Here is a 141522-nt window from a genome sequence, read left to right as displayed (position 1 = left end):
ATACTGTTGGTAACTGTTTGCACTCTCAAGAAATTGTTAAGGCATTACCTTTCCTTCTTTGCAACTAAATAACAGACTTACTGAGCAAACTGAAACTTGATTCTTAGCTCCCAAAGATCTGCTGCCATTCAATCTTTCTGTAGATTGGTCTATCTGTACAGAATTTAAAGTCTTTTCATGGGGTTAAGATAGCATGTATTTTCATTTATAAAACAATATTATTGTGATGTAATGCATATGGCTTATAATATTCAAATTTGAGTTATATGATTCAGTGATTTTCAGTATATTTGAAGAGTTGTCCATACATAACCACAAATAATTTTAAAACATTTCTTCGCTTTTTGAAAAAGATTTATTTATTATGTATACAGTTGTTGGGAGCCGCAGTGAGCGTGTCAACATTCGCCATTACAAGATGGCGCGGGCATCCTGTCCTCCCACTAGTAAACAACTGACTGCGCAGGTGCAAAAGGCAGAAAGCACGCCAAAGTCACTGCCCATCCTGGGCGTAATATGGGGTGATGAGTGAACAGCCAATCAGAAGTGAACACACCACTCTAGGGTACATATAGCAGTGCCTTTCCTGGGCTTTGGGTCTTTCCGTTTCTGCTTATACAAGAATAAAGCCTCGCTGTGGTACCTACCCGAACACTGCCTCTCGTGTCTCTCTTCCACAGAGGGGTGCGGAACATACAGTCTGCTTATATGTGTATCTACAGGCCAGAAGAGGGTACCAGATCTCATTATAGATAGTTATGAGCCACCATGTGGTTGCTGGAAATTGAACTCAGGGCCTCTGGAAGAGTAGCCAGTACTCTTATGCTCTGAGCCATCTCTCCAGCCTCCATCACTTTCAAAATGAACCCAGAACCCACAAGCATGGTGACACTTGTCTATAATTCCAGAATGTGGAGACAGAGGCAGGAAGATTTCTAATTCAAAGGCAGCTTGACGAAGTCTTAACAACAACAGAAATCTGAACACATTGCAGAATGTTTTATTCCCCCAAGTCAGACCTTGCTTACACCTTACCTCCTTATCTCTGTCTTCGCCCAGAACCTGAGGCCGCTAAACTACTCTCTGTTCTTATAAAGTTGCTTAGTTTGGACATTTTATTTTATTTTTATTTATTTTTATTTTTACTTATGTATTTATTTGGCTTTTTGAGACAGGGTTTCTCTGTGTAGTTCTGGCTGTCCTGGAACTCACTCTGTAGACCAGGCTGGCCTTGAACTCAGAAATCCGCCTGCCTCTGCCTCCCAAGTGCTGGGATTAAAGGCGTGTGCCACCACCGCCCGGCTGGACATTTTATAAAAATGGTATCATATAGAACCAGGAATAAGCTACATATTTGTGCTTGCAGTCTGAGGCCAGCCTGATCCATGTGGGGAGACCCTGTCTCAAAAGAACAAACAAATAGCATCATATAATAAATAATAATAATATGCTTTTTATCTCCCTCCATGACTCAGATATAGGCCAGATTAGACCAGATTAAAAGTACATAAAGGACGTATTAGGAGGCAGCTCTTGGGTGTATTCATTGATCTTACAGAAGGAAGTCAGTGGTGTTGCATATCCAGGCTAAAGCAAGGGGATTTTATAGAGTTTAGGTATGGAGAAATGACATGTCAGCTAGGATCTGGGATTATGCCTACATGTGGTCAAAAACTGAACCCCTGGGCTGGCACTTTTGGGTGGGTTGCCTCTCAATGTGGGTGGGGCTGGGGGGAGAGCAGATGGAGTGTCCCAAATTGTGCAGGTGTGAGCAGAGGTTCCAGCCCTAACAGTCTTCTACAACTGAAGTCTTTCACTGACTTGAACATTTTCAGAGTTAACCCACATTGTGGTGCATGTTGGTACTTTGTTCCTTTTTTTGGGGGGGGGGGGGCTTTTAATAAGTATATTGCAGTTTTCCTCTTAACCAAACTAGCTCCCAAATAATTGAGACTAAACTGTTATATTTATTTAACAAGTGTTAAGGGCACAACAACTGAGCGGTATTACTTGATTTTAATCCTCTAAACTAATCTGGCTACCTCCCAGTCAAAATTCCAGTGATACTTTGCATTTTAGTACTGATCTGGCTCTATGGACTACAGGTGTTTTCTCATGGTGTCTCTTGAACTCTCTCTTTCTCTCTGGAGAATCCCTACTTCCTCTCTTTCCTTCCTACTTTCCCTGGCTGGGAGGAAGTCCAGCCCTATTCTTATCCTTGTTTAGTCATTGGCTGATCAACTTCTTTATTGACAATCAGGGAATAACTGGGGAGAAATGTTTTGCATCCAGATATGGGAGCATAGAAACCAGCATTTGAATACAAGGATATATACACAGAATATAATGACATTATGCCTACAGGAGAGCCTTAGTTACTTGTCCTATTATGATAAACCAAAAACAAAACAGACAAAAAAAATCTGATAGAAGCAGCAAAGGGTTTATTCTGGATTTCAGTATAGACCACCACAGTAGCAAAAACAAGGCATCAGGAGCATGAAGCTGCTGCACACATTGCATGCACAGAAGAGAGAGTAATGAATGCTAAGCTCCCTCCCCATTTAGGTTCTCCAGGATCCCAGTCAGGGAATGGTGCCACAAGCAGAATAATCTTACCCAGACATCTTCAAAGGTCCGCCTCCCAGGTGATTCTAAATTTTGTGGCATTGGAAATTAACATGAACCATTACACAGAGTCTCACAGAACATGAAGGCCTCCATTTAGACTAAGCTAGCTCGACATTTATCTCCTGACATCTACTTGTCTTCACCTCCATCCCACATGCTTAGGTTATAAGCAAGTGTGGCCATGCCAGGCTTTTATGTGGATGCTGCGGACTTAAACTCGGGTCCTCCTGATTTCACAGCAAGTAATCTAATCAACTGAGCCATCTCACCAGCCCCACATTAATCTTTTAAACTACCACACCACCGTCCATGGCAACTTCCTGTTTTATATTCACATGGACAAGGTGGAAGTGTCCTGGCTTGTCCACACTTTCACTAATATTTCTCCTTTTTTATTTTAGCCACCCTCATGATTAGGCAGTGGCACTACATTGTGTTTTGGAGTGCTTTTCCTTAATGGCTACAGACAATGGCATCTTTTTGTTGGCGTTTTCCTCATTGTCTCCTTGAAAGAAATGTCTGTTTAGAACCTTTTCCTATTTACAGAGTGTTATCAGGGTTCTCTAAACAAAAAGAAGATCTATTAAAAGGTTCATATCTGCTCCCATGATATTGTCTGGGTAGTCTAATCACATTGGGGAAGCTGAAAACCCAGTTACTATTCAGTCCATTAGGCTGGGTACCTCAGCAGTCTCAACCTGGTATTGAGGGCTGAGAGGATTCCTATCCTAGATAGTTGCTGGTTTTTAGCCCATGCTGGAAGACAAATAGAATAAGTTCTGATGTCAGTGAAGGAATGCTGCAGAAGCAGAGGCACTGATAAGGTAGAAGAATTTACCAGCAAGAGCGAAAGTAAGCAGTCAAAAGCAAAGTACTACTATACTGTTGCTACTGCTGCTGCTGCTACTCCTACTCCTACTACTACTTGTTGGGGGCCGACTTTTAGCAGAAAGCGGCTATCAGCTTTGCAGCCATCTTGAGCCATATACCCTGACATGAGACTTGGATTACAATAGCCTACAACAGCTGAGCACACTCCGATAATCTTGGTTTAGATACCTTGGGTGTGTGAGATTAAAGGTGTGTGAGATTAAAGGTGTGTAACTTAAGAGTGAGATTTAGAAGTGTAGAGATCAGATTTAGAGACAAGACCTAAGGGCATGATTAAAGGTGTGACCAAGAGGCATGGCTTAGAAGTGAGACATATAAAAGGTAGAAGCAGACCGGAGAGAATCAGACAGACACTTAGAGAATCAGACAGACAGAGAAGCAGGTACTTGGGAGAGAACTTGGAAGAAGTAACTTGGAACTTGGAGGCACTAGGGACTAGGAACTTAGGACTTGGGACTTGGGGAGAAGAAGAGAGACTGAAGAATAAACGGGATTAAATCACACTCTGTCTGGTCTCCATTCCTCGCATCCATCCTCACTCTCTCTCTTGCTGAACCCTGACCCGCGGACTGGAGTGGCAGCTTGGACCCGGATACAGTGGTCGCCCAAACATGGGGCAGCCCAGGCCTCAACATTTTGCTCAGGCTGCAACATTTTTTGGCTGCCCAAAGTGGGCCAGCTTAGGTCTCAACATTTTTGGTGCCCGAACAGGGACTAGTGCGGTTCTCAACATTTTTTGGCCACCCGAACATGGGGCAAGTGCGGTTCTCAACAACTACTACTGCTACTACTGCTACTGAAGGGGTCAGCTCAGGAATGTAGAAGCTAATTAACATTCCTGGTCATCTCAGGAAAGGCCCCAGGAAGAGAGAGACTAATCAACATTCCTCAGACAACAGGGGAAAAGACTGAACTGTGGGGGAGGCCCAGAGCACATGAACATATCCCACAGGATAGACCGTTGGCCACCCACAGACAAGGGAAGTCCCTGCCACCTCATTCCCTAAAGACCAATCAGTCACAGTGTTCTGCCAATCATACTGTGCCTAGCTGCTGTTTCTCTATGCTACCCCTGGAAACTGTATAAATGTCTGCTGAACGAGCTGTGAGGGGTCGCCTCTCCTTTTGGATGCAGGATGATGACCCCAGAATGCTGGAACAATAAATTCCTCTTGCTTTTTGCATCGATTCACAACTCCACATGGTTCACTCAGGGGGTCCTCAGTAAGCTAAGGCTCCCCAGAGTCTTACACTACCACCACCACTACTTTTTCTTCTCCTCCTTCTTTTTCTTTTTTCTTTTTTTTAAAAAAAAATCTTTTGGCATCCTCTTATCTGGGCTGATATGGGAAGGTGACACTCATAGACTACTAATCTAAGGGGATGGAGAGATGGCCCAGAAGTTCAGAGCTTTTGCTGCTCTTGCAAAAGACCACAGCTCAGTGCCTAGCATTTGGATATGAGACAGGGGTATGTGTGGAATGTTTGTATCTCCTTCTCTCTGCAAACATGACAGACAACAGAGTGTCAATTTAGCTGGTGTTGGTTCAAACTTGGAGAATCTGACACCAGGCAATATATTTTAGGCATATTTATACAAAGTCCAGCATGGCCTTGGTAGGGACAGAATGACAAGGTTCTGCCCCTAGGACAGGGCCAGCAGGTGTCAGCATCCAAGAGTGTTGGTGGCTGCTGCAGACATAAGACTTGAAAACATGAGTTCAAAACTGTATAATTTCTCAACTATGCAAAATATAAGGATGCAATAAGAATTATATAAGGGGCTTCACAAATCTAAAGGAACAAAAGAAAGACACTAAGGAAGAAGGAAAGAGACTTAGAGAGTGGTGATCAAAGGAGATCTCACCCAGCTAATTTTTTTTGTCTATGCTTACAAATGCAGACAGATTCCTGAGTTAGCATGGGGAACTCTGTTTTGAGCCTATGTATGCATAGGACACATATCTTTTATGTGACAAACATGGCAGGTGATCCAAGTCAAGAGTCTGGCAGGGAGCTGGGAGTCATCTAAGCCTCAGGTGTGTGCCCACTGAAGTCTCTAGGTTTCAATCTGCTCTACCTTACCAAACTTCCTGGCATGGTTTTATATCCCACAGTCCCTCCTTTTTCTTTTAATAAAAGAAAGGTGTCACTGGAGCAACTGTATCATTTGTAGTGAAAGTTTTGGGTGGGGCAGAAGTATCAAAATTAAACACAACACAGGCTGGAGGAGTAGCACAACATAAGTCGGAGAGGTAACAAGGTGAGGGCTAGGAGTACAAGAGATTATTGAACCAATTAATTATTCCATTAATTGAATAGTTTGTGAGGGTATTAACATCGGTTTTAAACAACATCTGATTAATCTATATAGACATCATGTTTTCCAAACTATCATGCAAATTTCCCTAAGTTCAGTAGCCATTTGACTTTAGCAAGAGAGTTTATCTGTAGCTGGAAGGTCCCAAGTCTGTCCTCTGTGGGTGTTGCACGCGCCTCCCGTGTCCCCTTTTCACCCGTGGAAGAGAAACACGAGAGGCAGATTTCGGGTATCACCACAGCGAGGCTTTAATCTGTATCAGCAGACTTGAAAATCGCGGAAGGGTTGAAGACAGGAAGAGGCACAGCTTAAATACACCCTAGAGTGACATATTCACTTCTGATTGGCTGTTCACTCATCACCTAATATTACGCCTTGGGATTGGCCAGTGACTTTGGCGGGCTTTCTGCCTTTGCAGCTGCGCAGTTAATTGTTTACTAGTGGAGAGGACACGATGTCCGCGCCATCTTGGAATGGCGGATTATACCACCGCTAACAGCGGCTTCCTACATGTGGGTCTCAGTTATCATCTGTGGATCTCAGTGTCTTGGGACACTTCAGTCAGAGTGTCTTGGGAGTCTTCAGTCATATGAGGTATCTGGAGGAAGATAGCTTCATTGTTCCAGGCAGGTCCAAAGACATGGTGGTTGGTCTTGTCTGGATCTGTGGCAGCAGCACCCAATGACAGTTTGTCAGCATCCTTGACCAGGAGGGCCATTGTGAAGATGATGTATAAGCAAGGGGGGCAGCCTCTGGCTACTGGCTCTAATTTCTTTGCAAGGTAGGCCATTGGCCAATACCAGAGCCCAAAAGTCTGAGTCAATATCCCTTTTGCTATCCCCGATCTCTCCTCCACGAAGAGATGAAAAGGTTTAGTCACATCTGGCAACCCCAAGGCTGTTGCAGAAATTAAGGTCTCCTTTAAGGCATCAAAGGCTTTCTTATGTTTCTCTGTCCACATAAAGTTCTCAGTAGCCCCATTGGTGGCCTCATAAAGGGGTTTAGCTCTTTCTGCAAAATCTGATATCCATATTCTGCAGAATCCAGTGGACCCCAAGAATTCCCTTGCCTGTCAGGGAGTCTTGAGTGTTGGAAGGCACAGGGCAGTTTCCTTCTTGGTCACAAAGAGCCATCTCTGACCTATCTTTAATACCTGTGGCTGGCAGAGTTGTGCTTTTTTAGCAGAGGCTCAGTAGCCCATATTTCCCAAGGCCTGCAAGAGGTCCTGGGTTTCCTTCAGGCATTCTTATTTGGTCTCTGCTGCCACCAGGAGGTCATCTACATTCTTCAAGAGAGTCAGGCTAGGCTGCTGGGTTCTGTACTCACCCAAATCTTCATGGATGGCCTCATCGAAGATGGTAGGTGAATCTTTAAATCCTTGGGGCAGACAGGTCAGCTTTCTGCTAATCCTATACTCTGGATCATGCCATTCAAAGGCGAAGAGGTCTTGGCTGTTGGGTGCTGAGAGAGTAATCTGAAGAAAGCATCCTTTAAATCCAGCACCGTATACCATTGGCATTCAGGAGAAACTGCACTCAGGAGGCTGTAGGGATTAAGGACTGTTGGGTTGATATCCATAACACATTTGTTTACCTCTCTTATGTCTTATACTGGTCTATAACCATTAGTTCTGACCTTCTTGACTTGCAGGAGGGGGATGTTTTAGGCCAAAAGGGATGGTCTTAGGATCCCCACATTTATTAGCCTCCTGATATGGGGGTTTATGCCTTCCCTGGCAATCAGGGACATGGGGGTACTGTTGGACCTATATAGGCTCCACCCCTGGCTTGAACTCACTCCATATTGTGGTCTAATGTTTAGCCATCCTGACTTCTCCTGCCTCTGCCCAAGTGTTGGGGAAGTGATCTAGCCAATTAGTAAATTCATCCTCTGAGGTGGGGAGGGGCTCAAACAACCAGTACTCTTCAGCTAGAGAGGTGGTCAGGACATGAATAGGCTTCCCCTCTGAATCTAATAGTTTGGCTCCTTCTGGAGATAAATGTAGTTATGATCTCATTTTTGTCAACAAATCTCTTCCCAGTAGAGGGTATGGACACTCAGGTGCAACAGGAATGAGTGGACTACTCTACCCACTCCCAAGTCACTGTTTTTTGGCTAGTCTATGAGTATTGTTTAATTCCTGTTGCCTCTGGGACCCAGAATTTTTTTGAAGAAACTTTACCCTCAGGTTTCAGCAAGACGGAATGTTGGGCTCTGCTGTCAACAAGGAAACTGGTGGGTTTCTCCTCCGCTTTTAGGGTTACCCTGGGCTTGGGGAGGACATCTGAACCCCATTGCCCTATTCTTCATGTCTATTTTCATCTTTCAGGGCCATGATTTGAATAGGCTTCCTTTTCTTGAGGCACTCCCTGGTCTAGTAGACCTCTTGTTTACAATAGGCACATTGATTCTTTCCCAAGCAGGGAAGTTCTAGATCCTTAGGGCCCCTCACTCCATTCTCTGGAAGCCATCTGTTTTAGGCGTCTCCTATGGTCTTCTGGTTCAGCTGTGGCTGCCAACAGGGTCTTGCCAGGTCGCTAGTCTGTTGCCTCTACTGTTTTACCTGTCTTTCCTCCAGTTGTCTCTCTGCCTTCACGTGCTTCTCCTCTGCACTTTCTCTGCTGTTATGACTAAGTCTCTCAGACTCTTTTCTCCTAACCTCTCAACCCTCTCAAGCTTTCTCTTGATATCTGGTGCTGCCTGATTAGTAAAGGACAGAGCTTCTGGTGCTTTTGTTTGTGGTATTTAAGGTCCATGTGGTGTGTTGTCAGAATGTCTCCAAGACCCTCTCTTTAAAAAGCTGCTGGGCTCTCATTATCTCCCTGACTAATGTCATATACTTTGACCAGATTAGTGAGCTTTTGGTATCCAGAGCCAGCTTGGCAAACCAGCTCCAAACACAGGAATGTCACACATAGGTGACATCTGTTGCCATGACAACCCTGCATACCTTCTTGGAGCCCACTCCTCACACTCACCTGGGAACTGCCTATGCCACAGCCTAGATAAAAGGCAAACCTTTCCCCACCTTCCACCTTTTTTCCCCCTTGTCTTTCTCTCTCTCCTCTTTGTCCCTTTATTCTTTCCTAATAGAACCTCTGCCCCGTGGAACTGCTTTGGCCTGGTGTGGTCTATCTGGACATGAGCCACCATTCCAACACAACATGAGCCATCTTGGGCTAACAGAGCCTGTTGGTAGACCAACCTTACTTTCAATGGTGTTAAAGTCCCAATCTGGGTGGTTATAAGGGAAAGCCAGCATTGATTGCTGCTTAGTTACTAGTGGGTTCTCCTGTGGGGCCAGGAACCAGTTTCCTGGTTTCTGTCTGGATTCTCTTCCTCTCTTCTGTGGTGAAGAGAACTTGCAAAAGCTGTTGGCAATCATCCCAAGTGGGCTGGTAGGTGAAAAGGACTGTCTCCAAGAGATAATTATATCTCAGGAGTTGTCTGAAATGGGAGAGTTCTGAGCTCCAGTTATACAGTAGCAAAGGACCAACAGTGATGAAGTTTGTTTCCTTGATCATGGACCAGCACCACAACATCCCCCACAACATGCAAGTGCAAACACCTAACTCAGGAGGAAGCCCCCAGACCTTTGTGTCCCTGCCGCAGGTCCCCCTCCCAGGTCTGTGGTGTGGCTGTCTATGGCAAAGCTTCCTGTGGCAGCTGCCTTCTGCCTGAGGGGCTGAATAAGGGCGGGGGGTGCGGGGGGGTGATGGTGGTGGTGGTGGGTAAAGGGATGCTGCAGGAGGAGATGGGTGGTCCCGTGTCTCTTCCTCTGTATCCTTGGGCTTTTTGCTATCCAAGGTAAAAACTGCCTGTTGTTTGGGGAGAAAAACTTTAAGTCAAGAGGGCCAGTCCTCAAGGAGGTTCTGCCAGATCACCGCATAGGGTGTTTGGTCTGGAAGGCCAAATTTGGGTTTGAAAATGACTTTCTTGATTAATCCCTTGGACCAATCCCAGGTAAAAGGATCCCTTCATGGGTCAGGCAGTGTTGAAAGTGGGCCATTACAACCCACATAATGTGGTTACTTTATCTTTCCTAATAATAACAGAGAGATCTGTCCCCTAATTTTAACATCCTTAAAATGACTAAGGAACAATTCCAGTGGAGTTGAAAAGACCTGTCCTGTGTCAGCATCTGTCAGAGTCAAAGTCTCCCTATAATGAGAAATTCAAGAACACACACACACACACACACACACACACACACACACAAGAAAAAAAATCATCCTCATCCTCTCTGTCAGGAGGGAATGAGAAATAACTAGAATCAACCATGCTCCCAGCTCTCCAAGCCCAGCACCCAGATTGAGACACTAGGTCTCCTGATCATCTGGGACATCATTTTGTAGAGTGAAAAATTATAAAGACCATTTTGTGAAATATATGCAGGCTTTTTCTTTGCTCTTGGACCCGAGCAAAAAGAGTGCAGGTTCCAGAAAGCAGAACTGGATGTAAGATTTCAGGCCTTCACTGCCCCAGGATACATTCAGGGAAGAGCAACATTCCTCAAGCCTCAGGGTGGGGAGGGCCCAAAGCAAGAAGATACATTCCTGACCACAGGGAAAGATGCAAGTCATCTGGGTGGTTCCAAGAACTAGCTACCTTTCCACTGTTCTTGGTTACCCCCAACCCCCTTGAGGTCTTCCCAGTGTTACAGCCTGCTGATGTTCAAAATTTGTAAAACAACCAATCATGTGTAGCCGCGAGAAAATTCCTCCCTTTCCCCACCCCATGCTATTAAAAAAAAAAAAAAAAAAAAAAAAAAAAGCCCCTCAGCTTGCTGGCGTTCTGTTGAAATTTTGTTCCTGTGTGGACGAGCAGTTTGACCGTTGGCTAGCCAACTCTCCCCAATAAACCTCTGCTGATTGCATCCAGGTACGGTGTCTTGTGATTTTTGGGTGGCCATGATTTCCTGAGACTTGAGTAAGGGTCTCCCGAGCTTGGGGGTCTTCAGTTTAGCCCCTGCGTGGTTGCAGCCTTCCAGTGTATCCATTGTAGCCCCCTCTGACAGATTCAAGGCTGGCTCTGATGCAATCACACTAGGGTCTCTTTATTCAAGCTGGAGCTTGGGACACACCACTGTCTCTGACACAGCAGAATGGGCAGGTGAAGCCCTGAGCTCTCAACGGGACAAGGTTTTATAAGAAATGGCAAGTAAGTAGGGGGGTTTTTAGCCTGACACACATCTGATTGGAAGATATTATGGAATTTTGTTGCCCTTTAAAATAATTGCCTGGTTCTAGGAACCAAACTGTAAACTTAGCTTCTGCTTTCCTCCTAATTGGTAGTTGTTAGGAAGTGAAGTGCCAGGGGCAGGCTTATGACTTTGAGGAGCTGGTTTGCTGGGGGTAACCTGGAAACTGGTACTAGACAGTTCAAGCTTAGGTCAGGTTCTCTAAGATGGAGTCTGAACCCAAGATCTGGTCTTTGAGCACAGCAAAGCTTAAGGCATGTTTACATTAAATTCTTTACAAAATTCATATGACCTCCTCCATAAAGATGAGTTCTATAGATTGACTACATCAGACACTGTAAGGTCTGAGGGAGGAGCTGGTATGGTCTCAGTATACAAAAAACACAAGGCGATAACATCTCCACACCCAGCATTCTGGGCAAAAACCAGGTTATACATCTCTGCCTTTGAAGAAACAACCTGAGTTTAAAATTCCTGGTTTCCTCAGTGCTTGCCTGTGAGTACAAGGGCCTTCAATACCCTACGTCTTGAAAACACTCAGTCGGGCTCTGGGCTGAGATACTTCAGTCCTAGCACTCAGAAGTCAGATAGTGGATCTCTGAGTTGAAGGCCAGCCTCCTCTACAGAATGAGCTTCAGGAAAGCTGAGACTACACCAGAGAAACCCTATCTCAAAAAAAACCCTCAAAAACTAGTTAGTGAATTAATTGAAATATTTTAAAAAATGCCTTCTGGCAGTGGTGATGCACGCCTTTAATCCCGGCACTTGGGAGGCAGAGGCAGGCGGATTTCTGAGTTCCAGGCCAGCATGGTCTACAGAGTGAGTTCCAGGACAGCCAGGACTACACAGAGAAACCCTGTTTGGAAAAACCAAAAAAAAAAAAAAAAAAAAAAAGTGTTTATAAAGAGATAAAGAGAGTATGTTCTGTGGGTGTGTGGAGAGGTATGGGGAAGGGGATGTCTCAGCAGGCCCATGTAGAGGCATCTCTTCCCGTGAGGGACCAGTCACACACCAGTATAGTATAGAATAGAGTTTATTGAGGGCATGGGGAGGGGAGCCAGGAGGGTAGTGGAGACAGAGAGAGAGAGAGAGAGAGAGAGAGAGAAGCAGAGGAGTAGAGAAGTAGAGGCCGGCCATGACCACGTGGAGAGAGAGGAAGGGGGGGGGAGGGGACAGAGAGGCAAGAGGGTAGGAGGGTAAGAGAGTAAGAGTAAGAGATTAAGAGAGTGAGGAGGGGGGCTGGAGAGATGGCTCAGCCGTTAAAGGCTAGGCTCACAACCAAAAATATAAGAGAGTGAGGAGGGGGCAAGCAGCCCCTTTTATAGTAAACCAGGCCTACCTGGTGGTTGCCAGGTAACTGTGGGGAGGAGCATACCTGGCTGTTGCCTGGTAATTGTGGAGGTGGAGTTTAGACAGAATACTGTTGGAGGCCGACTTTTAGCAGAAAGCGGCTATCAGCTTTGCAGCCATCTTGAGCCATATACCCTGACATGAGACTTGGATTACAATAGCCTACAACAGCTGAGCACACTCTGATAATCTTGGTTTAGATACCTTGGGTGTGTGAGATTAAAGGTGTGTGAGATTAAAGGTGTGTGACTTAAGAGTGTGACTTAGAAGTGTAGAGATCAGATTTAGAGACAAGACCTAAGGGCATGATTAAAGGTGTGACCAAAAGGCATGGCTTAGAAGTGAGACTTATAAAAGGCAGAGGCAGACGGTAGAGAACCAGACATTAGGGAGACACTTTTAGGAGACACTTCAGAGAGTACAACTTGGAGTATAACTTGGAGTAGGAATTAGGCATTAGGTAGCAGGCACTTGGAAGAGAACTTGGAAGAAGTAACTTGGAACTTGGAGGCACTAGGGGCTAGGAACTTAGGATTTGGGACTTGGAGAGAAGAAGAGAGACTGAAGAATAAACGGGATTGAATCACACTCTGTCTGGTCTCCATTCCGAGTCTATCCTCACTCTCTCTCTTGCTGAATCCCGACCTGCAGACCAGAGCGGCAGCCTGGGCCGGGATACAGTGGCCGCCCAAACTCGGGTCAGCCCAGGCCTCAACATTTTGCTCAGGCCGCAACAGAATACTAAGGCTGCACAGAGAAACCCTGTCTAAAAAAGCAAACCAAACCAACCGAACAAACAAATGAAAAAGAAATAAAGGAAAGGAAAAAGAAGAAAGAAAACATATCTTTTTGGGTTTTTTTGTTTGTTTGTTTGTTTGTTTGTGACAGGGTTTCTCTGTGTAGCCCTGACTGTCCTGGAACTCACTATGTAGACCAGGTTGGCCTCGAACTCAGAAATCCACCTGCCTCTGCCTCCCAAGTGCTGGGATTAAAGGTGTGAGCCACCACTGCCCAGCAACATATCTTTTTTTAAAGATTAAATTATTTATTATGTATATAGTGTTCTGTCCTGTATATCAGAAAAGGGCATCAGATCTTGTTCTAGATGCTTGTGAACCACCATATGGTTGCTGGGAATTGAACTCAGGACCTCTGGAAGACTAGCCTGTGCTCTTAACCTCTGGGCCATCTTTCCAGCCACAAATAGTCATTATCTTGAGTCTACTGCCAACCAAGATGATGGGAGGCAGGGCCTTTGGACCCTGAGGGCTCTGCTCTCAGGAATGGAATTATGGCCTGTGCAATGTGGCCTGACATAGAGACTTGTTCCGTACGCCTCCCGTGTCCCCTTCGCCCATGGAAGAGAGACACGAGAGGCAGTGTTCGGGTGGTTACCACAGCAAGGCTTTATTCGTATAAGCAGAAGCGGAAAGACGGAAAGACTGGAAGAGGCACAGCTTAAATACACCCTAGAGTGACGTGTTCACTTCTGATTGGCTGTGCACTCATCACCCCATATTACGCCCCGGGATGGGCAGTGACTTTGGCGCACTTTTTGCCTTTTGCATCTGCGCAGTCAGTTGTTTACTAGTGGGAGGACAGGATGTCAGCGCCATCTTGGAATGGTGAATGTTGACACGCTCACTATGGCTCCCAACAGAGACTGTCCTGTGTGACATCATCATGTGAGAACACAGCAAGAAGACTTCGCTGGCATCTGCATATTAGACTTCCTGCGAGGGACCAATGTGTTTTTGTGGTTTCTGCTGTTTAAGATAGACCAGCCTAGAATTCACTGTGTAGTCGAGTTTGGCCTGGAATTCAGGTCAGTCCTCCTGCCTCAGCTTCCCAAGTGCTGGGATTACAGGCATAAGCTACTGAATCTGACAGGTTTCTTTCCAAAGTGGGTATTTAGTGGCTCCAACTGGACTTTTTACAAATGAAGCAGTCATGCTTTGCATTGGTTTGGTTTTTTTCTCAAAAATTTTATTTTACATGTCTGAGTTTTTGCCTGTATATATATCTATGCGCCATACACAGGTGCAGTATTCATAGAGCCCAGAAGATAGTATTAGACCCCTTGGAACTTGAGTTACAGGCAGTTGTAAGTCATCATAGGGCTGCTAGGAATTGAACCTGGGTCCTCTGAAAGAGCAGTCAGTGCTTTTACCTGCCCTCCTCCCAAACACGCCCTTGTACATTGTTGTTTGTGTTGCCATGGTTTCGTAGTGGTAACTAAGGAACTTAGGCAAATCTGATTTTACGTCTGCTTTTATCTACCATCAGGAAATCCTTAATCAAACATTTCACCGCAGCATAGTTTAACCCTGGGGGTTGATTTTTGCTTGAAAAGTGACAGAATGCTGTCTGTCTGTCTCCATCGATAGCTGATTCTGAGAGAACAATATATTTGCATGGGATAAGGTTGTACAAAAAGATAATTTTGTATAAAAGAGGAAACAGACTTAAAATGTAAAGTCTACCCTTGGCTTTGCTGCTTATAAAATAAGAGTTGCAGGTAGTTGCGAGGTGGAATTTTGAGGAGATTGGTGGAATGAATCAGCTTTCAGTCTGGTGGACATTCAGTTTTACTCTATGTCCTAGTTTCATACCCATGGTTGTGATAAAATAACCCAATAAAAAGCATCGTAGGGGAAGGAGTTGTGTGTCACTGGGGGGAAGTTAAGGCAGGAACTTTAAACGGCTGCTCATATTACATCCATAGTCGTGAGCAGAAAGAAAGACACGAGTGCATCCTTGCTTGCTTGTGCTCGGCTCAGGTGGGGAAAGGGGACAATTTTATCACTAGATTATTTCCTGCTAAATGGGGGCATTGAAATCCTTTGGGTGAATTTGACCTTCACGTTTACTGAGTTGTAGGCCTCTGGCTCCGTATCTAGGGGCCATAAATTCTGTAATAGGAACAGACTAAAAGTCTACTTAGAGATCTTTTGAAAAAATCCAGACAAGAAGTCTATAAGGCAGGGTGTGACTAGTAGTAGAATTAAGAGGAGGAGGAGAATCAGGGTTAAGAGGGGTCGTGTCCAACTCCAATCAGACTGTCAGTGAGCCACTGGCCAGAAGAATAGAGCTATTTCTTAAGCTTATGTAGTTCCATGTGGAGTTTTCAGATATTATCTTTTACTATTCCTGACTGGTCGACATAAAAGCAACATTCCTCTCAGGGAGAGCCAAAGACTACGTCCCTCGCTGTTAGTAAATATAGCCCCACTGATTATATAGCCCTAGGATGGCCAGTGAATATATTTGGCCCTGGAGGATGAGGATGGTTAAGCCACCTGTTGCAGATCCTGGAAGACCTTAGATAAAACTGAGGTAAATAGCTAGGGACATAGTCAATCCTGCTGTTCCCGTGTTGACACCAGCATTTACGCCCAGGACTGCTAGGAAGATTATGACATGAACCACTCCTTTATCATACTGTGCTGCTATAAACCCAGTGACAGGAACTGGCAAGGGTTCTTCACCAGGTACCACCACTAGTCTTAGAAAACAGAACACCAAGGCACAAATCCCAGACCACACAGTGGGTAATCAGTGGTATTCTTGAGGCATTTTGAATCTTTGGACATAGGGGCTGAGTAGTAGCACTAAGGGTTAAGATATTATTACAGACTACTGAATCCAATGCACGCACAAAGCTTGTTGCTGAGTGTTGCGGCTGGAGCTGCCCCATGTTTAGGGGCCAGAAATGTTGAGAGCCGTTCTGCCCCACACTTGGGGGCCAAAATGTCTCAGACCGCTCTGTCAATGTTGAAACCTGCACTGCCAAAAGCCTTGGGGGCTAAACTGTTAAGAGTCCACACTGCCCCAAGCAGCTCCTGTCTGTGGGTCGGGGTTCAGCAAGAGAGAGAGAGTGAGGACGGATGCAAAGAATGGAGACCAGACAGAGTGTGATTCAATCCCGTTTATTCTTCAGTCCTTCTTCTCTCCAAGTCCCAAGTCTTGAGTTCCTAGTCCCTAGTTCCTAGTCCCTAGTGCCTCCAAGTTCCAAGTTCCTAATGTCTAATTCCAAGTTCTTCCTCCAAGTGCCAAGTGCCTAATACCTAATAACTAACTCCAAGTTGTACTACTCTAAGTTGTACTCGCTAACCTAATTCCTAGTTCCAAGTTGTACTGAACTCTTCTGTGATCAATGCAGGAGGGCCCAGCCCATTGTGGGTGGTGCCATCACTGGGCTGGTAGGCCTGGGTTCTATAAGAAATCAAGCTGAGCAAGCCAGGGATGTATGCCCCTCATGGCCTCTGCTTCAGCTCCTGCCTCCCAGTTCAGTACTGCTTGAGTTCTTGTCCTTTCTTCCTCCAATGATGGATTGTGATCTGGAAATCTGGAAAGATTCTTGGTCATGGTGTTTTGTTGCAGGAATAAAACCTTGACTAAGACACCATCGCGTCCAATAAATGTTGGGGGCCGACTTTTAGCAGAAAGCGGCTATCAGCTTTGCAGCCATCTTGAGCTATATACCCTGACATGAGACTTGGATTACAATAACCTACAACAGCTGAGCACACTCCGATAATCTTGGTTTAGATACCTTGGGTGTGTGAGATTAAAGGTGTGTGAGATTAAAGGCGTGTAATTTAAGAGCATGATTTAGAAGTGTAGAGATCAGATTTAGAGACAAGACCTAAGGGCATGATTAAAGGCGTGACCAAAAGGCATGGCTTTGAAGTGAGACATATAAAAGGCAGAGGCAGATGGTAGAGAACCAGACATTAGGGAGACACTTTTAGGAGACACTTCAGAGAGTACAACTTGGAGTACAATTTGGAGTAGGAATTAGGCATTAGGTAGCAGGCACTTGGAAGAAGTAACTTGGAACTTGGAGGCACTAGGAACTAGGAACTAGGAACTCAAGACTTGGGACTTAGACCAGGAAGAGAGACTGAAGAATAAATGGGATTGAATCATACTCTGTCTGGTCTCCATTCTTTGAGTCTGCCCTCACCCTCTCTCTTGCTGAACCCCGACCCTTGGACCTGAGCAGCAGCTTGCACCGGGAATCAATGGCCGCCAAACTTGGGGCAGCCCGGGCCTCAACATTTTGCTCGGGCCGCGACATTTTTGGCCACACGAACGTGGGACTAGTGCGGTTCTCAACAAATAAATGTGCAATTACCGAATCAGCCTTTCCAAAACTCAAAGCAGAAACCCATTGAAATACTGAATATATATCAGTGGTATGATGTATATATTTTAATTTCCCAAATTCTGCAAAGTCAAACACATCCACCTGCCAAATTTCATTTCTTTGGGTACCTATATAATTACTTCCAGCCAGTAATGAAACTTGATTAAACAAAGAACAAGTAAAACTTTTTTAAAAAAATAATTTCTTCGGCTTGTTGCCAAGTAATAAAAAGACATTTCTCTTTAAACCTTTGCTGTTAACATGATGGTTTTTTTAAATGAAATTCTGAGGCTTCTGGCATATTTCCTATTAATAATTGATCAATCTCTTCATTTCCTTGTGCCATTAGACCAAGCAATTTCATATGAGATCAAATATGATTGGTATATAATAATTTCTGTTTTGAATTGTATTTTGCAGTTGTATAAATAATAATAATTTTTGAATTATCAGGAATAAGCTGTTTCTATATATAACACAACCCTCTCTGCATACTATGAGTCAGTAATTATATTGTTAGGTTCAGAGAAATCTAAAAAAACCATAAGAATTACATATAGCTCTGATTTTTAAACCAAAACATATGGGCTTTGAATTCATTTACTTATATTTCCTGATATATAGCCTGCCATTAAAGATTTATTTGCATCAGTATAAAATGTAGGAGCTTCAGAAATTGGTGTCCCTTTTACTATATGGGGAGGAATCCAATTAGTTCTTTTTATAAACAGTTGTTTGCTTTGGGGATATTTGTTGTTAATTTCTCACAAATAATTGCTACAAGTTCTTTGCCAGTCTCCATTAATTTCTCATAATGAGATAAATTCAGCATTAGTATACGTTACTATGATTTTTGCTGGGTCTGACCCTGATAGTTGACAAAGTCTTTCTTATTCTTCCTTTTACAATTAGATCAGATACTTTTTCAACATAAATGTTTAGTTTTTTTTTTTTTACTGTTTATGTGCTAAGAAGATCCATCCTAAAATATTGTCTTCCCTGTGCATAATGAGTCCCATAGGGGAATGAGTAGAAGGCAAGCTAACTAGAATACAGTCAAGTCTGGGATCCAGGCAGTCCACATGTGCATCTTGCAATTTTTGCTCTGCAAGTCAATTCTTTTCCTGCTTCAGCTATTAATTGTCTATGACTGTTTACGTTGTAATCATCTTGTAAAGTTTGGAACAAATTACTCAACTCTTAAGTAGTTAATCTAATAGTAGGCTATAACCAGTTACTATCTTCGAATAGCTTATACAAGTCATTAAGAGTTTGTAACTGATCTCTTCTGATCTGTAATTTTTGTGGTTAAAATTTTTTATTGACTTAATTTAAATCCTAGATAGTTAGTTGGGGTTCAGGAGTCACTCTACAAACCACACAAATGTCTACTTCAGTCAGACAGGAATAGTTTATGAACACATACCTAAAGACTTATTGATACGGGCAACAGCTCACAGACTCAGGAGGGATGAAGTGAAAACTTCTGGTTTCTTTGGAAACTCAGTTATGTTATATGATGTTTTGCTAAAGCAAACATGTGAAAGGATGTCTAACGACATGCATGTATTGGTTCACTTTACATTGCATTACTGAGCTTTGCTTGTCGTGACTTCACGGGAAGAAATGGGCCACAAAACTTCTGCTCTGTTGGCTTCTTGCTGGTTCCATGGACTCAGGATGACTGGCACCAAAACTACCTGTTTACAGTATCTTATAGCTATCTGTTTCAGTGTTTTTTTCACAGAGACCTGAGACTTTGTGTTAGCAAGCTGACTTAGGCCTAATTTTAGGCCTTCAGTGTATAAGTAAGGCTGCCCTTGACAGAAATTAAAGTCTTGAGCTTCTGACTGAATTGCAAACTGCCAGTGTTCCATTAACTTATCAGAACTCTATTGATCAATGTTAAAATTCTGAACTTTGAAATAACAATAGCATGTGGGAGGAATACCCCATTTTTATAAAAAATAATTTCTTACATCTCTATAACTTATATTTATATACCTTAAAACATATTCTTAGACCCTCCGACATGTCTCACTTGCATTTACCAACCTTAAACATCATTATCTGAAGCATTTTTTATTTCTAAATCATCATCATATAAGGTCCTCTAACCTTTATCACTTGAATTTATCAATCTCAAACATTTTTCTGAGACCTTAACCTGCTGGATTGGATTATAACTCACCTGTGCCAGAGTTTGCCTTGGTGCACTGAGTTGCTCCATCAGCCGCCGCTCATGCCCAAGAAAAAAGGGATGGGAGCAAGTTTGGCTCTGGTACTCTGGGTGGGTTGTTTAGTTGGTAACTTAGTGTATAAGCAGGAGGACCCGAGTTTAGTCTCCAGAACACATAATAAAAAAAATATCAGAAACAAAGCAAAAGCCACTCCCAAACAGTGGCACACACTCCTAATCTTAGCCCTGGGAGGCAGCTACCACAGGGTCCCTGGAGGATTGTTGGCTGGACAATCTGGCCACATTGGTAAGCCACAGACTGGAGAGTGAGAAACCTTAGAGGAAGCAGAAGTGTGGAGAAGAGGGAAGTAAGTCAGGAGGGAAGTCTGTTCTGACTTGATCAAGAATCCACAATTCCACTATCCCTCACCCCCACCCAAGGCTAAGAAGTTATTGTCCAATAGAAAATGTTGCACCATAGTCTTTCTTGGACCAGAGTCTGAGGGCACAGTAGCTTCAGCTTCTCCCAAGCCCAGCATGGTTCCAGAGAATGGTCAAAAAGCTCACTAGAGAGCTAGACAGCCACACAGGAAAAGCCAATGGCCATCCAAAGAAAGGAAGGGACCTGAAGCAGGCAGATCTTTAGCAAACTGGCTATAGCAGCCTGCTAGACTGAACTAAGGGGGCAGTGTATAGGCACATGCTGGCTTCAAGAGCCTGCAAACACTCAAAAAGGCCAGAGCAAACATTTTTCCAGAGCTTCAATGGGACTGAAAGATCCCAAACTTCTGAACTGGTAAGGTATTGAGTTTGAAAACAATAAGAGAGAAAAGAAACTGGGTATAAAAAAAAAAAATCATAGGGCCGGGCAGTGGTGGCACATGCCTTTAATCCCAGCAACTTGGGAGGCAGAGGCAGGCAAATTTCTGAGTTCAAGGCCAGCCTGGTCTACAGAGTGAGTTCCAGGACAGCCAGGGTGACACAGAGAAACCCTGTCTCAAAAAAAAAAAAAATCATAGGAAGAAATATTTAGTTTGAAAGTAAGAAAGTCCTTAAGGAGAGAGTTAGAGATTAAAAAGAAAAATATTTTCTATGTTAAAATGGAAAATGCTATGACACAATGCATCTGGATCCCATAGGATTTTCATCAGCATACAAACAATGATTATAATTTTATATATCCTCTTTAAGAAAGGTATCAGAATAAAGCAGACTTAGAGGAGAGGACTGACAAGTGGAATTCTGGGTTACAGGATATAGAACAAAGGTTAGAGGATTCTTTAAATCAGAATAAAGGACCTTCAGAAGAATCCAATCTAGAACCTACAATAGCAGCAAAAAAGGGTAGTTCCAGATGAGAAAAATCCACAAAGCCTCGAGGAATTAAAGTGCCTCAATGCAATATATTGAATTAAGAGTTCAAATTATGCTTGATGCTATCTTAGAGCAATGTCATACAATAGATTATTATGTGTTTCATTTTGTAGAGTTTGGAGAATTTAGATATGTGCACAAGTTGATATGCTATACTATTGATACATGTTCAGACTTCCATTTGGGCTTCTGCCTTGAGTTCTGGAAAGGCTGTCTCTTAGATTGCACAGAGATGGTAGCTACCTTGGAAATGCCTTTGCAGACTGAAGCTGCTGATACTTCAACATACATATCCATTAGAATACAACATTTTAAAAAGACATTATGGCATAAAATATGTTATAGGCATATCTTACAAGTCAAGCAATTATGGAGAGATCTAACAGGAATTTAAAGGAAATGCTCACAGTGCAGAAGGGGGATATGAGAGAGATAGGGTAAATAATGCCTTATTGACTTAAAGTTCTCAAAATGTCAATGAGACAGATAACACAGCTGCTGAGAGACATTAGATTATGGAAAGAAAGAAAGAAAGAAAGAAAGAAAGAAAGAAAGAAAGAAAGAAAGGAGAGAGAGAAAAATTGCTGAATTAAATCGGCTTGTTTATATTAAGGATGTCCTAAAACTCAGAATGGGAGGAAGGAAATATGTTACTTTTGGGGAGAGATTTTGCATTTCTTTCTTTCCACAGGAAATAAAAGCTGTGGATTCCTTCCAAATTGATAAAAACCAGATTTGACAGGGGGAGATCCCTGAAGATCTAGGCTGCACCCATGAAGGAAGAAGCCAAGAACAGTCTGTGATGCTGGACTAGCTAGCTGCTTTGACATTGTTCTGGATGTATATTTTTGAAGAAACAGCATTGAAGCAGTCTGAGGTAGGATCACCTGGGTCATTTGTCTTCTTTGGTGTCTGAAAGGAAGAATCCAAGAAACAAGAAGGAAGAAACGGGTAACATAAATTGCTGATCCCTCTAAATGAGAACAGCTCTGAGTCCGGCTGAGCCATGAAAATCTCTCCAGGCTGAACTTCCACTAAGCACAGCCAATAAATCTTGTTGGTCACAGGATCCTCAGGACTTACCATGCCATCCTTTCAAATGGTGTAGATAGAAAATTAAGTTACACTTTCATTATACAGTCCAAACTAACTTGCAAAGGCTGATGCCTTACCTGCTCTAACAGAGAGCAGACATATATCTTTAGCTGACTATGCCACCACACATTCCATACTTTTGTTACTACAAAGATGTATATTGCCTGTGAACATTTATATGTTTACAGGCACTGAAGAAGAAGAAGTTAAAGTGGCCCTGACAAGATTCATCCTGGAGGATGCTGAGATGCCAAGACATGATTGCTCTGGTGTCCTACTTGATGTGACCTCACACTGCCTTAATAGCTGTTTCATCAAAACTTGCTTCCAGGACAGCTTCAAGGAAAGCTGCTGACCCCAGACGACTCCAATCGGTCCAGCCTCTCAGATTGTTCCAGTCAGGACGTCATTTAGGCCTGCACTTTCTCAACACACAGAGACTGGATACAGCTAGCTTTCTTAAGATTAACCAATATTGTTGGGGGCCGACTTTTAGCAGAAAGCAGCTATCAGCTTTGCAGCCATCTTGAGCCATATACCCTGACATGTGACTTGGATTACAATAGCCTACAACAGCTGAGCACACTCCGATAATCTTGGTTTAGATACCTTGAGATTAAAGGTGTGTGAGATTAAAGGTGTGTAACTTAAGAGTAATTTAAAAGTGTAGAGATCAGATTTAGAGACAAGACCTAAGGGCATGATTAAAGGTGTGACCAAAAGGCATGGCTTAGAAGTGAGACATATAAAAGGCAGAGACAGAACAGAACAGGACCAGACACAGCAGAGAGAAGACAGGTAGCAGGCACTTGGAAGAGAACTTGGAAGAAGTAACTTGGAACTTGGAGGGACTAGGCGCTAGGGACTAGGCACTAGGAACTCAAGACTTAGGACTTAGACTGAAGAATAAACGGGACTGAAACGCACTCTGTCTGGTCTGCATTCTTCGAGTCTGTCCTCTCTCTCTCTTGCTGAACCCCGACCCGCGGACCGGAGCGGCAGCTTGGACCAGGATACAGTGGCCCCCAAACGTGGGGCAGCCCGGGCCGAGACATTTTTGGCCGCCCGGACGTGGGACTAGTGCGGTTCCCAACATTATTTGGCGCCCAACGTGGGGCATCGAGAACGAGAGATCCAATGAGGGACGTTACCAGAAGAAGGATCAGTTGATTGTAGCAGGAATCTGCTGCATCGAGAAAGATAAGGAAATGGGACAAAAAATTAGTCAGCCTGAATCCAACTCTCTGTTTTGGTTTGCTTTGAGAAAGGTAATGAAAATGGGACAAGAAATTAGTCAGCCTGGATTCAACTCTCTGTTTTTGGTTTTGTTTGCTGTTCACATGTGTTAATTTTCTGCTTTTGTTCTTGAATGCTGTCTTTTTTGTTCAAAATAAAAGGAAGCATAAGTTAGAATCCAAAATACAACCAAAGGTTGATGACAATTTGTCAGAGCCAGATTGTGCTGACCAAGAGGAAGAGGAAGTCAAATTTTATGACTCTGAAATGCCCCCTCCCTATGCACCTCCACCTCCAAGTGCTCCCCCAATGGAGATGGTGGTTATAGATCCCATAATGGAGTTACAGGAAAAAATATCTGTTCTTAAACAACAAATAGAGTTAGAAAAAGAGTATCAGGACTTAATTAATCAGCTACAAAAATTAAAGACAGGAAAGATGTCTCAAGAGGTAAACTGTGAAAATCCCCTGACTCCTTGCATTCCTCAACCAGGAATCCAAAGGCAGTCCCAATCACCTAGCTTAAGATTAGCCACAGATCAGCCAGAGGAGGGAAAGGCTGAGGCTTTCCCTGTATCCGAGACTAGAGACAATCAAGGAGTTGCTTGGAGACATCACACAGGTTTTAATTTTCAAATTATTAAGGAATTAAAAAATGCAGTATCTCAATACGGTGCCACTGCTCCTTTTACTCTTGCAATTTTAGACTCTGCCGCAGAGGAGTGGCTAACTCCTAGTGATTGGAATACGTTAGCAAGAGCAGTTCTTAGTGGTGGAGAATATTTAATTTGGAAATCAGAGTATCATGAGAATTGCAAAGAAACAGCTAGGAGAAATATTCAGGCAGGCAATGGTTGGTCCTTTGATGCCTTAGTAGGAGAAGGGCAATTTGCTTCTAGTGATAACCAGATGCAATATGACCCAGGTTTATATGCTCAAATTCAAAATGCAGCCATGAAGGCTTGGCATAAATTTCCAGTAAAGGGAGACCCTGGTGCATCTTTAACAACAGTCAGGCAAGGGCCTGATGAATGATTTTCTGACTTTGTTCATCGATTAATGACAACAGCAGGGAGAATTTTTGGTAATGCAGAGGCAGGTGTAGATTATGTGAAACAACTTGCATATGAAAATGCTAATCCTGCCTGCCAAGTGGCCATTAGACCTTACAGGAAAAAGACAGACCTTACGGGGTATATCAGACTCTGTTCTGACATGGGTCCTTCTTACCAACAGGGCTTAGCTATGGCAGCTGCCATGCAAGGACAATCAGTAAGAGATTTTTTGGCAAGTAAAGACAGAAAGGCATGTTTTAAATGTGGTAAGCCTGGACACTTTGCAAGAGATTGCAAAGTAGAAAATGAGTTAAGCCAGAGACAGCCCAGAAAACAGCCTGGGCTCTGCCCAATTTGCAAATGTGGAAGGCATTGGGCTAGTGATTGTAGGTCTAAACAAGACGCACAAGGTAACACCCTTTCCCATAATCAGGGAAACAGGGGCCAGCTCCAGGCCCCGAACTGATGCAAGTCAAAACAGGCTTATGGAGCAGTCAGTTTCTTACCAACGAACAACAATCCTTGTCTGAACTTAGTCGAGCAACACCAGGAAGTACAGGACTAGACCTCAGTTCTGCCACCCACATAGTATTAACCCCAGAAATGGGACCTGAGGCCTTACCCACCAAAGTGGCTTTATCAGATTCGCAATCTAACTTGGATCAGGCCATAAAGGCTCATGAGTTACATCACCTTAATTCTAAAACTTTAAAAGGTATGTTTAAAATTACCAGAGAACAAGCTAGACAATTTGTTAAACAATGTTAATCATGTGTTAAACTTTTACCAGTTCCTCATTTGGGTGTAAATCCAAAGGGACTGATACTAAACAGTATCTGGCAAATGGATGTTACTCATTATAATGAGTTCTGGCAAGCAAAAATATATACATGTATGTGTAGACACATACAGTGGTTTCATTTATGCAACATTACAAACTGGAGAAGCAAGCAAGCATGTGATCGGTCATATGCTTGCTACAATCACTGTATTGGGTGTGCCTAAACAGATAAAAACTGACAATGGCCCAGGTTATACAAGCTCCAGTTTCCACCAATTTTGTGAGAAATTGGGAATACTACATAAAACGGGTATTCCATATAATCCACAGGGCCAAGGTATGGTAGAAAGGGCACATCAAACCATTAAATGTCAATTTGAAAAAATTAAAAAGGGGGAATGGTACCCTACCAAGGGATCCCCCAGAAATATCCTTCATCATGTACTCTTTATTTTAAATTTTACTCAACACAATATCCCAATTTTCTTTGGGCCTCCAAAAGAAAGTGATGCCTCTAGACAGCAGGGAGCAATTATAAGAGAGTGATGCCCCCATTCCCAAGCGGTGGGGCAGGTGGGATGAGGTCATCAATGGATTATAGATGTTTGTCATCATTTAAAGGGGATTGGTTACAAGTTATTAATTGTCTTGATCAGTGAGGAAACAAAGTATAGGTAATTAAATTCAGGAATTTCTCTCCTTTTTCTTTCCTCTATCATCCTTTCTTATCCTAAGGGGAAAGAGGAGAGAAGGTTTGAAAAGGAAAAAGGGGGGATATAGGAATAATAGAATAATAAAAAGGTAATTATTGAATCTACTTCTAGACCAATAAATATTAACAGGATAAACATTTTTACATTGGTATGGAGTTTGTATATTGATAAAGATTTAAATATATATATATATATATATATATATATTCATCTCTTCTTTAAGGTATTGTACCTATGTAATGTGAAGTTCTAGTTCTTGAAAGCTGCTTTTTCAAACTGTTCAGGATAATTAAAAACTGCAGGTTGGTAATCAGATGATCAAACTCATGGTCATGTTAGATATTAGTCTAATGAATTATATAGTAAGATGTTTTCAAAGTTGAACAGATAATAGCTAGAAACAATGTTTGCCTATTTAGATATATTATAGATAAATCAATGGTCTTCAAAAACCCCAAGAGATCCACAGAAAATGGCATTTAAGGATGTTTTATTAGCAAAAGGCTTTCTTGACAATAAGACTGCTCTGTTTCTGGCATCAACCCCATTTCTACCTCAAAGAAGATGATGGTATGTTCTTTTCTATCACATGGGTCCCTGGAATCGAACTCATGTTGTTAGGCTTGGTGGCAAGTACCTTTATTTCTTGAGCTCTCTTGCTGGCTCTGCATTTCTCTCACAATGTACTTTTTACTAATAGTGATAACTCAGTTCAGAGACAAGTTTTCAGCAGATATGTGATCACAGGACCCCATACATAAAATGTCAATTTATAAACAGTTTTGTTGCTTAGAGGTATCATGAGAATAACTTTGTATTAGATACATTCAAACAAAATTATATGAGAAAAATGTATAGGAGAAGAATGTATATGTGAAGAAAAAAAAGGCTAGAGAAGAACTTACTCATGTAATTTTTTTATTAGGTTTTGAGACAGGGCCTTGCTATGTATTTTAATCTAGCCTGAACTCAAAGCAATCCTCCTGCCTCAGCTTCTCCAGGTATCAGATTGCTATGATACTTGGAACATAGCCATGGGTTGTATAATAGACTCATTTTAAAATATTTGTATTTACAGTAAGCTGGAGCTATCTTTTGCTACCATTTTTAAAAAAATATTATTTATTTAGTTTTATATGTATGAGTACATTGTAGCTGTCTTCAGACATACCAGAAGAGGGCATTATATCCCATTACAGATAGTTGTGAGCCACCATGTGGTTGCTGGGAATTGAACTCAGGACCTCTGGAAGAACAATCAGGGCTCTTAACTGCTGAGCCATCTCTCCAGCCCCTTCTGCTACCATGTTAGCCTGTGAAGGACACCAGGAGAACAGGTCCTCTAAGCCAACATGATCAAAGCTCCTATGAACTCACAGGCTGAGGCAGCATGCACAGGGCCTGCATAGCTCTGCACCAGCTCCTCGCTGTATATGACTTCTAGTTTAGCATTTTTTTTATGGGATTCCCAAGTGTTCGTACAAGTGGGTCTCTGATTCCCTTGCCTTCTCTTGGGCTCTTTTCCCTTTTGTTTGTTTTGTCCAATTCCAATGTGCTAGGCTTTGTTTTTAATCTTATCTTTTTAATTTAGCTTAATTCAAGTCGATATTATTACTATCCTCTAGAAGGCTGTTTTCTAATGAGACACAAAACTGGGTGGATCCAGATGAGAGGGGGCTGGGGAGGAGCTAGGAGGAGTGGAGGGATGGAGAACTGTAATCAGAGGCAGTGACAGCACTTGCCTCTAATCCCAGCATTCAGGAAGCAGAGGCAGATGATCTCTGTGAAGCCAGCCTGATTTACATAGTGAGTTCCAGGACAGCCAGGGCTATACAAAGAAACCAAAAACCAAACCAAACCAACTTGCCCCCCCACCCCCCAATAAAGCAACAACAAAAACCTCTGGCAGGGCTGCTTTGGAATCTTCCTGAGTTTAGGACTCCTCTGGTGGGTGAGCACCAAAATTTATCTTGGCTCACAGCTCAAGTGAAACAGCTAGCAAGCCTAACCTTCCTCATGTATTCTCTGGTATCTTTGGGAAAAACAAAACAAAAAAACACAAAACTTGAGTTGAGCAGGATTAGTTAAGCTATATACACACACACAGAGAGAGAGAGAGAGAGAGAGAGAGAGAGAGAGAGAGAGAGAGAGAGAGAGACGGGGGGTATCAAAAGGGGAAAAGAGAACAGAACTGAAGAAAACATTACACACATACCAAGCCCCACCCTGACGTGTCCACCGTGTGCCAGGCATGATTCTCCACCATCTACCATGGGTAGGATTCCTTGATTTCTGTCTTATAAAGGCCAATTTAAATTTATTCATTTATTTTATTTTAATGTGCATTGGTGGTTTGCCCACATGTAAGTCTGTGCACCAATTGTGTGCCTGGTGTCCTCACAGGCCAGAGGAAGGTATTGGGTCCCTTGAATCTGGAGTTACAGATGGCTGTGAACCACTAGGTGGGTGAGGGGATAAGAACCTGAGTCCACTGGAAGAAGAGACAGTGTTTTTAACCATTGAGCCATCTCTTCAACCCTGAAAGCCCTTTTGTTTTGTTTTGAGACTGGATCTGTCTACGTAATTCTAAATGTCCTGCAATTTGATTTGTAGGGAAGATTGGCCTTGAACTCACAGAGATCCACCTGCCTCTGCCTGCATGCCCAGCCCCTGAAGACATTCTCAAATAAAAGAGAGGCCTGACAGTAACTTAAGAACCACAGGCATTGTTTTTAAAATTATGTTCAAGGGGCTGGGGAAATAATTCAGCCTGTTTAGTGCTTGCCGTGCAAGCATAGAGACCTGAATTCCAAAGCCACAGAAAAAAGTACAGCATCAGGTATATGCTTGTAGTCCTTACAGTGGAGAGGCAGAGGTAGGTAGATATGTTGGACTCACTGGCCAGACATCTCCAGGTCAGTGAGAGATTGTGTCTCAGAGAACCAAACCAAACCAAACCACCAAAAGTGGATAGCATGTGAGGAATGACCCCCTACATCTATCTGTCCTTTTTATATAAACACATATATGTACTCACAGACTCAAAAAACACAAGTGCTCACGCACACACACACACACACACACACACACACACACACACTGATGTTCAGTTCCTCTAGTAATAAGATATAATTAAGTGAGGCGCTCCTTTCCTGTAGTTAAACACAGGCAGGCACTCATGTGAGGTCGCTCACAATTGTCTCTAACTCCAGCTTATGTTCACCTGACTCACTGATTGGATTCTCAAACAATCCATCAGTTCCCAGCATCTCAAGGAAGAAAAAACAAAACAAAACAAACAACAAAACCCCAAAGCAGATCCATGGTTTCTGTTAAATCTCACTGTGTCCTGAACCCGTTGGTGCCTTTTGTGAGAGCTAAAGGTTCTCTCAAAGTAACCTCTCAGTGTCAGAATCAGCTCTGCTCTGTTACCACTTCTATTTCAGGTCTTATTCATCTCAAGTTGAATTTAAAGACAACAAAAGAAGATGCCATTGATATACACCCCATACCCAAAGTTCATAATTTCTGACTTATTAAAATATTGTGAAACAAAGTTGGAAACAGCAGTTAAAAGGCAATGTTAAAGTTCTACAAAGCATTGCATTCCTATAAAAAGAGAAAAGAAAAGAAATAAATGGGTTAGAAAGAAAATGAGAGTAGAGTTCATGAGCACACACTGTTTGCTGTGCACAGGATGGCTACATAGGATGTCTGCACAGGATGTCTGCATAGGATGTCTGCACAGGATGTCTGCACAGGATGTCTGCACAGGATGTCTGCACAGGATGTCTGCACAGGATGTCTGCACAGGATGTCTGCACAGGATGTCTGCATAGGATGTCTGCACAGGATGTCTGCACAGGATGTCTGCACAGGATGTCTGCATAGGATGTCTGCACAGGATGTCTGCACAGGATGTCTGCACAGGATGTCTGCACAGGATGTCTGCACAGGATGTCTGCATAGGATGTCTGCACAGGATGTCTGCACAGGATGTCTGCATAGGATGTCTGCAAAGGATGTCTGCATAGGATGCTGTGCACAGGATGTCTACAGGACGCTACCAGCAAGAAGGTCACTGCCAGCTGTACCCCTTTAACTTCCTGGGACCATGCACCCAAATTAGCCTCCTTATTTGAAAAAGAAGAGAGAAAAATACACACTGCCTTTAATTCTATCCTCTCCTGAAGGGGTGCAGACTTGGTGTCCCCAATATTACCACCCACAGACAGGCCAGAAGGTAATGAGTTTTCTCTGGCCTCCTTCCTCTGGGCTCAGTGCTGGCCCATAATTTGTAGCTCTTCCTGGATCATCAAACATCTGTCTTCATAGATCTAGGGAAATCTTTTCTTCAAGCAAACTCACCTGTCCAGAAGAAAATGCAGAAACTCACCCGTCTAGTGTTCCCAGCGGCTTTAGAACAGCCAAGCTGGAGCCCCTGGTGTAGCTGGGTCATGTCTGAGTGACTACAGTAGCAATCTTGGTTTCCTGAAATTGGGAGGCATGGTGTAAGGGACAGTATGTAACTGCCCAGGCTGCAGCATAAATACACAGGGACTCCTCCTGTACTGTCCTTGGGGCCCTGTCTCTGGGAATTCAGCCACCAGCTTATGAGGAAGCACAAGCCAGCTGGTACACACCAAGCTTGTGAAGAGGCCATATGCAGGGTTCTGGCTGACTGTCAGCCCCAGCTGCCAGACCATATGTGAAAGAAGATGGTTCCACGTGCTCCCGGCCACACAGACACATAGACACATACAAACACACTCACACGTGCATGTGCACACACACACACACACACACACACACACACACACACACGTGCGCAAGCACACACATGCACACAAGCACACACACACACACACACACACATGCACGCACATAGTCTTCTCTTCCAGGCTTCCCAGAGCAGGGACAACTAGCCCCTCCCTCTGTCCTCTCATTATTCCCTTGAGAGCACAAGATAGTAGTTACTGGATGTTAGTAAGTCTGAATTGGTAAGTCTGAGGGACTTAAGAGAGACTGGGATGTGGAGCAGCCATGGTGAGCTCCCCTAGGCCTGACGGAGGAGCTAGTGTTTATTAGCACAGAGAACTATAACCCTGGATTTTGGGGATGAGAGGTCTGAAGATTGGAAGGGCAGCATCGTGGGCATCTCAAGGGAGACAGTCATGGAGGAGGACAGAGATGTAGAAACACACATCTTTCCACACTGATCTGCCTTCCAAGGTAGGAAGGAAGGGAATGACCATATGAGACGGTCATTGTCCATGGGACTGGGGAGTGTGGTGACATGTAGCAAGTATCCTTTACTAAAGAGGGGCAGTTACTCCGATGTTGAACCTAGTGCAAGAAATGGCACTGTGTAGCTATGGTGGTCTAGGAGGAGCTTGCCAGATGTCCCAAGTACAATTAAGGATGGGGTGTGCGGACACCCTTAATGGGTAACCTGCCTGTGAGGATGTTTCCAGAGAAGTTTCTCTGAGGGAAGACTCACCCTGGATGTGGACGTCACCTCATGATGGATTCAGGCCACACACAATGAAAACTGGGAATACGGGCAACAAGGAGGAAATGAGCTGAACAGGAACTCTCATCTCTGGTCCTGACTGAGGATAGAAAGTGATAGAAAGGCTGCTTCTGGCTCCGGCCACCCATCATGGTGCACTGGATGCCAAACCACGAGCCTAATAAACCCCTCGTGCCCCTGAGCTGCTTTTGTCAGGTGTTTTGACAGAGTAAGGAGGGGAGCAAGCAGTGCCGTGCCCATCTGCGCTCTCCGTGCCTTCTGGCTGCCCTGGCGAGGGTGGCACCCACACCTCTCAGACGTGGTGTGCGGAATACTAAAAGATTTAAATGCTGCAATCAGAACTCTGGGAGTCATGAGCTGGAATCATTTCAGGAAATTTACAAGTTAAATAACCTAAAAGGCTGCAGATGCAAACGACATGAAACCGGCAAGGGCCAGACTAGAACGAGAGCGACCATCTTTTCTCAGAGACAAAAATGGTGGTCAGAGCAGAATCATGAGGCCGAGGAAGGCCAGAGGGATTGTGGTACAAAAGCAGGGCAGAAGGGGAAACCTCAACTGAGTAAAAGCCTTTGTCAGATTGGCCTGTAGGCAAACCTATAGGACATTCTCTTGATGATTCTTGAGAGAGGGCTCAGCACACTGTGGGTGGGGCCACCTCAAGGCAGCTCCTGGGTGCTGTCAGAAGGCAGCTGAGCAAGCCACAGGAAGCAAGCCAGTAAGCAACATCCCTCCATGGCCTCTGCTTCAGTTCCTGCCTCCAGGGTCCTGCTCTGTGTGAGTTCCTGCCCTGACTAAATTCAGTGAGCCTGTGGTCAGGACCTGTGAGCCAAGCAACCCTTTTCTACTGTGAATTACTTTTGGTCATGGATTTTATCACAGAAATAAAAAGCAAACTAAGGCAGGGCACCCAGCACATAGTGTGGCAACTTGGGGCTTTAGCACAACAGATGCCACATGTACACTGACCACGTATTACAGGACTCCAGTACGTGCGTGGCACCATGCACCTGTGATTTCAGCACCAGGAAGGCTGAGACAGGAGGATGCCTGGGGTTGGCCAGTTCCAGTTGAGAGCTTATTCCAAAAGTAAGCTGGAAAGGGGCTGGAGAGATGGCTCATGGGTACATGAGCATTCTGCCCTGGCACAGGACCCGAGTTCTGTTCCCAGCTCTTATCCTGGGTGGCTCACAACTGTCTGTAACTTCAGCTCCAGGGAGAATCTCACAGCTCTGGCCTCCAGACACCTGCACCACATGCATACATACAGATAATTTAAAAAATAAAAACAAGTCTGATATGATGGCCCATGCCTTTAGTACTTGAGAGACAGAGGTAGGCTGGTCTCTGAGTTCAAGGCCAGCCTGGACTATAGAGCATTTCAGGACAGCCAGGGCTACACGGAGAAATCTTGTCTCAAAACAAAACAAACATTTAAAAAATGTTTTACAATTTTATGAGGAAGACACTGGACATCAATGTCTAGACATTGTACACTCGTGCTGACCTGCATGTATGTACATATGTGAACACACACACAAACAATCTTCAAATTAAAAATAAAATAAAATAAAAAATCCAAGCGAGGTGGCACACGCCTTTGATTTCCACATTCCGGAGGCCGAGACAGGCGGATCTGAGTTCAAAGCCAGCCTGGTCTACAGAGTGAGTTCCGGGACAGTCAGGGCCACACAGGGAAACCCTGACTCAAAAACAAACAAGAAACCAAAAAAAAGAAAACCCCCACAAGCAAACCAAAACAAAAAAGCACCAGGGACGGTGGGGGAGGCATGAGACAGGCAGAGTAGCCTGCAAGAGCCGATCCAGCCCCAAAGAGCACTCACTGGCCGCTCCACTTACCAGCAATCTTTGCAGCTAGTGGAAGCCCATGCATGCATCCTCTCTGAGACCTTCCTGTAGTCGCTGGGAGGAACTGAGAGTCAAGGTGACCATCCTTAGAATTTGCCCCTTTGGTGCAAGCTTAAAACACGGTTAATTACAGCTGTTAAGTCCCACTCTGCAAAGAGCATCCCCCCACACACACCCACATGTATATATACATCTTTCTACAACTGGATAATACCCTGTAAAGGCCCCAGAACTGAGCATGTGTAGGTAGGTAACCTTCAGATGGGAGTGTCTCATGGGTTTGCTCCTAAAAACCACCTGTCCTGTGGAGGGGAACTATGGGTCAATCCCATCTGGGCACTAGCTCTGCTTGGTTAGTGACTCTGAGGTCCCTCCTCATGACAAGACTTAGACTGTGTCAGGGACAGCAGGTAGGGTCTAAGAGAACTCCTAAGCAGGATCTCCCACTCCCCACCTGGCAGCTCTTCAGTAAACAGGTAATGAGAAAGGGCTTTGCCTGCTTATTGCTGGCTGTACCTGGTGCCTGAGGCCCCTTGACCCCTGTGGCGTAACTGGTTTCAGGTCGCACACAGGGGTGGAGTATTGTATGTCTGTACAAGTCTCAGATAAGGAACCTAGCTGTTACAGATGGATCTGGACCAGTCCCAAGTTAGGCACCACCTTCCAGGGACCTCAGCAAGGTCTTCCAGCTCAGGGTGTGGTGAGTACAAGCATCTTGGGGTCATTACAAGCTGACTGAGGTGCAGCATGCATCCCATACTCCGCAACCTAGCTGGCTTCACCATGCAGGATGCATCCTAACATATCCATAGCACTAGCTACCCAGACTATGGAAGGAAATCCACCTAGCAGTCTATACTTTGTTCACTTGTAGGTAGGTTGCAACTAGTCAAAAACACCACTGTCACATGCCATGTAATGAGTCTTTTTTACAGAGTACTGTCCAGGACCTCTCTCTCTCTCTCTCTCTCTCTCTCTCTCTCTCTCTCTCTCTCTCTCTCTTTGTTTGTTTGTTTTTTTGGTTTTTTGGTTTTTTTTGATTTTCAAGACAGGGTTTCTCTGTGTAGCCCTGCCTGTCCTGGAACCCATCCTGTAGACCAGGCTGACCTCGAACTCAGAAATCTACCTGCCTCTGCCTCTCAAGTGCTGGGATCAAAGGCGTGTGCCACCACTGCCCGGCTAGGACTTTTCAATCTATACTCTTAAGATAATTAGTTCTGGGAAATTTTTGCATATTTTAGAGATGTCTTATTTTTAATTTTATCTCCTGTTTTTAAAATCATTGTCCTTGTTTCCAAAATTCCAATTTGTACAACATGGATTTATCCTCTGCTTTTGTCTCCCCTCAGATTTACAGAGTCAGAGGCTGTGATGTATGCTGAAAGGAAGACAGTCTTTGCTCCAAATCAGATCATCAAAAACAAGTCTTCTGCGGGGCGGAGGTGGTGCACGTCTTTAATCCCAGCACTTGGGAGGCAGAGGAAGATGGAGTTTGGAGAATCTGAGTCCAGCCTGGTCTACAGAGCTAGGTCTAGGACAGCCAAGGATATACAAAGAGCCTTTGTCTCTGAAAAAAAGAAAAAAGGAAAAAGAAAGGAAGGAAGGAAGGAAGAAAGGAAGAAAGAAGGAAGGAAGGAAGGAAGGAAGGAAGGAAGGAAAGAAAGAAAGAAAGAAAGAAAGAAAGAAAGAAAGAAAGAAAGAAAGAAAGAAAGAGAAAAAAAGCAAGTCTTCAGACAGTGAGATGGGAGTTATGCTGGTCTGGCCGGCAACGGGGCCTGAGGATCAGACGCTCCTGGGAGAACGTGGCTGGGCCAGGGTGCCAAAGAGGCTTCTATGGTGCCGGGCAGCACGGAGTGGGCTGGAGGCTGCAGCTGCCACCTCACTTCAACTTGGCTGGTGAAAAAGCCGAGCAGCGCCAAGTGGGTCTGGAGCACCTCAGGGTGTCATTTCCGGGACCGACACCAGGTGGCGCCAGAGCCCGCGCAGACCGCTGCAGCAAGTCTCAAGCAAATTCTGCCCTGGAATGGAGAGGTATTGCTTTCCAAGGAGAAATTGTTATATACACAAAAGCAGACAGAATAGTACGATGAAAAGGCTAACCCCGTTTTCCTAGACCTCAGCCTGAGCCCCTGTTCATCTCTAAAAGCCCCAGCTACTCATTGTTTCATCTGTAAATATCTCAGAATATCTCAGTTCCTAACTCAATAAAACAAGCACCTTCCCCCACACACACACTTTTACAGAGAGAGAGAGAGACAGAGAGAGAGAGAGAGAGAGAGAGAGGGAGAGAGAGAGAGAGAGAGGAGAGAGAGAGAGAGGAGAGAGAGAGAGTGAGAGAGAGAGAGAGAAACAGAGAGACAGAGACAGAGATATTCCCCTCAGCATGTCTTTCAAGGCCATTCTTTGTGACATTTAAAATCAACCTGGGCAATCCAGACTAATCTCTCCATGACAACGTCCTTAACTTAATCTTGACTGCAAACAACTTTTTCCAAGCTGACGAGGCTCAAGCTGTTAGGCCCTGGGGTGTTTGGGAGCCACAAGCCTCAGATTATGAAATTGTGAGAGAGAAAGTGAGTGGCTCAGTGTGTAGATGACTTGGTGAAGTTGTTTGAGCTCAGGTTTGCCAGACTGAGAAACCTACACCCTCAACACCACGCCTTCACCCCCTGTTCCTCGTCAAGACAGTTTGCCCCCACCCCACCTCAGTCTGGCCACATGAATTGGTGTACTCCAGAAAAGTTTCACTGTTGGAGTGGTAGCTCTCTCACCAGTGGGAACCAGTTACCCGCAAGGTCAGCTGCAGTGTGGTGCAGTCTGTTACCATATTAACCTGTTCCTCCTCGGTCTGCAGGCGTCTATCTATCCACACCGTGTTGCACAGGCCAGTGGGTCTGTCATGCTAGGATAGAAGAGAAGAACTGAGAAACAATCTAATTGCTCTTTATTGAAGCGGGTGTAGAGAAACCGTGATGAAGGCTTGGGAGAGAGGAGAAAGGACTCCAAGGACACTGCTTCCTCTTTCTCTCATATCAATAAAAGGAGAGCTAAGACAGCAATCAAAGCCTGAGGACCTCTGTCCTTTATTTTCTTTCTACTGCTGGAATAAACACATGGCCAAAAATAACTCAGGGAGGAAGGGGTTCATTTCAGCTTACAGTTGTCATCCATCATAAAGAGAATTCAGGGCAAGGACTCAGGCAGGTAGAAAAGCAGGAAGCATGAGGGAACCTTGCTTACCTTGCTGACTTGCTCTTCATGGCTTTCTTGTCTTTATTTCTTATATAATCCAGGACCACCTGCCTGGTGGGCATAGCCCACAGTGGTCTGGGTTCTCTGATATCAACCATCAATCAAGAAAATGCCCCACAGACGTTCCCACAGGCAAATCTGATGAAGGTAATTCCTCAGGTGAGGCTTCCTCTTCCCAAGTGTTCAACTGACAAAAAAACCTAACCAGTATAATTGCTCCTTTGTCAGCTTGACACACATGTTACTACCTAACTATAACCTTTGACACACATGTTACTACCTAACTATAACCTTTCCTTTCTTGCTTACCCTGATTTCATGTTAATATCACAGTATGAAACATTGTCCAACTTTAAGGTCCCACAGTCAGATGGGCATGGTGGTGCCCTTTTTTAATTCCTCAAAAGGCAGAGGCAGGCATATTTCTGAGTTCAAGGCCAGTCTGAACAGCCAGGACTACACAGAGAAACCCCATCTCAAAAAAAAAAAAAAAAAAAGAAGAAGAAGAAAGAAAGAAAGAAAGAAAGAAAGAAAGAAAGAAAGAAAGAGAAAGAAAGAAAGAAGGAAGGAAAGAAGAAAAAAGAAAGCAGGGGGTAGGGTGGGGGACAAGGAGAAAGAGGCACAGCCTTTAAAATTTTCAACACATTATAAAAGTCCAATGTCTCTAAAATACCTACTGTCTCTTAACTTTGGGCTTAAAAGAAAACATACTTCTTGTTCTAAGAATAATGAGGACACAGTCACAATCAAATCAGAGCAAAACTAGACTCCAACCATTTTGAATAGTTCAGTGTCTGATGTCCAGGGACTTACAAATTATCTGGGACTCCAAAGGGCTTGGATAGGCCCACCTCTCTCTCTTTCTACTTCTGCCATCTATAGCATGTACATGTCTGATGGACTCAGGCCAGCTCCACACCACAGCGGCCACTGTCCTTGGTGGTTTATTCCACAGTCCTGGCATCCACAATACGCTGAGGTCTTAGCTCCATCTGAGGCTGCTGTTCAACAATGGCCTCACCTAGCCTCTGAGTGACTCTGATCCCATCGCGTGGTGCCAACATGACACCTCTCACCCTGAGATCTTCACAACTGAGGCTTCACCCTTACCAGGGGTTTCTCTTAGCTTCTCTTCAGGGATTCCAACTCTGCAACACCATGCCAAGCCTCAACTGCTCTCCATGACCCAACCCCTTCATGCCTTTAAAACCAGGAACATGTGTGAGACTCTTAGAAGTTACCAAGTTTAGCCACCAGCGAGAGGTGCAGTCTTGGCACCCTCTGTAAAAGATTTTACCCCAGTAATATATCTAAATCTATGTCATCTATATGTCACCTGTAACTATGTCTATATGTGTATTTGAGACAGGGTTTCTCCTTGTAGCCCTGGCTGTCCTTGAACTCTACAGACCAAGCTGACCTCAGGCTCACAGAGATCCACTTGCCTCTGCATCCTGAGTGCTGGAATTAAAGGCCTTGCGCTGCTGTCACCTGACAATCTACCAATGGAGTCTTTGCTTCCCTCAGAACCGTCACAGGCCAGGCCTCCATGGTCTGCATTACTCTCAGCTTTATTTCCCATGCTGAGTTCTCAGAGGCCTTTCTAGCCCAAAGTTCCAAATGTTCCACAATTTCCCCCAAAACAATATGGCCAAGTCTGCCACAGCAAGTCTGTGTCTGGTACCAATTTCTGTCCTGGTTTTCTTTCTGCTGCTGTGATAAAATACTGACCAAAACCAAATTATGGATGAAAGGGACTACTTAGCTTCTGTCCTGATTGCAGCCCCTCATTGTGGAAGTCGGGACAGGAATCCAGCAGGTTCGGAGGCAGAAACCGTGGAAGAAGGGTACTTACTGGCTTGGTCCTTGCTCAGCCTGCTTTCTTAAACAAACCAGAACCACCAGCCCAGGTATGGGACCACACATAGTGGCCTGGACCCTCCCACATCAGTGATCAATCAAAAGAATGCACCACAGATGTGTTCACAGGAAAATCTGATGAAAGCACTTCTTCAGCAGAGACTCCTTCTTCCCAGGTGGCTTAGTTTGTGCCAAGTTGACAATAAATAAATAAATAAATAAATTAATTAATTAATTAATTAATTAAAAATAAAAAAATAATAATAATAAAAGCCAGTACAACAAAATTGAATGCTGAAGGGATTAGTCCATTGCTGAGAGTCAATGCAAGTCATACAGGGTCCTTCCCCATGGGGGAGCATGTCACCATTAGAGTGAGAAAGCCAGCAAGGCATGGAGGGCACTAACAGATGACCCAGCTCCTACACACACACACACACCATGCACTTGTTCATGTGCACACACATATGTCTGTAAACATATATCCCACCAACAAAGACCTATATGCCCCCACCAGCTGACACACATGCACACACACACACACATACATACACCCCATGCACTTGTTCATGCACAATTCATGACTTGTTCATAAACACATATCCCACCCACAAAGACTCATATGCTTCCCCTGCCTGCCACATTGACACATATGCACACACAGACACAAGAAACAACACTGAATCTCGTTGGGATCCTGATTCAACTACCAAACTGTATTTTTTTCCTTTGCTTTGTTTTTTCACATTCATTGTGTATGTGTAGTTGTTACCCAGTACATCAGTCAGTGAGTTGTCTCTCATGACCCAGAAATGAAGCCATACTAATTCATATGTGTCCAAGACGGGAGAAAGCCAGGTAACGGTCTCACTGTCACATCCTGTGTGATCCTGAGATGGGTGAGGTAAAGCTGTACCTACCCCCATTCCCTTCCCTACCTGTGCTCTGGGTGGTTCTGTAGACAAGGTATCAGCTCTGTGACTGGTCTGCCCTCGTAACAGATTTGATACACAACTGTGAACAGCGGAAACTTGTCCAACAGCCCCTTCTGCTTGAGTATGCGGTACACGTGGGCAGAGGTGTGTGGCCCTTGCAGCTTCTGTCCCTGCAGCATCTCTTTCTCCAACTCCTCAATGCTTTTTCCAGTCCTGGCGAGGGCTTCGGCTACCTTTCGGTTCCGCCCCCCATAGCAGGTACTGACAAGGTCAGCCACCCCGCAGCTCTCCAGGAAAGTGGCTGTGGACACCTGGCCCTTGGAGAAAGTCCTGGCAAAAGTAATCATCTCCATGAGGCCCAGGCGGATGACCGCAGCCTTGGTGCTGTCTCCTCTACAGAAGCTGTCACAGAAGCCGGCCCCCATGGCGACAATGTTCTTTAGAGCCCCACACAGCTCCACTGTGTCTGAATCTTCTACCACAGTGACTTGGAAGTTGGGGGTCTGAAACAGCTCTTTGAAGAGAAGGCCATTCTGCAGCACCTTGCTGCCAATGGTGGACTCACAGAACTGCTCTGCGGCCACCTCGTTGGCTAAGTTGGCCCCCATCATCACGCTGACGTCTATCTTTACCTTCTCTCGGATGATGTCAGAGATAAGTTTCAGGTTCTCGGGGCCCTCATCTATGCCCTTGATGAGGGTGATGCCTCGGGCCTTCCTGGGCACTACTTCAGCAATCTCATCACAGATGGTTCGAAGGAACTGATGTGGGAAAGCAAACACCAACAGATCTGCATCCTGCACAGCCTGGCTGAGACTTGGGGTGGCCATCACGTTCTCGGGCAGCCTGTGTCCAGGCAGGTACTTTACATTTTCGTGGTCACTGTTGATGATGTCTGTCAGTTTCCTCCCATTGACCACTTCTTCAAATACCCACATCTTGACCGGAGAAGCAAACTTCTTTATGGTCTTCACATTGTTCCCAATGATTTTTGAAACAGCTGATGCCCAGTTCCCCGAGCCCACGATGCTTACCTTCAGGGGCTCCGGCAACATTTCCAGGCTGATGTCCTTCTGTGGGGACTGTGTCTTCCCAGTTGGCTGCTGACCGCCATTTGTTTGGTCTAGCCTGCAGGTACCCTGTCCTGCCTGCCTCTCTACCTGCTTAAAAAAGACATTTACAACCCGAGTGTGGTGGCTCATGATGGTGATTCCAGCACATGGAGTCTCAGATCGGAGAACTGACTCAAGTTTAAGGATAGCTTGAGCTACAGAGAGAGACTATCTGAAAACAAATAAGATAATAAATATTTTTAAAAAGGAAAGCTGGCTGTAGCTCAGTTGGTAGTGTGCTTGGTTAGTGTGCATGAGGCCCTGGGTTCTAGCCCCAGCACTGTCTAAGAAAGGTGTGCTAGTGAATGCCTGTGAGATTCCAGCACTGGGGAGGTAGAGGCAGGAGGATCAGAAGTTCAAGGTCAGCCTCAGTTCCAAATAGAATTTGAAACCATGACTCAAAATAAATAAATGAATGAATGGACATGCCAAATCAAAGGACATTTATAAGGCAATTTGATGTTTAAACTTTGCATATTTGATAAAGTTAAGAAAATAGTATGATTTTTAAAAGCATGATTATGATTGCAGTGTTTATAGATACATTTGTTTTGAGGCAAGGTCTCCTGTTTTTCAAGCTAGCCTTAAACTTCTAATAGTCCCATGTTCACCTTTGGAATGCTGTGTTTGTAAGCACGGACCACCATGCCTGGTTTATGTTACTGGGAATTGAACCAAGAGTATCATGCATTCTGACAAATCCTCTATCAACTGAGCTACATCCCCAGCCCTGACCACACATATATCATAAAAAGAAGGGCTAGGTGTGGTGATGCAAGTCTTTAATCGCAGCACCCAGGAGGCAGAAACATGTGGATCTTTGTGCGTTTGAGGCCAACTTGTTTTACAAAGCAAGTTCTAGGCCAGCCAGAACTATATAGAGAGATCCTCCTATATATAAATATAGATTATATATTTATTAGTATAGTATTATATATAATATGATATATTATGTTATATTATGTAATATATATGATATGATATAATATATAAATCATACAATATACATTTATACATCATAATAACAGTATATATAATGTATAATATGTTATTAAATATAACATGTATCATATTAAATTATATAATTATTTAATATATAATTATATAATATGTATGATACAGCAAAATATATACATATATAAATATACATATATACATATATGTATACACACACATAGTCTTTATCTTTTGGAGATAGTGTGTGCATGTGTTTGGGGGCCAGAGGTTGACATTAGATTTGTTCCTCAGTTGATTTCCACCTTATTTTAGAAGACAGGATCTGTCATTAGGTCTAGAGCTTGCTGAATGGACTAGACTGGTGGCTTGCAAGCCCCAGGGCCTTCTGTCTCTGCCTTTCTGGTGAGAGGATCACACAGGCTCTCAATGTGAGTTAGAAACTCAGATCCTCATACTTGCCTGGAAAGCATTTTATCCACTGACCCATCTCTTCATCCACACTCAATAGTTTTGGGTTTTTTTTTTTTTTTTTTTTTTTTTTTTTTTTTTTAGAGTTAAGAATATTAGTTGGGCAGTAGGGCCACTTGTGTAGCATGTGTGAGGCTCTGGGTTCAATCTCTAGCCCTGGGGGGACAAGTTGAAATAAAAACAAACAAAATATAAAGACTCATGGTCCATCTCAGGGTAACTAATCACCCCCAAGAGATGCCTCCAGAGGAGGTTGTTAATTATGAAAAATGAAATGAGTACTCTGTAAGCCACCTGCCTCACTGGGACAAAGTGCCCAATACAACACAATAGGAGGCAAGGTTCTCTTGGCTCACGGTTTCGGAGACTTAATCATGGTGAAGAGGCTCTGTTGCTCTTACATCTGTAGTGAAGTGAGGGCATAGTGGAGGAAAAGAGCTCACCTCATGACAGCCAGGAAGCAGAGACAGAGAGGAAAGGACCAGAGGTACAAGATACATCCTTCAAAGTCATGTTCCCCAGTGACCTACGTCCTCCAACTATGCCCTACCTTGAACAGTTCACTCAACTATGATGTCATAAATGGCTTAATCCCCTGATGATGTCAGAGCCCTTATGATCCAATTATGTCCCCAAAGCCCATCAGCTGGCATGGAGCCCTTACCCTATGATACTTCTGAGAACATTTTAGGGTCAAACAATAACATGTATCTACCCTATGATCTACCCATTCCTCACCCAAGCATTTGTACAAGAGACATGAAGACGCAATTCTACAAATAGACTTGTATGAGAACATCATAGTGAATCTCTTAAAATAGTTCTAAACTGGAAGTACGATTCCATCAAAAGCAGAAACATAGTAGAGTGTTAATCAGCAATAAAAGCAAGCTAACAATACATGCAGCTACATAAGTAACTTCCCAAATAATGCTGAGTGAAAGGACAAAAAATGAAAAATGGTACTAGGCAATTTATTTCAGTGTAGCATCATGAGAATTCAGTGGTTGCCTAGAGATGATGGGAGAGGAAATGGATGGATCAGCATAAGACACAAGGAAACTTCAGGGCATAATGGATACAGTCTCCATCTTGATTGGATTCAATCTCCATCTTGATTGGATACAGTCTCCATCTTGATTGGATACAGTCTCCATCTTGACTAGATATAGTCTCCATCTTGATTGGATACAATCCCCACGTAGATTACTGTGGTAGTTAGGGTTTTACTGCTGTGAACAGACATCATGAACAAGGCAACTCTTATAAGGACAACACTTAATTGGGGCTGGCTTACAGGTTCAGAGGGTCAGTCCATTATCATCAAGGTGGGAACATGGCAGCTTCCAGGCAAGCATGGTTCAGGAGTAGCTGAGAGTTCTACATCTTCATCTGAAGGTTGCTAGCAGAATACTGACTTCCAGGAAGCTAGGAGTAGGGTCTTAATGCCCACAGCCACAGTGACACACCTACTCCAACAAGGCCACACCTCCCAACAGTGCTACTCCCTGGGCCAAGAATATACAAGCCATCACAATTATGTTGATGGTAAGCATCATCAAATTGTATACTTAAAACATTTTCAATTTGGCAAATGTCAATTATCTCTCAATAAAGCTGTTAGAATGAAATACTAGATATACCAAAAACAAGAACTGATTACAGAAAACCAAAGGAAGAGTAAAAAAATAGCAATAAACTCACAGGTGATTGCTGGGCGGTGATGGCACATGCCTTTAATCCCAGCACTTGGGAGGCAGAGGCAGGCAGATTTCTGAGTTCGAGGCCAGCCTGGTCTACAAAGTGAGTTCCAGGACAGCCAGGGCTACACAGAGAAACCCTGTCTCGAAAAACCAAAAAAAAAAAAAAAAAAAAAAAAAAAAAAAAAAAAAAAAAAGTAAATGAGGAGAAAGAGGAAGAAGAAGGAGAAGGGAAAAGGGAAGGAGGAGGAGGAGAGGAGGAAAAAGAGGAAGAGGAAGAAGAAGGAGGAGGAGGAGGAGAAGGAGAAGGAGAAGAAGAAGAAGAAGAAGAAGAAGAAGAAGAAGAAGAAGAAGAAGAAGAAGAAGAAGAAGAAGAAGAAGAAGAAAAGTTAAAATAAAGATGTTCAAGAATAGGACATAGAAAGGTGGCTCAACAGTTAAGAGCATGTCTTCTCTTGCAGATACTCTTTTACCAGCCCCACAGGGCAGCTCCCAGCCACCTGTGACTCCAGGTCTAGAGAATCCAAATCTCTTCCTTGGCCTCCAGGGACTTTGCTGGCTTGTGGTACAGACATACATGCAGGTAACCCTCATACAAAAACAATAGCAATAAAAACATCTTATACAAATTGATTTTATCTGCATAGATGTACAGATGTTTCATCTACATGTTTGTTTGTGTACCACTCTCATGCCTGGTGCTTGGAGAAGCCAAAAGAGGCCATCGGATCCCCCTGGAGCTAGAGTTACAGATGGTTGTGAGCCACCATGTGGGTGCTGTAAATTGAACCTGGGTCCTCTGGAAGATCAGTGAGTGCTCTTAACCACTGAGACACCTACCCACTTACAAAATATATAATTTTTTAATGTTTAAAAAGAGAAATATAGGCCAATGGGTTGGTTCAGCAAGTACAGACACTTGCTGTCAAGCCTGATGACCTGAATTCAGTCCCCAGGAGCCACACAGTGGAAGGAAAGAACCAACTCCAAAAAGTTGTCTTTTGGTCAATTGGTAATGGTGCGTGCCTTTAATATCAGCATTCAGGGGGCAGAGGCAGGCGGATCTCTGTGAGTTCAAGGCCAGCGGGTCTACAGAGAGAGTTCTAGAACAGCCAGAGCTGCACAGAGAAACTGTGTCTCAAAAAACCAAATCAAACAAACCAAAATAAAATTGTCCCCTGACCTTAACCCTAACCCCCCCACACGAGTTCTCTTAATACACAAATGTGTAAATAAATAAAAATTTAAGAAGAAAAACATAAAATAAAATTTAAAGTAAATTTACACACATACATATGTGTCTACACATGTGTTTGCACAAGTGTGTGCAGATGCATACGTGCACATACATGGAGCAGTCAAAGGACAAACCAAGGTGCCATTCCTCCGGCACTGTCCATCTTTTGTTTGTTTATTTATTTGAGACAGACACATACATACACATACTTTAAAATAACAAAAAAAAAATTGTTTAAAAAAGTTTTCTCTGTGCAACCCTGGCCATCCTGGAACCCTCTCTATAGACCAGGCTGGCCTCAAACTCAGAGACTGGCCTGCCTCTGCCTCCAAGTGCTGGGAATAAAGGTGTGTGCCACCAAAAAAAAAAAAAAAAAAAAAAAAAAAAAAAGTCTTTAAAAAAGAAAATAGGAGAGAAGATTAACTTTATCAGAAACTTGAGTTTTAAAAAGTGAATTAAGAGAGGCCTGCCCACTGCCACATGGTGCCAGTGAGCTGGGGTAGGGGACATGCTACTATGATGGGCTGGTATGTGGTGAAGAAAGAGAAGCAGACGTCTGTGCACTATGAAGAGAGGTAGAACTGGAGATGTGACAACGGTGAGAAGCAGGCCTGATGTGAGTAGCCTGTGTGACCACCTGAGGTCATGGTGATGTCCAGGCCCTGTCCCTGCAGGGGTCTATATAGATGTCTGTGTTCCATGTTACCTACCACAGAAGACCATGAAGATTTCTGTGGTCTGGGCTGCAGCCTGGGGCCAGCTGATGTCTGAGGACTAAGCTGAACTGACCCCACCTCTCACCTGGGTGGCCTGGGAGAACTGGCCCTGGTATCATGGGTGATGGAGAGCTGGCAGGTTGACAAACTCAGCTACCACCCAGGCCCAGGTCCAGGAGTTTGAGTTGGCCCACCCCAACATCTACCCTACCCCTTATATAAACTGCTGGAGCTTGTGAAGGGGTTGATCCTACAGATTTCAAGCTGCAAGATCTCCATGGCACAGAACAACAACAGGATACGAGGAGTCCCAGTGAGGATCCAGTATTGACAGAGTAGCAGAATCCAGAGGCCTCCAACCAGCCTAATTGCAATGAACATTTGTAAGTGAAGATGTATAACAAAACGGTATACTGTGGGAAACATTGACATGCTGTAGCTTCCACAATGAGAAAAATTTTGAGAGGTTGTAACAAGGGTAGAGAGTGGTTATAGAGGGACTGGGAGATGAGTGGGATTATGGCGCTCAAAGAATCAATGAAGAAGTTAAAAAACATAAATAGATTAATAAACCAAAAAGTATAATAACTGGAATTAAGACTCTGGAAGAGGGACCCATAGTCTACCAGAAGAGCAAATCAGAGTCTGTCTGTTAACCGTAGATCAGTATGAAGAATGTTGTTGCTCCAAAGACGCAGACAAGACAGGCACTGAGATGGCTCTGCAAGTACAAGGCCTCACTCTGCAAGCCTGGTGTCTGGATTCCATGCTCTATCTGATCCACATCGCATGGCAGAGACCTGACTCCTGAGAGTTGACTGACCTCCACGTGACTCTGTAAGCACACACACACACACACACACACACACACACTAAATGGAGAAAATCATATAGAGAAAAGAGCTTGAGAAATGGAACGGACCCAGTGGAAGTCTGCTTTCACAATGCTGGTGTCCCCAGCATAGCAGAAAGACGTTGATGGAGTTGGTATATAAAGAAACAGCTGCCAAGAATTTTCAAAACATAGGGCTGGGAAGATGGCTGAGTTGGTTAAGTGCCTGATGTGCAGGCTGAAGACCTGAATTTGGATCCCCAGCACCAACCCACAGCAAAGCTGGCTATGGCGGCATGCATCTGAATCCCAGTGCTGGGGTCCCTGGAGTCCACTGGCCAGTGAGGCTAGCCAAACCTGGGTTCAGTGAGAGACCATGTCTCCAAAAACCAAGGTAGGGATGATGGAGGAAGCGAGCTAAAGCTGGTCTCTGCCATCTACATATATGCACACATGCACCCGAGTGTACACACACACACACACACACACACTTACAGAAAAAGAGAGAAAACTTTTAAATCATAAAGAAAGATATGAGGCCAAGCAGTGGTGGCACGCACCTTTAATCCCACACTTGGGAGGCAGAGGCAGGCAGATTTCTGAGTTCGAGGCCAGCCTGGTCTACAGAGTGAGTTCCAGGACAGCCAGGGCTATACAGAGAAACCCTGTCTCAAAAGAGAGAGAGAAAGAGAGAAAGAGAGAGAGAGAGAGAGAGAGAGAGTCCTATATGACCCATAAGTAGAATAAATAGAATGGAAGCCACACCCTGTCCTGTACTGCCTGTCACATACTGACGAAAACCAACATCAAAGACTAACATCAAAGGAGAGGAAACATGCAACTGCAAGTGTAAAAGGCTGCAAATTAAAAATGAAAATATATAAATAAAAAAGGTCAGATATGGTGGCACATGCCATTAATTCCAGCATGCTCAGGTCTCTGTGAGTTCAAGACTAGCCTAGCCCACATAGCAAGCTCTAGGTCAACCAAAGATACATAGTGAGACCCTGTAGCAATAATTAATTAATAATTAATTAATTAATTTCTAAAATTTAAGATAAAAATTTCATTATGCTCAAGATGGCCTCAGACTCTTGACTGAGATTATAGACTGGTGCTACCATGCCCATGAAGATTTAAACAAAAACAAACAGAATTTTCATAAACAGATCAGCATTCAAGGGTTCATTTGGGGGAAAGGGAAAACAGAATCAGATGGAAATGCAGTCATATAATAAAGAGTGATGCGCTTTGGAAAGCTTAAATGGATGGGAAGATCTGAACCCAGACCCCACAAAGAAGAAAGGATTCTTGGGGTTGCAAGTACCAGTAGGGCAGAACTGTTTGTCATGTGGAGAGTCTCTCTGGTCCTCTAAATCACAGAACAGGTACATGCCGTTTGTGTGGCATTGGTAAAGACAATTGCACCTGTGAGAATGTATTCGAGCAAAAGGCACAAATAAATCTAGGGCAGTGGTTCAAATGCTGACGACATCGGCCTCTTCCTCATCACAGCCTGGCTTCTTGGGAGTTCCTACTCAACAGAGGAGGCAACCCAACTGTTTCCCAACACGAAAGCGATGTTTATTTGTTTGTTTGTTTGTTTAAATCTTCATGGGCATGGTAGCACCAGTCTATATAATCTTAGTCCTGAGGCTGAGGCAGAAGGATTTCCTGAGTCAAGAGTCTGAGGCCATCTTGAGCATAATGAGATTTTTATCTTAAATTTTAAAAATTAATTAATTATTGCTACAAGGTCTCACTATGTAGCTTTGGTTGGCCTAGAGCTTACTATGTGTGCCAGGCTAGTCTTGAACTCACAGAGACCTGAGCATGCTGGAATTAATCGGATGTGCCACCATATCTGACCCACATGGAGGAGTACTGTTGAAGCTTGCTTTGCAGATAAGGTTTGGGTGTGGCTCTGCACTAGTGAGCGGTGGGCAGCAGATTGCCATGATGGTCAGGAGCCTCACAGCCAGATGGCTGCAGACAGCAAGTCTGAGGGGAAGCACATGGAGGTGGAAACACCTGGAAGCTGGGCCAGTTTCCTTTACTCTCTGCATCCTGCAGTCAGGGTCATGAGGTCACAGTTTTCTCCTGTGACTGTCACTCAGCCCCTTCCCTCGTAAGTTCTCAGGTTGCTACAGGTGAGCAGAGGTCAGCAGGTGAAGCCTTGATGTTTCACCTTCACGAGGGGAAGGACCAGCCAACCAGGCAGCCAGGGACAGGCTGGTGACAACTGTGTCGCTCCTCCATGAAGGCACACCCTCTCTCCCTACTCACACAGCTTCTGTCAGCACCACCATCTGAAGATTTTCAGAGTGCCCTATATGTTGTCATGGTAACCCTCACATCATCTCCAACCAAAGAATTCGTGGTGGGAAAATGCATGTGGCAATGAGTTACCCATGGAATCCACTGGTCTTACACTGCTCATCTGCTAAGAGACCTTAGAGCAATGCCAAGCAACTTGGCTCCTTCCCCCATAACAGAGTTCCTGGTCTGGTCGTGGACAGGGTATCCCAGGAGACACTCATTCCGTTGCTATGAGACTAAACCCAGGTAGAGATGTTAAAGATTTGAAGAAAGGAAGCTAGAAACACCCATCTAGGAGCCAGAGCAGCCAAGGGTCAAGGCTGGGGTAGGAATGCCTCATTCAGCATTTTCCCATATAACCGTCTTACAAATGTTTGCTTCCCTTCCACAGAACCTTGAGCTCTGGTCAGTGGGCCAGAGGGGTACTTTCCCAGAAAATATAGCTTCCTGTGTGGGTGCACGGACCAACAGTCAGTCCTACTGTGCTGGAGCCGTCTCCACGGCCAGGATGACAGCCTCACCATCTCTGCTCAGGATGCCTAGGCTAAACGCACACTGCTGCTCTCTAGTTAACAGCTGCCACAGCGCCCGTGACCAGGTCAGCTGGGCAGCTCTCCACCTCGGTGCAGCTTCAGGGATCCTGGATTAGAACCTGACTGACACTGGGTCCTGGTTAGGTTCTTTGTCAACTTGACTGAGAAACGGGAACCTCAGCTATGTGGACCTTTAGACAAGCCTCTGGGGTATTTTCTTGATGGATGATTGATGTGAAAGAACCCAGCCCACTGTGGGCGGAGCCACCGCCAGCTGGGGGACTCTGGACTGTAGAAGAAAGCAAACTGAGCAAGGCAGGAGGAGCAGGCCTGTGGGCATCAAAAAGGTAAGCTGAAATAACCCTTTCTTCCTCCAAGTTGCTTTGTTTGTTTGTTTGTTTTTCTTTTTTTCTCTTTATTTTATTTTTATTTTTTTAGTTTTGGTTTCTCTGTGTAGCCCTAACTATCCTGGAACTCACTCTGTAGACCAGGCTGACCTCGAACTAAGAAATCCGCCTGCCTCTGCCTCCCAAGTGCTGGGATTAAAGGTGTGAGCCACCACTGCCCGGCTGTTTGTTTGTTTTTCATGACAGGATTTCTCTATGTAGCCCTGGCTGTCCTGGAACTCACTTTGTAGACCAGGTTGGCTTTGAACTCACAAGAGATCCTCCTTCTTCTGCCTCCTGAGTGCTGCAACTAAAGGTGTGCACCACCACCACCTAGCTCTTCAAGTTGCTTTTCTCAGAATATTTTATCAGAGCAACAGAAAGCTAGCTAAAGCACATTGTCTACCAGGATACAGTTTCAGAAGTTGCAGCTGGAGGGGCCAGTCCCATGAAACTGCTCTACTACAGATACTAACAAGAAGTCCCAGACTGTCACTGAACTCGGACTGACCAAACCTTGCCCCTCCCTTGGCTAATTTGTTGAGACAACTTACAGAACTGGGGAAGTGCTCTGTCTACACCTACCTGCTTGTATAAGAGACCTGGCTGACACTGGCATCCTAGTCCCGGCAGTAAGGTGGTGAGTTCAAGGCTAACTTGAGCTGTGTTGCAAGACACCGACTCTAATCAACAAAGATGGATGCGGATGGATGGACAGGAAAATGATCACCACTAGAGCTGGGGGGAAGCCTAGGGTGGGGGTTGCGCTCTTCTTCTCAACAGGCCACACCACTAGCACCTGGAAGCCCCCAGATCTCCTGGTTGGTTCAAGAGTCGTCCTCCAGATTCCTTTCTGGAGGGCAGTAACAGCCAGGTAGGGCAGGCAGAAAGTGCTGACGCCTCCAGTTGTTGGACTTTTCCAGTGAGTGGCCCATGCTGAGGTGTCTAAGTCATCGCATTTGTAAAGATGCAGGCAGTATAGAAGAGGCCTTTTAGGAATGACAGAAGATTGATGCCACTCAGGAACTCCGGACAGAGCTCAAGTGTTTTCCTCATGCTAGAGAGTTCTTCCTGGGCTGAGGCATCTTAGTAAATGCCTCGGGATAGAATGTCTGGGTCATGAGCTGGTCCTGGGTCCCACCAGCAGTGCGCAGGGCTGTGCTAGTTCTCAGTCCCTCTGTACCCTTGTTGCTCCAACTTCTTGATTTTAGTCCATATAACAGGTGTAGCTATGAAAATTTTCCATTTTTTTTGTAAAGGTGCAGGTAAAATACATTTATTATCTTTCCTTTCTCTTTCTCTCTTTCTTTCTCTCTTTCTTTCTTTCTTTCTTTCTTTCCTTCTGACAGACTTTCATGTAGCTCAGGCTGGTCTGGGCTTTCCTAAAGCAGCCAAGGATGACTACGAACTGTGCTTCCCTTTTTTTTTTTTTTTGGTTTTTTTTCGAGACAGGGTTTCTCTGTTAGCCTTGGCTGTCCTGGAACTCACTCTGTAGACCAGGCTGGCCTCGAACTCAGAAATCCGCCTGCCTCTGCCTCCCAAGTGCTGGGATTAAAGGCGTGCGCCACCACTGCCCGGCCGAACTGTGCTTCCTAACTGTGCTTCCTGAGTGCTGAGATCACAGGTGTACACTGCCAAGCATGGCTCATTCAGTGCTGAGGATCAAACCCAAGGATTTGTGTTACGCATCTTAATGATTCTGTAGAGGGAACACACTCTGGGTCTCATCTGACTGGCGGGACTCCTGCTGGCCAGTTCTGGCTTTTCCTGCAGCCAGAACAGCCACAGCATAGACATTCCTTGGACTGGCAGGTTGATGGGCTTCAAATTCAGTGGAATGACTACTGATGCTCAACAGAGGTTGGTAGACCCACGTTCTCCTTTTAGAATAACAATGGCCAGGCTGAAAGCACAGTAGCTCCTAAAAGGACAGGACAATCAACGGCTTGTGGATATAAAGGTCTGGACTACTCAGGAAATAAAGCCAAGCTGGCAGTGGGGACAGTGTCAGGAGAATGTAGAACCAGACTGAGTGGACAGCTGCCAGTTGAGAGCACAGTTCTTCTCATGGGGAGCAGCTGAGTCCAGTTTCCCCAATAAATTCTCCATGGCAACGTTGGTCACTAATGTCAGTCCTCACTGAAGGAAGGACTGAGGAAATAATTTGCTGTGGTCAAAGGCTGGGGGAATATGGTGTTTGTTCCTCTAAGCAAGAGCCAAACTCTCTCATTGCACCAGTTTCAAGACCCACACCCTGGCCTTCTTCTGCTGTGTGCTGAGCAGCCTCGTACTGCCCAGTAGACCTCTGCAGGTACCCCTCGCCTTGGCCACACCTGCTGTCTGGCTTCTAGTTGTAGTTGACCAATGACAGTGTCAACAGGAGATGGAAGATTCGGAAGGAAAGTGGATCTGGGAACATAATGGTGACTTTGGCCATGGCCACATGCTTTTGTGTGTGGTATCATGTTCTGCCTCTCTGCCAGAGGTGTCTGTCACCTCTGTACCACCACGGAGAAGGCAGGGCAAAGTTCAGAATGGGGAGAGGAGGGTCTGGGTCAGAGACCTGCTCTGGTTCCAAGGTCTCCTCTGGAATGCCAGGATGCGGCATCTGAGAGGAAGTCAGGAACGGGGTCCACAGTCCACATTTCCCCTCATGATGTCTGCAGGCCAGGCAGGAAGGGGAAAGCAGAGCCTGATCTAGTGGGATGTGGTCCAGTTGGGAGTGCTGAATGCTGGAGGGGTAGGAGAGAAGAAAGGCCTTCCTCAAGGGCTCTTCTAGGCCAAAGCCTTCCCCGTGTGTATCTCTAATGAAGCAGCTCTCTGAGACGATCTCAGCTTGCTCATATTTCGTTATTGGGGTGAATGTAAACACATACACTTTATTTGTGGTGACCCCAGGGATTATATATACTTTTGGGGGGACAGCTGTGAAAATATCCAGGAAGGGAAGGTCACTGGCTGAAGGCTAAGGCTCTCTAGATACCTCATGAGCATAGAGAAGACCTCCAGGTGCTACCCTACATGACCCCAGTCCCTGTGGTCCTCTCAGTTGGTGGTTGTGGTTATAGTTACAGATCTCTGAGATGCCCAGGCTTTGAATATGCACATTTCCACCAGTTCTTGTGCCTTTCTGGTGGCACAGGCCACTTGCCCTACACTTGTGATCTCCGCTGGGTACCCTAGGCCCAGGCTCTAACCCTACCTCTCTCTTTGCTTCCCAATCTCCCAACTAATATCAGATTTGGGAGCCTCAGGACCATCTTGGTTGCTTAGCCCCACCCACGCCTCACAAAAGGGCCCCTCCTTTTCTCTACTTCACCCCTCTTTCTGGGCTTACACACCCAGGACATTCCTCTAGGAGTCTAACGATCCAGGAAGCTGAAGTAACTCAGCTCTGCTGAACCAGAGAGTCGAGGAAGGAGCCCAAGGTCTGGCTCAGTGGTTAAAAGTACACTGATGTCACAGAGTTCAGTTCCCAGCTCTCACAGTTGTAACTCCAGCTCCAGGGACTCTGGTGTCTCTGATCTCTGCAGGTAGCCCACACATGTGTACCCCCCGACACATATATATCTTAAAAGCAATAAAGACAAATCTTATTTTTAACGTAAGAAATGAAGTTGTGCGGGAATGTGGTGGGCACTTTGGAAGATTGTGATGATGTCATCTAGGAGACTAGACAAGTCATCTATCCCAATGTCCTCAGTCATCACCCACAACACAAGGACAGGACACTGGTGACAGCCTGTGAGGACACAGTGGAAGGACACAAGTGGGACACTGGAGACAGCGCCTGCAAGGCAAACTGTAGCCAGGTGCTACATAGTTTTGTTTTTTTGTTTTTTTGGTTTTTTTTTTTTTTTTTTTTTTTTTTTGATGGAGAGTTGCAGTGAGGGCTTAGAAGAGGAGGCCCCAGATCAGAGCTGGCGACTGAGAGAGCAGGCTCTGGAGAAAGTGAGAGGAGGGGAGGGGTCTGTCCGCAGCAGTGAGAGGAGCAGAGCAAGACAAGGTGCAGGGCTCAGCAGGTAAAGGTGACTACAGCTAACCCTGTCAACCTGAGTTCAAGCCCCAGAATCCACATGGTAGAAGGAAGCTGTGCCCTGACCTCCACGTGGGGATTCTCCTGTCTCTACATCTCACCTTGATGTCAGAGCACTCAGAACACAGGTGCATGCTGATGTCCCAGCTGTTTGTGGGGTCTGGGATTCAAACTCAGGCCTCACACTTGCATGGGAGTGCTATATTCACTGAGCCGTCTTCCCAGCCCAGTCTCCCTATTTTAAAAACAACTAGCCAGGTGGGTCCCCCAAGAACTGGAGCAGGGGCTCTCCCTGAATCTGCTGCCTGCCTGTGGTGGAGCCTGTCCCCTAACTGAGCCGCCTTATGTGGCTCAGTGGGAGAGGGCATGTCTAGTCATAGTCCCATAGTGTGGTGATACCCAAAGGAGGCCTCCACTTTCTCAGAGAATGGGAGGAAGGATGGGGGAAGGGGTTGTATGAGGAGGAGACGGGGGGGGGGGGGGGAGGCTGTGATTGGGATGTAAAGTGAATAAATAAATTAATTAATGAAAAAGAAAAACCTAGCCGGACTGTGGTGATGCTTGTCTGTAATCTCAGTGCTTTCGGAGGTTGGGGCAGGAAGATCAGGAGTTTGAGGCCAGCCTGGACCACACAGTGAGCTTGAGGCTGGCCTGGGATGCACAGGAAGTGGTTTTGTTGTTGTTTAAAAAAAAAAAGAAAGAGAAAGAAAGAAAGAAAGAAAGAAAGAAAGAAAGAAAGAAAGAAAGAGGGAAGGGAGGGAAGGGAAAGGAGAGGAAAGAGAAGAGAGGAGGGGAGGGGAGGAGAAGAGAGAAGAGAAGAGAAGGAAGAGAAGAGAAGGTCTGAAAGAGTTTTCTCAGTGGTCAAGAGCAAAATTTAGGAGCTCGGTTCCCAGCACCTGTCCCAGGCTGCTTAGCACCACCTGTAATTCCAGCTCCAGGGAATCTGACATCTTCCTCTGGCCTCACAGACAGATCAAGTTTCTCCTAACACCAAGAAACTTGTGCTGCTAGCCCTTTCCTAATCCATATAAAATCGTTCCTCCCAAAACAGAAAAAAAAAAAAAAGCCGGGCGGTGGTGGTACATGCCTTTAATTCTAACACTTGGGAGGCAGAGACAGGGGGATCTCTATAAATTCAAGGCCAACCTGTTATACAGAGCTACACACACACACACACACACACACACACACACACAAAACCCCCTCAAGCCCAACGTGCTGGCACATGCTGTGGCAAATCTTGGTGATTTTGAGGTCAGATTGGTCTACACAGCAAGATCCAGGCCAGCGGAAGTTACAGATCCTGTCTAAAAATTTAAAAAGAAAAAAAAAAAAAGTTCCCTCCCGTCCTTGCTTTATTACTTATTTACCTATTGTCTTTGGAATTGTGTGTGCACATGTGTGTACAAGTGTGGGAAACAGTGAAAGTGCCAGGTGCCCCTTCTCTATTACTCCCCACCTATTCCTTTGAGGCAAGGTCTCTCCCTAAACCTGGGGCTCCCATTTCTCCTCCAGACAGGAAGTCAGCAAGCCCCAACTATCCTCCTGCCTGTCACTGGGGAGCTGAGGTTACAGGCACATACAGGATGTCCAACTTGTTCCACTAAGTGCTGGGATCCTAACTCAAGGTACTTACGTTTGTGTAGAAAGTACGCTTAACCACAGAGCCCATGCTTCCACTCTCTGTAGTTTTACACAGGGTTTCATGTGGCCCAGGTGGCTTTGCCTTTGAACTCACTGTAACCCAGAATAACCCTGAACCTCTGATTCTCCTGTCTTTACATCCGGAGTACTCGGATTGCAGGTGTGTAAGATCATGCTAGTTTATATAGGATCAGACACAGGGCTTCGTGCAAGCATTCTCCCAACTAAGCTACACCCCAAACCTCTGACTTGTTTTTTATTGGGTATTTTTATTGTGAAATAAGTGTGGATTCACATGCAGCTATGAGAGAACGTGAGCAGTCTTGTGTGTCTTTACTCATGTCCCCTAATGGTAACCCTTTGCAAAACTACAGTAACATATTTCAGCCACGCTGTTGGGCATATGCTCGAATTAGTTCACTGTGGCTGCTGTAATGGCCGTGAACTAGGTAACTGGAGTCAAGGTATAGACAAAGCTGTGGTCCCTGTAGAGGCTCAAAGACAGAGCCTGTTCCTTACCTCCTTCAGCTTCAGGCCTGGCCCATCTCTGTGCTCTGTCTTCATTCCGTGTGTGTGTGTGTGTGTGTGTGTGTGTGTGTGTGTGTGTGTGTGTGCGCACACGCGCGTGCGCACATACCTCACTCTTTGTGTGTGCATGTGGGTGTGCACATGAGTACCTGTGTATGAAGCTGTTGTGTGTTGTGTCTCAGGCACTTTCCACCTATCGTTTGAAACAAGGTCCAGACTAGTCGGCCAGCAAGCTTCCCCGATCCACTTGTCCTGCCTCCCATCTCACCATCGCTGGGATTACAAATGTGCACCACTGCACTTGATCTTTTATATGGACTCTGTGAGTCCGACTCAGGTCCCCAGATTTGTGAGGCAAGCACTTTATCAGCTGAGTCAGCTCCTCGGCCCTATGCTCTCCCTATAAGGACTCTTATGGCATTTAGGGCTCACCCAGGTAAGCCAGGATCTTCTTCTCTCCAGAGTTTAGCTTAGTAACAAGTCAGGGAGACCTTTCCAAAATAGATGGCACAGGTCCTAGGCATTGGGATGTGGGCAAGGCTTCAGGAGCCGGCATCAGCCTAGCTCAGCAGTGTAGACAGGCTTTTTCTTTTCCAGGATTCCGTTCACCCTTCTTCACACCACCCCATCTTAACTCCTGGCAACCACTAACCTGTTCCCTATCTCTATACTTTTGCCATCTCAAGATTGATATATAAATGGAATCATGCAGTGTGTGATTTTTCTCTTTACTTACTTGGCTCTTTTTTCACACTTTTCAATAACTCAAAAGATTGAAACCAGCTCTCAGTTGTCCTGAGGTTCCCCTGTGTAGATATGTGTAGCATTAGAGCATTCCTTCCTAGCTGGGTAATACTCCCCAGCCTGTGAGTACAACCATCTACCATTCTCCCACTAAAGGACACTTGGGTCCTCTCCAGTTTAGAGCTGTCCTGGAGAAAGCTGCTATGAACATGTTCATGGGCAGGGTTCATTTCTCTAGGATGAGATGAACTCAGGATTGCACACACTGGGTTAACAAGTTCTTAGTTATAAGAAACTGCCAAACTCTCTGCTGACAGATGTCCATTACATCCCTGTCTGGAGGATGTGGTGGCATGGTTTCTCCACACTCAACCAGCATCTGCTGGTGTCCTAGTGGCAAGGCAGGCTGCTCCGCCCAGTGTGCAAATGCTGTGCTTACCACCTGTCCTTACAGGGGCTACTTCCCTGTGGTGGAACTGACTTTGTCTGTCTTGTTTTTTCTTTCTGTTTTTGTTTCTTTTTTGATTGGTTGGTTGGTTGGGTTTTTTTTTTTTTTTTTTTTTGGCTTTTGTTTGTTTGTTTGTTTGTTTTTGGAGACTGGGTTTCTCTGTGTAGCCCTGACTGTCCTGGAACTCAGGCTGTAGACCAGGCTGGCCTCGAACTCAGAAATCCACCCGCCTCTGCCTCCTAGGTGCTGGGATTAAAGGGGTGTGCCACCACTGCCCCGCCTCTGTTTTTGTTTCTTTTCTTTAGTTTGTTTCATTTTTGTTTTTTGAGACAGGGTTTCTCTGTAAAGGCCTGGCAGTCTTGAAACTTACTCTGTAAACCAGGTTGGCCTCACACAGAGAGGCAGCCTGCCTCTGCCTCTCTAGTGCTGGGATTAAAGGTGTGCACCACCACCCAGCACTTGCTTCTTCTGTGTATATATAGTTCTCCTCCCCTCCCCTCCCCTCCCCTCCCCTCCCCTCCCCTCCCCTCCCCTCCCCTCCCCTCCCCTTCTCTCTTTTCCTCTCCTTTCTGAATTCTGAGTTCAGAGTTCTTTATGTATACTAATTAGCTCCTGTCTGATATGACATATGTTTTTTTTTCCTCTCCTATGCTGTAACAAACTTTCTATTTAATAAAAATCAATTTATTGCTTACCCAGTCATCAAGTCTAGGAACTCTTCACTGAGCCCTGATCACAAAGGTGCAGTTGACAGAATGGCTAAGTCTAAAAGTCTCATGCTTCTCTCTTTTGCACTAGCTTGTGACACACTGAGTCCACATTTTACAGAGTCTGGGGTGGGGGGTCTGACTTTGGGTGTGTGCTCATTCTGACTTTCCTCCATGGATAACTTAGGATCTTTATTAAGCTCAGGTGGGCGTGTTTGCTGGGGTCTGTCCCTGGGCTCTTTGCTCTGTTCCATTTGTCTGTGTCCATCTCCCTGCCATGAACACAGTGTTCCGAAGGTGATGCTTGAGTAATAAGCGTTAGCCTGGGGTAGCATGCGTCCTCCAACAGTATTCTTTTAACTTTTATTTATTGTATGTGGGGACGGCAGCTGAGGAGATGGCTCAGACATTAAAGGGTAGACTCACAACCAAATGTGTTTGTGCATGCACATGTTGCGTGTTTGTGGACACGTGGGCCAAGTGCACATTTGGAGGTCAGAGGACACCGTTTTGGAGTTGGCTCCCTTCTTCCTCCTCTGACTGATTCCAGGAATTGAGTTCAGTCACCGAGCTTGTGAGATAGCACTTTTACCCACTGAGCCATCTCACTGGAGCTACTTTATTCTTTTATTTCAATGGTATCTGTTTCTTTGCCTTTCCTTTTTCTTAAGATTTATTTATTTTTATTTCATGTATATGGATGCTTTACCTACATGTATGTCTGCCCACCATATGTGTGGCCAGTGCTCATGGGAATCAGAAGAGGACATCAGATTCCCTATGAGCTGCCATGTAGGGATGGGACTTGAACCTGGGTCCTCTTGAAGAGCAACAAGTGCTGTTAACTGCTGAGCCATTGCTCCCCTTTCTTCATCTTTCATTTTAGAGTAATTTTCTCTATTTCTACAAAAATACTCACTGGGATTTTGACAGAGGTAGGTAGAAGAGTCAATGGTTTAAAAACCATCTTTTGCTATATAAGTGACTTCGGGGGGGTTAGCATGCGCTACATGAGACCCTGCCTTAAAGGCTAGCCTGGGTTACATGAGACCCTGCCTTTAAAAAGCCTGTGTCAGTATCAGACTGGGGACAATCTTCATGTTCTCTATACTGAGTCTCCCAAAGTACTGAGCCCTGCCGCTGCATGGTGGAGGTCTTCTTTGCTTCCTCTCATTAGTTCTGTGTGGGTCCTGACAGACCTGTGTGGAGTGTTTCATCATCCTGAGCAATTAAAGGTAGAATTGACATTTCAGTTCTAGGATCCAGTTGGTCTTTCTTGGGTATGGAAATGCATATCCAAGTTCTATATGCTTTTGTGTCCTGGACCTTGGTGAGTTTCTCATTTGGTCCTTCTGCAGGCCTACAGGGGTTTTCTGTACCACTGTCTCAGATCTGAGACAGGGACGTTTGTGTTCCTTTTTCCTGGCCCCTTTCCAGCCTTGTTATAGTGTTGCTCAGATAGAGGTAATGAAATCCTCAGTCATGCTTGTAGGAGAAAAATCAGTTTGGTGTCAGCTCATGGGGTTTGGCTGCTGCCTTTTCATCAAGTTGATGAAGTTGCCTTCTTTCTGCATTTTTGGGGGTGGTTTTGTTTGTTTGTTTGTTTGTTTGTTTGTTTTGAGACAGTGATTCTCTAATTGGCCCTGGTTGTCCTCCCTTCATATGTAACAGGCTGACCTTGAACTCACAGAGATCTGCCTGCCTCTGACTCCCAAATTCTGGGATTAAAGGCGTGCACCACCACCCATCCAGTTTCTTCTGTGTTCTTACTGTGAATGGATGTTGAATTTTGTTGACTCCGTGGCTTGCATTGTCTGGTGAAATCTTAAGTTCTTTCTTCTTAAGTTCATTAGTGTGGTGGATGAAATTGACTGAGTTTTAAAAATATCTTTTCTTTATTCTTTGACAATTTCATACAAGTCCACAACACATCTTCATCCTATCTCCAACACCCCTTTCCATGTCACTGGTGGTTCTCTCTCTCTCTCTCTCTCTCTCTCTCTCTCTCTCTCTCTCTGTCTGTCTCTCTCTCAATTAGCACTGCCTGCTAGAGTGTTGACTGCCCTTGCTGTCTTGTACAGATAACAATGACTTTGTGGAGCCGGGTGGTGGTGGGGCACGCCTTTAATCCCAGCACTTGGGAGGCAGAGGCAGGCGGATTTCTGAGTTCGAGGCTAGCCTGGTCTACAGAGTGAGTTCCAGGACAGCCAGGGCTATACAGAGAAACCCTGTCTCGAAAAACCAAAAACAAAAAAAACAAAAAAAAAAAAAAACAAAAAAAAAAAAAACAAAAAAAAACCCAATGACTTTGTGGGGCCACAAAGTCTTCTGTGACATTCCACGAGCCTGGGCTAGTGGCAGTGTACTCCTCAAACTTAGGATTGAGCACACACTCAGTAGTCACTTGTTTTCTCCCAGCTCCTTGACCAGCTGTGAATTTCTACACTGATTGCTGCCCATTGCAGAGGGAAGGGTCTCTGTCTGGGGTTGGCAGCAGTGTTAATGCAGGGGTATAAACATTAACCCTCTGGGGCATCCCTGACCAGTAATTCATAGAGAGGTGTCCCATGCCTGACACTAAGATTTTTATTTAATAGCTTATGTCTTCTGGGGGAAGCACTGTCCATCATCCATGTAGGATGCCTGTGTTCAAGCCACTATATCACTATATGTGTGTGTGTGTGTATGTATCAGTCTATTGCTGTTACTCTTGGTTGCCTGCTAGAAATAAATAGTAAGACCATATTTCTGAGTATACTATACATTTAGATGCAGGCGCAGGACATAGAGAAGCCAAGGTAGAACCAACCTGAAAACATGTTTCATGCAGTGTGTGTATGGGTGTATATATATGTGTGTGTGTATGTATATGTATATTGAGACAGTCTTTTGTTTGTTTGTTTGTTTATAACTCTGGCCATACTGGAAAGAACTTTCTCTATAGATCAGGTTGACCTCAAACTCAAAGATCCATCTGTCTCTGTCTCCTGAGTGCTGGGATTAAAGGCATACACCACGACACCTGACTTTTTAAATTATATTTACAGTTAGCTTACAAAGTAGTGTAGTTTTGGTTGACTTATTCCTACCCCCTGAATTAAATGTTGAACCAGTCTTGCATGGGTACGGTGGACAAGTCACATATTTTTCTTGCCTCTTACCCATCTCTCTTATCTGATAAGTTCCAAGTGGGCAGAAACACTTCGGTTAGGTTTTGTTCTCAGTGAGCTTTACTGCCTGACTCTAAACAATGATCTTACTGATAAGGACTCTGCACTCTTTTAACGAATAAACAGAGGAGAGGTGGAGGCACTTCCCAGATGAAGCCGAGGAGTCATTATGATGGGATCAGGCCAGAGGCCACTGGATAGCCTGGTGAGTCTGGATGCCTTCAGGGGGATTTTCATGGTCACCCAGGACTTTTGAGCTGATTTGATGGTACACAGGAAAGTAAGCAAACAAACAGAGGTAGGAATATGCAAAAGAATCTTATTCCAGGCTTAAATAAATAAATAGCAAAATTGACACTTGCATTGTGACATGAAAGAGCCCAGGAGTACACTGTGCTATAGCAGCCGACTGGCTTATGGAAAAGTGAAAGATTAGCAGTTGCCAGGGGCTTGGGAGTGGGAGAGAGGGATGAATATGTGGAATATGAGGGTGGGGTGGGGCTTCAAGCAAGGGAAGCTATTCTATAGAACACCACAGAGGTGAGTGCAATAACAAGCTTGTCAAAGCTTGTAGAACTGCCAGTGAGAACTGGAGGCTGGAGATTGCCTCAGTGGAAGAGTGTGAGACCTTGGGTTTGATCCTAGTATGGCAAAAAACAGTTCTGGTGAAGTATGCCTATGATCCCTGCACTCAGAAGGTAAAGGCAGGGGGATGAGGAGTTCAAGGTTATCTTCTGTTACATAGCAAGTCTGAGTCCATCCTGGGCTACATAGGACTCCATTTCAGAAGGAAGGGAGGGAGGCAGGGAGGGAAAGAGGGAGGGAGGGAGGGAATAGTGCTATCACTCAGAGGGTAGAGGTCCCTGCTACCTAGCCTGATTGAGGCAGGCTGAGTCCTGCTACTGACATTGTAGAAGGAGAGAAACTGATTCACAGACTTTTTTTCCCAATGAACTTATCTATGTACATACCATAGCATGCAAACACACATGTACAACACACAGAGATAAATAAATTAAGAAGTAATAAATAGTAAATAAATAAAAATGTAAAAAAAAATAAAAAAAAAGAAAGTGACAAACTGTGGCCTGCTCTTCTCTTCTTTCTGGAGGAGTGCTTTGCATATGTACAGACTGTATGTGACATAAGCACAAAAGTCATATGTGTGCTTGCACACACAGTGCATGCTTGCATGTGCCTGCACTCACAGATGTTGGTATTCTTTACACACTTCCTATACCTGTTGCTCCCCCCCTTGACTTGTAGCTGAAATCCTTCTAGATCAATATATATATATATATATATATATATATATATATATATATATCTTCTTATTGATATGTCCTTAGAAAGCATTAAGTGACTTACTTGTCTTCCAGGCACCTGTTTATGCCTGTCACTCAGCTAACACAATCTAATCTATTATGTGCTGATGGAATTCAGATTGTTTCCAAATTCTTACCATGAATGCAGTATTTTGGGGTCCAGTTTTTCACCGAGTGTAGCCCAGTCCAACACCAGTCTGGTCGCCCTTAGGTGCCTCACTCAGCAGAGGCATCTGGAACATGGTGCTGGCTTCGGTTCCCTGAACCAACTACTCTTATTTGGTGTCAGATGTTGGGTGTGGTCAGGATGCCCAGGCTGCCGTGCCTCCTGGTATCATTTCAGAGTCCCTGTCCAGAGTGACAGAAAGACAGAAGAGCAATTCACAGTCAGGACTGTAAGCACTGTGGTAATCTTACTGACTTTTCTGGCATCGTTCCTTGCTGACCCATTGAGAAGTGCCAGAATACCAGATTCACTCTCCATCACCTTACCCCTGACTGAAGCGCCTGTGTGGCTTCCCTGCCAGCTCTGAGGAGGACAGAAGAGGGGTGCCACAGCCTACAGACAAGGATCAGAGGGACAGGGAGCCTGTGCTGTGATCTCAGGTAGAGGCAGGAGGATCAAGAGTCCAAGAGCATACTGTACTACATAACAAGAATGAGGCCAAACTGGACTACATTACATCCTTTCTCGAAAAGGAGGTGGGGGCGGGTGGAGGGGTGGCTCAGCAGCTAAGTCATGTACTGTTCTTACAGAAGACCCGAGTTTAGTCCCCAGGACCCTTGTTAATTCCAGCTCTAGGGGATCCAACGCCTTTTGCCTTTTCCAGGCAGCTGAACACATGAACATACCCACACACATGCACACAATTTCAAATAAAAGTAATCTTTTTAGAAATGATATATTTTTTATTATCTCTATTTATTTCATAAAGTTTTAAGACAGTAAAAGAGAAAAAAGAAAGGGTGGGAAAGGTCTGCTTGTGAGACCCCTGGATCCCAGGGTCGGCACAACCAGGCAGGGTTCAGGGCTTAGATTCCAAAGTGTCCATCATATGAGCAGAGTGGCCAGGTCTCCGTGGCAGGAAAACCTAAGGCAACAGGGCAAGGCCTTGACCTCAGCCTCTTCCACAGCAACCTGCCGTCTGCTTTGTCCTTGGGGGACACTGCTCCCAGGCACCCAGGAGGCTCACTCTCTGTGTCTGTTGTCTCTGCTTCCTCCTCACTGGCTTCTTCCCGCACATGCTGGCCCTGGTTCAGCTCTTTGAATTCATTTGCTCTGCAGGTCAGAGGTCAACCCTTCAGAGTGTCAGATACTCTGCTAGTTGGGATCTGGTTTTTGGAGGTGAGACTCTAAGAAGACCAGGTGACCAGAGCCAGATTTGACTGACTGTATATTCTGGAGGACCTTGATGTCTGTCGACCAGCCATGCTCCACCAGAGATCCTGATTGGGTCCTGAGTGCTGCAAGCGTATCAAAGCCTTCTTCTCCTAGTGTGCTCAGGTAGCACAGATGTGGGGGAAAGGTGCTAAATGGTAGATGTCATCAGGTTCAGAGTGCCCCATGCTGGAAGGGATGCACAGAGATACTGTGTGGACACTTGGGACCAGGGGGCAGACAATTGGGGTGGGAAGCAAAGCATGGCCAGAGCCCAGAGCTGACAGGCTTCGATCAAAGCTCCTGCTCACAGGCTGGCAAGGAAGAAAGCACCTACCTGTACCACGGTGGCGTCTTAGGGGAGGGCATTTCCTTGGTAGGTAACATTTGCAGCCCTTACAAGGCTCCTGCTGTGTGTGAGCACAAAGCTGTGTGTATACACGCCCATAGTGTGAAGCTCTGAGAACACAGAGTGCTTGCGGCGATTTGTGGAAGATGGTCACGCACATACACTTTCAAAGATACCTGTACATAAGCTTAAAGTTCGTCACGGATGGGTTTGGGTCTGGCAAGGGCTCAGAGCTGAAGATCACACGCACCGATGGATGGGGCAATGCTTCTTGCTCCGATCCCTAACTCATTATTAAGTGCCTAGCTCTTTGCAGACGCTCCCTACGCCTCCCCCGTTCCAGGCTGTAGCGGCGCAGGCGCCAAGCCGAGCCGAGCTCGGAGCGGAGGGCGGGCAACCGCGCTCCGGGCCGGGGTCCCAAGGGAGCAGGTGAGCGACCCGCACCGCGCGGCCCCCACGGCCCTAGGCGAACACGCCGCCCAGCCGCGCTGCGCCAGCTCCCCCGCCCCCCGCCTTCCTTGCTGGCAGTGCTGCCTCGCCTCTGCTGGCATCCCCCTCCTCCCTCTGCCTGGCATCCCTCTCTTCCCTGCCTGGCATCCCTCCTTCTGCTCCCTGGCATCCCTCCTCCCCTTGCCTAGTATCCTTCCTCCTCCTCCTGCTGGCATTCCTTTTCCTCTTTCTGCCTGGCATTCCTCTTCCTGCTGCCTGGCATCCTTCCTCCCACTACCTGGCATCCCTCCTCCTTCTACCTGGCATCCTTGATCCTCCCTCTGCCTAGCATCCTTCCCTTTACTTGTCATCCCTCCTCCCTTCACCTGTCATCCCTCCTCCCCTTGACTGGCATCCCTTCCTTTACCCACCTGTCATTTCCCTGCTTTCCCTTGCTTGGCATCTTCCCTTTACCTGGCCAGTCCCTCCTCCCTATCTGGCATCCTCCTTCCTTCTTGCTGACATCTTCCCTCTCTCCCCGTGCTCCCCTCCTTCCTCATGCTCTCCATTCCCTCTGCCTGGCATCCTCCCTGACCTAGTACCTCTTTCTCCTACCCCCTTCTAGCGAGCTCCCATCCAACCCTGGCACCTCATCCCTACCTGGAACTCTGTCTTCTCACCCCTACTTGGTACCTTCCTATGCTCCCTCCACCTGCATCCCCTCCCCCCATCCTTGTCTGGCACCCTGCTGCCTGGCACCTTCCTGTCCCTGTCTGGCACCTCCCTCTTGCCTAGCACTTTGCCCACCTGCTCCTCCTGGCAGCCTTCTCCCACTTGCCCTATCTGCCATCCTCAAACTCCTTCCCTACCTGGCACCTTCCTTCCTGTCCACTGCCTGGCACCTTCCCAGACTCCACTTGCTACCCTCCTTCTTGGACAGCCCTCTCCCATTCAAGTTATCCCTCTGTCCTCCGTGACTGCACACTCCCACCCTCAACCCCGGACTGTAGTCTTTTCCCTACTTTATATTTCTACCTTGTCCCCTTTGGCTCTCCTGTCACATGTCCTACATCCCACCTCAGCATCCTCAGCTGGGTCCCACTCCATCTTCCACCCATATGCTCTGCCTGTTCCTCAAACCTGCCCCGCCCCACCTTTGGTACTGTATTCTCTTGCCCCAAGTCTGAGGCCTCTCTACTCTTCCCAGGAGGGAATGGCCACTGAGGGAGGAGGGGGAGGGGTGAACCCAGAAGGCAGTAAACACAGGAGAGCATGGAGCAGGTTGTTGGCTGGGGCTGCCTTAATGCTAAGTATAGTCCTGGCCAGATAGCCTCTTCTAGCTTCCAAGTCCCATTCACACCCCTATGACCTGCCTTCCTCTGTTGGGGACAGGTCTGTGTCTGGGGTCTCAGCTCCTGGCAGAAGTTCTCTGTCCTGGGCCATGTCCATGTGCATTAGGCATGTGCTGTGCCCACCTTGAGTTTTCCTGACTTCAGGTTTTATTTCGCTGGCCCAAGGGCCTAGCCCCTTCTGCACAATCTCTCATATTCTTCCTCAGACATCCTGTGGGCCTTCAAAGGAGGCCTGGAATGTAGCCTTTCCCCAAGGCCCTTGAGAGCCTGGCCTGGGGCTCAGGATCCAGGCCACTCCTCCCACAGCCCTCTCCTTCCAGGTCCTCCTCAGCATGGCCCTTGGTGCTACAGGAGTGGCAGGCTCTGGGCCCGGGCACCAAGTGGGCACTGGATGACTCCTCACTAGCAGGACCCTGCCATCTATGACTCCAGGTGTTCAGCACCCACCCACCGTGGTACAGGTAGGTGCTTTCTTCCCTGCCAGCCTGTGAGCAGGAGCTTTGGTCGAAGCCTGCCAGCTCTGGGCTCTGGCCATGCTTTGCTTCCCACCCCAATTGTCTGCCCCCTGGTCCCAAGTGTCCACACAGTGTCTCTGTGCATCCCTTCCAGCATGGGGCACTCTGAACCTGATGACATCTACCATTTAGCACCTTTCTCCCACATCTGTGCTACCTCTTCTAAGTGTCCCCACATCTCCCTAGGAGTCCCTAGGTCCTGTTTCTCAAAGCCACTCTGGTCAAGGAACAAGTTAATCTGAAACTGGGTTCCTGTGAAAAGGATTTATGGATTTGATTTCTTCTGAATCCTCACTGTTCACAGACCCTTGGATGCATGTCATCTCTACATTCACACGTGCCTCCCTCCCAGGGACCCCAGTGCTTCCCTCTCAACCAATGATCCCCATTACCTGGAAGGAATCTGCTGGTCCTTGACATCTTTGGCTCAGCAACCTACAGACAGACTGAGCAAACATCTTAAAGCCCCTCAGAGGCCTCAGACAAGAGATTGTTCATGATGGTAGGAGTGGTGACAGCTGTCCTCCCTGCCATGCAGGCTTCAAGCTTGGATGTACTCTCTCCAGGAAAAGAGGAGGATGGCTTTGGGGAGTCTCACACTAGTCCCCCCTCATCCAGAGGGACATACCTGGGCTTAGGAAAGGAAGGCCACTTTTCACGAACCTTCCTGGATATGGGAAAGGGCTAAAAGAAATTCCATAGGCGTCATGGACCTCTAAGGAGGGGGCATCAGGAAACCCTGAATGGAGCAGCTTAAAGGCAGTCTTCGAAGACAGGGCTTCAGAAGACCTGATGCTGTGGGTATGTGTAGGCAGTGAGGCTTCTCTCGGCCTCTACTTCCTCAGAGTGGGGCAAGAAGCTGCCCCACGCCTGTCTCTAATACTCTTTCCCCCAACCCCAACACACACACACAACTGGGGCCCAGCTCAGGAAAAATGGTATAGGGCTGAATAAGCCCAGCTCGGCTCTGAGTGTTTAGAGCCACACGGTGACAGTGAGCAAGTCACCTGGTACCCATAACCTTGAAACAAGCATGGGCTGGGCCTGCCCACACCCACACTGGGAGTCTTGGAAAAGTCAGGACTCCCACTTCCTTTCTCACAGCAGCCTCAGGTGACACAGGGACCTTGTCTTAAGTCTGTGGGGACTGTTGTAGTGAAGATTCCCAAAGCAAGTGGGCGAACAGGTGGATCCAGCAGGCTTGTCCTAGAGTAGACTTAGGCTCCACACGCTAAGGTTCTAGTTAGAGGAGGCTGCACTGAAGGTGGGAGATAGTGTGGTCTTTAGCAGGTGCACAGAAGCTGTCCATCCTGTGATAAGCTTCATTAAGCATAGCTCATTTAGGGATGCACTGAGTTAAGCCCCTGAGGCCCTTAGTAGCCACTGGTGGGCACCTGAAGGATATTATCTCACCGTAAGGCTGGATGGTGGGGGTAAGAAAGAAAACCTGAGAGGACTGGGGTTTGGGGCAGTGATAACTTGTCCCAGTGTGGCTCTGGGTCACTAGATGGCTCTTGGGAGCCAGGAGCTTGCCTTCACTATCTGCCAGAGATGGGGTGGCAAAGTATAGGGCTTGTTTGGTATTTGATTTGAAGGTCACATGAACATGAAATCAACCCTCAGGCTTTTACTGGCCAGGGTACAGGTACAGGCATTTGGATGTTCACAGGCCCCTCTGTGACTTAATGGTGGGCTGTTCAGTGTGGCTGGGTATGCAGCTGCTGCAGGCTGCTGGCCCCTAGGACTCAGCATGCCCTTGGGAGTGTTAGTGTGCCCTTGGGGGTGTTAGCTTCAAGCAGCAAAGGCAATGAGTTGAAGGTGTCACTGGGAGGCGGCTGTGCTTCTGGGAGGCGGGTGAATGAAGGACCCTGGGCTTTTGTAGGAATCTAAGCCTCTGGAGTAAACACAGGGGCCAACCTGAGGCCCCTGTTTGCCTGCTGTTGGTGGACGCTAGGCAAGAGACATCTTCTAAGACTGTAGTTCTTGTCCCCACTATCCTTTGATGGTGAGGGATGTGCGAATCCTGGGAAACTCAAAAGATTTGATGGGAGAGTTGCTGTTCACTTAAACCATGCAACCATTTGGGTATAACACACACACTGTTCCCTTCCTTCCCAGCTGTGAAACCAGTTTCCTTGTGACCTAAACTTACTTCTAGGCAATTTGAGAATGTGCCTCCCAAGCACGGTTCCGCACATGCCTTTACTGGAATTTACAAACTTGGATTGACTCCCATTTGAACCGTTTCTCCAGAGTAAAGAACATTCTGGGGCCTGGAGGGAGGAACAGTGTGCTCCCAGGGAGGGTAGAGGAGCAGAGAAGGTGCCGCGGGGACGTACTTTCACTCTACCGTGTTCCAGAAAGGCCTTGCAAAGTCAATGATGCAGGGAAAATTGGGATGGAGGATCGATGGGAAGGGAAGTGTATTGTAGCCCAGGGTGAGGCTAGTGTGAGCATAAACCCTATGGTTCTGTGACTCCTGTATCCGACTCGTCCTTCCTTAAGCTAAAACCCAACTACGTGATCAAGCTCCTGTTATTCTAGCCTGTCTCTTGTGGGTTATATATAAAAAAAAATACACTGTGATAAAGCTGAGCAGTCTTCAACAATGTCCCAGCTGTTTCCCACGGCTGTAGTGTGAGCTGTGTCATGCTGTCTGGCCATACAGATCTTTATACAGCCTGCTTAACCTGAAGATAAAATTTAGAGTCCCTCAGAGCTGGAGAAATGGCTCAGGAGCTATGAAAGGCACTTGTTGATTTTTGTTAAAGACCCCAGTTTGGTTCTGTGGTTCTAGCTCCAAGAGATCTACTACCTTCTTCTGACCTCCTCCTGAGCCAGGCATGCATGTGGTGCCCATACATACACGCAGGCAAGCAAAACAAAACAAAATCCCTTGTACACGTTAAAATCAAATCTATTATTTTAAAAATTTAGAGAAACTAGTAGAAGGGATTGCTTTTTTCAAGAAATAATCATTATGTTGATATTTGTGACTGTGTGTCTGATACATGTAGGAGTCTGCCTCCTGCAGCTCTGTGCTCAGGATGGCTCTCCACAGTCAGACACACTCCATGTTCAAGTATTGCTATGGAGTACGAGTTTCCCAGCCTCTGACTTTGGGCTGGACCTGGACTGCAGAACATAGACCTCTTCTGCTCCATCCTTTCCTCTTTTTTGAGGAACAATTAGCTCTGTGTTTCAAGAGAGGCTCCCCTGAGGGCTGGAGGGATATGGTAAGTGCAGCCTCCTGAGCTGGGCCTGGTGATACACACCTATAATCCTATCCTCAGGATGCTGAGGCAGAAGGATTGCCTTAAGTTCAAGGCCAGGATGGACTACTTAGTAAGTTAAAGATGCATACTCACACGGGGATTATCAGTTCTCCAAATGCAAGTGTCTCGTTTGCAAAATTGGACACAAAGCCTTTCTTCTGCAAGGACTCCATGCATGTGAGTGCAGAACATTCTGCACAAAGCTAAACTGGGAACGATACTGTAACCGCGTGGGTTAGAATACCTGTTCCACCCTGTCCTCTGCAGGTGTCATCTGTAAACCCTGGAACACCAGCTCCCTTGGTTCCAAGTCACAGCCCCTCTTCAAAGTGTCCACATTGCATCACTGGTCAGCTTGGTGTCCACTCTTTCTTGTACCCTGAACTCTCGTAAACCTTGATCTTCTTTTAGTCCATCTTTAGAGCCGACACCCCCCAGTCTGTTGGATCTGCATATCAGAGGGGTCATTTCTCTTGCCTTTCATAAACTTTTACTTGTCTTGTTTGTGGTCCTATGAATCTTAAGCATACTACAGACAAGTGCTCTGCCTCTCAGCCACATCCCAGCTCCCAGAGAGTTTTCCTTCTAATCTATCCCAGAACATCACTGTGGTTTTTTGGTCCTCTCTTCCCTCAGTTTCCTCTCTTAACAACTGTCCTATTAGGCCTTTTAATTCAGAAGAAAGTGCTTAGACACCTTCTTTGAACCAGGGTTTCATGTAGCCTAGGCTAGCCTCAACTTGATCTGTATCTGAGGGTGGCTTTGAACATCTGGCCTGCCAGCATCTACCTCCCAAATGCTGGCATTATAGTCATGTTATATGTAGTTCTTGGGTTTGAACCCAAAACCTTGTGCATATTTGAAAGTGGCCCCTTCAATGAGCAATGGCCCAGCTTTTGGGACACCCCAGCACCTGCCTGCTTCCTGGGCAGCACTCAGGCCTGGAAGCAGGGCACCCAGGCCCAACAGGAAATAGAGCTCAGCAGGTGGGTGGACAGCAGCAGGCAATGTTGCTGGACTTCCTTGATTGTTTTAAAAATGTTCCCTGGTTTACTGAGCTTCGGAACTATGGTGTTAATGTGGTTACAATTACTATCACTTTTAAGACGCTCATACCAAGGCTCAGAAATCTAAGTAATTTACCCAGTGGCCAGGGCAAGAGTCCTAACTAGGGTGTCTGTGAAACATCCGACCCTCAGAATCATGCTGTGCCCAAACCCTGCTGGTCATCAAGAGGACAAACAGCCACCCTTTGTATGGCCCCTCTCCACCCCAGCCTTTCCTCTTTTACACCCAGAATTGAGGCTCAATGTCAAAAGTTATTTATCATCTCACACAAAGCCCTAGCCACTGTCTTATAACCATGGCTGGGCCCCTAGGGGCATGTGGGTGGCAACCTCCAAAATAAGGAATGGGAGATGTTATGGAGAGTTAAGAATATGCCCCTTGAGAAAGAGTGGCATCTCTGAAAGGGACAGCCTTTCCTCGGCTCCCTCTGGCTATTTTCCTATGGACTCATTGCCTTCATTCACCAGGTTACTAAACTTCTAAGAGATTCTAAAAATCTAATCTTCCCCCACGAAATCGCCCAAATTTTACCGGTGGCAACAAATTAAAATTTTTAGACATAGTGTGAGGACTGAAGAGGGCTCAGCAGGTGAGAGGTGTTGCTGCTCCATCATGAAGACCACAGTTGACCCAGCCAGGCATCCCATAAATGCCTGTAACCCTGGCTCTGAGGGTGGATCGCTGGGGCTTGCTCACTTCCAGCCTAGCCAAGAAAAATGGAGTCCCAGGTTCAGAGAGAACTCTTGCTTCAAAGGAATAGTAGAGGAGGATGCTGGCTGCCCTCTTCTGATCTCTGTACACACCTGCACACATATGCCCATACATTCACACAGACATGCACAGACACATGCATGTATACACAGACGCACACGCATGTTCACACATACACAAAAAAAATATTTTAAAAAAGACACCATTTGGACAAAGCAACACTGAACTCTGCTTCGCCCTGCTACCTGTCTTGTCTTCTCTCCCTCAGCGCAGACCCTGAATCAGTCATCTCAGAGGCTAGACGCCATCCAGTAGTACATATTTACTGGGAGGTGTTTGAGTGAAATATGTCTCAATGTAGTTAAGATGCATGCTTAGAAGGGCGGGGTGAATGCAGTGGTGTGTTGGTTACTATGTAACCTCCGTGCCTCAGCAGGGAAGTGGGGCTGTGAGCCAGCTCTGTACCCTTTGCTGGTTACAGTGGCATAAGTAGTCCCACCAGAGCTAAGACAGGACTCTAGCATGATACTGGCTGGATGTTACTATTATCAAATGTGTTTGCTAAGAATGAAGGTGAGCCAGGCATGGTGGAACACATCTGTAATTCTATGGTGGCATGTAGATCTTTGTCAGTGCAAGACCAACTTGTGTTTCTAGTGTAGGGCTAATATAATATGTAGCTAGGGCTTTACAGGGAAACCCTGTCAAGGAAAAAAAAGAAGAAGAAAAAAAAGAGAGAAAGAGTTCAAGGTTAGCCTAGACTACAAAATAAAACTCTGTGAGAATCCTGTGCATATATTAAAAAATATGTGTGTGAGAGCACATCCTGTTGGGCATAAAGATGTGTTAAAAGGTTGTCTTCAAACCTCCGTCCCTTTTCAATACGGAGTGTTAAGACTTAGATGCGCAATGATTTGAATGAAGGCTGATGGCCACACACCCCAGCAGTCTGAATGATGTGCAGCTGGAGATGGTAGCTATGTTTGGTGCTGGAATCCAGAGGCTCCCAGCCAGTTGAGTAACAAGCTAACTCTCCTAAGATACATATTGGCAGGAGTAAGGATAGTATCCTATCCGTTTCAGAGTCCCAGGGACTGCTTTGCAGCATGGGGTGTGTTTAAGCACTGTGGGAGGAGAAAGGGTGTGAGCTTTCAAGGCATGTGAGAATAGTGGATGTGTGAGAGCCACTCGTGAAAGGGTGTTGGGGGGGGAGGCGTGAGGGGGGACCTGTGGCCCGAAGGCCATGACCCCATATCATCTCATTGCTTCTGTGCTACGCACTGACCCAGGCAAGGAGGTAGCATACCCATTTTCAAGATGAAGAAAATGAACCATGTGACCTGGCACTTTTGTGGAATGCTCAGATTCAATCTGTGTGCTGAGGTGCTGCCATGGGATGTACTACTGGAACATACATGTCTGAGGTATCATATCCAAAGCCTTCCAGAGAGCAGACACCATGCTCAGGTTCCAGTCAGTAGACTGTCAGTGTGTCCCAGGAGCCCGCCACATGAGTGCCAAAGGTCAATATGAGTGAACGAGAGTACTACAGCTGCTGGGCCCACACCAGCTTGAGTCTCCCTGAGTCTCCTCACGGTCCGGTGCACGTTGCCCTGAGCTGTTTTCCCTTTCTGTACAGCACTCCACGGCTGCCTCTATGACCCCATGGTTACTCCACAGTCTACGTTCACATTCTGATGTACTGGAGATGTCCAGAATTAGGGGTTCACCATTCAAGCCACACCGGGAAGGGAACTTCAATAGGTGGCTTTAGTGATGGCATGTGCCTTTGGTCAGAAAGAAGATTTGAAGTGGCTGGTACCTCAGGGAGGTGACTGGGGCTCAGACCTCTGGAACCAAGGCCTTGAGAGACAAGTGGACACACTACTATTACTGAGATTCTGGGGCATGAAATCCTGGCTGCCTGCCTAGCTCCAGGCCTCCTCATGTGGGGACATGCAGAACCTTAGTGACACTAATCACTGGCATTCCGTGGTCTTCCACCTAATGAGCCCCCAGCTCAGCTACTGCAGCCAGCCATGCTGCCACTTCCAGCAGAAGTAAAGACATGGCTCCATGCTTGTCAGTATTCACTCAGAGCATCTCCTTGTCACAAGTGCTGAGGGGGTTGGCTCATTGAGGGCCACTTAGGTGGTGACTGCTTTTTTGTGTCCTAGGAACTCCCATTATTTCCAGCCCAGGCTGTAGGCTTCCTGGAGACTTCATTGCAGACCCCCTCACCCTCACATACCTTGGGCTTTTGGCTTATGCTACCACACTCTACTTTGTGGCCAGAACCATTCTGGGGCACTGCCGCAAGGCAGGGGCTGATATCAGCTCCTTTCTATGCTTGTCTTCAGGAGTGTGACTTCCAGCCCACAGAGCTCATCATGCATGTGCAAAGGCCCAGACTCAATGAGTTTGAGAGCTGGTCAAGGGATTCGGATTCTGTTAGTGTGACGGAAGCCACTGTCCATTCTTTAAAAGGATATACTGTGTCCCTAGGCACACCATTTAAAGTGTTGATCTGGCCACAGTGCAAGACTCAAGTTAGAGAGAGATGTGGGTGAGGAGCTGGGTCCAGGGGAGAGACGGTCATGCCACAACCAAGGGTGGTAGAAGGCAGATGATACAGACAGGAAGAGACAGAACTCCAACCTTATCCTGTAGTGGATGTGAGGGTGTGAGGGTCAGGGAGAAGAGGACATTAGTAACAACAGAAAAACATGAATAATGCTGCCCCCCCCCCCCCCCCCCCCCCCCCGTGTTTGGCTGAGATTGCTATCCAGCTCACAGCCTGGTAATGGCACTGTAGAGGAGGAGCAACTGGACTTGCCTGCAGGCAGAAGTCTGGAAGCAGATACTGGGCTTCATGACTGTGTGGCACATTGGTGAGCTGCTGCAGAGGCCACTGGCAGCAGGGGTGGGTGAGGTCTGTGCAGATGTGTGTAGTAGTGTAGGAGTGCAGGCTTGTGTGTATGCGAGGTACACAGCCTTCTGTCTCTAGCTCTTACTCAGGTTAGGAATTGCAGGTTTAGGCTTAACCTTGATTTGAAGCATCAGACCCTGCCCTTGGCTATTTTATTATTTTATTTTATGAAACAGGGTCTCATGTACCCTAAACATGGAACTTGTTGTGTAGCTGAGGTGAGCTTTGTACATCTGATTCTCTTGCCTCTACCCCCTGAGTTTGTTTGCTTGTGAACTGAATATTTGGGGATATTTTCACTCCCTTCTCCCACTCCTGTTTGCCTGTAGCCTAGGGCTACAGTACAGACTGGAGGTAGAGGAGGCCTACAACTCAGTCACTTGTGGGAACAAAGCCCCAGATTCAACTGCCAGCACTGCTTAGAGCAGGCTTGATGGCGAACACCTATAATCCCAGCATTCAGGAGGCGGATAAGGAAAAGCTGAAGTTCAAGATTATTTGTGGCTACATGGAGGTTTCTCTGCCTGCCTGGGTTCCCTGAAACAAAGGAAAACAAACTAGAGGCTGGCTCCATCCTGACTCAGCAGAAGCCTGGCCGCAGCTGCAATTCTTACCAGTTTAGTCCTGACCAGGCTCTCTGAACGACTGCCATCAGGTTCCATTCGCCATTAGACTAAGACCCTCGGCAAGATAAAGCCTGAGCCCCAAGGTGCCTCTTCCAAAAGAAGGGTACCAGTCTCTGTGCCCCAGAACCATGGCACTCTACTGCCCACCCTTACTTCATCCAAATGGGGCTTTTCCCACCTCTAACTCATGGCTCTGCACAGATGACCCAGCATGGCTTCTGCACCTCACCTATCAGCGTATGGCACCCCTGTACCTCTGCAGAGCTGTCCGGGCTCCTGGCACTAAGCCCTCCACCCATCTTGTCCACTCAAGGACTGTGGGGTCCCCAAGGGCCTGGGGTGTTCTTCTCACAGTGTGGACACTTGCTCACTGTGGACAGAGCAGGGGAGCACTGGGTTCACAGGCCCAGCTTTCTTCTTGATACCTCTGCTGTCAGCCCCAACTCAGGTCTTGAACAGTTGGTCTCATGGCTTTGTCTGAGGTTCATGCCCAGGACATACACTTCTGTGTGGCTCCTCTTCTTCCTGCAGTCCTTAAGCACAGCTCCTTCTCTAGTTGCAGGCCACTAGCTTCCCCTGCTGTGACCTATCTGTACACCGTAGTGCTGTCGCACTAGCCTGTTCTCCGCTGGAATGTGTCCAATGATTTGGGAAGAGTCCAAACTCCCCAGGGATCCCAGAGCCTAGCGTAATTAGTCATTCTGAGTAATTGCCTGGCTATTTTCTAGGAGCCCTAGCCAATCTTTCACATGCTTCCCCCAGGGCATTTGTGCAGCCTTCCCACCCTCCTCACCTCCCCAACAGCTGAGGGGCCCTGAGGGCCCTGCCACTGTGCCTCACAGAGGCCAGCCAGCAGCAGGATCAGCTGGGCCTTCACTGTGAGGTGGAGGCAGCCCAGGTGGGCAGTGGCACTGGGGAACTAAGAAAGCAGCTATACATCGGGTACAGCGTTGGCTCACTCTGTAACCTCATAGCCACGGTGAGCCAAGGCTTGGCTTCCTGGACTGCAGACAAGGAAACTGAGGCCTGGAGGTGTCAAAGAACCCAGTGCTGAGCCAGATGTGACCCAGGGCAGGACTGCAGAGCTCAGGCTCTCACCTGGAGGCAGCCCCTCTTTCCAGAAGCAGGGGACAGTGGCTGGCTGGGATTTGTCTCTAGTATCACACGGGAGCAAGAGTCTAGTAAAAGATACTGGAGACCAGGAATGCTTCAAACATCCAACGGTATACAGGGTAGCCACCACAATCAGTCATTCTGTAGCGGGAAGTATAGCTCAGTGCTAAAGACGCTGTGCTTGGCATCCTGCCCCAAATGCCCATGGTGCCAAAACTGAGAAAACATGTTCTACAGCCTCATTTCAGAACATCACACCATGGTGTCTGCAGAGACTATCTCAGGACAGTGAGTTAGGGACATAGAGGACAGGACAAGGAAGCAAAGCCAGGTTGTCAAAGCCCTCACCCAAGACAGTTGATTAACAAGCCAGGTGGCCAAGGCAAAGACCAATTCTATAAGCAAGGCCTGTTGCTTGCTGCCTGCTACCAGCAGCCTCTAGTATTACAGAGAAGGGTATTCAAGGAGAGCATTTGGCAGCCTTAGTTACAAAGGTTTGCAAAAACGCAGGGGTGGGATACAAGCAGGTCTAGGCCCTGAAGACAGGCCTAACCTGTTTCCTGCCTCTGTCTTCCCACAGGGAGGCTTCCTAGCTGCCACCAAAGCCTTTGACCACACCCCTCAGGTACTCATTTCTGTTTACTCACAAACTGAAGATACAAGGAGATGCAGAACCCAGTGTTGACCATGAGATCCTTGGTCATGGACACACCCACACAGTCCCTATTGCTTTCAATACTGTGTACTTGCACACAGTTGCACAAGAAATCGAGGAAACCATGGAGATAGCTTATTTGATAAAGTGCTTACCATGCAGGTATGAGGACCTCAGATTGATCCCTAACTCATGTAAAAAGCCTGGATATCATAGCATACACTGCAGCCCCAGTGCTGGAGAGACAGAGAGATACAGGTCCATCTCTAGGGCATGTTAGTCAGCCACCCTAGGCTAAGCAGCAAGCTCCAGGTGATTAATAAAAACAAAAACTCACGATATACAGCTCCTGAGGCATGACACCCGACCTCCGTACACATGCACATCTGCATATACATGTGAATATATATATATATATATATATATATATATATATATATCTGCATATACATATATACCCACGCACATAAACATGCAGTATGCATTGCACACACGTGGGGAGTGGGAGACCAGGCGGGAGGAAGAGAGAGATCTATAGCATGTTCTGTATAACCAGCATCTTGCTGTGTACATCCCTTCTATGGGCCAGGGTAGGGCCTCTGAGTTTCCCAAGTTTATGATCACCAAGCAGTGCCGCAGTGCCGGGAAGGCAGGATGATTGTTCATGCACTTGCTTCCTCACGTTACACAAATGCACACATGTGTCCAGCTGTAATCCAGGAAGAGCCACAGAGCAAGGGCTTGTTCCAAATTTAACCACGATTTTTTTTACACAGGAGCTAAGGAGACAACCATAAATACATTGACATTTCTTTATCTTAGTCAACTTGGTGGTAATTCTTTGAAGATTTATGTTCCCAATGTTTAAAATAATGTGCTTGCCAGGCAGTGATGGCGCATGCCTTTAATCCCAGCACTTGGGAGGCAGAGGCAGGTGGATTTCTGAGTTCCAGGCCAGTCTGGTCTACAGAGTGAGTTCCAGGACAGCCAGAGATACACAGAGAAACCCTGTCTCAAAAAACCAAAACAACAAAACAAAACAAACAAACAAACAAAAAAACAATGTGCTTGAGTTTGGGTGAGGTGTTTAAGAGATAATCAAAGGTAATCATCTTAAATCAAAAGGTAATCATCTTAAATGTACAGACTTCCAGGAGTCTGTGTGTGTGTGTGTGATGTTTGCACTGCACGTCTATGTGTTTGGTGTACATATATGTTTGTGGGTGCGCTCTGGCTGTATGAGTAACTGAAGCCACTGTTTATGCATGTGCGGAGGCAAAGGTTGGCATTAGGTGTCTTCCTCTGCTGGGCTCCACTTTTTTTTTTTTTTTTTTTTTAGACAGTCTCTGTATGAACCTGGGACTCACTGATTGCCTGGACCAGCTAGCCAGCTAGCTCGAGGGACCTGTCCATCTCTGCTTCCCACATGCTGGGGTTACAGAGGTCCTTCACTGGGACCAGATTTGTATGTGTGTTCTGGGGATCTGACTCCAGGTCCTTATACTTGCCCAGAAAGCACTTTACTCCAGAAGCCATCTCCCCAGACCTATAATGTCCTTCATTAACAAAGCAGGTGTGTGGAAAGCGGGTAATGCCCCTTTCTCTGCGACTTCAGACAGGTGTGCCTTCCACAGGAGATTCTGGAAAGGCAGCTTGGGGTGAAGGGGAAACCCAAAGGACATCCATATCAGGAGATCTGGTGTGTAGCCCAGGTACAGCACAGTGACTTTGGCAAGTCACATGGCTTCTGAGAACACCATTCTCTTATCTTTAGATTAGAAATCCCCTCCCGAAGGCGCCTGAGGTATCTCTGAGGAGTAGGCAGGTCCAAGTATGTGAAAGTGTTTGGTCAACAGTAAAGAAGTCCTGTGCAAATGAAGCTGTGTTGTTATCACCAAGATAACACTGATAGCAGCCTCACCCAGCATGGAAGCATACTGCAGATCCTGAACTGTATCCTCATCTACAGCTTTGATTGATTGCAGCCTCTGCTACGTCCAGATTCTTGAGAGTTATCAGCAAAGAAGACTGATAAAAGGCTTACCTTTTGGGAGCCTGTACCCTAAATGGGTAGGGGGTTGGGGAAGAGGTGGGGAGAGAAGTGTTAACACAGGAGGAAGCTTAGACTAGTGGAAGTCTAAAGTACTGTTGTGGAAAGTGAGCCGAGTAAAAGCAAGAAGGAACATGGAGGGAAGAGAGAGGGTGCAGGTTTCTTTTAATTAATTAATATATATTTATAGTGGGCAGAGGTGTACATGGGCCACAGTGCACAAGTCCAAGGACAGCTCATCCCAGTCAGTGTTTGCCCTCCACCATGTGTGCTCTGAGGATTGAAGGCTTGGAGGCCCACACTGAGACCCCTTGAATTATTTCTCTAGCTAGGTGCTTCAGGTTTGTTTTATTTTATATAAGACAGCATCTCCTTCCCAGCTATGACTGGTCTGTAACTGGCTGTGTAGACTAGGCTGGCCAGAGACTTATATAGTCAGCCTGCCTCTGCCCCCCCCCCCCCCCCCCCCCGAGGTTCATGCCTTTTACCTTCCTGCTCAGCCAGACTGGGTCTGGATGGGAACAGATCTTCAGGAGGTGAAAGCCCTGCAAGTGGTGTCTCCCTGAGTAGAATAAGGAGCAAGCTAAAGTGAGGCTGGAAGGTACGTGGCTTCCAAAGAGCCACAAGAGGCCAAAAGCAGCCCAAGGGGAGAATCAGGAGGCCAGAGCAAAGGCGGAGCCTGGAGGCAGGACTTAAGCAACATAAGCAACCACAAAATGTCCCCACTCCACCCTTTTTGTTTATTTTGTGTTGTGTTTTTGTTTTTGGTTTTTTGAGACAGGGTTTTATAGCCCTGCCTATTCCAGAACTCACTCTGTAGACCAGGCTAGACTCAAACTGGCAAAGATCCGCCTGCCTCTGCCTCCACAGTGCTAGGATTATAGGTATGTGCCACCACCTGTCCAGTTTGGTTTCTAAATCAACAGTGATTTTTACTGTTGGTTGGCAGCCTCTTACTCCAGAATATCATAAAACTGAACAGGTAGAAATGCCGAAGCTGCAGGAAGGCCAGAGTCTCCCTGTTTTGCATCCTTCCCATGTGTACATGCAAGCACAAAAGCAGCTTGCAATGTTGAGTTCCTAGGGGTTCCCTCTGATTCCAGTGTCCAGAGCAGGCTGGGAGCTGACCACTTAGCACTGGTGGTTCTGACCCAGGGGATAGGAGAAGAAACGGGAAATGGTTGGGTTCTGGATCCAAAGCCAGGGGAATATTTCTTCAGATTGGATGTAGGTATAAGAGAAAGGTAAGGTTTTAGGGTTGCTCCGAAAGTGGGGACCTGGGCCATTGGAAGATGGAAAGAGCAGAGAATGAGTAGAACCATGGGGTTAAGTTTGAGCGGTCTGTTAAAGATATGAATGGGAATGCTGAGCCCACAATTAGAGAGGAGTCTGAAGCCTGGGAGAAAGGCCTGGGTTATGGGAAATCTTCAGAGGCCAACAACACATGGTACTAGTGAGAACAGACCTTCAGGAGGCTGTGGTACCATAGGCGAGACCTGATGGAGGACCACAGGAGCTGAACCCTTTCAAGGTGCTCCAGTATGGAGAGGGAACATGAGGAGCAGGACAGATGAGGTGGGGCATCCAGGTGGCAGGAGGACAGCAGAGAATGAAGCAGTTTCCTTGGTCAGTCTGCTAAGCAATACAAGGCCTGGGGATCAATGGTGGTATTGGACAATGTGGAGACCAGTGGTGTTCCTAATGGAACACTGTCAGTGAGATGTTTATCCACTGGGATTTGAGTTCAAGATGAAGTGAAGATAGCAAATGCAGACATACTCTTGAGAAGTCTTACTGCAACTGAGAGAAGTAGGGTGAGAAGAGTCCTTTGCAGATGGAGAAACAATACCATGTGTGCTGGCAAAAAGGATTCAGTAGAGATGGATCATTGTTGGGAGACAGAGGAGGGAAGATAGTCCAGGGGTATATCAAGAAAGGTCAAAGGTCAATAAATACGGAATAAAGTTGGCCTGGGATGTGGCGTGATGGTAGAGAATTGGTTTAACATACATGAGGCCCTGGTTCAGTTCCCATCAGTTTGCACCTTTCCTGCATTCCAAGAGTTCATCGGGGGAGAATGGGACACCAGACAGCATTCTGTCCGGAGAAGAGGACAGCTGTTTTTCCTAGAGAGGACAGGGGCATTCCTAGGGACACAGTGTTAGACATAGGGCCACGAGGGCTTCCTGGCAAACAAACAGAGGACTCCACCAACATCGGCAGATGCAGCAAACAGGAAGTCTGGGACATGGTGTGGTAGACTCGCCTTAGAGCATCAGGCTGGCAGGGGGAGGCATCAGAGGCTACCATGAGGCTGATGGGCTGTCCCACCAAAGGGGCCCAGGGAGCCTCTGTTGGCTCCAAGCTCTAGAAGAGGAGAAGGAAAGTGTACAGCTTTGTGTATCCAGGCCCAGGCCATATTCCCCTCTATTTGGATCTTCTCCTATGTAAGCCCTAGACTCTAGCCAAACCTGTAAGGTGCTGATCAAGGAGGAGAAGGGTGACTGTATGTGACACATCCTTTCCTCCCAGGGTACTGCCTACAGGCAGAGCCACACTGGGCTGCAGTAGGCTAGCACCCTTCAAGACCCCACAGAAACATGGCCCCACACACCTGCCATTTCCTCAAAGGAATGTGCACCTAGCCTCAGTGGCTCCTTATTTATTTATTTATTTATTTATTTATTTATTTATTTACAGTGCCTTAAGCTATTTGGAGTGACCCCCGCTCCAAGAGAGACCATCTAATTAATGGAGGCCTTGAGGAGGGTGAGAGAAAACTGACTGTGAATCCTGCCTTCCCTCTAGGCCAGCGGGATGCTCAGAGCCCAAGAGGCCGGCTCTGAGCTCCTCCTGCGACCAGCAGCCTCAGCTCCCCGATGTTTGCAGTTCATTGTGTGTGCGGTGTGTGGGGGTGGGAGGGGTGTCAAGGAGCATCCCTTTAGACTGAACAAACCCACGCAGGCAGAGACGAAGGAGGACTGTGCATTCGGCTAACCTTTATCATGTACCTGCCCACGGCGCAGGACCCTGGGGACCCCACGGTAAGGTCTTTCCCTTATGGCAGGAGGCCCATGGCATGGTCTGCAGTGTTGAGGGTACCAATGAGGTGTGGCGGGGACAGAGAGTGACTCTGAGAAAAGGAAGAGGGGGGCTGGTGTTCCTGCAGACTTCACAGAGGAGTGGCTGATAAGCCGTTCAGGTCTCTCTGGGAACAGCACCCACTGGCTGTGGGGATATGTTTCCGTGTCTCTCTGCCCCCTCCCTCCCAGCTCTTCCCATGTCTGCCTCAGTTCTTTTCTGTCTGTGGAATCCTTGGATCTCTGAGCAGGAAAGGCCCTGAAATCCCTGGGCCAAGGCTCTCCTTTTACTCCTGAGGAAGCAGGAGCAGGCAGATAACAGCAGCTCTTCCAAGGTCACACAACTATTTTGGTGTCCTATTTTTTCTTTGTTTTTTGTTTGCTCATATTTGCCGTGTGTGTGTGTGTGTGTGTGTGTGTGTGTACATACATGTATGCAAAACTAATACAGAAAGGCAAAGTTACACAGAAAGACAGCCCCCTTTATAGTAGCAGGCTGTGTGCTGGGCACAGATGCATTCTGACAGGAATAGGGAGGTGTAGAGGCATGGGGACTGTGAGGGATCCCCCAGGAGTGTATTTGAATCTCTCAGGTTATAGGAGTGGAGGCTATTGGGGGTCTCAAAGGCCTCTCCTCCCACTTCTAGGAACTGGGCCTGTCCTAAGTTCTAGTCAAGTTCCCAAGGGACTTGGAGCTTAGTCATCAGACTTTGGGTCCCCTGACATGTTCTAGGATTTAGTGACCAAAGGAGAAAGGTGTGGGCTTAGGTTAGGGACAGGCCAGGTCACAAATATCAGGAGACCTGGCAGTTAGAGTTCCAAAGGTCTCTCTTCACACTCCCCACCCCCAATCCCCCCATAAAATTAGGGTAATTGTATTTCTCTGAGGGAAGTTTTACTGCTGGGTTGAGGAAACGCTGACAAGAGAAAGGGGTCTCTCTGGCAAGATGTCCTTTCTCCCTCTTCTCTCCTTTGTTCCTCTCCCACTCCCTCCCTTCCTCTCCCCAGCTATCTTCCCCTCTCTCCTTCCAACCCTCCATTCTCCATTCCCCACCCCCACCTCAACTCCCCCCCCCCCCCCCCCCCCGCCTTGTCCCCAATCGGGACCTCCAAAGAGGGCGGGAGCACAAGACCCTGGGCTCCGGCTTGGTCTGGGTGGCCATCTTCCCGCAGAGAAAGAGTTAAGTCTCTTCCCTGCATCCCTCCTCCCCTCTCCGCCTCCCTGGCCGCCGTGGAGTCCTGCAGCTGGGCCCTGGGCTGACCTTCACCGGGAGGGAGACCGCAGCGCGCATGCTCGGCCTGGGGAGCCGTGCGGGCGGAGGGAGGGCGATGCGGGCCGGTGGCCGGAGCCCCCAGTGCACCGGCTGCAGCCGCTCCGCTCCGCACGGTGGGGGGGCGAGGCAGCCCGTCCGTCCCGCAGGCCGCGGCGCAGCGCTCCCTGCGCGGGGAGCGGCGCTTTGCCATTTGGTGCTGGTCGTGCTTCTGCGAGGGAAGGAGAGATGGGGGGACGACAGGGGGGACTCCAGCTCCGGGACTCAGCACGGCCGCCCTCCCCTTGCCCCAGACACTCTCTAGGCCTGCCCGGGTGTGGCCTGCGCCCTGTTGGGTTGGAAGAAGTCCGGGCTCTTCGCGGGCACTGTGGGCGACGTGTTGCCCAGCGCCTTGGTGGCACTGAGGTGGTGGGGTTCCTGTTCTTTGTGAGAAGGGCTCCCTTGTGAGTCCCCCACCAGACCTGCTAGAAGAGCATGCTAATGTGTCTGCTCACTTGTGAACCGGCATCTCATTGTATGGGATGTGGGGGAGGCCAGGGTGTGCCCGTATGTGCAAATCCATGTGGCTCCTTGTCCCTGTGGCAGTTTGTCATATGGGTGCTCCGAGGTGTGTGTTTTTTGCGCAGCATAATGATACCCTAGAGGGGCCAGCTCAAAAAGGACCTATCTATGGATCTGACTGATGCTCCCCGGTCCCCCAGCACTGGTATCCACTAAGCTCTTGGTGAAACTACCTCCCACAGCTTTCTTCACCACCAAGACCTCACAGATCTGGTACCCCTCCTTCAGACTTTCCACACTCCCAAAACTGAGATGACAGCCGCCTCCTGTCTTCTCCCCAGGGGTAGCTCTAAAAGTTGAGGACACCTAGCTTTTCCTAAAGCCTAGAGTTGTCCATCCCACTACCAGAACCTCCACGGACTGGGGTTTCCGGTCCCTGCTAGGAGCTGAGGTAGAGGGTGCATCTTTAGGTACATGGCAGAGCACACCTGTGTTCGTTGGCCTGTTAAGCTTTGCAGGCGTCCTTAGTTTTGGTGTTGTAGATTAGAGTCCCTGTACCCAGCCAGTCTAGGGGAAACATGGGTCCAATGCCGTTTCTGCCTTCAGGAGTCACAACTTCCTTGGGATACCAAACACAAAACACCTGAAGCAAAGGATACATGAGACATTCTGTCCAGTCCAGTTTATGGACAAGATGAGTGGTATGGGACATTTGGATAAGATGGAGATATGTTCCCATAAGTGAAGCCAGGGAACCATGGTCTAACCTAGGCCTTAAAGGATGGAACCGGTACAGAGGGCAAGTGGAGGCATTGTCAAATGCCTGAAGAGCCTTAGACTAGGGGACAGGGGGGCGGGAGGGGGAGCATTGGAGGTGAGCTGCTGGACCCAAAGCAGCTCACCATTCCAGCCACCAGCCCACCCTGGACTACTGTCCCAGAGCGTCTTAACAAGATGTTCTCTCTAGTCTTTCATGGTGACAGTGGCCACCAGAAAGGACAATGACAGCTAGACATACTAACAGAACCTGCAGGAAACTAAGATGAAGGCTAAATAGACTGGGAGAGCATTCCCTCTGCTCCTTATCCTGCCCCATGAAGACATTCTGAAGGGCCAAAGGCTAGGGTCCTTCAGTGCAATGGGTCTTGAGGGCTCAAATTGCAATGTGTTCCCGCAAGTTCTCTCAGGCATTGTCCCTCTCTCAGCGGCAGCCCCAGCTAGCACATAAACGTGACCCTTGGTTGTCCTAAAGTTCGCGGACTCCTCCTTCGGAAGGTGGGGATAGGCGTGGCTTGTGGCATGGGCGTGGCTTGGGTTCAATCTAGGGATCTCAGGATCTGCCCCCTCTTTTCTGTTCTTCTTCCCCTCCCGGGTTGGCCAGTTCTCTCCACACTGTACTATTTGGGGTTTCCTCGTCTTCCTACCCCACACTCCTGCTTTCTCCTCGGTTCTGGGGCGGACGTCGTCACCAGCCCCAGTCTCTCTCTGTCTCCACGCTAAGGCCATCAAGTCCTGTCTGCCTCCCCCTTTCCTCCTACCCACCCAAGTACCCACCCTGGATCCGCGCCATTCCTCACAGTGTATTCCTCCTGTTCTCATAAGCTCAAACCATGTCCCCCTTTCGGAAATACTTCCCCTATTGCCCTCACTTTCTCACACAGAGACAAAGAAAGACCCACAAGCCCAGAAATAGACTCCCACAGAGCTGAAAGACAGAGGCCGTGTCCTGCCCCGCACGCACGCGCGCAGGCTCAGAGGCTCTTGTGGAGGGAAGCACACAGACGGGGCGTTTGTCAGTGCACGCACATAAACATCCACACCCACAGCCTCTGCGCCGTGCCACAAAAGGGTGCAGACACACGGTGTGCGAGACAAGGGCACACACATCTGTGGGCGCCCGGGAGCCCGCCTAGCCCGGCACACCCACCATGGCTGGCCCTGGGACAGGAGCAAGGCCTGCTCCGGGCTCGGACTCCCCCCAGATTCCTTCCAGCAAATGTTTCCCTACTTGGCCCGCTTGGTCCCTGGGGAAAGGGCCTCAGAAATGCGGCAGGAGCCACTTGGGGGAAGAAAGTTGGAACTGCCTGTTCCCTGCCTGGCCCTGTCGGCGAATTCCCTAACCGAGAAACTATTTGTGGCGAGGGCTGGGTGGCTGGCGAGCCCCCTGTCACCTCCCGTGGTGTTCCCTCCCTGTGCCGCCACCGATGGGCCCCGGGCGGCCTGGGCGCAGCGCAGCTGCCCATCGCGCAGCCTCCGGGCAGATCGGTTCGGCTCGCCGCTTCTGTGCGCCGCTTGGACCACGCGGAGTGCACAGGAGGGCCGCTCTGTCCCCGGCGCGTCGCAGGCAGACCCCGGGCCGACGGACTATTTCTGTCTTATCAGTGCAGGAATGCGGCAGCCGCGGCGGCGGCGGCGGGCGGGCGGCGGCGGCGTGGGCCGTGGGCCGTCAGGGCAGCCCTGAAGGGGCCCCCTCCCCACTCCGCTCGAGTAGAAGTGTGAGAGAGCCCAGCAGGACTCAGAGGGGAGAGTTGGAGGAAAAAAAAGGCAGAAAAGGGAAAGAAAGAGGAAGAGAGAGAGAGAGTGAGAGGAGCCGCTGAGCCCACCCCGATGGCCGCGGACGAAGTTGCCGGAGGGGCGCGCAAAGCCACGAAAAGCAAACTTTTTGAGTTTCTGGTCCATGGGGTGGTGAGTGGGGGAAAGTTAGCGGGGGAGGGTGAGCGAGCTGGCTCGGGCTGAATGGAGGGATGATCGGGAGGGGCTGCCGGCGCGCTGCGCTCTCCCACCCCTTTGGTTGAGGGGCGCACGGTCACGGCCCAACCCTGGGACCTTGCTGGCGCCCTGGCATCCGAACACGTCGCCAAGCGGTCGGCTGGGGATGGGCGCGCGGCGGCCGGGAAGAGAGGCGTCGGCTTGGGTTCTTATCAGGGGCAAGGGGTGGGATGTGGGCCACCGTGCCTCCCCCAAGAGGGGGTCTCCTCTGGAACTGACATGTCTCACATTCTTTTACTGGTGGGCTCAGGTGTTACCCCTGCCCTGGGGTGGGGGTGGGGTGGTGACTCGAACACACAGCTAGGGCTGGCTGTTGTCCCTGTTCATCCTTTGGGACAGGGTCACTTGGAGTAGGTCTGAGGAACTAGGGGCAAGTGACCCTGGAGTGACACCTAAGAGCAAAAGCTCTCTGGATGAGCATCCTAGCAGGAGGGTCTTGAAGACTTTGACCCTGCTGTCAGAGCTGAGAGAGGCCTACTTGAGAGACCACAGGTTAAGCCATCAGAGGATCTCTTTGGCAGGCTCAGCCACCAGAAGTTAATGACCTTAACACCTCAAAGGTGTGAAGGAGGGACTGGAGTTGGGGACATGAGGCCTACAGACCAAAGGGATAACACTATACTGTTTTAACACACACACACACACACACACACACACACACACACACACACACACACGAAGACACATGAGGAGTTTGAGGGTGCCCAGGGGCCTAATGAGGTGGACACCCAAATTCAGTTAGTGGAGAGCCTGACTGTGAAGAGCTCCAAGTCTGGGCATATGGAGGAAAGAATCAGTCAGATTTACTATGGCCAAATTTGGTTGTGACCTCAGGAAGCACCTTTTCAGTGAGAGAGACAAGGGCCCCAGAATCTGACCTCTATGAGGGTGGTACTGATGGCAGGCCCCTGGGGGCCCCTGGAAGCCTTTTTCTCAGGGCCTCTCAGTAGACCAGACAGTATCAGTGGCCTTGATGAACAGGAGAACAGCTGATACAGAAGAGGGTTTCTCTGTGGCAGCCTGCTCTCTAACCATAGGGATCTCTGGGGTGTGATTTCCAAGGCAGTCCTGTGGGTTAGTGAGTCCTAACCTGGCTGTTTTAAAGAGTACCATCCAGCGAAGGGGTTCTGCATATGGAATTGAATGTGGCCAAACTTGGCGGTTTAGTTCTTGGATGATTAGAGCCCCCTCTAGAATAATGGAGAATGGCTAGGCCTGAGCTTCCACCCTGGTGGCACTGGTGAATGACAGAGTCAGGTGGAATGGGGGAGGCAAATTCAGGGACAGGCTGGTTTCACTGCAGAAGAGATGGGCAGAGACAGCTGCAGGCTATGGGTGGAGACCTTTGGAGTAAGCAATGTAAGAGGAGAAAGAAAACCTGGAGGGTTAGGGTTAGGGCTTCTTAGTCTTGGGGGCAGGATGAGGAGGGCGTGTGTGTGTGTGTCCCCGTGCACGCATGCACACACGAGTGATCTTCTGTAGCCCAAGCTGGCTTCAAATTCATTATATATCAGAAGGTGGTCTTGATCTTTCTACTTCTACATCAAGATTGGGATTACAAGTATGTGCTATCATGTACAGTTTATTTGATGCTGGGGATCGAACCCAGTGTTCCACATGTATTGTACAAGCCCTGTACCAAACTACATCCCTAGCCTGAGATAGGAGTGTTTAAGTAATAGGGTTTTCATCCCTCTCTTCCTAATACCCTTCCTGGTCTTCTGAACTCATCCCACCTCCTGAATAATCCCTAAACCTCAGCCCCCTTCCTGGGCTTGGACAAGTGGAATCTGGAACTTGCATTTGCACCTCATCTGTTTTGATTGACTGCCCAGAGGTGGTGGCCAGGGAAAACCAACCTGCCTCACTTCCCTCCAATTTCTACCCTTACTGGGATCTGGTGGGGAATGGTTGTCTCTGATGTGGGCAGATAGGAAGGGAAAATGGATGCTGCTACGAATATGGCTTCTTTCTTCACCAGCCATGCACACTGGCAGCCCACTTTTAGTCCAGTTCCTTACTTGCCACGCAGAAAAACCTGGCAGAGTCTGATGACACTAGACCCTCAGGTGCCCTTGCCCAGCCTCTTGTATCACCTTGGGAAAAATGAAATTAAAGAGGCAGGCTAAGTCAGGGGTGTGGAGACCTGCCTGGAGTTAACTATACCACTTATATTTGAGATTGAGGTGCCAAAACTGAGGGCTCTGAAGAAAGATGGGGGCTCAGGTACAAAACACATTAGCCCCAGAAGTGGGGTGTGGAAATCGGGGAATGGGAAATGAGGACAGGAGATCAGCCCCTCACCTCAGGAAGCAGCGGGGAGCAGAGCCGGTCAGGTGCTGCCTTTGCAGGGAAGAGCAGGGTGACCTTGGTGAGGTAGCTTTTTTCTTTGAGCCCCAGTTGCCCCATCTGTCAAGTGGGGATGAAAAGACTTGCTCTGACTGGCTTGCAGAGAACCGTACGGATATGAACATCCTTTAAAAGGTTGAAAGGCTTATTAATATTCATTTTGGGGGTACCTTGCACGGCTCTGAGACTCGGCTATGCTCTGGGCAATTGCCTGGCTTCAGTTAGCTTCATGCAAGGAGACGCCGAGCCCCCTCCTCCAGAGCCGCGCAGATTCCCGCGCCCCCGCCCCTCCCACCAATCACTCCCACTCATCGCTCGGCGCAGGGTTACCAGCCCAGGGTCTTGGAGAGGGGCGGGAGCGCAGGCACGCTGGCCTGGGGGTCGGGACCGAATCTGACCTGCCGGCGCCGGTTTCTGCTTCACCTCCCGCCCCACCCCCCCAGCGCCCCGGGATGCCGTCTGGAGCCCGAATGCCCCACCAGGGGGCGCCCATGGGCCCCCCGGGCTCCCCGTACATGGGCAGCCCCGCAGTACGACCCGGCCTGGCCCCCGCGGGCATGGAGCCCGCCCGCAAGCGAGCAGCGCCCCCGCCCGGGCAGAGCCAGGCACAGGGCCAGGGCCAGCCCGTGCCCACCGCCCCAGCGCGGAGCCGCAGGTGAGTGCCCCCCAAGACCCCCCCCCCGCGTGAAAGGGAGTACAGGGGTGGGCAGGCAGAAGCTTCAGGGACCAGGTGGGTGAGTGGTGGGGATGGGAAGCTAAGGAAGGATGTTAGCAGCAACCAAGTCATTCTAGCTTGGATATTCTCTGGGGAGGGCTTAGGGGGCACTGGTCTGGTTCTTTTGTGTGCCCACAGTGAAGACAGGCTGCGATAGTCGGCTGCCAGTGTCCCTTCTCTGCACGCACCCTTCATTCTTCTGCTTGTCACCTGCTAAATCCTTTCTCCTATCCTTTCCCCCAAGTTCTGGGAGATGTCTTTGGGGAGAGGCAGGGCTGGCAATAGACCAAAGGTTGAGTCTTAGCTGTGTGTTTTCTAAAATGTAGTCCTCTGGTACCTCCGGGCCAGTCCTGAGTCCCCGGCTGCGTCAGAGCCCCTCTAGATTTCCGCAATCCTTATCCTTGGCAGGGGGCATGAAGAGGCGTTATAACCCCTCTAGGAAGCAGTTCTGCCCCCAAGCCACCGGACCAGCATATTTCCTTGTCTGAGAAGTTGGTGGCACTCCCATGGTCCCTGCTGGCTCTTGGCAAGAGTAATGCCCCTATGGGCATCAGTATTTAGCCAAACACACATGCTTCCTTTTGCACAACAGATGGGTTCTTATACAAGGTGTAATATCAATTCTACTTCATTATTAAATAGTTTTTACACATCAAGGAAAATCAAAGGCATCCCATGATAAATTCTTTACAAAGTGAATCATTATCTTGTATAGCAAGTCATTCTTTGATTTTTTTTAATGTGTAAGTTAAGAGTTTTGCTTGGACAGTTTATTTGAAATAAATCAATCCTTTCATGAGAGGCTTACCCAGCCTAAGAATGGGTTGGTTTTTTGGTTTTTTCTTTTTTAAATGAGTTGCTTGCCTGGACATAGAATGGATTTATGGATAGAGAGGGGGCAGTGAGTGAGAATGTCACATGGGGGCAGTGTAGAGCTATCTTCTAGGCCGTGTGTTCTCTTGGCCAGCCAAGGGTTTTCTTTCTGTGTTGCTTGTGAAACTGAGAAATGTCCAATACCAGGTGCTACCTACCCTAAGTTCAGCCACATTGGTTCTGGAGCTAAGTCACACTCACATAGAACACTTCTGCACACTTCCAGGGTCCTTGTGACTGTGGTGTGTCCCTTGGTTGGCAGATGGTCCAAGACCACAAGCAGCTCCTGCCCTTAAACAGGCCCTTCCAAGCCCAGAGCCACAGGAGTGCCAAGTCCCACCACTTCACACCATGACAGCTCAGGAGCTCCAGGAACCAGGCAAAAGAGTCACCTCTTCCCTTCTTGGAGCTCAGGCTCTCTTGGGCATGTGTCTCCTGCTTTGCAGGAGGGTCCTCAGAAGCTATCTTCTCTTTCCTCTGTCTTCCCCAACTCCAGGCTTTTTGCAGACACTTCTGCAGTCCCCATCTTTTGGCAGCCTCTTCTCTTTCACTAGTTCCTCCTAAGTCTGAATGTCTCTGGCTCTGAGGATGTGGTGAGGTATAGGTGGGGGCAGGGGGTACCAGGCCAGAGAAGGACCTGCTTTCCAAGGGAAGTACCAGCTCCACATCACTGCTGTAGCCCTCAGACAGGCAGACAAGCAGGCTGTGGGAACCCCAGCCAGCGGGCGGAGATGTCGGGATAATTTAGCAGGTGGCCTCGTTACTCCCAGATCTGTCGCCATGGTAACCTGGTTTTTTCTTTTAAAAATGTACAGTGCCAAGAGGAGGAAGATGGCTGACAAAATCCTCCCTCAAAGGGTGAGTGCCTTTCACAGCAGCCCCCAGCCAGCCCCACCCCTTTGCTCCTCCACCCTCCCTCCCTCCCTTAGGAACAGTGCTCTGGGCTCCCACAACCACTTTCACTTTTTGTTTTAAAAGCTCATTAAGAAGTGAGGCTCCCTTTGCGAGGGTGGGGCTGGACTGAGGGAGGGAGCTAGAGAACCATGGAGGGAGGAGGGGCAGAACATAGGGCCTGAGGTTATGGGGCTGGATGCCAGTGGTCCAAAGGCATAAAGGACAAAGAAGGGACCGGAACCTGCTGGGTGGAGGGAACACAAAGTAACAGGAGAGCCTGGACACGCGAAAGGGACAGCAGGTGTGGAGCTCCCGAGGCAACCTACACTACCTCCCAACTATCTGGGAATCCCAGAATCCCTTAGCACTTCTCAGGGACCCAGGGTGTCTGTATGAGCAGGGGTGATAGGATGAGGCTAGGCACTTGCACCTGCTGGGCTGCCAGTTGCTGCTGCTTCCCAGTGATGAGATGCATGAATTTTCCTGGAGGGAGAAGCAATTTTTATCGGCACACAATGAGGCTATATAATAGAATCCCGGGGACAAGTCCTATCTTCACTCTCAAGATTCCGCAGCCTGAAATCAATTGGACAGCTCCGTACGTGTCCTTTGTGTCCTGTGGTCACACAGCGGGTACTCGGTCTGCATTGCAAGATGGACTGAGCCCTGCTCCCACTTTGGCCCTCCTCCAGATTCGAGAGCTGGTCCCCGAGTCCCAGGCTTACATGGACCTCCTAGCATTTGAGAGGAAACTGGATCAAACCATCATGCGGAAGCGGGTGGACATCCAGGAGGCCCTGAAGAGGCCCATGAAGGTGCTTTAGTGTGGGAGGAGGAATAGGGCTCTAAGTGCCCTGTCCAGTAGGAGGAAGCAGGGTGCCCCTGGGTCGGTGCACACAGCCCTCGTCCTGTACTACACTTTATTTCTACAGCAAAAGCGAAAGCTGCGCCTTTATATCTCCAATACTTTTAACCCTGCGAAGCCCGATGCCGAAGATTCTGATGGCAGCATTGCCTCCTGGGAGCTGCGGGTGGAGGGGAAGCTCTTGGATGATGTACGTCCTGGCCCAGGTCTCTCCAGGTGTCCTGGGGTGGGTATGGGCTGAGTCAAGGACAGAACTCAATGTCTGCACTGGGAATTGGGAGTCAGCCCGGGCTGGGGCGGATGGGCCTGGGGACAGTCTGGGGACAGAGGGCTGCCTCTGAGTATACTACTTGCCTGCTGCCAACTTGGCCCATTCTGTGTCCATGGTCCCTGTTCTGCCCCCACAGTCCCTGTCACTTTCCCACAGCCCAGTAAGCAGAAGAGGAAGTTTTCTTCCTTCTTCAAGAGTTTGGTCATTGAGTTGGACAAAGACCTTTATGGCCCAGACAACCACCTTGTTGAGGTAAGATACTCTGCCCTTGAGTCACAACCTTCCCATCAGCCCTGAAGCAGCTGCAGATTTGGACTGAGGACCATCCTAAAGCCCTAGGCTCTACAAATCCAGATGGGTCTGTGGGTAACCTAGCTCTTCCCCCTGGACAGTGGCACCGGACACCCACCACCCAGGAGACAGATGGGTTCCAAGTGAAGAGACCAGGGGACTTGAGTGTGCGCTGCACCCTGCTCCTAATGCTGGACTATCAGGTTGGTTTTACCCTGTGACTGCATGCCACCCAGAGACCCCACTGTCGTCCTACTCACCCTCTCCAGGAGCAGACTACCAAGGACCCTAAGCTCCACGTCCCTAAGCCCTGCTTCTCCCTTTGATCTCATTTTCCTGGTAAATTTTCCCCAGCCTCCCCAGTTCAAACTGGACCCCCGCTTAGCCCGGCTGCTGGGGTTGCATACACAGAGCCGCTCAGCCATTGTCCAGGCACTGTGGCAGTATGTGAAGACCAACAGGCTACAGGACTCCCATGACAAGGAATACATCAATGGAGACAAGTATTTCCAGCAGGTAACAGATGCCCTTAGCCCCAGGATCTGGGGAGCAGGGATAGTGTCCTAGCAGAAGCACCTCCCAAAGGTAGCTATCTTCTCTTGCTGAGTTTCTGAATACCAGGAATGTTGCAGCCCGTGGCCCTGGAGGCAAGAGCAGAGTCTAGTCCAGGCTCTTCCACAGTCTATTAGCTACTCCCCAAGGGAAGCAAATCTGGGAGCCTACTGGGGGAGTCGGGGGCGGGGGGAGCATCCTGTGACGTAATCTTCTTAGTACTTGGAGACTTGGAGTCAGGATCTCTGAGGAGCCGTCAGTCTCGGGTCTAGACTTAGGTGACTTACTTTGCTATCCTTTCTGCCTCTTGGTATGTCTTTGACATAAGGAGTGGTGGAAGTCATCACATGTGTGTCTGGCAGCTAGGAAAAATGAGACTGTTGAAAAATGACCTGACAAAAGTCTACCAGAGTATTACTGTTAATGTATTTTAAAATAAACACATTAGATAGATCTTAGGAGGGATAGTCGTTGGTATTTATTGAGCATGTAACATGTACCACTTCAGACACTTGTTGTACACGGATTCACCTAATTCTTATGACAACCCGTGAGATGGGGCTATTAATATCCCCTTTCTAGAGGTGAAGGCACTAAGACCCAAGGTGTTAAGTAACTTGCTCACAGAATGCAGCAGACTTACGACCCCCCACACTGGCTTGCCAATTAGCCATGCCTGTTTCTCTACCCCCAGCTTGGCTCGTGGCCATTAGCACCCAGGATTCTGACTTGCCCTCAGCTTCTTGTGGTCTTTCCAGATGAAAAGATCGTTATTAGCTACTTTCTCCTCAAACACACACGAGTGAGCTCCCTCTCTACTCTCCTGCTTTAGATTTTTGACTGTCCCCGCCTGAAGTTTTCTGAGATCCCCCAGCGCCTCACTGCCCTGCTGCTGCCCCCTGACCCAATTGTGATCAACCATGTCATCAGGTGAGGTAGCCCAGCTCCCCTCCTTGCTTTCTCTGCCCTCCTCGTGTACCCGCCCTAGCCCCAGCCCTGGGCTTCCGTGGGGTGTACCATGGACATCAAAGGCTGGACTTCTCTGGCAGCGTGGACCCATCAGACCAGAAGAAGACAGCGTGCTATGACATTGATGTGGAGGTGGAGGAACCACTGAAGGGGCAGATGAGCAGCTTCCTCCTGTCCACAGCCAACCAGCAGGAGATCAGTGCTCTGGACAGTAAGGTGCGGCCTGAGCCCAGAGCTAGAGTAGGACATTAAACCAAGAGAGAGGACAAAGCACTCAGACCACAGCATGGGCCTAGGACACGAGGCACACACAGCCCCTCCCTACTATTGAGAAGCTGATTTCATTACAAGTTCAGCTCTGCCCACCCCGCTCCCCTCACTGGACTCAGAGGAAGCAAGGGCTCTGGGGAACTGCCCTTCACAAGAGAAGCAAGTCCCCCACCCCCACCCCCCTCTTCCTCGTGCATTCCTCTCCCATATCACAGGGCCAGGTGGAAATCATTGTCTTTCTACCTGTAGATCCATGAGACGATTGAGTCCATAAACCAGCTCAAGATCCAGAGGGACTTCATGCTAAGTTTCTCCAGAGACCCCAAAGGCTACGTCCAAGACCTGCTCCGCTCCCAGAGCCGTGATCTCAAGGTGAAGACAGGGCTCAGAGAGCATTGATGTGAAGACAAGCACATGAGGAAAGAAAGATGGGCATGCAACTCAGGCAGGTGAGGCACTTGGAACTCACCACAGGCCCCATGCTCCCTCCCAGGTGATGACAGATGTGGCTGGTAACCCTGAGGAAGAGCGCCGGGCTGAGTTCTACCACCAGCCCTGGTCCCAGGAAGCCGTCAGCCGCTACTTCTACTGTAAGGTAACGGAGGCCCTGGAACATGCAGCTTCCCTTCCCTTCAGTCCTAAGAGAAGTCTCGCCTCTCACCTGGCAACAGTCTTTGCTGCTGCCTATGCCCAATACCTGTCCACCACCCTACATCTCCATGCAGTAGTCTCCTGGCTCCCAGACTCTTTCGGGGAAGGGCTGCCACGATAGGGTGCCCCTGGTCACTCACCAGGATCACTGTAACCCTGCCCCTGATCACACTTCCTCTAAAGATCCAGCAGCGCAGGCAGGAGCTGGAGCAGTCGCTGGTCGTGCGCAACACCTAGGAGCCCGCGAACAAGCATCACTGTGGACCAGCCACACTGCCCAGCATAAGCCTTGGGCTCTGGACTCCCTCTCCCACGCTGTGCTGGGGGTGGGGAGGGCTGGATTAAAGGTCACTCATCAGATAACAGCCTTGTGGTCATTGTGGTTGGGGATGGGAGGGAGGAAGAGACAGGTAAGGCAGTGGAACCCGGCAGACAAACTCCACAACCCTCCCACAGATTCCTCTTCTTACCCCTCTCCCTAGACCTAAAAACAGTTTGGCAGAAGATACTTTTAATAACATTTCTTATTCTTAAAAAAATACAGTGACAAGCCCTCCATCTGTCCATCACCTTGCCTTGCCCTTCCTGGGGCTATGGCAGACACTGGGGTAGAGAAGCTAAGTGCTGTTTGCCTGCTCCTGTTCAAACAGAGCCATGGCTAGCTGGGTACGGGTCCCCAGACCCTCCAGATTGCTAAGGCGACAACGGTGGTACAGTTCCTCACTGAGCCGGGGGCTACAGTCCCGTAGGGAGAACTTCTGCACCAGCCCTGGCTCTACGGCTCGAAAGAGGTGGAGCCCTGAGAACCGGAGGAAAACATCCATCACCTCCAGCCCCTCCAGGGCTTCCTCCTCTTCCTGGCCTGCCAGTTCACCAGCCAGCCGAGCCCGGGCTGCCAGGTAGTCAGCATTGTAGAAGCAGCCCTCTGCTGATGCCTGACGGTCAAATCTGCCCCCGACTGGAGCCCCCCGAGAAGGGTCCACACCAGGGGATGGGGGGTCAGGGACAGCCCCAGGGACACCTGGGGGAGATCTCTGTGGTGACAGAACAGGGTTGAACTCCTGAAAGTGGACTGGAAAGAAAGCCTGCCAGCCCGAGATTGCATTCATGCGGCAGCGGTTGAGGACTTCCGACCCAGGTCTTGTCCACACGGTGGTAAGGAAGAAGAGTGTGTCCACAGGGTGTTTCTTGGAGATGACATCCATGAGTCGCACCTGGGAAGGGGCCTCTGCTCGCACAGCAAGCCAGGCCAGCCTCACCCCAGGGTACCGGCGTTCTAACTCCGCTGCTGCAGCCTTCACTCCGAGAAATGGGTCAGGGCCCCCGCGGCCTTCCCGGGGCCCATAGACCAACAACAGGGTGAGCAATGCATGTTCTCGAGGCTCCAACACACTGGCAGCAAAGGCCTCAAGAAAAGCCAGGGCGGCTGGAGCTTCAGCCACCAAGAGCGGCAGCACTAGCTGCACCCGGGTAGCCTCAGTGACATAGGGCATAGGCAGGATTTCCACTCTGCTCAGTGGCCTCAGCAGGCTCACTCTGCGGGCCAGAGAGCGTCGGTGTCCTCGCTGAGTCACAGCTTCCAGTAGCAAGTCGAGGGTGTACTCCATGCCCCTCGCAGGGTCAAAGCGCCTGTAGCCATTGAGAAGCCGCTGCTTCTGGAAGCGCAGGCGGGGCTGATAGCGCCGATTGAGCTGCTCCAGAGCAGTGTCCACTGCATCCCCGACATCTGCCCTGCTAGCCCCCTGCAGCGAGCACTTGGGAGCCCCATCTGCACAGGCGAAGGTGTGTTGCTCCGTGAAGTAGTCCCAGCCCAGCACCTCGAAGCGAGAGTGTGGAGTGAAAGGGGCTGGGAGCCCAACAGGCCAGCTTAGCCCTGCCTCTCCCTCAGGGGTCAGCACCGTCAGGTTCCGGATCTGAGCCTAAGTTGGAGGGAATGCAACCAACATTAGTGCTGGTTTAAGATCCCACCCAGCTCCAGATGCTCAGGCTCTGAGGGTCGATCAGCAGAGTCCTGGCAAACCACTGAGTCCCTTGCCCAGAACTGTTTTCATGTAAAGTACAGAAAGGAGGTGAGGAATGCCCTTCATAGCTGCTGCCAGGACCAGCGGGAGGAAGTGGATCTCAAAATACAAAGCTCAACATACTTTCACTCCCACGCTCACAGGACTAACATCCTCTTCATGATTTATCTGATCTATAGCCTCCCTCTGATGACCCCCTACACCACAGAATCCCCTTCCTGTCTATCCTTTGGGCCTTTAGCACAATTCTAGAAGCTTAGGGTGTTATGGCTTGTTGTCTCTGGGGAAAGCACTAATGTAGAGTTTAAGTAAGCTTCTGGGAGTTTACCTACAAATTTGAGGGCCCCCAGCTTACTCTACGGCGTCCTGGATCCCTGGGTTCCTTGTCCCTGTGATGGTTAGCACCTCTCTGCCTTCTCCCTGTAGGCCCACCTCCCCAGGCTCCCTCTAAGCTCCCAGCCATGATCCTCAGGTACAGCTCACTGCATCAGCTCACCTGCAGTTGTTCTATTTCACTGTAAGCTCGCTCCAACTCCAGAGCACTGAAGCGCTTGTGGAGCCGGTACATGAGGGTACCCTCAGAGACAGGGTGAACGGTAAAGGCACTCAGGAAAGCAGGGTTCCCCTCCTTCTCAGGGTCCCTATTCTTGGCCAGTTCGAAGGAGCGATATTGTTGCCCCTAGAGGGATCAATCAGACAATTAATGCTGCACACATAAGCTGGGACTCCCAAAGCCTCAGTCTCCTTAGCACTCACACCTGTCACCGCTACTGCTCTCTGGAAGGGACCAAGAAGCAGTGGCCCCTAACCTCCATCCCTACTTCTAACGCCCACATTTTGGAAATGAGAAAGTAAATGGGCAACTAAGGGCTTCCTTTTCCCCCCAAGAACTCCACTGTTCAATGAGAATACAGCCACAGGACATCCCAGCAGGCTGGTGTGGAAGAAGGCTTGCCCCTGGGATGCTCGGTCTTCTACAGTAGAGCAGAGCCACTCTCTAAGGTAGTAGAGAGATCTCTGAGCCTTCTACCTGGGTGGGGGTGGCCAACTCTAGAACATTTTCACATTGTCCTTAACTGTAATGTGTACTGGGTGTAGAAAAGGGGGGTGAGAGGGAGGCAGATAAGTTCAGACATCTTCCTGGCTTGTTCAGGGGTCCCTAAAAATACGCACTTTTGATGGCCCCAAGGCTGTAAGGTGAGCAAGGGAGAGTGGAAGGGGCAGGCTGGCATCTGGGAAGGACAAAAGGACGGTCTGGAGAATTCAGTTTGGACAGCAATCATTCAGTCACTGCCAACCTTTGGGGGACTGGGACTGCCTTGAAGGGGCTGTCACCTGGTGCTGTGAGACACAGCCGATGCCCAGAGTGTCGATGAGGCAGCGGCCAAGCCATTCATCAGGCCGGGCACTGAGAATGTCCCCTCGGCAGCCATCCAGATGCGGCCGCAAACGCAACAGGAGACTCCGTGACAACAGGTAGCCAAAGCCCCCATGGCAGTACCGGGCCTGCTCGCCTGTACCAATGAATTCCTCTGCATGGCCTAAGTACAGGTCTTGGTTGATGCTAAGGTGACCAGCAAGAGCTGCCAATCTGGGGGCCTGTACATATGTGTCATCCTGCATGATGAAGAACCAATCATAGTCTGCCCCAAAGTGTGTGTGAAGATGGCGCAGGGTCTCTGACATGAGCCAGGCAGGCCGCTCATCTCCATGAGACACCACCTGCATCCCTGCGGGAGCCCGGGCCCCTCGCTGCCCAGTGAAGTAGAGTAACCGAGGGAAGTGATGTGCTACTGTACGGTTAACAGCGACGGCCAGGGTGGACAGCGTGGCTCTAGAAGTCAGGACAGCCACCAGCAGGCGCTCACGAGAGCCCAGCTCTGTCTGTATATACCGAGTCCTATGGAGAGACCAGAAGATAAGGGGTCAACTCCTGAGTCACGAAAGAAGCCTGCACCAGCCTGCCCAGCACATACATCCCTAGAAATAAATGAGCTGGAAAAGGGCGAGACCCCCCTCCCTCATCACTAATAACTAGCTATCGGAGTGAGTGCTCACTGAGTGGGCGAGGCAGGACTTGGCTACGTGGAGACAGGCTCTACTCAGGTCTATTCAGTAGGTTAGTGCAGATACAGCTTTGTTCAAGAACAGTGAACGTTAACACCAATGGGTGAGGTGCTCTCAGACTTGGGGATGGATAAAATAGGAGCAAACCAAGATAGGAAATAAGACAAGTGCTTCCAGGAAAACTAACACATAAACACAGCAGCAAACAGCTCTACAGTGAAGGTCGGTGCCAGAGGACTGTGCACAGACTACCCTCACCTGAGCACCTTCTTGTAGGGCTTGTTAGGATCCCTGTAGTAGGGGACAATCCTGGGTTTGAAGTCTTCATCGCTTTGGTCCAGCCCATTTTTTGAGTCTGGATTCTGTGGCTCCCCTGGCTTCCCCACAGCCTCTACACAGGGATCTTCTCCCTCACCCTGGATCCAGGAAAACCGCAGGAGGCTCAGGCTGCATCCCAGAGACAGTCCCAGGATGAGGGGGAGCACTGGCCGAAGCAGAGCCAACAGGGAACTCAGTCGCATGGTGGCAGGCCCTGACACAGGGTGCCCTAGGGGCACAGTCTCAAGAATTAGTAGGTTGATGGGCCCCAGGCCAGCAGTAGCCCCACGGTTTTAATCAGAGAACCTTAAGTCAATGAGGTCAGCAACAGAGAAAGGAGCAATGTGTGTCGACTTCCAGGCCCAGCATCCCCACGAAGTCTTCCCAACTCCCTATGTCTGGTCTTCAGTGGCCATGGTGCTGAAACACTCAATAAAATACTAATGTCTATACGAACAATGCCACTCACTACTAGGATTGCAGTCTGTAGTCCAGTAAAAAGAAATAAGAAAGTGCCGTACTGCCAAACCTAAAAGGTCTACAGCCATTTGAAGCAAGAGCCTAATTCAAGTCAGCAGCACCTAATGACGCAGGGCTTACGGTAAAACGCATGCACCATTCAAACAATTCGACCAAAAGGGCCTGCCTCAGCCACCCTGTCCTATCCTGCAGATATCCTGGCCCACTGTGTCTCCTCAGGCCCCAGAAGGGACGGCTGACCTACTGCTGCTACAGGCTAGCACTACAGAAGGGTCAGTGCCTCCTTCCACCCTGCTCCTGAGTGTCAAAGAAATCCACAGACTCTAGAAATCCCCTCCTTGTCAGCTAAGATCACCAGCCATGCATGATGCCCACCCACCTGCCCACCCAAATGAGAAGAACAGTCGCAGTGACTCAGCACAGCTGGCCTCTCAGAGGAGCGCAATGGCTGATGGAGCCATTTTGCTGGCCATCCTACACGTCCTGCAAGGCTATGCTGCCCACAGTTCTAAGAGCAGCAGGAGACAAATTACACTCTCGCTGTGGCTAGAGGTTATCAAACAAAGCCAAATAAAGCAAAAGCAACCCGGGAGACAGCAGCAGTTAGGGAAACGCGGGGGTCTGGGAAGGCCAGCAGAGGCTCACCACCTTCCAACAGGACACCCGCCTGCGCCAGCCAGTGCCCTATTTTTCCCTTGGCGACCACAGCCCCGTGCCAGCCCCAAGAAGAAGTCACAGAGCGAGTCCTAGCCAGCCGTCTGGAGACAGAAATTAATCGCCTACGTCCCACGACAGCAGAAAAGGCCCGGCGTCCAGCTGGCTTGCTCTGCGAACTCGGGCGGCGGAAGGAGCTCGCGGCGGAGACCAGGACCGAGCGGGTTCTCAGGTCACGCCGGTCAGGGGGGACAGGAACACCCAAGCCCCAAGGCAGACGAAGCCGCCTTGCGGGTGAGCCCACCCTGTTGTGGGCTGAGGGCTCTGCTTTGCAGCCGCTGCCACCTCACAGCCCAGCCCTCGGCTTCCTCTTCCGCTGCCTGTCAGTCACCCGTCTCTATGGTGACCGCATCCGGCCCCTCGCTCCCGCCGCGCGCTCTCTATGGTTGTTGCTGCACCTCTCGATTCCAAAGCTGTAGCTCCTAACGCCAAGGCCAGTGAATCCCGACTACGCCAGAGACGGACGCCCCCCAATTCAGTTCAACCTGTTAGCGCTAAAGAAAGATGCCCTCCCCCTTTCTTAACACGGTTCAACTAAACCGGCCGCGCAACACCAACGCCTATTAAGCGGCTCAAGAAATGTCAATACGTAACTGTGCTAGGTAAAGAATGAGGGACATGTGACCAGGAATGAACAGACCTGGGCTAAGCTAGAACAAAGTAGTTCTAAGGCGGTGAGAATCGCTTGGAGGCAGGCCGTGGACACTAACACACTATGGTGTCTCAAGGCAGAAAAGTACTGAATTAAAGACCAGTCAGTCAGATGACTCACCTGGTGAAGGTGATTATCACCAAGACTGATAATCTGAGTTCCTTTTCTGGTGAAAAGAGAGAACTGACTCCATCAAGTTGTCCTCTGACATACACACGGTTGTGCTTTATTGCACACACACACACACACACACACACACACACACACACACACACACATTTATTTTTTAAGTATAGAATCTAGTAGGAAAACCAAAGCAGAAAGAATTAAATTAGATTGGGAATGTGGGTGGACGTGCTGAGATCCCACGTTTCAGAAAGGTTTATCTAGACATAAAGCAGAATTTACAAGGCAAAGACAAAAGCATAAGAAATTGAGCAAGGCCAGGGCAGCTAGAACCCGGTACAGAACAACCCAAGGTGAGCTAGAAGGAAAAGATGGCGGTGGACTCCTGAGAAAGACAGCTCCACACCTAGAGGGCAGTTTGGAAATGTTCAGGACAATTTTTTTGTCAAATGATGCCAGGGTATGGTGTGTGTGAATGATGTCTTATACAATGTAAGCCAAGCAGGTGCTGGAAGAATGCTTTGTTATCTGAAAGAGTAGTAAGTGCTCTTGACCACAAAACCATCTTTCCAGCCCTGTACTAAATTCTTTTTGTTTTGTTTTGTTTTGTTTTGTTTTGTTTTGTTTGGGTTTGGTTTGGGTTTTGGTTTTCCAGACAGGGTTTCTCTGTGTAGCCTTGGGTGTTCTGGAACTCGAACTGTAGACCAGGCTGGCCTTGAACTCAGAGATCCTTCTGCCTCTGCCTCCTGAGTACTGGGATTGGAGGTGTGTACCACTACCACTGCCCTGTGCTAAATTATTAAGAAACAGCTCACATGGATGAAAGAAAGATTGTCAGGCTTGGAATATACAAAGTTACCATTGTGTAGAACTTTATCATTTATAGAGATGTATGTCAGTGTTCCAGTACATTTGTGTTGTCACATTCATGATAATCTCTCTCCCCTTCATTTTTGAGCACACTGAAAGATTATTTTATTACATGAGGTTTTCGTTTTACTTCTTTTCTTTTTTAAAAATGTATTTATTTATTTATTTATTTTGTGGATGTGAGTACACTGTCACTGCCTTCAGACACACCAGAAGAGGGCATCAGATCCCATTACAGATTGGTTGTGAGCCACCGTGTGGTTGCTGGGAACTGAATTCAGGACATCTGGGAGAGCAGTCAGTGCTCTTAACCTCTAAGCCATCTCTCCAGCCCTACTTCTCTTCTATTACGATCAAGACAGTATACTTTTTCAGGGCAGTGGTGGCACACACTTTTAATCTCAGCACTCAGGAGTCAGAGGTAGGCAAATCTCTGTGAGTTCAAGGTCAGTCTGGTCCACAGAGTGGGTTCCAAGACAGCCAGGGCTACACAGAGAAACCCTATCTTGAAAAAATCAAAGAAAAAAAAACTATAATTTATATTGCTTTATTTTTGACACGTCTGCTTCTGCCTTTCAGTGCTGGGATCACAATCATGTAACAGCATACCTGGCTATAGCCACAGTTATTGAACTAAAAAGAACAGGTGGAATTAACTTTAATATTTTATTGTACTAGGTATAAATAAAATATCAATTCAACATATAAGCAATATGAAAAGCTACCGAAGCATTTTACATTTTTCCATATGAAAACTAAAATCCTAGTCATGTTTTACAGTTATAATGTGTATCATTTATTTTATTTCTTTGAAACAAGGTCTTACTATATAGATCAGGCTGATCTTGAAATCACAGCTATCTTACTACCTAAGTCTCAAAAATGCTGGGTTCACTAATCTGTAAGCGGAACCAGGATAGATAGGTTCATGGGGCTTGGGTCCAGCAGGAGTGCCGGAAGGTGTGACAGCTCCCAGAGAAGAGATGAGGTTTGGGCAGCCTGCACTGGGCAAGTTAGCCTAGGTCCAGCTACAGAGACAGCGACAATGCCAGGGTCAGTGTTAGCAGCAGTATGAGCCTGGACAGCCAAGGTCCAGTGATGAATGTTTTGGGAGTGAGAACTTCCCCAAGTGTTACAGCTTAGTAAAAAACAACCACTCTCAGATGACCCGTAGTGAAAGAACTTGTCTGCTTTATTCCATCATGTGCATAGGGACTTTATAATTCTGAGTAGCTGTATTTCAGGGACCTTGCATCTTCTGTGTTAGACACTTTTCCTGCTGCTGTGATAAAATACTCTGAGCAAAAGTGACTTGTAAGTAGAAATGGTTTGTTTTAGTTCATTGTTCCAGTGTACAATCAGTCTGGCTATATGGGTTTCAGAAAGCTGATCACATTACACCAGGAAATAAAGGGAGTTGAATGCAGGTGTTTGGCCAGCTTTTTCCTTTCCCTTCAGTTCAAGACCCAAGCCCAGGGACCACTACCACCTACTTTGAGATGGGTCTTCCCACATCAAATAGCCTATCCAACACAGTCCCTTACAGTATTTTTGTCTCATAGATTACTCTAATTTATGTCAAGTTGACAAACAACATGAGCCATCAGACCTACTTACAGACACTATGACACTGGGTACTATAGTTCCAGATACTTCTTAGTTACTAACGTCTTAGATAATACTGGTCTAGACATTTCCTTCCTCTGGTCTCAGTTTCTTCATGTATTTTCTATTAGTTTGTATTTGTTTGGCTGGTTTCTTTGTTTTGTTTAGTTTTTCGACAAGGTTTAAAAATTGTGGCTAGCCTTGAATGCTGTCCTAGCGTGCTTTCTGTTGCTGTGATAAAAACACCAGTGACCAAAAGCAACTTGGAAGAGGAAAGGGTTTATTTGGATTATAGGTCAACGTTTATTATCAGTGGAAGCCAAGGCAGGAATTTGCAGGCAAGAGTTGATGCAGAGGTCATAGAGGAAGGCTGCTTATGAGCTTGTTTCCCGTGGCTTGCTCAGCTTGCTTTCTTATACAACTCAGGATCGACTGTGTAGGGATAGCACCACCCACAGTGGACTGGGCTCTCCCACATTATCACTAATCAAGAAAATGCCCCACAGACTTGCCCTATAGGCCAACTTTCTCACCTGAGGATCCCTTTTCCCAGATGGCTCCATCTGGTATCAAGATGACAAAAAACAAATGTGAACCAATAACCAGTTCTTGCTGGACTTTGGCTTCTCATGACTCTTTTCTTTTTAGCTTTTATTTCCTCTCCTCTTATCTCCAGCACTTTTCTATGCACAAGATCTTAACTCTGGGTGGGAAGGACAAAATATCCAAGTAGTTAGCAAGTGTTCTAAGATGCTAACTGTGGTGAAGAAGAATCTGCCTAACAACTGTTTACTTATAACAGCTGTGATTGTTATTGATGGGCCTGATGGAAGAGAACCAGAAAATTCCAGTCTTAAATTCTTGTACTGCCTCTAATCAGCTGTATTTTTTTCTGCTTGTTTTCTAACAGGCACTGAACCTGAGCTTGTGGATAGGATGGTAACATGGTAACAACATCCACCTGGGAATTTGCTGGGGAAATGGAATGTTATGGTACAAATTGTATAATGAATTATAATTCTCAAAAAATAAATACTGGGGTTGGAGTCAGTGGTTAAGAGCACTGACTGCTCTTCCAGTGGTCATGAGTTCAATTCCCAGCAACTATATGGTGGCTCACAACCATCTGTAATGGGATCTGATGGCCTCTTCTGGTGTGTCTGAAGACAGCAACAATGTACTCATATACATTGAATGAATGAATGGATAAAAAAATAAAAAATAAATATATTATTGTCTTATAATCCCTTACCTGCTTCCTTATCCACTTACATATTGTCAGAAGAATGTAGTCCAACCACTGGGAACTCAGTATGGAAGTTCCTCAAAAATCTGAAAGCAGATCTTAGTAGACCACTCCTGGGTATATGTCTAAAGTACCCAAAGTCACCATGTAATAGAAATAGCTGCATACCTAGTGTCGTGGTTTGAATAAAAATGACCCCCATAGCTTCACAGGGAGTGGCACTATTAGGAGGTGTAGCCTTGTTAGAGTGGGTATTCTCTGTTGGGAGAAGTGTGTCACTATGGGGTGGGCTTTGAGGTCTCAGAAGCTCCAATCAGAACTAGTAGTTCCTTGGCTCTTCCTGCTGCCTGCAGATCTGGATGCAGAACTCTCAGCTCTCTCTTCAGCACCATGTCTGCCTGCATGCTGCCATGCTTCCCACCATGATGATAATAGATTAAACCTCTGAAACTGTAAGCCAGACCCAATTAAATGTTTTCCTTTATTGTTGCTGTGGTCATGGTGTCTCGTCGCAGCAATGGAAACCTAAGACAGAAGTTAGTATCAGGGACTGGAGTATTGCTTTAACAGACCTAATCATGCTTTTGTTTAAGGAGTGTGCACTTTGGAACTTTGGGTTAGAAAAGCAGTTGAGGACTGGAGAGATGGCTTAGCGGTTAAAAGCACCAACTGCTCTTCCAGAGGTCCTGAGTTCAATTCCCAGCAACCACATGGTGGCTCACAACCATCTGTAATGGAATCCGGTGCCCTCTTCTGGTGCGTCTGAAGACAGCTACAGTGTGCTCATATAAAATAAATAAATCTTTTTTAAAAAATTTAGAAGAGCAGTTGAATGGTTTAAGTGCTGCTAAATGGGCCATTCTGGTAAAATGAACGATAGTGGTGCTGAGAGTGATTTAAACTGTGTGGGCCCCGCTCAAGAGGTTTCAGAGGAGAATATTATGTGGCCTAGAGACTGTTCTTGTGATATTTTGGTGAAGAATGTGGCTTCTTTCTGCCCTTGTCCAGAAGAAAGTTGCCTGAAGCTAATGTGAAAATACCCAGGTTTACTGGAATTATCCACAGTAGCTAATTTATGGCATCTGCCTAATAATAATTGCCTGAGCAGTGGCAAAATGAATAAAATAAATGGAATATATTCCCACAATGGAGTATTACTCAGTCTTAAAGAAGAATGTGATTATATTATTTGTAAGAAAATGAGTGGAACTGGAGATCAAGTTAAGCAAAATAAGCCAGACTTAGAAAGACTCAGCTTTCAGGACACAAGTTCAAGGTCACCCTGATCTAAGTTTAAGACATAGGCTATATGAGTTCCTGAAAAAAATAAAAACAAACCTTGGTAACACAGGTTCATGATGTCAGTCCTCTTGTCTACTTGGGAGGCTGAGCTACAAGGATCATCTCCAGTTGTGTGTGTATATGGGTGTACATCATTGTTGTATATAAGTGGAACAAGCACAGGGCCCTCAGTTCAATCCTTTGTGTGTCACAATGCATACAAACAGATAAAAAAAAAAAGCATGAAGGTTGCAGGGGTTAAGATGTAGGACAAGAAAAAGGAAGATGAATGCTGACATATGTTATCACATATGTGGAGATATGACAATAAAACTCACTCTTCTGCGCAGCTGGTACAAACTCCCTGTCTGCCTGTCTGTCTATCTATCTGTCTGTCTGTCTATCTCTGTTTGTTTTGAGACAGGATCTCTGTGTAACCCGGGCAGTCTGGGAACTTGCTCTGTAGACCAGGCTGGCCTTGAACTCACAGGGATCCCAGGAGTGCTGGGTGTGTTCACCACCATAGCACTGCCATTATGTGCTCTTTTTAATTTCTTCATCCTTAAGAGCTTCCTCAGGATCAAGGATTAACTTCTAAGCCCTGAAGCTCCATGTGAGCTTGATTAGAATGAGACAGGCAAGCATAGATCAGCAACCTCAGACTCCACTCAGTTTGGACCATCGATATTCTAACAATTCACTTGGCAGCCTAGGATCACTACCTGCCTATCCTATGCAGAGACATTGTTGAAAATCTGGGAACCCCATCTGTATTGGCCTGTAGGTATACCAACTTTAAACAATGACAATAAGTTATATTCCTTAGTGACCCCTTGATAATGCCCCATTTCTATTCAAACATGTCTTGGGACACATTCTGAAAACAAAAGAGATGGGATAATCTGAACTAGTTTTCAGTACATGTGCAATAGAGAAACTGTGTCCTTTGAAATTTTAGAGAGAATGCCCTATCACCATTTTGTGCCTATGCATAATTGGGATTGCACACTGTCCCGGCCCGAGCTGCCCCATGCTTGGGGGCCAAAATGTCCCGGACTGCTCTGCTGCTCCGGTCCAAGGGTCAGGGTCTAGCAAGAGAGAGTGGGGGGGAAGAAGGGAAAGAGACTCGAAGAATGGAGACAAAACAGGGTGTGTAGTCAAGTCTTGTTTATGTCTCATATTCCCTATTTCTTATTGTCTCCTCCTATTGCAAGGAAATCCTGGGTATTTATAAGCACAAGCAGGAGAACACAGCTGAAGACTCTTGACCACGTGCACCATGCAGCTGGGGTCACTAAACAGCAAAACAAGATATGTGGGATAAACATGATGTTTATCAGAGTGTGCTTCAGCTGTTGAAAAACAGTCTCTTATCAGGGTATATGGCTCGAGATAGCTGCAAAGAATGATAGCCGTTTTCTGCTAGAAGTTGGCTCCCAACAGCACACAATTAAATCAGATGCAGAAGTCTGGGGACATGGCTCAGGATTTGATAGCACTTACCACACAAACATGAATGGAGTTCAAAGCCCCAGAGCTCATATAAAAAGGAAAGCATATGCCTGTAACCCTAGTGCTATGAAGGGTGGTGTGGAGACAGGAGGATTGCTGTGGCTTGCTGGCTGCCAACCTAGCTCCAGGTTCAGTGAGAGACCCTGTCTCAAGGGAATGAAGCAAAAGGTGACAAAACAGGACACTGAAAATCCTCCTTTGGCTTCCACACACAAATGGGTGCACATACCCATACATACATGTGAGCATACACTACACATACACAAATAAAATATTTTAAGGGCTAGTATGATAACTTAGTAGGTAAAAAACAGAACTCTTGCCAACCAAGCTTGATGACTTGAGTTTGATCCTGTTTGAAGAATCAATTCAATCATTTGCTGTTGTCTGACATCAATGTGCATGTGGTACAGAAATAATAATAAACAATCAAGTACAATTTTAAAGATCAGATGCATCATGGGAAAGGACACATGTAGTTAGCAAAAGCTTATATAACTCAAATCTGTCTGTTACAATAGATAACCACTCATATTACCCTCCTTAGCAAGCAGCCTCTCTTTCCCTTAGACTTCATGAAGTACCAAACAATCATCAGGATCCTTGAGAGAACTCTTACTCATGTGCCCTGTGGTGAAGACTGACTATCTGTGATATTACTTGGCCTTTGAATAAAGTGCCTTGCTACTTTGTAATCTGTGTAAGCTCATTTCAATTGTGTGAAATAACAATAGTACTACTCAACTGGTGGAGGTTATTCTAGGAACATGGTCAGTGGTATTTAAATGACTGAACTCTGAAACCCAAGCTCTAGCAGACGATCCAGGAGAACTATTTCTATTATGGGGGGAGGTGAGATCAGTGTTTTGAGTCTTATAGGGAATCTTACTCTGACGTCCCCTAGGTTCCCCAGTCATTGCTATCTCTGTAGAACAAATTCCAATGAGGCACTGAGTTGTGAAGGAAGAGTTTAGAGTAAAACGAGGACATCCTCAAAGGCAGAGGTGGACAATGGACCAAGAAAAAGTTTCTCATTGGGTAGGAGTAGACAATGCTTAGGTGGGTTTTACTATTTCTTAGTTTCTAGAACAGACAGCTTCCTGTGCAGCAGCATGCCCCTGTCCAGGCAATTGACAAGCCCATTTGGATTTTGTTTTTTCTTTGTAAGACGCACGGGTGAACGTGTGTGTGTGTGTGTGTATACATAAAGCCTCCCTTCACCTTCCTCCTTTTTTTTCATTTATTTATTTATTTATTTATTTTAATGTATATAGGTACACTGTTGCTATCTTCAGCCACACCAGAAGAGGGCATCGCATTCCATTACAGATGGTTGTGAGCCTGTGGTTGCTGAGAATTGAACTCAGGACTTCTGGAAGAGCAGACGGTGCTCTTAATCGCTGAGCCATCTCTCCAGCCCGTTTTCTTCTTTCTTAAAATTAGTGTGCTACCAAAGACACAGGAGGCAGGCTCTGAAGCTGCTTGTGATGTCCATCCTCAACGATCTTCGCGCCTAATTTCTATTTAGCTTGGGAACACGGTGACTTTAGAGGAAAAAGGGCTCACTTTCTGAGAGTGCACTCAGGGGCAGTAAGTTTGCTTCCTCCAGTATCATCAATAATAAGGCACCAATGCACAAGACCCTGAAAAGGTAGCAAGGGTCATAAAGAGTTGCCTTGTTTTTGAGGCTACAGATCTAGTTTATAATGTACCTAACACTCAGTCTGGTATAGATTTTGGACAGTGAGACCCAAAGGAAATCACACAAGTCACAGCTAAGTGTCCATAGAGCTAAACTCAGCAAAGCGGTCCTTTTACTTTAGATTTTTCCACCACACTCGCATGGCTATGGAACCCAGAAACTCTTGTCTAAAATACCAAGGTTCAGAACGTCTGGCACTTTAAAAAAGTTTGGTTACCGATGGACTAGGCTCTGCAATTTCGGTTCCGTGAAACTAGGACGCCTTTCTCGAACAGAGCTCTGTTGGCGTGGTCTGCAAAGAGTTACCTCACTTTTAGAGCCACTTCTGCCCAGCAGCACCTCATTTTCTCTTCCTTCCACCTTCCAACTCTCTTCTCCCATTGTGTGGACGGGCACTCTTACAACGCATGCTAGGAAGCCTAGTCGCACTCCCTGCTGTTAAACCAGTAGAGCAGCCTGGTAAATTTATCTGCTAGGGGTGGGGTATCGTCTGGAAGACCAGCCCACCTCTCCGAGGAGCAATGTGGGATTTGCAGTTTTCAGCTCTTCAAACCGGCTTGGTACGACGGAACCCTTGGACTCTAATCCTCCCCCAACCCGAATCCTCGCGCGTTCTGATGACATCACTAGAACTGCGCAACACCTGGGATTCGTGGTAGTTCTGGAGGAGAGTCCCGCCCTAAGGTCTTACTATTCGAGAACTACATTTTCCAGAAGCCCTCGCGGCAGCGCGCCAAGGGCCGCCCGGGACCGTGATTGGTTGGGGAGCCGGCCGCACGCGGAGGAGCTCAAGGAGCTGCTCTGTTGCGACAGAGGCCGAGCGGCGAGGCCCCGTGAGTTGAGGGGGAAGGGGCGCCGGAGGGGAGGAGAGTGCGGACCCGTGAGCAGGAAGCGGGAGGAGAAGCCGAAGGGAGCTCAGGGTCGGGATGGAAAGGGCCGAAAGGGAAAAGAACTGGCCCAGGCAGAGACGCCGGCGAGCGGGGTGTGGGGGAGGTTAGGGGCAGCGAACGCGGAGACCCTTTAGGGACCCGCCGGGGAGGACTCGTGGTTCCCGGAGAGGAACCTCACCGCAGTCGGTGGGGTGGAGGAGAGGGACGCAAGGGAGGTCCGGGACGAACTCCTGGCGAAGAACCGAAAAGGAGGCGGCTGGCAGAGGTGCGTGAGCGCCAAGTTTGGAAACTGGAGACGAGGGGCAGAGCGGTCCCTCACTAAAGGCCCGGGGGAAAGAGCGCATCAAAGTGAAGCGGGCGGTGGGGATTGGCGCACGAACCCCAAGGGAGGAGATGAGGCTGGAGGAGCGGTGGAGAGAGTGTGAGAAACCCTGACAAAGTTGGCGGGGACAAGAGTTGGGCACCAGAGGCTTGATAGGAAAATTCCAAGGAGGGATGAGATACCGCTCCGACATTCTTACCGGTAAGTTTAGAATTTTGGAGTATCTGTTGGCTTTTCTTCAGACTCCTGAAAGAACAGTAACTACCCCTGTGGCTCATCACCATGCCTTCCGACCTGGCCAAAAAGAAGGCAGCCAAAAAGAAGGAAGCTGCCAAAGCTCGACAGCGGCCCAGAAAAGGACATGAAGAAAATGGAGATGCTGTCACAGAACCTCAGGTGGCAGAGGAGAAGAACGAGGAGGCCAATGGCAGAGAGACCACAGGTGATGGAGGTGGGTTGGGTGAATTTCCTGAGCTGGTTGTCTCAACCAAAGTCAGAATCTGGATGCAGATGCACTATGCCTTTAATCCCAGCGTTCAGAAGGCTACAGTAAAAAGATGGAGGGTTTGAGGCCAGGCTGCCCCCCCCCCCCCCCGCGCGCGCCTTTTTTTGGTAAAGTGAAACACCCACAGACACATGTCTTTATATGCCATGAAACTTTTTAGTGGTACCCACACCCATAGAGTTAAAACTTGTTATTGATCAAGGAAACTAAACTCAAGTAGCAAATACAGATGGGAGGTTTTTGTTGTTTTTTTTTTTTTAAACCTACCTTGGTGCTGCAGTAGACAGTACAGTAAAAGAGAAGGCACCTTCTACCATTTCCTGTTTTTCTTCCTACCTATCGTGGTATGTCAGACTTTACCATATGGTACTCTATTTTTTTGTGGGGAGGCAGATGTTTGGAGACAGGAGGGTTTCTCTGTGTATCCCTGGCTGTCCTGGAACTCTGTAGACCAGACTGGCCTTGAACTCATATAGAGATCCACCTGCCCCTGCCTCCTGGCTGCAGGGATTAAAGGCATGAGCCACCACCCTTGGCTCTTCTGGTATTCTTAATTTAGTGGGTAACGAGTTACATGTTGTTACATAGCTTCATGTAGTTTTTCTGGTAATATAGTTGTGGTTTTGTTACTTAGTTTTGGGGGATTTATTGTAGCATTTTTCTATACTAGATAATATATTCACTCACACTATAAACTTAGTTTGCTCTCAGAAAATTTATTTTATAGTGTCCTTTCTCTATTGCTGAGAGAGAACTTTCTGACTCACATTAACTTGAGAGGAAAAAGTTCATTTTTTCCCCTATATTCCCCGGTCCATCTTTGAGGAAAATAATGCAAGGAGTTTTGTTTTGTTTTTCAAGACAGAGTTTCTCTGTAACTACCCTGGCTGTCCTGGAACGTGCTTTGTAGACCAGGCTGGCCTCAAACTTAGATTCCTGCTTCTTCTGGAGTGCTGGAATTAAAGGCATGGGCTACCACACCAGGCTTCAGCTAGCTTTCTTATGTAGCACAGACCCACTCAGCTAAAGACTGCACTGCCTACACTGGATTGGACCCTCTACATTAGTTAGCATTAAGAAAACGCCTCATCAACATGGTCAATGCCTGATGGAGGCAGTTCTTCAGTTGAGGTTCCTTTTGCAAGCTTATGTGAAGTTGACAGCTAGAGTTAACTATGACATGGGGACATTGCAGTGATAGTGAGCATCCCAGTCTGACCCTGTCTTCACTACCCAGGAACATGGCACTGTCCTTCTGCTCCTGTAGACTGCTCACTGTCTTTGGTTTTTGTTTTTCGAGACAGGGTTTCTCTGTATATTCCTGGCTGTCCTGGAACTCACTCTGTAGACCAGGCTGGCCTGGAACTCAGAAATCCGCCTGCCTCTGCCTCCCAAGTGCTGGGATTAAAGGCGTGCGCCACCACCGCCCGGCTGTCTTTTGAATCTTACCACAGTTTTTTGTCCTTTCACACATTAAGTTCTTGTGCAAGCTTGTTGTTTACATACATGATTGTGTTTCCATTTGCTATCCCCTGTGTCATTTTACAGAGTTACTTATGCCTAGTCATTGCAGGTGTTTATTCTGATTTGAGGGACTGTGTTTAGAGGCAGACGCAGTGTGTGTCTGTGTGACTGTCACCACAGATACACTAACCATTTGAAGAAATACGATGTTAATAATGGGAATAGGAATGTAGCAAGTAGAGTTTAGAAATGACTGATAGAGTCAAGTGGAAGGAATTGTCTCCAAAATAAAATGTAGAAGGCAGCTGGTGTGATCAGGTTAGGCTTTATCCACGTCCAGAGCTGTGGAAGGTGGTGCAGGGAGAGACAATGGGAGGGGAAGGAAGTGGGAGGGAAGAGCCTAGAATCAAAAGGGCTGCTTGTAAAGCTTGTCTGTGAAAGCAGGGTGTCAGGCAAGTCTGTGTCTTGGGCACTGTATAAAGCCCTCAGAATGCCCAAGTCTGCTTCGCACAACCTGAGCTCAGGTCCTGTGGGGTCTGCCTGTTGGTCCCAGATCTTAGTCTGTATGACTGACCCTTCCCAAATTCCACATGTGCCCCAGAAGTGGATTTGCTGACCAAGGAGCTGGAGGACTTTGAGATGAGGAAAGCTGCTGCTCGAGCTGTCACCGGCGTCCTGGCCTCTCACCCCAATAGCACTGACGTCCACATCATCAACCTCTCCCTCACCTTTCATGGTCAAGAGCTGCTCAGCGACACCAAGCTGGAATTAAACTCCGGCCGGCGCTACGGCCTCATTGGCTTAAATGGAATTGGTGAGGCCCTTGGGGCTGGGTAGGGAGGTTTCTCTTTCTCGGTTCGTCTGTCACTTGGTGTGTATTTAGCACTAACAAAGCAAGACGTTTATGCTATGAATGGGGGACCAGACATGCCTGGGACTTACGGCACAGAGCTGTGTGTGCTATGCACCACTGGAGGACTTTTTTGATGGAAGCTGCTAGATAGGTTGGTGGGGAACGAGGGTGAGGGGTAGTGGTGTGAAGCCTTTATAAGAACACAGGATTTCACAGTGAGAGCAGACTTGAAGGGAAGCTGAGAGCAAGTGAGCGACTTAGAGAATGGGGATCCTGGGCCGCCTGTTAGGAACAGGTGCAAAAGAATGGTGGTGAGATGGCTGAGTATCTTCTGTCACCCTCCTAGGAAAGTCCATGCTGCTCTCTGCTATTGGGAAGCGTGAGGTGCCCATCCCCGAGCACATTGACATCTACCATCTGACCCGTGAGATGCCTCCCAGCGAGAAAACACCCTTGCAGTGCGTGATGGAGGTGGACACAGAGCGGGCCATGCTGGAGAGAGAGGCTGAGCGGTTAGCTCATGAGGATGGTACGGCTGTACACCCAGGGCTGGGCTGGGCTGGGCTGGGCTGGGCTGGGCGGGGCTGGGCTGGGCTGGGCTGGGCTGGGCTGGGCTGGGCTTGGCTTGGTTGGGCTTGGTTTCCTTCCTCCTGGGACCCTCAGGGAGCTCATGGTCATGTGCTGCCCACAGCGGAGTGTGAGAAACTCATGGAACTCTATGAACGGCTGGAAGAGCTGGATGCTGACAAAGCCGAGATGCGAGCCTCGAGGATCTTACACGGATTGGGTTTCACACCTGCCATGCAGCGCAAGAAGCTGAAAGACTTCAGTGGTGGCTGGCGGATGAGAGTTGCTCTTGCTAGGTAAGTTTTCCCTTTCCCATCATCCCTTGGAGCCTCTGTCTCTCAGAGGAGAATGTTCGCTCTGGTAGGAATGTAGAACAGGGATCATCATGTTCAGTATGTGTCGGATGAGATAGCCATTCCTGATGTAATGTGGGTCAGTGTGTGGACTGGACTGAGTGTCCTGGCTGAAGCACTCTAGAATACTTCCATGCTTGGTGCTGGTTCTCAGCACAGGGTCCAGAGTACTCTGAGCAGACCCAAGTAAAATGGTAGTTAAGTGTCTATTTTTACCTTGACCTTCTTCCTGCTTCTTGTGCTGCTGTCCTGCTAATTTTTATGATAGTATAATATTAGACAGCATTCGTGTTACCTGTCTTTTTACACTGTGAACTTGTGGTTAAAGTGAGTTTGTTGTCCATTGCTATGCCAGTGCCCTCCCCAGGGTGCTGAGATGTGTGTGTTTTCTCTTAAAATAATGAAGTATCTCAGGCTGCACACTGTAAACAAAATAGGCGCATTTTTGTTCATGACTATAGGGAGGGCTCAGCTGATGTAGTAGGTCCTGAAGTGTAGTGTAGGCTTCATGTGGTGAGAGATAAGGAAGTTCCCGTGTCTGTCTTCTTGTCTCTCCTTACAAAGCCACGAATGTGTCCTCCTTGGGCTCTATCCTGATGACTGCCTAATCGTTCTCACCTTACAGAGGCCTCACCTAAGCACCAACGTTCAGGTGCATTAACTCTCTCTTGTGGAGTCCACATTGCATTCCTGCTCCTGGGAAGCAAGTTGGCAAGGCTTCCCCATGGCCCCTGAGAGTTGCCTCCATGTCTTAGAACTTGCTGACCAGAAGTTGCTCTGGCTAGTTCAGGAGCTTTCCCAGTGCAGGCTGGAGTGTGATGTTCAGAAGTCCTTTGACCAAGTTCCCCAAGACTGGTGACAACAGTCTGGGAGCCAGCCAGGGCTCCAGCTTGTCCCTTGCTTTACCAGTGTAAGAAAAGGACATTCTTTGGCCACTTGCTGGTGTCTCTCACCCCCATCAAGTAATCTAATCTGGATGCTTGTTGCCTTAGTAACTTGTTTCCTCTTGTGCCTCTGATGCCCATCAGCTGCCATCACAAACCTCAGGTGCAAACGGTCTTCTCAGCCTTGCCTGCAGTCCAAATTCCTGTAACTCATTTGCTACCTTTCTGTCCGTCTTGGACTCTGGAGTCCTTCCTTCCTCCGAGGTAGAAAACAGACTGGCTTAAGGATCAATCCAGACCTGGCCAGCATTGTGACAGGAAAACGGCACCTTCCGTTTAGCATTTAGGATGCCTCTGTTTCCTTTTCCATCCTTCAGAGCCCTCTTTATTCGGCCCTTCATGCTGCTTCTGGACGAGCCTACCAACCACCTGGACCTGGATGCTTGTGTGTGGCTGGAAGAGGAACTTAAGACGTAAGAGATGTGGCTGGGAGCTGCAGTCCCAGGGAGTCAGTAACAGTACAAAGGAATCAGATGCTCACAAGCTGCCCTGATTAGTGCTTGTGAAGTGAGGCCAGAGATGGGCCAGATGCAGCCAGGGCTGTAGTTAGACTGGCCCTTCAGTCAGTCGGAAATATATGAGCCTCTTCACTAAAGAAAACGTTTGTGTGTGTACCTGTGCACCCATGTACATAAGTCACAAAAAGTGACTCTAATGCTTAAATTCATGGTGTGGTGATAAAGGAAAATAATAAATATTGTCTCAACTTTATAAGGAAACAGGAGCTGCCTTAGTGCTGTCTAAAAGAGAAAGGACTTCTGTTTCTCTTACTGGGTCTGTTTGGGTTGACCCCACCCATGGTTCTGGATACCTTTTATTTAAATACTTGTATGTACAGACTGTTGACATCACTACCATGCCCATCCCTACTCCATTCTGTTGACAGAACAGAAGACTTGGGGCCTCAGCTGTCTTAGCACTGCAAGGCTCCAGGAGCCCCCTTACTGAGGGAATGAAGCGTTGCCTGCATCCCTGCTGGCTGCAGGATCTTCAAGGGCACTTGGGTTCACTAAGGTTGGGCGAGGGTGAGGGCTTCTTGGGTCTCTTCATGTAGCCTTTTACTTGAGATCTTCCTGATTGACTCTTTGGCTTCACAGTTTCAAGCGCATCCTGGTCCTCGTGTCCCATTCCCAGGATTTCCTGAATGGGGTTTGTACCAATATCATCCACATGCACAACAAGAAACTGAAGTATTACACGGTGAGTGGGCCCTGCTCATGTGCTTACTAGTTCTTTGAATTTATTAAAAGTTAAAATAACCCTTTAAAGAACTCTAACCCATTTTATTTTAGTCCCAAAACCTTTGCTTCTGCCAATAGGCCACAGTTGGCAGCTGCTCTGTGTTCGTGCATGCATTCGTGCATTCGTGCGTGCATGTGTGTTTTGCTGCCTTCCCTGTTGTGACAGCTTGGTGCACAAGAAAATAAGTTAGTATCTTAACAGTCTCCCTGTTGTGCCTTGTCTTTTTTATCTTAAAAAATAGTTGGTTTTATTACTATTTTTTAGTAATGTGAACCTGGTGTGGGTTTGTGCAAGTGAGTGCAGAGCCTTCCCAGGCCAGGCCAGGTTGTTGATCAGCTCGAGTTAGAGGCAGCTCTGAGCACCTGCTGTGGATGCTGGGAATCAGATGAATAACACACCAGTAAATAAGAGAATTGTAATAAAAATGTTTTAATGAAAAATAGTTCGGTGTGGCATCGTCTACATGACCCCAGCACTGTGTTGGCTGAGGTATAAGGGGTCATACTAACCTGGGTTCCACAGTGAGCATCAGTCTCTCTAACGGGGAAAGGGAAACATAGACCTCTTCCTAGTCACAGTCACTGTGGAGCAGTGTAGTTTCTTAAATTGCCTTCCAAAACTGTGTATTTGCTATTATTTGTAGAAAATGTCATATGGATGCACTTTTCACCTTTGATATCTAGAATCTGTTTTGTTTTTTAATGTGTATTTTATGTATTCATTGCATATATGATTATTTGTGCATCCTATGCATGCAGTGCCCATGAAGGCCAGAAGAGGGTGTCAGGTCCCCTGGACCAACTTACAGATGGTTGTGGGCTACCAGTGGGTGCGAGAATTGAACTCAGGTCCTTTGGAAGAGCAGTCAGTGCTCTTAACCGCTGACCCATCTCCAGCCCCTCTTCTATAAGCCTTAATGATCAGTTCTATTCTTCGGGTTGCTTTTAAAATTAGCAACTTCCTTTCTAGATGAGTATATAGTCTGCCTGTTCGGTATGCCTACATAGTATGATCATTGTGTGGATATCCTGAGACTTGTTTGTTAGGTTTTTAATGGATGGGTGGGTAGCTTGAGTCTTCCACTTTGTCTGGCTCAGATAGAAATCATGGCAATCCAAGGCATGATCTGTGTAGTTGGTTTGTTTTCTTTTGTGGGGGACAACCCTTATCCATATGTGAGTTCAGCATCTGGTGTGAGCAGTTAGAGATGATTGAGGGACTGAGCTTCATGGTGTCTGCATGTCTGTGTTCAGATCTTCTGCTGACACTGGGTTCTTCAGGTTAACCTTTGGAATTGTCATGGAACCTGGCTTGGCCTGGATGAGCAGGAGGCATGGAATTGAAAACATACACCCATGCATTTCTGGTTGGGCTGTATCATGGCTTAGTGCTACACCCTTGCCTAACTTGAGCCATAAGAGCCATGCCCTGAGTTCCACCCTAAGCACTGCAAAAATAAACAGCAAGTTCTGTTAGCATGTGCTGCTGTCCTGCAGTTCCTCTGTTTACTGCTCAGCCTTAGAGCAGCAGCCAGCCAGTGAAGCTCTCACCCTCTAACCTGAGTGAGAGCCCTGGGTAAAGTTGCCGCCTTGCCTGGGCCATTTCCCCACAGGGTAATTATGATCAGTATGTGAAGACACGGCTAGAGCTGGAAGAGAACCAGATGAAGAGGTTTCACTGGGAGCAGGACCAGATAGCACACATGAAGGTAGGGAAGCTACACTGCTCTTCTCTATCTGAATTGGGACACGAAGGGGGCTAGAGGAGCCTGGGAAGATGTGGGTCGTTTCTTACTATAGGTTTGAGTTGCTGCTTCCCGTTTTCTGTGCACACCTCAAGTCCCCTCCTGGTTTCCTGCAAACACTTGAAGCCCCTCCCTGTCTCTTGCACCCATTCCAATCCCCCTTCTGGTCTCTTGCAGAACTACATTGCCAGGTTTGGTCATGGCAGTGCCAAGCTGGCCCGGCAAGCTCAAAGCAAAGAGAAAACACTACAGAAAATGATGGCTTCCGGACTGACAGAAAGGGTTGTGAGTGACAAGGTGAGGTGTGATCGCTGTGGTTAGGTGACAGGAGCATGGAACATGAGTTTAAGAAAAGCCCTGACCTGAAAATGCATCCTCCTCTAGACGCTGTCATTTTATTTCCCACCGTGTGGTAAGATCCCACCGCCTGTCATCATGGTGCAGAACGTGAGCTTCAAGTATACAAAGGATGGGGTAAGTACAGTATGCGCTGTGTATAGCCAGGCTGGGTGCACTGTGCATGGGCAGTTTGAGCAGTGGGAGCCCCCCCTGATTGCTCCTGCTGACTGTGTGCTGACTCCAGGGAGAAGACGACGGTCAGCTTTGACAGGATGGGGTGGGCACGCCTGGCAGGCACCCAACCTCTAGCCTTTGTCCCCCTCTGTTTACCCACCTCAGCCTTGCATCTACAATAATCTAGAATTTGGCATTGACCTTGATACACGAGTGGCTCTGGTAGGACCCAATGGAGCAGGGAAGTCCACACTATTGAAGCTGCTAACAGGAGAGGTATGGTGCTGTGGTCATGGCTTCTGATACCGTCATTAAGCAAGGAGTATACGAGCGAGCGCCTTGGTGGTTGGGTGAGCCACCTGGAGGGGCTGGGTCAGTGAGGAGGTCAGGGATGTCTTCCCTGTGAGAGGCTGGGTGTGAGGACTGTATGACCGGAGTGCATATGAGTGCGTTCTGACAGTGTTTCACTTAGGCTGTGAAAACATCCTACACAGTGGAATTTCTTCTTAGAAAATGTATGTTGTATCTACATCGGGTGCTTTATTAATGTTTTGTGCAATGGACCTTTTCTTAAGCTGCTCTGTACCTTCACTTCCTTTAAGAGTCTGTTAGTGAGTCTTCCTAAGTATATGCTTTTAAGTTTGTTTTATTGTGTACACATTCATGTGGGAGTCAGTTCTCACCTTCTACCATGTGGGTTCCAGATTAACTCAAGTTGTCAAGCTTAGCAGCTAGTGCCTTTATCCACTGAGATCTGCACAGCCCCACCTAACACTCGAGTGTTTAGATGATAGTCTGTGTGTTAGCTGGTGCAATAGATGAGTTAGAGTCCTGTTCAATATACATGTGTTTGGTTCTGTCTGGGATTTTTCCCCCCTGATTCTACTTAATACTTTTCCCTAGCTTCTGCCTACAGATGGAATGATCCGGAAGCATTCTCATGTCAAGATAGGGCGTTACCATCAGGTACAGACCTGGGGTCAAGGTTGGGGGTCAGGGTGGAAGAAAGGGACAGACACATCTGTCCAAACCCCTCCTCTGGGAGCAAAACTCCTCCCTGCTTGCTGTATCCTGAGCAAGTGTCTGGGAAGGCTCCTAGGGCAGGCCTCTTTTAGGGTAGGCCCCCATCACACTCAGTGGCATCCTTTTGGAGGAGGTTCCCTCAAATGTGGTCTTGCTTTCTCTGCAGCACTTACAGGAGCAGCTGGACCTGGACCTTTCACCGTTGGAGTACATGATGAAGTGCTACCCAGAGATCAAGGAGAAGGAGGAGATGAGGAAGATCATTGGAAGATATGGCCTCACTGGGAAACAGCAGGTGAGGGAGGGAGGGAGGGATAGGAAGGACCCAAGATGGCTTAGAGGCTGCTGCCAGATGGTCACTGGATGCTGTCTTCACATGTAGGTGATCCAGAGTCTCCTTCACTCCTTCCTCTGTAGTGTCATGCACTATGAGGTTGTGAGAAAGGTCGGTGAATGGGACTCTGAGTGGTTCTTGAGCCAGAGTGCTTGAGGGAGCAAAGGGAATTGCAACCTAGAAAACAGACATGAAACTACAGGGTCACTGGAATAAGTCATTGCACAAGGACTTCTGTTCTTAGGGTGAGAGGCACATGGTCGTGCTTCCAGACATCCCTTGTCAAGTCTCAGGACTTTGGCCTGCCCACTGTTTTGCTGTCTTGGGTCATCCTAAGCTCATATCTTGGGGGGAGGGGGGGTGGCAATAATGGTAACAAGAGCCAGGAAAGGAGAGAAGTCCCTGCTGCATAGCACCTGTAATGCCAACACCAAATGTTTATGCCATGGTTCCTCTAGGTGAGCCCGATCCGGAACCTGTCGGATGGGCAGAAGTGCAGAGTGTGTCTGGCCTGGCTGGCCTGGCAGAACCCTCACATGCTCTTTCTGGACGAGCCTACCAACCACCTGGACATCGAGACCATTGATGCACTGGCAGACGCCATCAATGAGTTTGAGGGTGGCATGATGCTGGTCAGCCATGACTTCAGACTCATCCAGCAGGTGAGGTGTGGCCTGAGGCACAGCTGTGGGACATAGAGGGCAGCAACAGCTGCTAAATTCAGAGAAGGCTCAGGTCCCCATGGCTGGATCTCATGACTCAGGATTTAGTAGAGATGACCCAAATGAGGAAGTCTGTCTTACTACTCTTGTGAGATTCTTCAGCCCAAAAGTAAGTGTTGTCGTGAGAAGGATTTGGATTAGGAGGAGGAGGAAAGGTTACGAGATGTTCTGGGCTTCTTAAGAAGCTAGGCTAGAAAAACAAGTGGATCATGAAGCCTCTGAATAATCAGGAGCCTGCCGGGGACCTGAAAGTAGAGGGGTGGTACAGCAGGATCTACCTTAGAAAGTTCCAGAAGGCTCCCAAGAGCCTGTTTAGTAGTGAGAGTAAGCTGGATGTAGTTTGGGTGAGGCCTCATGAGAAGCGGTTACTTTAGGGAAGACCAGTACTGGTATCGGGGAGGTTGCCAAGGACTGGCCAGATCAAGTCCAGCATCTGCTTCCAGGTTGCACAGGAGATTTGGGTCTGTGAGAAACAGACAATCACCAAGTGGCCTGGAGACATCCTAGCCTACAAGGAGCACCTCAAGTCCAAGCTGGTAGATGAGGAGCCCCAGCTCACCAAGAGGACCCACAATGTGTGAGCCCTCAGCTAGGCTTGGGTCAGGAATGCCACCTGGATACTGCCAGCTGACACCTGACCAGCCACTCAGGACAGGACCCTGGGGCTGCACTCCCGCACTGCTGCAATACTGCCCCCAGCCTCTCCCCCCAGCCTGCCTTTGCTGCATCATATCTCCAGCTGGACAGCACCTGTCCGTTTCCCACCCTCCTTCCATTTGGGTCTGTCTGTCTGAACTCGGCTGGCTGTTCCCTCCAGACCCTTGCTGGTTACCTTGCCCTGAAAGATGCAGCCAGGGGTACCTGGGTTAACCCAAGGGCCCAAGCCCTGGTCTGGCCCTGGAAGGATTCAAGAGCCTCATTTTATGGGTTTAGGTGATGTTGGAGAAATACCACCAGCCCATCACCCCTGTTCCTTATTGCTTCTGGTTTGGAGCTCTGGGCCAGGGCCTAGTCCTGGTCAGTATTTTAATAATTATTTAACAGTGTAGATCTATGTGTCATCTACCAAGTGTCCAATAAAGAAAGAGGAAGCTACAGACCCTCCTTCCTGAGTCTGAGCCTTTTTCTGTCCCTGCAGTCAGCATTCACATCCTCAGCAAACCATGGGCCTCATGAGGCAGGAACCTAGAGGACTTACCCCACCACCTTACTGGACAAGTATTTCCTTTGGCCAGTGTCTCAGGAGATTTCATGGAACTTGAGTGTGGAGGGCTTGTCAAATAAGAGGTGGATCTTGCCAATTTTTATAAGTCCTGGGAACATGTAGGAACTGAGATTCCTGAGAAGCTTCCTGATGTGTGGATGCTGAGCTAGACTTAGAGGTCACGGCCATATTTTGCAGTATGATGTCCTCCTGCCACCTGCACACCACATAGGACACTTGTTAAAAATGCAGAATCTCGAGCTGTACCTGTCAGATGCATCTGGTGGAGTGGGAGAGATGCATAACTCTGGGGTCTGCATCTGCAGTTCACCTCACACGGAGTTCTTATCTCCTCCATACACGCTCCTTTATTAGCTCTGTCTCGCTTACATCTGCATAGCTCTACGTAGTCTGTGATCCTTTGGAACTTTGAGGCTTCGTGTCAGTAAGCACTGCCACCCCCAAAACTTCAGTGGCCATCTTTGTGAGAAAACAACACCTAACCATTTTCTAGTATGTGTTCTAGCACATCTAAGATAGCAAAAGAAACTCCCAGATGGTGTCCAAATCTCCCAAGGAGCTCACAATTGAGTGGGAAAGCGAACAAGACATAGAAAGGCTGTATGTCATGTTCAGTTTTACTTTGGATACTAGGAGGGTCAAAGGTGCTCATGGAGAAAGACCTGTAGCCCAGAAAGGCACACTTGAACCTGTTCCCTAAAAAAGGTGACAAAGGTCTCAGATGGTGTGTTGGGAGCTGACTTAAGCAGAAAGCAGCTAGATCAACTTTGCAGCCATCTGGAACCATATACCCTGATGAAAGACTTGGTTTTCAAAAGCCTATAACAGCTGAAGCACACTCTGATAAATATATTGTTTATCCCACATAGCTTGTTTTGCTGTTTAGTGACCTCAGCTGTATGGTGCACGTGGTAAAATGTTTTCACCTGTGTTCTCCTGCTTGTGTATATAAATACCTCAGAATTCCCTTCAGTAGGAGAGACTTGAGAAAATAGAAGAGACTGAATCACACCCTGTCTTGTCTCCATTCTTCGAGTCTCTTGCCCCAAGAGCCACACTCTCTCTTGACCAGAGCACTTAGCCCCAAAGCGTTGAGGCAAAGTGTTGAGGCAGAGTGTGGGCCTCAACAATGGTGAGGCTCCAGAGCTGCTTAGGTGAAGGGACCAAACTATTCCACTGAAATCTGAGATTGGCTGTGTTCCACCACAGCCCCAGGGAAACCTGGCTTTGGTTTGCTCCCAGCCTGCCCTAGGTGTCCAGAATTGGTTTTCAACACAAGCACTTGCCACCACATCCACCTGCCTGTCATCTGATCTCAAAGCAAGGTGTGGCCCAGGCTTAGGATCCCAACTCTAGGGTATGAGGCCAGCCTGGGTTCCTGACCCTCCTTTCTCATCAAAAGATTGGGGTCCCTGAGCTCAAGGTTGGAAGGACTTGGCATCTGGAGAAAGGGAAGTGTACTCAACCTCATAATCCAGTCAGCTTGTGTGTCACCTACAGCCACTTAGCAGGGTTGGAAAAGCCAATTTGACCACTTTAAGAATGCCTGGAAAGTCAAATTATCTAAAGTTAACAGTGCCTTGTTTGGGATTCAGAACTGCCCTTGGCCTCAAAGCAGACAGCAGCTGTGCTTTTGCTGGTTTTATGAATTGGGAAGGGGTGGTAGTGCATGTCTTCTCTTGCAAGCAAGTGGCGTTTGTTGCTAACTTCCCTCCCTCCCCTCTACACAGCTACCAGTTTCTGATTTGAAGTAACCTCTTCATCCTATTCAGGCTGTTCAGGTTCCTGTAGCCACAGTATTCAAGCACCTGTGGCTTTAGCTCAGCTTTGGGATCAAACTGACAGAAGGCTTGGGTCAGGTGTGAATTTAGGAGAGGAAACTACAACAACAAAACCCCTAAAATACTTCCACAAAAATGCATAAACAAAGCCAGGCAGTAGTGGTGCATGTTTTTAACACCAACCAACACTTGGGAGGCAGAGGTAGGTGGATCTCTGAGTTCAAGGTCAGCTTTATCTGCAGAATAAGTTCCAGGACCACCAGACATTACATAGAGAAAACTTGTCTTGGGAGAAAAAAGGCATAGACAGCCAGGTTTGGTGGTGCATGCCTGTAATCCCAGGACATAGGAGGCTGAGGTAGGGAGGTATCAAATTCAAAGCCTTGCTGTTTTCATCACAAATAAAGAAATGCTGCTCACTGGCTTGCTCTCAGGTTTAAGGTCAGCGGATTTTTTTATACATCCCAGGCCCATCTGCCTAGGGATAGTACTGCCCAGAGTAGCCTGGGCCCTCCTGCATCGATTAAGAGAATATCCCACACAAAGGAATATATACTATAAGGATCACTGTGTGTAATTGTTTATGCCAAACTAAACTATGGGGGGAGAAGAGAGGAGAACAGTTGCCTTAGATGGAGAAGGAAATTGGGAGAGGCATAAAGGAACATTCTAGGGTTTTAAAATATTGTGATTGGACATTGGTTGTATAAATAAATACATTTGTCAAAATTTAGATATGGTAGAGAGATGATTTGGTAGTTAAGGGCACTTGTTAATCTTAAAGAGGACCTGGGTTCAATTCCCAACAGCCACACCACAGCTCACAACTTCTCTAAGTCTAAACCAAGGGAGTTTGATGCCCTCTTCTGGCTTCCCAGGACCACACAAGTGGTACACAGACATATGTTCCGGCAAAACAATCCCCATTCACATAAAAAATAAAGGGAAAAGTAGGTGGAAAATGAAAAAAAACAGTGATGACCTCTGATGTACACACATACACAAATTGGGAGAAAATCAAAATGCATGTATAACTGCCCATATGTTTACTGAAGATGCTGACCTACAAGGGATAGAGTCACTTTGCAATTACATAAACTATGTTTAAATCTTGTGTAGAGGGTCAGTGAGAGGGTTTCCAGGGTAAAGGCACTTGCCTCCAAGCCTGATGGTTTGTTCCATAACTAGAATTCACATGGTGGCAGGGGAACTGACTCCTGCACTGTGCTCTGACCTTTGCATGATCACCATACACACCCATGCACACACACACACACACACACACACACACACACACATACACACATACACACACACACAAATAAAAAATAACATTGGATTTATAGACTCATGTTGAGAAACGAGACCATTCCTAAGAAATTTTTAGTCAATTTTGTCCTTATGTGAATGTCAGAGTGTCAGAGTAAACTTGCAAAAACTAACATGGCCACAACTGTCAGTAGGCCATGCAATCATATGGACCACTGTCACTACATATTTGATCTACTGCCGAAAACAGAATGGTAGGAGTGAAATGGAACCGTAGCTTCCTGTTTCTTTGTGTCAGGACTGGGGTTTCAGTCACTATTCTCCTTAAATGCCCTCATTAACACATCCCTGACATCCATCTTTGCCAGGGCCATCGATTGATCATGAATTCTGTCCTAGTTTGTATTCTGTTTCTGTGTTAAACACCATAACCAAAAACAACTCGGAAAAGAAAGACTTTTTATTTCAGTTTACAGCTTGCAATGGACCCTTGAGGGAAAGCAGAGCAGGACTTCCCAAGCAGGAAAGAACCTGGAGCAGAAACCACAGAGAAATGTTTCTTACAGGCTTGCCCTTGGGGTTAAGTTCACACAACTTACACAGCCTAAGCCTGCCTGCCTAGGGATAGTACTGACCATAGTGGTCTGGCTCCACCTGCACTTCTTGTGGGAATCAAGAAAATACCTCACAGGCATGGAGACAAGCCAGTCTGATGGAGCCAGTTCTTCAATCCAGGACCCCTCTTTCCAGGTATCTCAAGTTGACAACCAAGGTTACCCATCACAAACTTCTTTGTAAGTGATATCTTCTGAATGGCCCACCCAGACTGAAACATCCTGACTCCCTGGAAAGCCCAGGCATCTGTGTCTGTTGTTGCCCAGAGAACTGGCCAAGTTTTGTGTCAGAGAGCACCAAGATATCACTAACTACACCAGCTCCAAGTGACATATGGTCTATTCTTGTGCACAGTAGTGATTTGAAAGGGGGATGTGTTAAACCAAAGTATTGTCTGAAGCAACAGTGTCCTCCATCTTTGAAGTTACAAGTGAATTCCTAACACACTCTATAAAAACTGCTATCTGGAGACATGCCACGAGAGACAGGTGACAGTGCTTTGTAAATTAATGACCAATACAGTGATACAGTGTTACAGTAACACAGTGTTACAGTATTACAGCAATACAGTGTGATACAGTAATATATTGTTACAGTGACAATGATACAGTGTTACAGTGATACAGTATACAGTGATAGTGATACAGTGTTACAGTGACAATTATACAGTGTTACAATGACAGTAATACAGTAATACAACATTACAGCAACAGTGACACAATGTGACAGTGATGAAGTATTACAGTAATACAGTGATAGTGTTACAGCAGCAGTGATAGAGTGTTACAGTGACAGTGATACAGTGTTACAGTGATAGTGTTGCAGTGATACAGTGCTACAGTAATACAGTGATACAGTGTTATGGTAACAGTGATGCAGTGTTACAGTGATACAGTAATACAGTGATACAGTAACAGTATTACAGTGATACAGTAATATAGTCATATATTACAGTGGCAATGATACAGTATTACAGTGTTACAGTGATACAGTGACATAGTGATACCATGTTACAGTAATATAGCGATACAGTGCTACAGTTTCACAGTAATACAGTGATACAGTGTTACAGTAATATGGTGATACAATGTTACAGTAGTATGGTGATACTATGCTACAGTGATACCGTGATACAGTGTTACAGTAATATAGTGATGCAATGTTACAGTAGCATGGTGATACTGTGTTACAGTGATACAGTGATACAGTATTACAGTAATATGGTGATGTAATGTTACAGTAATACAGTGATACTGTGTTACAGTAACACAGTGATGCAGTGATACAGTGATGCAGTGATACAGTGAATTGAAGCAGGGCCCAGGCTAGGATCCTTTCCATTTCTGGGCCCACAATTTCTAGGATGTGTTACCTTTGACGGTGGATTTGTGACATTGAGTTGCATGCCCTTGTGCTGTCTCCCAGCACAACACAAATTTATTTGTTTTGGGATGTGGGTGTTGGTGGTGATTGATATTTTTCTTTCTTATTTTTCAGTTAGGTTTTTTTTTCCTTTGAGACAGGGTTTCTCAATATAGCTCTGACTGTCCTAGCACTCTCTCTGTAGACCAGGCTGGCCTTGAATTCAGAGATCCACCTGCCTCTGCTTCCCTAGTGTTGAGATTAAAGGCATACACCACCACCATTCAGCTTTTGAAACAGGTTTCATGTAGCCCAGGCTGGCCTCCATTACATTTTGCTGAGGATGACCTTGAACCCTGATCTTCTTCCTTCTACCTCCTTGTGCTGGGATTACAGGTGTGCACCTCCAAGCTCTGTTTATTCAGTGCAGGAGTTTTGTGCATGCTAGGCAAGCACTCTACCCACTGAGCTACAGCCTCAGTCTGCAAATCTATTCTTCAAGACATGGAAAGAGGAGTGGTGGCTCACATCTGTAATCTCAGAAGACAGGAGGCACAGGCAGGAGATCTGGCCTGAGCCCCACTTCACCCCTTGATCTGATCTTTGATGCTGAAGGTGTTACTCATGGATTAGCAGCACCTGGGAGACGAGGAGTGAGGAGCACACCTCAGCCCTGACTGGAGCCGCCACCTAAACAACATCCCCCAGTTTTCTACAGCAAGTACAGGAATCTGCACGGCCTTCTGCTGACTTCCTTCTTCCTCCTCATTGGTCTTTCCTCTCTTCCTGCCTTCCTTCTTCCTTACTCTCTTCCTCAATCTATTCCTTCCTTCTTTTTTACCCCTGCTTAATACTAAGCCAAAAAAGTGCCTCCCCCACAACCAAAATCAGGGGAGCTGAGAGTTTAGGGCTTTCTGACCACAATCCAGTACCTTTCTTTCCCTGCTCCTACCATCCAGACTTCTGAGGTGGGTCATACACAAGAGTCAAGACCATGCTGAGGAGGTGACTCAGGGCAAGAATGTGTGCTTATCATGTACCAGGCCCTAATTCTATTCCCAATGCTTTATCCCCCTCAAAGGAGTAAAAGATGCAGAGCACAGGAGAGGAAGATGGTCATAGTGTAATAATGTTTGTGGTGGTTGAATGAGATGTCTCTTTTAGTCTACCACATTTGAATATTTTGGTCCTTAGTCAGTGGCACTGTTTAGGGAGGTTTAGGAGGCATGGCCTGGCTACAGGAAGTATTCCAATGTCACTGACCTGCCATTATGGACTCTAGCACTCTGGAACCATATGCCAAAATAAATTCTTTTAAAGTTGCTTTGGTCATGGGGGTGTTATTTTATTGATAGGCACAACAATTGTAGCCAGAGTTGTCCTACACTCTGTCCTGACATTCCTATAACTATTGCCTGTGGACTTTGAGTGTGCAGCCTCAGGGTTGACTTCCTAGACAAGTGTCCCCAGCCCTGAACTCCCAGCCCCACCCCTCAGCTTTAGAACATAGGCACAATGGGTTGGAATTCTTCAAACCAGACTGTTCCACCCCTTGCTTAGCTTTTGCAGGTTCCACCCACTCACAAAGGGCATCGAGAGGTGAAGACACCATGTCTGAGGGGTGAGTTGAGGGCTTGAGGGGCAGAGAGCAAACACCTTACTGGACTTGAGAGACCTGAGCAGAGGGGAGCTAGGAGCTGGCAGGCCCTGCTTGGGTTTAGGCATTCACATGGCCCCTGGTTCTACCTCCTGAGACTGGCTTTCAATTCCAGGGTTTCAGAAGTCTGCAGACTTCTGGATTATTCCAGCTCCAAGACTCTGGGGGAACGAATGCCATTTCTCTTCTTACCCCTTACCCACTACTCTAGACCATTACCACATAGTGGATGGGGACCCTTTTTACAAAGGTCTCTAGACTCTCATCTTCACAAGAATGCCTGAGTCTAAGCCATCAATCACCTTTCCAGACTCTCAAGCCTGGGCCAGGTGGTCCTCACTGTCCTTTCTGATCCATCAAGGCCTCAAACCCGTTAGTGTAGACCTCCAAGCCAGGCCAGTGCTCGCTCTTCTTCAGCAGCCCCTCACTTCACTGAAGTCCATGTTGACACCATGATGAGCCTCTGGACCCCAAGTTCACAATCCTCCAAAGACAGCAATTCAGTCCCCTGTCCCCACTGTTTCCACTCAGTGGTGGTAGTGCGGCACACAGCTAGTACACTTTCTTTAGAACTTACCAACGCCTCTGGGAGGCCTCCCACGAGACTCTCGAATTGGTGCTGGAGAAAGAGCCATCTCTGCTCGAACCTGTGCCCAGCCGGGAGCGGCAGAGCTTCCAATACAGGATCTCCGTGCTTTACCTGTACTACCTGGGGCTGCTGCGCCGCTTCAACCTGGCCTATGACCAGATGGTGCAGCCACAGAAGCGTAGGTTGTTGCGGCGTCTTCTGGACGGCGTGGCAGGTCGCGTGCTGGAGCTCAAGGACGAGCTGGTGCGCGTTGACCTGTGCGAGACCCACTGCCTGGACCGAGTATTGCAGGATCTCAAGCTGACCCCGGTGGGTGCGGGAGCAGCCACTCAAGGCGGGATGAGAGTTGGAGCCCCTTGTGGGTTGGGATTAGGTGGGCCATGACCTGAGGCAGTTCTGTTAGGGGACAAGGCCATGGGACTTGGAATTTAGACTCAGGAACTGGGGGGCTTTTGAGAGAGTTGGCCTCCCACACTGTGTCTGAGAAGACCTGGAAGCCACAAAGTGTAGGTGAGGAGGGTCCTCTGGAGGCTTGCTTCTCAAAGTCTGGTCCCTAGCCATCAGCTAAGAGCTTGTTGGAAATGCAAACCCACTAAATCTGCACCTGTTTCTCAAAATCTCTCCAGGAGCTCTGTGAGCACTGCCAAGTTCTAGAGGCTTGGCACAGCGCTAGGCAGCCTCCAGTCCTGTCCCATGAAGGCCAGAATTTGGTACTTACTCCATAGCCAAAGGAGTCTCAAGTCCCCAGCCAGCTTCCAGTAGACTTAGGGGTGTGGAAGGGAAGAGGGGTTCTCCAGATACCATGTTCTGTTGCAGTCTAGATTATAATGGCACAGTCATCAAATGCTTTCCTGTGGATCCTGAGGAATGGCTGGGTTTGGCCAGAGTTAATCTCAACCAGATGTAGGCAGAGTAAGAAAGGAGTGACTCTTGGGTCCTCAACCAGAATCCATACGTTTCCCACTCAGGTTTCTAGGTGGAAAGGAAATAGAAGTGTCTGGAAACCCAGACGATGGACCAGAGGGCCTGACTTTCTAATTCCTGACCCCCCTTCTCCCCCCATATTGTGCTAAAGGCAGACCTGGAGGTCCCCATCCCCAAGTATTTTCAGCTGGAGCAGTCCAGCGCCATGAAGGCACGTCAGCAGATGCTGGCCGAGATCCTGACCAGACTGGAGCCACTGATTTCGCAGGAGGTAATGTTGCTAGAGTCATTAGGCTCAGAACCTGAGTCCTGCAAGTCTTAACAAGATAGGTAGGTCCACTTATATACCTCAAATCACTTGTCAGACAAATTAATTGTGGAGAGCAGGAAAAGCCATACTCAGTGTGGCCACCTTCGGAAAAGGCATAAAAAAGAGATGTCAAATTCACCTTCAGGTTTAGGCTTAAGTAGAGGGCCAGAAATAGCGTAATTAAATAGCCACCTCAAAGTCCCACCCACCACCACCATCATGTAGGTGCCAATCTTTCCTACAAGGTAGTCTGACAGTGGTTCACCTCTGTAAGCATCTTTCTGGGAGACAAGTTCTCCCCCTGGCTGGCACCAGGCTCCTTTTCTACCATGAACTTCCTGGGGGAAATTTTAGTTCATTGAGGTCCATTGTTTCAATCACCTGACAGCCAAAGAGGGGCACGGTGTCTCCTCAGCACATCTTCATGCCTGCTAGAGTGTTTCCTGTAAGCAGGGGCACCCTCCCAGACCCCTTCTACATCTTTTCTCAGCATAAACAGGCTCTGCCCCCATGCTGTTACCACTTCAGAGGCAGTCCACAGCCTCTCCAAGACTGCTCCTGTATTCTCTGGAACCGTCTGACACTGCAGGACGTATCTCAAGCACCTAGGACTATGGCCCAGTGGGCTAGTGTGGGGCAAGGGTGACTGATCATCACTGCTGATTGATCTCTCAGTAGCCCACCCTGGGTACTAGCACGCCCTCCTGTCTTACTGTTCTTTTTGTCCCTGTTATGACCAGAACCTTCGAGTATTGAGCAGGACCGAGGCCCTGATTATAGTGCAAAGTGCTGAACGGGCAAGGCAGGGCCGACTTCGAGCCACCTTCATGAGAGAGATCCGGAAAGAGGAGGAACGGGATAGGAGGATTCGGGAGAATGGGCGACAGAAATTCAGTCAGGACCAGGGAGCCATTGTCATACAGAAGGTAACCCGGGGTGCAAAAACGAAGGCCAGGGTAGACTCACTTCTCTCAGTACGAGCTGGGCATAGTGATTAATTTCAGGAGTAAAAATGCCTCAAGTCTGTGGTCCTACAGCTTGATGCTAAACCCAGGACATTAATCTGTCAATAAGCCCAAGACAATAATACCAAAGGTGTCTTGGGATGGATGTGCCTGGTACCCAGGAAAGCATATTGGTTCACTCTCTAACCTAGGTCCTAGCCCAGTTTCTTTAGGTCAAAAATGCTGGGAGGGGCTGGAGAGGTTCTAGAGGTTAAGACTCCTGGCTGTTCTTGTAGAGGCTCTGAGTTTGGATCTCAGCACCCACATGGCAACTCACAACCATCGTAATTCCAGTTCCAGGGCACCCACCACCCTCCTTCCTCCAGTCCCACCCTATCTTCCTGTGCCAATACCTTAGGAGACATCAGCCAACAGCAGTCAGTCTTGCTCCACACTAGGCCTGAAGTCACATGGCTTGGAAAACATCTAAGTGGCATATATCCCCCAACCCCAGGTGTGGAAAGGTTACCTACAGAGAAAACGCATTGAGCAGGATCGGCGTGTGGAGATGGAGTTCATCGGCATGGTGAGCCCTCCCTGGTCTTCCCAGAGCACCCCTTCTTCATCAGCTTCGCCCCTGTAACCTTGTCCCAGGGTCTACCCCCTCCACTGAAGCAAGACAAGAAACCCTGGGGGAAAAAGAAGCACAAGGACAGGGAACTCGCTGAGGTTTCCCCCTGCTTCCCACTCTAGAGCAGCCCATAGGATATCAAATATGGGGGTAGAAACAGGAAAGTGATGGCACAGGGCTCCTGGACCTTGCATCCCTGCCCCAGCTGGAAGGAGAGGCTGCAGGGGTGGGTCCAGTGGCAGCATTCTGTCAAACCCCTTTCAGAAAAACCTTGGAAGCCATGTTGGGGTAGGAATATATACCCCTAAGCCAGGACTTCTGAGGCTACAGGCTCCCCCACTTGCTCTAGGAGCCCGGACGAGCTTCTCTGGACTGCTGAGAGTAACCACACATAGTGGTGTGCAGTGGGAAGGGACTGAGACCCTTGTATGATGCACATGTGTGTGTCCAGTTGAAGCACCCCCATTCTCTTAAAGTGTCCTCCGTTCTCACACCCTTCCTTCAGCCAGCCAGTCTCTGTTGAAGGCCCTGACAGGGTGAGGGTCAGGAGCTTTGCCCTGGATGGATCCTCTGGAGACCTGGCTGACAGAGGGGTGGAGCAAGGCTAAGGTCAGAAGGACTAAAAGGAAGGCCTTTTTGGGGGTGCAGACTGGTTGACTACTAGGGGTTGCTGTGCAGGAGTTAGAGGTCAAAGACTTGCTAGGAGGCTGCAGAACGGGACCCCCAGGAGGGAGAGGAGGGGTGGGGGCAAGAGCAGTGGGTGAGGAATGAGCCTGGCCGCCCGGGCCCATCAACAGTGTGAGCTCAGCGTTTTCAGTAATTGTCTCTGCGCAGAGTGATATTTAAAATACATTTGGGAGCCAATGAGGCGGGAAAGTGGTTGTGAGAGCGGCTGCCAACTCGGCCGCAGGGCGGGGCATGCGTGGGGGCTGGGGCCCCAGGCTCATGGGGGAGGGCTGCTAGGGAGGGGGAGTACAGCCCGGATGCATCTAGCAAACTCATTACCAGGGTAATTTACACAGACAAATTTCAGCTCCAAACACAATTTCTCCTGATGCAGGCATGCCCGTTGTTCCATGAGGGCATGTGCATGAGACATAAGCATGCATGTGTGTGTGGGGTGGGGGGGATGTTGGGAACTGAGTGGGGGCCGGTGTGTGAGTCTAAACATGAGGGCTGGGCCATCCCTTGTAAAATCTTGGCCTCTCTCTATTTCCCTAGCTCCCCTCGCCCAACCAGACAGCACGCCTGAATATCCTTGCCCAGGCCTTCATGGGGGAGGAGTCACGGAGGACCCGGCAGGTGGAAAAGGAAGAGGAATTCCAGGAAGCCTTGGGGAAGACCCACGAGTCTCTCACGGAGACTGAGGGACCTGACATGAAGGAGAGGATGAAGGATCAAATACGACAGTGGTTTATTGAATGCCAGTCAGTGTCCACCGCTGCAGCAGACTCAACCTTCCATACCTCATCCCCCAACCTGTTCTCTCATGAGATTGCCCCCTATCAGCTCACCCTCCCCTAACACTCTTGGTCTAGGCCTTGAGACCCGCTGTAAGGCCATCTCCACTCCTGACTTCCCATTTCCCTGAGAGAAGAGAAGGTGCCAGACAAAACAGGAAGTGTCATGAATGATCCCCTATCAGTCCATCTTTCCATTCTACCTCTTCTTTCCATCATCCCCCGGCTCTCTTTCATCCATCGATCCTTCCTTCCGTCTCTCCAACCACCCCATCTCTGTGCCTATTTACCTATTCATCTATCAGTAGTCAGTCATCTGCCCACCCCTCCACCCACCCCTCCACCATCTCTAACTGTATTGTATCCACGCAGTGCCCTTACTGGTCGGTTCCCTGATTATCCAGATGAGGCTGCAGGTGGATCCTACCTGATCTTTGCAGACAAGACTCCAGAACAGGTACTCTTGAGTGGGAACAGGCCCAGCCTGTGATTACAGACAACAGTTAATGTGAGCTGAGAGTGGCAGTGGATTGGAAGAGTCAGCCTAAACAGAGAGTGCTATGACCAGAGGAAAGACATGTGTCTAAAGAGACTGGATGGGGCTGAAGGCAGTCATGGCAGAGGGAATGGACTGGGAAGACCATTGAGGATGGTCCCAGAGTGGGCAGTGGCTCTGATGAGGTTGGTCCTTCCCAGCACCCTTCTCTTGTTTGACCCCTAGTGCCATCTTGGCTCACTCGGGTGTCTCTACCTTGGCAGTTTGCCAAGGCTGTGAGAGCAGGTCTGCTCAGCTGGGCCAGGCGTTGAGTTCATTCCCTTGTATGAAATCCCCCAGTCTCCAGAACGTTGCTTGTTGTTGGATCCAGGTGAGACTAGAACTGGAAGCACAAGCCCAAGAGAGTAGAAAGAAGGACCAAGAGAAGACTAAGGAGAAAGAGAAGGAAAAAAAGGAGAAGAAGAAAAAGAAAGCCAAGGAAGAAAAGTCCAAGAAGGTAGCTAGCTTCCAGCAGAGAAGCTTGTGGGCCAGGAGGGAGAGCCTGTGGCATTGCTGTAGACAGCTCTGAGGGAGGATTCCCCCAGACTCCTAAAGACAGGATGAGGAGGCAAAGTTGGTCTCACCTTTCCATTCTAGGAGCCAGAAGTCATGTTCAAAGTGCTGCCATCCAAATCTATCCCCGTGATTAATGCTGGTCACGAGGAATACACAAGTAAGGATGGAGGGCCCGGGTGCGTTGAGCCTGGGGTGCAGTGTCTCGGGTCCTAGGTTATGGACAAAGTAGGTGTCTGCTACAGGAGTGACATCGAAAGGAGAGGCTAAAGAAGTGTGTGATGATCGGTGGGTGTGGACATCATTTGTTTTCTTCAGAACTCTTGACTCAAGCTGTTAAGCCTAGGGTAGAAGCAGGGCTGGGCAGCTAGCAAGGACAGGAGGCTAGCTAGGGAACTTGTGTGTGTGTGTGTGTGTGTGTGTGTGTGTGTGTGTGTGTGTGTGTGTGTTTTGCCCTTTTATTGTGTGGTTAGGTATGTGGAAGAGCCGGTATGACAACAAACACCCCAGCCAGAACTTTGACTCTGAGACCCTCCGGGAGGAGAAAAGAAAGCAGGTGGAGATAGAGATCCGGGCACAGGTGGGCACACAGCCTGAGGCTGGCCTCAGCTGCTCTCTCACACCCCCTGCCCACCACTGAAAAGCCTCGCCACTTCAGAGCCCTCCCACCCGTCCCCAGTTCCCACCCTGTCATCTAGGCCAGGTTCTACCTGCTACCCCATCTGTCCCCAGCTTCTCCAGTGTCCCCTTTACCCTCAGGGATCAATAAGGATGTGAGGCAGGGGGAGAGGCTCAGAGCTCCAGTCAGACTTGTCACAGTGCTGAGTATGCCCCCCTTTCCCCCCACCCTAGACACTAAACCTCATGACTGGGACTGTCTGCTGATAAGAATATGTCATCCTTCAGACCCATTCTTGGTGGAGACCAAGGAAGGGCCTGCTGGCTTCCAGCAGCCCATAGAAAGCCTATAGCTGCTTAGGTCACAGTCACAGAGATTTAAGGGGAAGATTTCTGGCTCTGACTCTATTTTGTGGATTCCATCCAAAGTTAATGGCTGGTGAGGGTGGCTGCCCTCACCATAGAGAGCAAAATGTGGATTCAGATCTGGTATGGACAGGATCAGTGGAGCAAAGACATGCCATGTCTCTAGAGGGAAAGCCCTATCTATCCCTTTCCTCCTCGGAGGCTCCTCCCCCTCCCCTCCCACCTTTCTCCTATTCTGCCCTGCCATGTACTCAGGTGGATGAGCTAATGAGACAGGAACTGAGGAATTTGCGGCTGGCTGTGGACAAGGAGGAGACCAGACCCCTCAAGTCTCCAAAGGCAGATAAGGGTCCAGGGCTGGGGAGGAGAGGGTATCTGGGGAGTGAGTTGGGAACAGATGGCAATTACCTGTATACTCATTTCCCACCAGAAAAAAGGTGGGAAAAAAAGTGGAAAGAAGAAGGAAAAGGATCTGACCCCAGACAGGTAGAGAATCCTGATGCATAAGCCTTAACTGTGAGCGGGGAGCGGCCACAATGCACAGTCTGGTTCTGTTGTTATGTAGCATTAGGGAAGTTACTTCACTCTGTGAGCCTCTAGCCTTGTCAACTGAGTGTCTGTCTTTCAAAATGGAAATAGCTCTGGGCAGCAGTAGCACATACTTTTAAATCCTAGTGGAGGCAGGAGGATCTCTGGGAGTTTGAGGCTAGTCTGGTCTGCAGAGTGGGTTTTTGGACTTCCAGAGCTACACAGAGAAACCCTGTCTTGGAAAATAAAACAAACAAGCAAACAAAGCTGAGTGAGTTGGTTGCCCCTTGTGAATCAGGGGGTGAGGTGTGTGGGAAGACAAGTGGATCACTGACATTCATTGGCTAGCTGGTCAGGCAGAATTGATGGCTCTCAGCTCAGTAAAGGTAGAGGGTGAGCCATCAAGCAAGGAGAGGCAACTTGACATTGACCTTTGACTTCAGTATACACGTTCACATGCATGCACTTGCATACACACACACACACACTGACAAAGGAGAACAGGACACTGGCTTATAATTATCATATACATTATCCCCCCCCCTCCCCAATCTTTAATTGACTGTCCCTTCAATCTGTGCCTGCATTAAATACCCTAGGGGCACTGGAGGACCTGCTAGAAACCTTCTACTAGCTAATGCCCCCTGCTGGAGGGCCACAACTCACAAGGGCAGTCACACTTTACACTTTGTTTGGGAGGCCAGGGGCAGGGGTGGGGTGTGGGGTGGGGGTTGGGGAGTGGGGGGTGGGGGATGGGGGAGAAGGTTTGTGCTGAACTCAGACTTCAAAAGGTAGGAAGGAAAGCCTGGCGGGCATTGTTGCAGGGGGCTTTGGCTCCTGCCACACTCCACAGGGCACCTACTGTGGAATGTCTATCCCCTGACACAGTGGTCAGGACCTTGTGTTCTGATTCTGGCTGTCCAGAAGCCATGTAGACATTTCTAATCAGAGAACATCGCCAGGGCACCCCTTGTCTCTTCTTCTCGTGCTCACAGCCCCATCTCCACTTCCTCCTCCCTTGTCCCCTCCCACTAATGTCTGTGGGGTCCTTCCCACAGGACTGTGGACTCATTGTTTGAAGAGCTTGTTGTTATTGGCCTTATAAAGAAGTCTGTGCTGGTGACACTGAATGACTATATTGGTGAGCCCCTCCCATGTACCTGCCTGCATCTAGGTGTGGTCACCCTTGCCCTTCCACACCTGTCCCACTTCCTGAGGCCTCTTTTCCAACAGATCTCTCCCACAGACACTCACAAGTGTATCACTCATCAGCTATGCCCTCCTGGACCCCACAGGTGATTGCCTCTATCTCGGGTCCACTCTGACTTTGGCAAACAAGATGCCCATGCCTTCCCTGTTTGATATACGGCAGAACATGGCGCTGTACGGGGTTCTCCGGCTGGGTGAGAATTCCAGGGCAGTGTGAAAAGCCAGGGCTGGGTGAGACCACAGGAGTGTGGCTGAGGAGAGTGTGCAAGGCTAGTGGACCTTCACAGATCCTCTGCTGTTACACTCAAATTGGGCCACCTTAGAGATCAAGTGAGCCCATGACTTGCTCAATACAAACTGACATCCTATAGTCAGTCTCATTCTCAGAGAGGTATCCCTGCAAGTTTATTAGAGGCCAGAGACCAGGAGCCTTGCAAACAGTGTGTCACAGAGACCAGGAGCTTTGCAAACAATGTGTCACATGCTTTTCAATGCCACCCACTGGGGTGGAATTGTATGGTATGGAAGGAATAGCCGTGTCCCCTACTGGTCCTTACACACAGTTCCCTACCACAGAGGTTGCTAAGCAGGCTGTTGATGCAGACCTGGGGAAGCTGCTCAGGTATTGAGGAAGGTACCACAGCTCAGACCCTCACCTCACCCTCTTAGCCCCAGGCCTTGACAGAACCTTCCAGGGTCTTCTATAGCCTACTGCCCAATTTTGGTCCATTGCCTGCCCCAGCCCTCTCTGCTTCTTCCCAGGCTCCCATGACATACATACCATGGCTCCCCATGTCCGCTCCATCCTCCTGGTGGGACCCTCTGGCATGGGGAAGAAGATGTTGGTTCAAGCGGTATGCACAGAAACTGGTGCCAACCTGTTTGACCTGTCACCTGACAATGTGATGGGCAAATACCCAGGAAAGAATGGAGCACAGCTACTGGTGCACATTGTCTTCAAGGTCTGTAGCCTTGAGCTTGAAGCATAGGTTGATTTCTCAGGATGGAGACAACAGCAGGGTGGGCATGCTGAACACTTTGGGGGCAATCTATATTGTACTGAAATAAAAAGGACCTGAACTCTGACATCTTTCCAGTAACCCTTGTGGGAGTCTGTCGTCCCCTGAAGCCCCTGTGCTGGAGAATGTAGGAGGGGATGTGGGAGGGGATGGAAGCAAGTAGAGGCTAGGGGCTCTGAGCTCTGAGCACTGAGCAGCTGGGGATGTGACCCTTGGCGCAGGGATGTCTGGCATTTGGTAACTACACTCTAACCTATCCAGGTGGCCCGGGTCCTCCAGCCCTCTGTCATCTGGATTGGAAATACTGAGAAAACCTTTTACAAGAAGATCCCAAAGGAGGAAAGGAAGGTGAGGAGTGTGGGCAGAAGGGGCTGGGATGGACAACCAGAGCGTGGGTTCAGGCTGGAAGTCTTGCTCAAGTCATTGATGTCATTCAACCCTCTGACACTTTGCTCAAGTGCCCCGTTCTTGTCATGCCTACTTTCCTTACCTCAAAGCTGCCCCACTCAGGACTGACGTGAAGCACAGCCCTAGGCTGTGTGCTCTGAGAATGGGGGTCCCACAACCCCTGTCACTGTGTTCCAAACCCACAACTTTCCCTCTGTGGAGCAGATGGACCCAAAGAGAATAAAGAAAGACCTTATGAAGGCCACAAGACAGCTGAGCCCTGGTGACCGAGTGATGCTGATTGGGACTACGGAGCGCCCACAACTGGCTGAGATGAAGGGGCTGTGCCGGTTCTATGAACGCATCCTCTTCATACCCCGGCCTGATTATGCCTCTCGTTATGGTGAGGCCAGGAATGGAATCCAGGGACCACCACCCTTTTCAGTCTCCACTTTCTCCCCATCCCCCACTTTTGTTCTGAGCCTCAATTCCGGTACCAAATGACAGGTCTGGAAAAGCCATAAGCTAGCAGCCCAGTTGTCTGGCTAATGACCTCAGTGTAATGGACACTGAGCATGTAACTATCCCACCAGGTCCCATACCTTCCTGGAGAGACATGCTGTCCTCCATGGGCCCAAAGCTGCTTGGACAAAGACAGAGGCTGTAGGCCTGGCTTTTCTGCTGCTCTCCAACCTGCATGTCTTGCTCTTTGCTCTCTCTGCAGTGCTCTGGAAACGAATGATAGAGAACCAAGGAATGGGAGTACAGCTGACCCCGAGTCTGGACATTAGTGCCCTAGCTAGGGTGTCTGATGGCTACACACCTGGTCACATTCTACAGTCTGTCCAGTCAGTGCTGACAGAACGCCGGCTCCTTCAACTGACCAAGAGGCCACTAGTTGCCTCCGAATTTGTGGGACACTTGGCAAAGCTGAATCCAGTATACAGGGAGGAGGAGGAATCCCTTAAGGTGAAGTTGCTAGGCCAGGGTCGGTGGGCTGGGCCATGGCAGCCTGGAGTCAGCCCTCCGAATATCTGGGGCTACTCATGTTATTCCCAACATTGCCAGAAGAAAGTCGGGACAAAGGCACTTGATTGTCAACTGAGAAAGGAACAATTAACTCTAGAGAGGGGCAGAGGTGTGGGAGCCTGAGGAAAAAAGCTGGGCAGGACCACCTGGGCTGCTGGCACTTCTGTTGATTTGGCCACCATCCCCAGAGGGAGGCCTGTAGGGCTGGAGGGGAGAGGGCAAGCCTCTCAAGAATGTGTGACTCTTTGGCCTGAGGTAATTAGTGGAGACTAGTGAAAGCCCCTGCTGTGATAGAACTCTCCACCCACCAAGCCTGAGAGGATGATGGGAGAAAGTTGTAAAGCTGAGGGAGGATTGCATCCAGGGAACCAATCCCTGCTTCTCTGCTGACCCAGGAATGGTTTTTCAAGACTCCACTGGGAAAAAAGAATATGAAATTTACCAAGGAACAACTGGAGGCTGAGGAGGCCAGACTGGCGAAGGAGAAGAAGAAGAAAAAGTGATGTCTCTGCTGTAGGGTGTGATATGGTAAATGGTGGGTGCCTCCAGAGTTAAGGGTGTGACAGACACATAAAGGCCCAGGTGGCTCCTAAGGCTCTCTTGTCATCAATCTTCATGGCTTCCTGTCCTTGGGCCCAACTCTGTACCCTGGCTCCTCCCACCTCTGCTCTGGCTGCCAGAGCTCCTCCCACCACACCTGTGACTTTATCTTGTCTTTTTTCCCATGCTGGCCATCCACTTCACTTGTTCAAGGTACTTAAGGGAGCGGGGATAACAGGAAGGGAAGGACAGAGAGGAGAAGATCCAAAGGGAAAAATACCAAGTCTAGGAGGGATTTGGCCCTGCTTTAGCTAACGGGCACTCGCTCCCTCTCTAACCCATCCTTTATGAAGTAAGGAGACTTTGGACAGAACAGCCTCTAAGTTCTTCCTGATCTGGGACTCACTTATGCAGCTGAAGCATACAGAGTGAGGAAGTGAAGGAGGTGGGACTATGGGGGACAACAGAGATGCATAGATGGCTAGAGAAGCCATGGTGGACCACAGAGATGATAGAGGCAGTGCCCTTGAGTGGTCTCCCTCTCCATGATGGTTCATGGTTAATATTGACTGACACCTGACAGTATCTAGAATCACCTTAGAGACATATCTCTGGGTATTTCTGGGAGGAAGTTTGTGGATCGTGGTGGGAAGAGCCATCTTAAATGTGGGTAGAACCATTTTGTGAGATGAGATACTGAATGCAAAAGAGATGGTAATCTGGGCACTGGTATTCTTCACTCTGTGCTTGCTGATTTCGGAGGCACTGTGACCCACTGCCTCACATTCCTGCTGCCGTGCCTGCCCCAACATCACCAACTGTGTTCTCTTGAACTGGAAGCCAAAATAAACCCTTCATTCTTTGAGCTGTTGTTGTCAAATT

General features: G+C 47.8%; 4 protein-coding genes and 1 pseudogene across 15 annotated transcripts; 3 read left to right on the top strand and 2 right to left on the bottom strand.

The window, feature by feature from the left end:
- Nucleotides 1–39187: 39187 nt before the first annotated feature.
- On the bottom strand, nt 39188–62600 carry LOC117720941 (glycerol-3-phosphate dehydrogenase 1-like protein pseudogene; annotated as a pseudogene). The gene is made up of 3 exons (XR_013103964.1): nt 62426–62600; nt 42407–43195; nt 39188–40710 (listed from the first exon to the last, which is right to left on the bottom strand). The product of XR_013103964.1 is annotated as a glycerol-3-phosphate dehydrogenase 1-like protein pseudogene (transcript).
- Nucleotides 62601–64332: 1732 nt separating this feature from the next.
- On the top strand, nt 64333–95422 carry Smarcd3 (SWI/SNF related BAF chromatin remodeling complex subunit D3). Of its 8 annotated transcripts, XM_034518786.2 has the most exons (14): nt 64334–64444; nt 66117–66257; nt 89152–89363; nt 91112–91154; nt 91883–92005; nt 92123–92245; nt 92483–92578; nt 92719–92820; nt 92972–93133; nt 94002–94099; nt 94219–94354; nt 94658–94780; nt 94902–95003; nt 95243–95422. In XM_034518786.2, the coding sequence occupies exons 2-14, from the start codon at nt 66219–66221 to the stop codon at nt 95294–95296; spliced, it is 1413 nt and encodes a 470-aa protein (XP_034374677.1). In that variant the 5' UTR covers nt 64334–64444; nt 66117–66218; the 3' UTR covers nt 95297–95422. The 8 variants fall into 8 exon arrangements, with proteins under 8 accessions (XP_076769356.1, XP_034374677.1, XP_076769358.1 ...); XM_076913241.1 differs by having other exon boundaries at nt 64333–64444; nt 92123–92281; nt 94902–95422; XM_034518785.2 differs by lacking the exons at nt 64334–64444; nt 66117–66257 and adding an exon at nt 86045–86275.
- Chpf2 (chondroitin polymerizing factor 2) lies at nt 93625–101000 on the bottom strand. The gene is made up of 5 exons (XM_034518777.2): nt 99406–101000; nt 98416–98980; nt 97577–97759; nt 94652–96978; nt 93625–94373 (listed from the first exon to the last, which is right to left on the bottom strand). Exons 1-4 carry the CDS (start codon nt 99666–99668, stop codon nt 95677–95679), a joined length of 2313 nt encoding a protein of 770 aa, XP_034374668.1. The 5' UTR covers nt 99669–101000; the 3' UTR covers nt 93625–94373; nt 94652–95676.
- A 9349-nt stretch (nt 101001–110349) lies between these two features.
- Nucleotides 110350–122233, top strand: Abcf2 (ATP binding cassette subfamily F member 2). Of its 4 annotated transcripts, none has more exons than XM_034519315.2 (15): nt 110350–110486; nt 111108–111316; nt 113436–113648; nt 114034–114216; nt 114379–114550; nt 115869–115964; nt 116649–116751; nt 118406–118501; nt 118715–118834; nt 118922–119011; nt 119216–119326; nt 119954–120016; nt 120240–120368; nt 120866–121069; nt 121573–122233. In XM_034519315.2, exons 2-15 carry the CDS (start codon nt 111148–111150, stop codon nt 121708–121710), a joined length of 1887 nt encoding a protein of 628 aa, XP_034375206.1. In that variant the 5' UTR covers nt 110350–110486; nt 111108–111147; the 3' UTR covers nt 121711–122233. The 4 variants fall into 4 exon arrangements, with proteins under 4 accessions (XP_034375206.1, XP_034375208.1, XP_034375209.1 ...); XM_034519317.2 differs by having other exon boundaries at nt 110371–110486; nt 111108–111307; XM_034519318.2 differs by having other exon boundaries at nt 110457–110808; nt 111108–111307.
- Nucleotides 122234–128838: 6605 nt separating this feature from the next.
- Drc11l (dynein regulatory complex subunit 11 like) lies at nt 128839–140744 on the top strand. Its single transcript, XM_034519418.3, has 19 exons — nt 128839–129002; nt 129609–129936; nt 130703–130822; nt 131602–131787; nt 132320–132391; nt 133658–133863; nt 134269–134353; nt 134763–134888; nt 135029–135104; nt 135418–135524; nt 136184–136267; nt 136359–136414; nt 137515–137597; nt 137752–137859; nt 138428–138627; nt 138946–139032; nt 139297–139474; nt 139796–140040; nt 140496–140744. Exons 1-19 carry the CDS (start codon nt 128992–128994, stop codon nt 140601–140603), a joined length of 2466 nt encoding a protein of 821 aa, XP_034375309.1. The 5' UTR covers nt 128839–128991; the 3' UTR covers nt 140604–140744.
- Nucleotides 140745–141522: the final 778 nt, after the last annotated feature.

This window comes from Arvicanthis niloticus, chromosome 15 (assembly GCF_011762505.2).
Source record: "Arvicanthis niloticus isolate mArvNil1 chromosome 15, mArvNil1.pat.X, whole genome shotgun sequence".
NCBI lineage: Eukaryota > Metazoa > Chordata > Mammalia > Rodentia > Muridae > Arvicanthis > Arvicanthis niloticus.
This window is presented reverse-complemented; position numbering and strand designations above follow the sequence as displayed.

Bases quoted from the DNA above. Each gene is read 5' to 3' on its own strand.
- Smarcd3 (XM_034518778.2), top strand. From the start codon at position 86,198: ATGGCCGCGGACGAAGTTGCCGGAGGGGCGCGCAAAGCCACGAAAAGC. The intron at 86,276-89,151 runs GTGAGTGGGGGA...CCACCCCCCCAG, and splicing joins AGTTTCTGGTCCATGGGGTG to CGCCCCGGGATGCCGTCTGG. The intron at 93,134-94,001 runs GTAACAGATGCC...CTCCTGCTTTAG, and splicing joins GAGACAAGTATTTCCAGCAG to ATTTTTGACTGTCCCCGCCT.
- Abcf2 (XM_034519315.2), top strand. From the start codon at position 111,148: ATGCCTTCCGACCTGGCCAAAAAGAAGGCAGCCAAAAAGAAGGAAGCT. The intron at 113,649-114,033 runs GTGAGGCCCTTG...TCACCCTCCTAG, and splicing joins CATTGGCTTAAATGGAATTG to GAAAGTCCATGCTGCTCTCT. The intron at 116,752-118,405 runs GTGAGTGGGCCC...ATTTCCCCACAG, and splicing joins AGAAACTGAAGTATTACACG to GGTAATTATGATCAGTATGT.
- Chpf2 (XM_034518777.2), bottom strand. From the start codon at position 99,668: ATGCGACTGAGTTCCCTGTTGGCTCTGCTTCGGCCAGTGCTCCCCCTC. The intron at 97,760-98,415 runs GTGACAGCCCCT...TGATCCCTCTAG, and splicing joins GCTGTGTCTCACAGCACCAG to GGGCAACAATATCGCTCCTT. The intron at 96,979-97,576 runs GTGAGCTGATGC...CCTCCAACTTAG, and splicing joins GTGAAATAGAACAACTGCAG to GCTCAGATCCGGAACCTGAC.
- Drc11l (XM_034519418.3), top strand. The intron at 133,864-134,268 runs GTCAGTGTCCAC...GTATCCACGCAG, and splicing joins CAGTGGTTTATTGAATGCCA to TGCCCTTACTGGTCGGTTCC. The intron at 139,475-139,795 runs GTGAGGCCAGGA...CTCTCTCTGCAG, and splicing joins TGATTATGCCTCTCGTTATG to TGCTCTGGAAACGAATGATA.